The sequence below is a fragment of the Arctopsyche grandis genome, chromosome 13 (assembly GCF_051622035.1).
Source record: "Arctopsyche grandis isolate Sample6627 chromosome 13, ASM5162203v2, whole genome shotgun sequence".
NCBI lineage: Eukaryota > Metazoa > Arthropoda > Insecta > Trichoptera > Hydropsychidae > Arctopsyche > Arctopsyche grandis.
The window spans coordinates 23,164,085-23,308,263 of record NC_135367.1 but is presented as its reverse complement, the minus strand read 5'-3'; the positions used below and the strand labels follow the sequence as shown (position 1 = coordinate 23,308,263).

Genomic DNA, 144,179 nt, shown 5'->3' with positions numbered 1-144,179 from the left:
CGATCGAGCGTGCATAGAAAGTGGCGCCACTGTGCGGTTTCGAACGTTAAACAATTCGCGCTCCGCCATGTTTCTTTGTTGAGGTTTCGAGTTGAAACGTGAATGCAACACGATTGCATATGCATGCAGCATGCATTTGTGCAGTATTGTGACGTAATGTTTCTAGCGATGGCGGCCTCGTGACCTTTCTTTGTCGATTATCGTTCGAATTCTAGAGCAAACAAAACCACGTGCTCGTTTTTGCATCTTGCATTTGTTTCTGTGTCAGCTGCGTTTTATTTTCAACCGTGCAAAAACGTGCCAACTTTATTTGCATCGTTTGAAAATTCCGAATCTCTGCGCAAAATCACGTTTGAGCTTCTTCCAGTGCTTGAAAGAGCGTGTGGATTGGGGAATTCCAGTCTTTCAAAACGTTTGATGATACATAATACATACATATATGCAATTGATGTGTGGTGGAATTGTGTCATGGATGCACAATTTGTCAAACGGTCCAATTGGCAGGGTTCTAACGCTACCCCTTCCTTGCCAAAGAAAATTGCAACAAAATTTGGCAAGCCGGAGACAAATTTTCTCTAAACCATTCAACGTATTATAAACATTTTTGTTCCAAAATTCCTATAGATAGAAATTTGTTCGTAAACAAATTATTGTTGGTATTCGAGATAAAAAAATCTTATTGCAACACTAAGCGTTTATAATATTTTTATCGAGTTTTTTTACTATCATTCAAGTACAAAGTGTGAATTTTTGATTTGTACAATCAATGTGTATGTGCTATCTTCACAGGTGTTGCTTTTCACCTATAGATATAAATTTTAGTTTATAATGGTTCTTATATTATATTTTTGAGTTCACAGTTGTATATTTTTGGCCAAAACACCATTTTATATGGCCATGTTCAAATCGTTAATGATGTAAAAAGTTCTTCAGCCGGCTATAATTGTTGGCCAGTATATGATTACTAAAGCCCGGACCCTGAGGGGGCTGTATATTGTTCAAATGTTGTAAATGCATTGTAAAAGGTTTGCCGAACCTTTTAACTTTATTAACAAAGGATTTACAACAATTGAACAATAAACTGCACGCTTCCGGTCCTACCTCTAATGATTACTGACCATTTCAGTGTCTCTTATTGATTTTATCGCCGGTTTCGAACTCGAAATTCATATACTTAATTTAAAGTATATTTAAAGGATATTTTCTTACACTATTTGAGATGCATTTAAAATAATCTAAATTTTATAGATATTTTCCATTTTTTTTTTCCTAAATGACAATATTTTTCAAAGGAACTTACTTCAAATCGAGCAATTATTTGCAATTTAATTTTGTATCGTTTTTGCACATACGTAATATATTATATTTCATAGAATATGAATACTCGCCTTTACAGATCACTCCAAATCGACGAGTGCACTTAAACATATGTATACCAGTGGCGTATATTGGGTGTGTGCTAGGTGTGCGGCGCACACCCGTGAAAACCAAAGACCACATAAAGTAGTATTTTAATACAAAATAATGTGTTGTTGTATAAACAGGCATTGATGTGTATGGTGTATTTACCGCGTGCGCTAAATGTATGGTGTATGGTGTGGTGTGCAGTCTGCAGCGTGTTGTGTGATGTTAGATGTAGTTTGTGCGCCGCGACGAGAGAATACCTATGCCGTGCAGCAAATTGGTGGGTTTGGTTGGAGTGTGCAGGCGGATATTCGCTTGTATAGGTTTGTTCGCGATATTAAGACGTACGGTGTGCTACGACTTCAGAGCACCGCGCACCGCACCACTCGGCAATTGACCGAATGCGATGCGACACGTGCTCTCGTACTTTTTCGCACATTCGTATTTTTATGGTCATTCGTATCTCAGTCATACCTCTAATAACTAATAATGGCTAACAGTGTTCAAGACATTTTAACTATTCCGTTTTCAAATAGAAGTTTTGAGATAAAATTAAAAATAATTAAAGATGGGAAACCGTGTCCGTCTCTTCCAAATTTATCCAGTTTGCATAAAGAAAAAACAAAAGTTTACACTAGACATTTTTGCGTTTCAAATTATAAAAAATTCGAATGGATTACAGGCTGTGAAATTCGATCCAAACTTTTCTGCTGGCCATGTTTATTGTTCTCCAAAGATATTAATGTGTGGAACAAAGAAGGATTTGCTGATCTCAACCATTTGACAGCAGCACTGAAGAAACACGAAGGATCGCAGGCACACGTTCAATCATTTCTTTCCATACAAATGTTTGGCAAACAACGAATCGACGTATTAATTGACAGTCAACGTAAAGCCGAAATAAGTCGACATAATGAACAAGTAAATAAAAATAGAGATGTTTTAAAACGAATTATTAACGCAATAATCTGTCTAGGAAAACAAGAACTGTCCCTGCGAGGTCACGACGAGTCATGTAATTCCGTAAACAAAGGCAATTACATTGAATATCTAAATGCTCTTCGAGAATATGATTCTGTTTTAGATACTCATTTAAATACTGCTACTACCTTTCGTGGTACTTCTCCAAGTATACAAAATGACATAATCGAAGCAATCGCTCATGTTATTAAAGTTCATATAAAAAATGAAGTAGAGTCAGCAAGTTTTGTTGCTATTATTCTCGATGAAACTTCAGATATAATGACAAAATCACAGCTCTCAACAGTTTTACGTTTTGTATGTAAAGGCAATGTACATGAACGGTTTATTAGTTTTACAGACGTTAGTGCTGATAAAACATCTAATGGTCTATTCCGTCACGTGGTGAACATAGTTGAAGAATTTAAAATTCAAGACAAATTGGTTGGACAGACTTATGATGGAGCAAGTGTAATGAGTGGACACGTAAATGGTTTGCAATCCAAAGTCCTCAATGCTTATCCTTTTGCTCTTTTTACACACTGTTATGCTCATGTATTGAATTTAGTATTGCAGCAAGGTCTTTCTGATATTAAAGAAAGTAAATCATTTTTTCAAACTTTAAATGGATTGTCTACATACTTTTCAAAATCTTCCAAAAGAGTATTCACCCACAAGGTGGAATTTTACATCTCGTTTAAGTAGCACAGTACAACAATACAGAAGTCAATTTACAGATTTTTTTCGACATGTTATAGAAAATTGTGAATTATGGGACACAGATACTGTTATAAAAGCACGAGGGTTTTTAGGCTTTTTAGAGGATTTTCAAACAATTAAACTTCTTCAATTTTTTTCAAAACTGTTTGGAATAACTGATGTTTTGTATAACATTCTTCAATCTAAATCTTCGGACGTTTTATATTGTTGTAAAAAAATTAATGATGTTTTGCAGCAACTGAAATACGAAAGGGATAATAATTTTGAAATGTTATGGAATAATTATTTAAATGAAAAAAATGATGATCATGATCGTAGGCCACAAAGATTAAAAAATTATTCAGAAGTAGAAGATAAAACTTCATTTCGTCAATTATATTTCAAAATAGTTGATAGCATAATCGCACAAGTCGAATGTAGATATTCTTCACTTTCCAAATTAGAATATTTTCACCTTCTTTGTAATGATAAATATGACGAATATAAAGAAAATTTTCCAAATGTTTTAATTAATAAATTAAAAGATTTTTATGGATCACTGTTTGATTATATTCGATTGAAAAACGAACTCATTGTGCTATATTCCAGCTCTGAATTTTCAGAGAAACCTGTTCATGAATTAATACAATTCATGACAAAAAATAACCTCGAATCTGGTTTTAAAGAGGTGTTTAAGCTGGGAGAATTAATATTAACGATACCAAGCAGTACAGCTTCAGCAGAACGTTCTTTTTCGGCGCTGAAAAGAATAAAAACTTGCTATAGAGGTACGCAAGGTCAAGATAGATTATGTGGCCTTAGCTTAATTTCAATAGAAAAAAAGTTATTGGTGGAATTAAAACAGAAAGACACATTCTATGCAGACGTGATTGAAAAGTTTATGTCTCAGAAACGTCGCATTGAACTTATGTATAAATAACTAATAAATTAAACATTTTTGTAATGCAAAACGAGTATTTTTTTTTAATTGCTAATTTTATACCCTATGCCCTACGGCATACACAGCACACCCGGTATTAACACCCACCGTCCGCCACTGATGTATACCATACATTCAATCAATGTATATGTACATACTACATAAGAATTTTATATAATGCGAATTCAAACAAACATCCACTTTTTTGCAGCATTTTATGATCAAATTGGTGAACCTCAAGACACCAAATAACTTGAGATTAGCAAGAGAGATAGGAAATAGAATCCAATTGTACAGGAACCGTTTCGATAAAAATCAGAAAAATTGGCAAACTCTGATAAGAAACGATCGAAACGGAGTCACAAACCAAGATCTGGCCAGCAACGGGACTCTAGTGGGACTCGAACCCGTGACCAATCTGGTCTAAAGCATAATGTGCTAATCACTATTCCACGCTACTGGTTAGCATATTATACTAAACAGCGGTAATTATATTTATATTCTGTATACAATACAAGGCTTCATTTTTATTTATGAGAAAGTTAATTCATCGTAGTATTAGAAAAGAACATTTTTTCATAGGAAAAGTAAAAGAGTGATTGATTTTAGACATTCAAAATGAATGGTAAGTTTCGAGAAATAAAATATAATCATTATATATCCAATATTCCAAATATGTATACGGAAAATTGCGAGTTTTCCACGCGGTTTACTTATCCAAAAAGTAAACATCGACTATAAATTGAGTATTTTAAGTTTTCAACCTTTTCGCGATATATCACGTGTTATTCGACAGCCTCAATTATAGCTCTACATGTTAAAAAATCAAATTAGAAACTTACATAGCTCTCGTGATTTCTAGACACGGTCCATCAGTTCTGAAAACGACCCTAGCGATTTAGACCCATCGTTCACACACACGCACACTTCCGAGAAACTGATCTCTCTTACGTGGTTCTCATATCTCTCTTGCTTTTCAGACACAATTAAGCTAGTTGGGTGTACTTAATTGTACTTAGTTGTAAGTATATGTGTGTGAAAGTGGAGTAGCTTCACGCCCGTTGCACCCGCGTTAATTGGACGCTCCACTTTCGCTGCACGAGCGTTTTTCTTCAATTTCTGCGGATTGTTATTATTGCCTGACAACATGGCAAAAATTTGCACGATTTGACGAGATATTCTCAACGTCCAATCGGACTTGATAGGGTTAAATTTTCACTAGGCGAGTGAGCGATAGTCGTGCGAATGGTGATTAATGCATACTTTACTCGAATAACACTATTCGTTATATAAATGCAAGTGTATTATATATAAAATAAAAATTCAATTTATATGATCGATATTAAAGTAATTTGAATAGTGATTATATTTTTGCACAATGATTATTTTTTAAACATTTTATTTGGATATACATATGCACAGTAAATGATGTGAAAAAAATAAGAGTAAGTAAGAGTAAACTGCCACTTCCGGTTGACGGATGCTTACCAAATTTTATACATAACTTGGTATTAAGCTTAAACTGATAGATATGAAATTTCAGTTCAATAAACTAAAAGGTTTCTGAGAAGAACATGCAAAACGTTGATTCTCTAGAGTAAAAGTACTACTTCCGGTTCAGGTAAAAATATTTAAAAAAAATTAGGTTATAAAATTTATAATTTCTATTACATGTGAAAAAATTTCAGTTCTATTCAGTTAGCGGCTTGGGAGATAATTGAATTCAAAAACTTAAAAAAAGGGGACACCTATAAGGGGAGGTAACAATTCCGGTCAACTTAAAATTTTTAAAAATATTCACATCGTGTCCATAAGAATTTCAGTAATTAATATTAAGTTTCAGTTCGATAGGACTAACGGTGTTCAAAAAATCTCCAAAGTACACAGACACACACACATTTTTTTTTGATCATGAAAACGTGATCAGTGATCGATTCTGAGTTTGAATCAGTCAGAATCTCGAGTTCGAATTTTCGCATGATCACAAAACTTCATCTATTGTTACTACGTACATAGATAAAGTAAAAAGAAGTATGGTGAGACAAAAATATACAAATATAAATGAAAATATTATATTCCATGTACAGTGAGCATCACATGGTAATATAAAGCAAACAAAAAAGAAAAATTACAAAAACATATTAAAATTAATAAACAATGAATGAAAATGAAGGTGAAGAAGCAAATCAACCACAGATTTGTTTCTTCACCTAAAAGTACTGAAAGAGTCAGCAAAAAGGTCGGGAAAATCATCCATACCATCGTAAAGACATATACATACATATGTACGTGCGATTATACTATTAATGAAGTGTTGTTATGACAAATTGGTGGATAGAACAGATTTCTACATCTGGTGAATCGGGCATTAACGTTAAAATTAATTTCATTCAAAACAGATGTGTCAACGATACCATTAGCAATCTTGTATAAATGTAACAAATCGGAAACCCTTCCGCGATGAGACAAACTAGCGATCTTGCAAAAAGAGATTCTATCATTATAAGTTGGCAGCAATCTTACAAGACCAGTCTTATGGGATAAATGGCGCAGAAAACGCTTCTGAATTGTCTCTAAATGATCTATGTATATGGGTTTGGTAATAAGGAGACCATATGACTGAAGCATGCTCCATATTACTACGAACCAAACTGTTATAGAGCAATATCAGAGTATGCGGATTCCTAAAGGGCTTCGCAACTCGGCAGATAAACCCCAATAACTTATATGAATTAGTGACTATATGGTTAAAATGCTCATCAAATGACAGTTTGCGATATATTAGAATTACATGTAGATGTTCCTCTTCCCAAATTATCGAGCAAAACCAAAGATTTGATTACAGTGCTCCTCAATATTGCTACTGTGTCACTCAATTCAACCAGGAAGGTCGACTCTCCTGATATTTCATCGTTATCGTCATCGCCCACTCTTGCAAATATTACATCGATTACAGCCAAACTGCACTCTGCAGCCCTTCTCGCAAAAATGTTGAAATTATTGATGCGAATTAACATCCAGCAGGCTGCATGCCCATCTAGGATTTCCCGGGAGAGCCTCAAGGTCGTTGCAGCTAACTGCATTTCGCCAATGGTGATGCAACGTGTCCCGGGAAATGGCTTATAACGTTTGGTCGCCCGGGCAAAATACACCCCTCCCCCCACCTATAGGTTCTCGGAATCGATCAACGAATACTCACCCTATCTTTTAAACTGTCATCGAATTAAATAGCGACTGTTTTAATCAATCGATTTCGCAATATTACATCGATGACAGCCAAACTGCACTCTGCAGCCCTTCTCGCAAAAATGTTGAAATTATTGATGCGAATTAACAATTGCGAAACACATACATATATTTATTATTTCAATATATTTTAATATTTCAATATATTAAAAATTGTCTTGAAATTTCGTCAGACGAAATCTAAGAGGCTAAGAAGAGGCTAGTAAAAAAATTAGCTTTGATAAATGTTCTTGAAAATTACTATAAAAATATTATGCGTTTACAGTATTTTTCAATTTTTTTAGTTACAGTATTCTCTTTAATACTTTTAATATATAATTTATACCATTTAATATATAATTTATAAAAAAATTCTTCTTCAAATGGCAATAGAACACTTTAGTAGAGTATAAGTTTCTCGGTACTTCAATGTAGTCAACTATTATGAAATTAAACAGTAACAGAACGCAATATTATAAAAATTTACTCGTTAAATCAAAGACAATCATTGAATTATTCACAGAAGGAAATCGCTTATGTATTTGGCTATGAAAATAAATATATACATATGTATGTACTTAAAAATTCCTATCCATCAGATCATTGTGCTATAATTTCTCCCCAGCAGGCAGCAAGACGAGCAAGCCACTGAATAGTATTTGACTAAAATTTTATTACAACAAACCTAAAAAAGCCACCTGATTGTCTGAAAAACCTAAAAACCTGAATACCTGAAAAGCCACCTAAAGTAAAGATGCAATACTTGAAAGTAGGTGAAAATCGACAGTTACACAACTGTCATCGTCAATCGTTCGCTGTAACGATCCGATGCACCGTTGCACCGACCGTTGACCCCGATGTCCTTTATACTTTACCCAGGGACTAATTGAGGACCCTAGCAACGGTGCAGCTGATGTCCCTATGACCTTTACAATTGCTCTGCCCAGATACACCCATCACCCATTTTGGTTACGACTGAGCGATACCAAGTATTGATTTTACCGGAAGCCTTTGTTGCGATGAAAAAAATAGAAAAAAAATTAAAATATATCATTATCTCATATTACATTTTAATATGACCTGAACCGTGAAATTTGAACGAATTTTAAATTGAATTAACGAACGGAAAGTCTGCACGGCAACAGAGCTTCCCGGGAGCTCGCCGGGGGAAATTCTAGAACCGAGCGGAAAATGAGGGGGTGGAAATTTCCAGCCCCCCTATGGACGGTTTTCCGACTCACCCCCCTTCGACTAGGCCAACACTGCGCAGTTTATCTTTGATGTGACCTTCGAATGCGCTCGCTTGCGTATATTGCATTCGACGTGGCCCCCGTGTGAAAAGGGACTAAGCGACTTTATTGATCTATTATATTTTATATAAAATATACACATCCTGATCTATCATATTGTATAATTTTGTAAAGATTCAACACTCCTAGAGGATGTTATGTAGATATGAACTGTTACGAAAATGTCCACTACATCAAAAACACACCTTTTTACAGAATTTCTTAGAGAATTGATCTTATAATTTTGTACTTAAAATATATATAAGCCCAATTTTATTATATTTATACACAAATGATACATATAATATTTATTATAAATTTGTTTTGTAATGTCGTAATATCGCTCGGAGGCGTGGGTGTCTCTCATTCTCCCAAGAGGTGGGGTGACCTCCCTTTCTGCCGGGACTTTCTGCTTTATTGATTTATTATGTCAGCCTGTGAGTCCTTGATGCATTCCGAGCATGTGCAATGGATGCACTTTGATTCGAATTTGTAAATGGAATTTTCCGTACATCCGTACAGCCTTTTTATATTAAAAAGTACGTCAAATACAATATTTTTTTTCTGATTTCGAAGAGAACTTATTAAGAGTATAAAAAAATAGTTTCAGCACCTCTAAAAATATTCATAATCATAAACAATCAAGAAGCAGCACCTTCTTTTAATAAATTAAAATGCAAATCGAAATACATACATGTGTATGCATGTATTTATATGGCATTGTATCAAATATATTATAGTCTATTTTCAACGTTTTAGTTTCTTGACTTAACTAGATATATATACATACATGTATATTTTTAAATAAATATATATCATTTATATAATACCAATTTGATCTAAGTAAGTGTGTCATTTAGAAAGATAAATAAGTGTTTCAGTGTAGATATTATCATAGTTTTTACTATATAACGTGTAGTCTACGCATCGTAGATAAGATAAGTCTTTTTAACAAACTAATGGAAACTTTAAGAATTTAATTCTGACCATACATATGTATGTATGTGCATGTTTCGAGCAGATTTATGCAAGTTGGCGCAACAAGCGCCCGCGCGAAATTCACGGTCAATGTCGTAATATTACGCAAGAGAAAATCAATAGACTTGTTCTTTGTTCTACAAGCATAGTTAAAAACAACCAAAAAGTTTTTTCAGCTCGGAATTTATCAGACATATACCTTATCATATAGCATTTCGATAATCTATGTACATATATAGACTGTGTAGATTTATATATGATATAGTCAAAACATCCAGAATCATATATTACGATCTTAAAAGTATTATAGGTATATTTAAGATAAAAATGACACATTCATTTACAGCTACAATACTAAATAACACGATTTATCATTTATAAAAACTGTATAATTTATCATTTATAATGACTGTATAATTTATCATTTATAAAAATATCTAATCTTTTCAAATCGTACATATGAAATCAATTTATAAACATATAACAGATAGTATGTTATGTTATCGTCGAACTTTGAATGCAATACCTTATTTTTTAACAATTTTATTATATAATGTACGAATGTTTTAGAATATTGCAAAAATCATATGTAGTTGTATTATAAAAATGTAATAAATAATTTTGGAAAAAAATTATCTCTTACAATTTCTTCCAAAAAGTAACTTCTATCAATATGTTTCTCCCTTTTTTATTGATCGGTTAATTTTTCAGTAACTTTCTTATTGAATGATCGATAGAAAAAGGTGATAGATATTGAATGAAAGTTATTTTTTAAAGTTCATTATAAATCTTGCATACATATTTTACTTTTATAGATGCATAAATGTAAAAACATTGAAATTTCATCAGAAAAATAGAAAATTATCAATAAATATTCACATACACGTATTTATTTAATACAGACAAATTTATTTAATACAAACACACACTTTTCCAGTATGTGTATATTAATCAAAAACAGAAAGAGTGATTCTGTCATTAATCAAATTAGAAAAATAATCAAAAACCCCACAAGCAAGGATTTTAATATTAAAAACCTCACCCCGAACGAATCCCGGGAAAGTCCTCTATTACCTCATAAAGGTCGTATTTTATATTCCACGGTATACATACATACATAGTATTACGATGGGTCTATAAATAAACATCCAGCAGGCTGCATGCCCAACTAGGATTTCCCGGGAGAGCCTCAAGGTCGTTGCAGCTAGCTGCATTTCACCGATGGTGATGCAACGTGTCCTGGGAAATGGCTCATAACGTTTGGTCGCCCGGGCAAAATACACCCTTTCCCCCACCTATAGGTTCTCGGAATCGATCAGCGAATACCCACCCTATCTTTTAAACTGTCATCGAATTAAATAGCGACTGTTTTAATCAATCTTTTTAGTTACAGTATTCTCTTTAATACTTCACTGTAAAGAACTATAGTACCGAAAACATATTGAAAACCATTAAGTACAATTTATAAAAAAAAAAAACCTTCTTCAAATGGCAATAGAACACTTTAGGAGAGTATAAGTTTCTCGGTACTTCAATGTAGTCAACTAATTTATTTAATACAAACACACACTTTTCCAGTATGTGTATATTAATCAAAAACAGAAAGAGTGATTCTGTCATTAGTCAAATTAGAAAAATAATCAAAAACCCCACAAGCGAGGATTTTAATGTTAAAAACCTCACCCCGAACGAATCCCGGGAAAGTCCTCTATTACCTCATAAAGGTCGTATTTTATATTCCACGGTATACATACATATATAGTATTACAGATGGGTCTATAAATAAACATCCAGCAGGCTGCATGGCCATCTAGGATTTCCCGGGAGAGCCTCAAGGTCGTTGCAGCTAGCTGCATTTCACCGATGGTTATGCAACGTGTCCTGGGAAATGGCTCATAACGTTTGGTCGCCCGGGCAAAACACACCCCTCCCCCCCACCTATAGGTTCTCGGAATCGATCAACGAATACTCACCCTATCTTTTAAACTGTCATCGAATTAAATAGCGACTGTTTTAATCAATCGATTTCGCAATATTACATCGATGACAGCCAAACTGCACTCTGCAGCCCTTCTCGCAAAAATGTTGAAATTATTGATGCGAATTAACAATTGCGAAACACATACATATATTTATTATTTCAATATATTTTAATATTTCAATATATTAAAAATTGTCTTGAAATTTCGTCAGACGAAATCTAAGAGGCTTTGAAGAGGCTAGTAAAAAAATTATCTTTGATAAATTTCCTTGAAAATTACTATAAAAATATTATGCGTTTACAGTATTTTTCTATTTTTTTGTTACAGTATTCTCTTTAATACTTCACTGTAAAGAACTATGGTACCGAAAACATATTGAAAACCTAAAACCAGCTTATAAAAAAAAAATTCCTTCTTCAAATGGCAATAGAACACGTTAGGAGAGTATAAGTTTCTCGGTACTTCAATGTAGTCAACTAATTTATTTAATACAAACACACACTTTTCCAGTATGTGTATATTAATCAAAAACAGAAGGAGTGATTCTGTCATTAATCAAATTAGAAAAATAATCAAAAACCCCACAAGCAAGGATTTTAATGTTAAAAACCTCACCCCGAACGAATCCCGGGAAAGTCGTCTATTACCTCATAAAGGTCGTATTTTATATTCCACGGTATACATACATATATAGTATTACAGATGGGTCTATAAATAAACATCCAGCAGGCTACATGGCCATCTAGGATTTCCCGGGAGAGCCTCAAGGTCTCAAGGTCAAAATGCTAGCTGCATTTCACCGATGGTGATGCAACGTGTCCTGGGAAATGGCTCATAACGTTTGGTCGCCCGGGCAAAATACACCCCTCCCCCCACCTATAGGTTCTCGGAATCGATCAGCAAATACCCACCCTATCTTTTAAACTGTCATCGAATTAAATAGCGACTGTTTTAATCAATCGATTTCGCAACCCAGAGAGAGAGAGAGAGGATAAATAATTATAACTTTTTAAAAATCGTATTAATATTATTACGTGTTAACGAGATTATATTGTCGTTGAGCTCATTTCTTACGAAGCGAAATAAAATTAATTGAATAATTTCACCGTTTTTATGCACTTTCATTGCAGCAATGCAGCAATAGTGCAGCGACCACGATACAAAAGAAATTTCACAAATTTATCAAATTATTTAGAAAGTTATTCGATACGATTATGTGCTTTTATTGTTACTTTCCATTGAATAATATTATTTTATATAACTTTATTTTAATGTTTCTGATTTATCCAACACCTTATTGTGTCTACATATGTGTGTTTCTTTCGCACACGCAATGGGTGTGGCTATTTCTGTCTTTGTCGCACGTTTCGTAAGCTACACTTTTCGGGAATTTTCTAGAAAGGTGCTAGGTTTCTGGAATGACTTATGTATGTACTTATATAATACACCTACTTATTTGATTGGAAATGAAGAAATATAGAAGACACTTTATTGAAGAAAAGATTGTCGAAGAAATGCTTGATTATTCAATGATTAACAATGTAAAAGAAAATGTATACGAAAAAATAAGGAAAGACGTGAAGATTTGAAGCTCCTAAATGATTGCACAAGTTTATGCCCGTTTACCATTAAAAAACCTTTACGTACGAACTTATGCAATAAATAGTCAAATATTATATACATATTCTGGAGTGTTTAAAGCAAAATATGATTGATACAAATCAATAGTCCAACTTGTAAACCTCATAAATCCATTATTACATTTTTTAAATGAGAATGTAAACTGTATTATCGATCTTAATTTTACTTGAGCCTATTTTCGAGCCTATTAAGGTTTTACTTAGCTTCACTTGATTAGTATGTAGTAGTTTGATTTTGATTTTTAAATGCTTTTTATTATTACGAAATTATGTTCACAATACATCTTATGTCTATTTTAATAGCTACTGATCTACTGATCATTTTCTATTTTACAATTTAATTTAATTTGGTTCGTAATCATAGTATTATATTATTCTAATTCTAATGTTAATCTACAACATAATAGGAAAAAGAGCTCAAAAACCTATTTATGTAGTAGTTTGAAGTATGTATGTAGTACTAAAAGATGATGTAAAAACATAGTTAACTAGCCGGGTTTAATGATTGCTTGAAATCTAAAATATTTTTATTTTGACGCCGAATAGATGTCCGACTAGTATTATATAAGAAAAAGGAAAGATTAGATAGCAAAAAAAATAATCAGTTAAAAACATACTGGGTAAAAAAAGATATTATGATAGATTAAGGAAACACTATATTTGCTTATACGATATTTTATTTTATTTTACATAGATATAGACCAGGAAGGCTTGACAGGAAGACCCCAATGCGCCTTCCTGGACAATTTATTACAAACAATGCAGCATTTTTATTACATAAATCACTGTATTTAGAGAAGCAGAAGAACACGAAATTAACAATTAATTAATCAATTAATTCATTGAGAAATTAATGGATTTTAGACTTGTACATAAGGAACATTTTGAACATATAGAAACATTTTGCACGAAAAAAAGTCGGTCTCCAGTTGGTTCCTTGGGATGAAACCTCTTATTCTCCTCCAATCATATCTCTAGGTACTTTGTATGAGCGAATTTTCTGAATGTACATATGTACATTAGTATTTTCAGAACATATTATTTGAATCTTCTTTCGTATGATATACCTAATAATATACTAAGCCCGCTTTAAAGGTCACGGAATTTGACCCTTAAAGCCCTCAACATGAGGCCACCACCCCCCCGACGAATACAGTCCAAGAGACCCTTTCGTCGGAGAACGAGACGGTTGTTCATGAATATCGCACAAGAACAACCGCACATCACTGTTCTAATAAAAAACCACACCGTACATAACCAAGTACAAAATTAACAACAACGCATGAACACATAAAGCGCGCATGCGTTAGGAAAATAATATACCTAATAATATACTGTCTCTTTGTATATTTTATTTTATTTTATTTTATTTTATTAATTGAAAAATCAACAGACAGGATGTACATAGATATGTATAAAAAAAACAAATAGTAAATAAATATAATATGTACATAACATCCGAGTCCAATAATAGATTTTTACAAAAATGAAAAAGATAAATATGAGGAAAACAAATTAAAAAGTAAAGAATAAAGGCATGACAAAATATGTAGAACATTGCATAATTAAACTATAGTATTAAAATATTAGGAAAAGGTTATAAAATAGAATATAAGAAGAAATTGAAATTTACAAATATAAAACAAATGAAAAAGGTAAATACAAAATAAACAAATGAAAAGAAAAAGAATGAAAGCTATAATATGATTAAATAGCACATTACATAACTAAACTAAAGTATAAAAATATTGGAAATATTGGAAAAATAGAATAGGAGAAGAAATGAATCAATCGGTCAAGATTCTCTTGATGTTAGACCTGAATTGATGTATATGTATGCAAGCATATGTTAATCAATAATCTCTTGGTGCTAAACATAAACTCAACCACTTAGCTTTACTGCTGGCTGATATATAATAGATGTAAAGAAAAAATTTAGTTTTTTAATATATTTTAGAATCAAAAAATAAGTTCTAAGAGTGTACATAAATGAGTGAAAATTAATGAGACATGATTCAGTGAACGGAAGAAAATCTCAGTAACGTAAGTAGCCAGGAAAACGAGTAGGCAGTCGAAGAAGAAATGAAGACGGAAAAAATTCTGCAAACAGAAATCTCTACATATCGGACTTGGCTCACTCATGCGCCGAACCAACCGAGAAAGCGCTCACTGTGAATTTTCTCGCAGTTTTTCCGAGGCCAGTATGTGTGCATTGGTGACGCGTGGCGCTCGCCGTGTCCCCTTCCCCCTTCCAACCCATCGCTTTTCCCATCCCACCTCCCACTTTTCCCCCCTCCAATGCATCCCCACCTCTTCACCCCACCACCCCCCTCTCGCATCGAATGCACCGCCGTGCAACGCGTTGCAGCGGCAGTCGGTCTCGGACTCTCATCGCGATCGCGCGCTCTCTTCTCATCAACTCTCCAACAACTCGCCTTTCACCCAACGCGCAAACACGCGCGATTGCACGCTGCCATCGCTCACGCACGCACAGACACACACTTTTCCAATTTTCCGAACAATTTTCTAAACCGCATTACATAATACGATTTTATAACCATTTGAATGGAAAAAACAATGCATAAAAAAGTGCGTGTGAGACAATGTGAAATGACTCTTTCTTATGAAAAACTGCATACATATGTACCATCAACATTTTTTTTCAACAATACAACGAACAGACAATATAATATTTAATATATATTTAAAAAAAGTGAATAAATAGTGCTGTGATCATATATACTTTTATATTTATATTTGTACTTTTTTTTGTGTATATATATGTATGTATGTTTTACTAATGACTAACAATTTAGCTCACCCTGCAGATGCTACATATTTCGTCAATGCCGAAGATCGTGATGATTGCTCTTACGATGCTTTATCATGGAAGTATTACATTTGCACTTATTGATCAGCGCTTCTCAAAGTTCTCACCCTGTTAAAAACACACGATCTATTTTGCGATTCCTATTCGAAGATGTTAGTTCTGAACAATGGGAAACGCATATGTAAGATAAAAATTAAATTTCAATGAATGTTGAGAAGCGTCGTTCGTGTACCATTAATTTTCCATAAAATTTCCACTCGTGCATGTTCTGTATTGAGTATGTATTAACTAGCTGCTCTATCTGGCCGTGTACGTGGAATTGGCACACATTTTCCTCGCAATCGCCTGGGAGTGCAATGTGCAGTCGAGTGCAACGTTGTCTTTGGAAATAAATGCAACTGGCTTATGTAATCAGGGCTGGCACACACACACACACACACACGCATTCTCATGCACACTTATTATTACAATTGTAATAATAAGTGTAATTAGAGACACGGATCTTAGATGTTGAGAAATTGCTATTTTCTACCTGTACCGGGCGCGTCACAGCTTTGTAACGTGAGAAACCGTGTGATTTATTAATACGTTTTGCAATTATTAATATAACATTATAAAATGCGAATCGATATTGCGTCGAATGTAAATTGTGCATTATTTATTCGAAATGATGCGTAGCCGTATCGGAAACTGGCTCGTTCTATTGTACCATTTCAATTGATAATCAATAAATTGCATACAGTATTTATTATACTTTTTTTAAGTTCATGTCAATTGTACGACGAGGTCGTGTACGTAATACTTACGTTCTCAAACTTTTCTTTTATAGGTCAGATTATATCACATATGTATAGAAAAATACGAAAAATATTCAGTTCTACGTACATACATATATAAGGTATCAGTACCATTTACCACCATGCCTCAATCTTCGATGATTTTCCACTAGACTCTTTGTCTCTCATTTTTATTTCTAATTAATTCAAATATCAAAGCTCACAGGCTTCATTTCAAAAGCAGTTACAATGAAATAATTAATAGTAAATAGGGCAAAATCGTTAATTGAAGTTGTAAAAATGATTTCTTCAACTTACCTCCATTAAAGTTCTGAAATGAGGCCCAGGGGCTAAATTTTCAATATGTGAAATAGTTTTAAATAAAAATTGAAAACGCATACTTTTATTGATAACACTTTTAAATATTGTGTGATTAAAATAAATGGTAAACTAAAAATTCGTATAATCAAGTAAAATAATTGCACTTCAAGCCATATGCTTGTTTCAATAATACACATATATTGTTTCACATGTGCATTTTTATTTATTTGATCAAATGTATGCTTTTATATGCCATACAATGCCTATTGTCAATGCCTTTGCCATCAGTTGCGTCATATCTTAATGTAATTCAAACACATTTACTATAAATTCTCGATAAAAATCGAACAACGAACTATGTATGTATGTTTATGGCCTTATCGAAATCGATTATTCCCATTCGAGACAGTGTAAAGTGCGCGATAAACTAGCCACATTAACGCGTTTGTACACAGCAATTTTTAAACAATATAATTTTTATATTTTCTATCGACAAACAGCATCAGTCGGCTTTGAAAAGGTTAGCACGAGCGTAACAGCATCCCACTGAACTCAATTGTCTATTCACGTTTTTTTTTTTCAATCATCGTCGATAAAGTTGAGAAGCACTGCGCCGGGGACCGGGAAGAATTAATTAGGTCGATGGCAGGGCTATTAATATGTATGTCATCGAATCTCAAATGGCGGTGCATATCCGCTAGAAAGGTGACCCTTAAGGGTTATATGCAGAAGTATTTATGCAAATTTCGTTAACAGTGCCACATAATGCCTGTCCCATATACGCAATACCTTGACGTTCCATTCTAAGATGTTTATATTATCCTTTAGAATGATTCTACGTACATATGTATGTATATTCATGACCTAACCTAACCCAACCTTGCATAAAAATATACCAACGTACAGTAAGCACTTGAAGAGTAAACTGTAACGAATGCCACCAGAATTTCAAGTCTCATTCTGTTAAATCAAACATCAGCTGTCACAGATTTGCATAAATTAAACGGGTTCCGTTCCGCTTGACCCAACACGCGCATAAATTAGATATCGAAGAATTATCGCATTATTGAAGTATTGGGATTTGTTTTCGACCTTTTTATCATATGATTTTATCTGTATCGTTAACATTTGATTATACATACTTGACCCGAATGGGAATGTCTCATTAAAATGATATTAAAATTTACTACTCAAAATGAAGTCAACGAATGTACATATACATATATATAGAACCGTTCAAAATATATTTACATTGGGTGCAAGATCCCCCTTCATATACTCTTTGACCATAGTGGTGACTTTCATCGGCATATTAGTATCGGAAAACTCTTCCATGGTAGATATTTCCCTTAATAGTAGGTACTTCAGTGACATATTAGCCAAGAACACAGACGATAGTGGTCAGGTTCAAAATACGGTGGTATTGTCGATGAGTCAGTTGCGCAATAGGCAAGAGTTAAGAAGCTATTACAGTCGGTGCAAGGAGGTGAGCTGAGTGCATTGTGGGCCACTTGGCACTGAGTACCTTTTATCTGGTCGATGTGCCAGATACAAGTTCCAGTGCCGGTTACACGGCCAGTTCCGTCCTCAGTCGGTAAGGTAGTCTCAGCAGGTGGCCAACAGCTCTTCTGACCCACTAACTGTCACCAAGTAGTTCCTGCTAATTGGAAAACTGACCACACACTGCTAGCCCACGTACTAAGTTCTAAGTCAATCGGCCAACTTCAAGATCGTAAGCTGGGATCACATCAGTGTATCAATGTTTGGATGGCACGAGCAGTGCCAGCTCTTTGTATGTATTTCAACTATTGATATCTCAACCATATGGTGCTTGTCCTGTACTGGAGGTCTGAGTCTGCTGTTGAACAAAGTACATACATAATATTACTTGAGTAGAAAATGTTGTAACGTTGCCACTTTTTTCCCTCTCTCTGTCTGTTCTCTGAATCTCTGTTCTCCATATCTCATTGAACCATTTGAATAGAAAGCATTGTTACTTCTTTATATCAGATTTTTAAATATTTTAAAGATGTTTTGTTCTTCAACATATCCTAATGAAGTGCCTATCTATTTATTATATATTAACGGAGCTTCTGCAAGCATTCTTATTAAATTAAGCATTTTTTCTCAAAATATAATACATACTATCAGATAGTTACAACTTTTTGAAACAGTTATTTTATGCAAGTTTAAAATCTAGTTTCACACCAAAGCAAGTTCAATGCATTGGTTTTGAAAATCTAAATCACTTTTTTATGTAGGATTTGCATAGTTACTTTCAAGAAAGATTCAATGTAAGTCATCTTTATTTTCAGCGATGCTTTTATACAATCGGATACGTTCTTGTACCATGAAAGGTATGCTATCCAATCAATAGTGTATGTATGTATGTAGGTGGGTGTTGTTTCATTAGAACAATCATCGTTCTCTTTTAGTTGGTTAGTAATTTCAAGGTCATTAGAATATGAGAACAAACAAATCATCAACCGATTTTGATTAGGCACTGTTCATTCCACTGACCCTCTTATTGCTTTCTTTCGTGAAATAGCGAGACTCATATGGAATATTATAACACGTATCATTAATGGAAAATAAATAAATATTAGGTATTATGCTGAATGAAACGTCTCGTGACGTGTTCCTCTCCGCAAAAGTGAAATTACGCAGAAACGGAACGAGAAATTAGAAAGTGTAACGCGGCGCCACTATCGCAGCTAGAAAGTTAAAAAAAAAATATTTTAAAAAAATGAAAACAACGGTAAACCGACCAAAATTGTAATAAAAAATGAAATACAGGTAAACATGCATATAAAAGTTATGCAAGTATTATATTATACACATGTACATACGTGATACAGGTGGAATTAATCATGAGTCACGTCCGTTCGTTGCATCCGAGTTTATTTGGGAACGTGCCCAATATGAAATATGTATCATCACTAAGTGTCACTGTTCGATAAGATTTCTGTGTTTATTTTTTATATATTGATTCAATTATCGTCAGTAAATCAAAGCAGATTAAAACCATAAGTGGGTTACTTGTTAAATACACGGTCGTAACGTTTCAAGTGGGAAAAACAGCATTCAAAGATAAGCGGAAACATAACAAAGCTTCGTATCAAAACCTATACGTATATTTTTATATAATGTATGAGACTTCATTTCATTTTCGATAATTATGCGGCTAAAAATTGAAACGATTTTTTTAGGAATTTATTTTATATTTAAGAAATTTATTTATGTTTTTTTAAGTTTATTGATTATGTTAGCTTATATCTTCAGGTATAATATATATTTTTTATGTTGATTTTCATACAATAGTTTGCGATAAAAAAGCAATAGAATGTGATGGGATATTTTAGCGTTTCGTAAAAATGCAACGTAATGTGCGCGAGCTTCGCTCAGTCCACGTCAGGAAATTTCTCAATTTAGCAATATGTATGTATTATCTAGAAATTCCACGCATAGTTGCGTGTCGTTTTCACTGAATTAATTCACAAACTCACCTGTGCATATTGTTTTGTTTTTGCTTTTTTTTTTTCTTCAATCGAAACAATTTTTACTTTCATAAACGAACGGTGAAAACGTAACTGTTTCGTACAAGTCGACGCGCGGTATCGCAATAAAATAACCGGATCTACTGTTAGCCCTGTTTTATTTTACGATTCGAGCCGACCGGTTATCGACAATGTGGCACAATTCACCTATTTTACAACCTGTCATGTCATAATCATAATCACAATTATTTTATTGACTTCGATGAATCATATATTGAACATACGAACGAATACAATTCTTATTCTTTCTCATTGCAAAAATCTGAATAAAATTTTCTTCAGCGGCTCACTATTACTACCATAATACATAGTCTTATTATCATATTCAATATAAAAAAATGAATTAAATTTCATTTCCTATGACAAAAAAACCATGCATATTTGGTATCTTGGAATTTTTCATTTATTTTAATAAAAAGGGAATTTCATTTGAAAATTTTAGGAAAACTCTGCCGTATAATCATTGTCATAGTATAATTTGTACTTTTACCAATTTTCCTCATACACAGTGGTCGTCAAACAAACAAACAAAATAAAAGTCTCACGGTAGATAGAGCGCAACCGAAGCGAAAGCTATTTTTCCCTTTCATTGTACGATCGAATACACGTACAAGTATATCTGTACATATGTATAGTTCAACCAATAAGCTGATGATCGGTTGAATTGTTAGTTCGGTTTCATTATCCGGTATTTATCAGAGCGAAACGACTATCGTCCACGCCTATATCTAGATAATATATAGAAAAATCTGATGTATTTATTGCTAATGATGATTTAGACTTCAAAAACATAGTATAAACAGTTTAATTTAATTTGGAGGTTAGATTAAGATTTAGAGTTGAAGCTTGGCGTATTTTTAAAACCAATCAAATTTGTTTGACAAACTTCGTGTATTGAGTTTGACATACGTTTATTTGACAAACATACATATCTATCAAACAGAGCATTGATCATAACTCTGATTTGATAATCAAATCAAACTGGATCTTTGCATTCAGTTATTTCCAATTGAAGCCATATTGTATACATAAAATTTCAGGCAGTGGGCAAATTCTAAATTTCTGTTCTTTGCTTAGAATCTCTAACATATGCGAATCTTTAATTAAATACGCTATTCATGGGTCAAACCGTCTTATCGAACTGATGTTTGTCACATATCTTTCGTTCTACTACAAAGTAAAATGAAATATAGTCGTTTTTGTTGCATTTAATTAACAATTTAATAAAGTGATTGACAATTTCTGAATTTTAGATGATTTTTACATCTAAAGTTATACATTATATGCTAGATTAAAAAAATATTTTCTTTATCATCATCAATTTTTGCTTTAAATCCCAGATTATAAATAATCTTCTGGCGTTGTTGATAATCATCATTGCTATCATTGCTGTTGCTAAGATTCGCAGGTTTGGTTTCACTTCAACCCGCACTTGGCCAGCCTTGCAAGAGCCAATCACTCACGCTGGGCTATTATCAGCTCAGAGGCGTCTGCTACGTGCATCGCGTTTGAATATCATTAGGATAGGTCACGGCTTATCGAGAAAAAAAATTGTGAAAAAATACATGACCTAACTCAACGGAAAGCAGAATTAAGTCATGTGCTATTGCGTTGGTCAGTTTCGGGCCATTTCAGCGCTAAAAACTGATTTATAGCGCGGCCTTCTAAACGCCATATAAAACTGTAAACGTACGAATCTTTGTATATGCAAAGCAATTCGTGCGTTGTGTGCGTTTTTTTCCCCGCTTGCGCTATCCGACTTTCTCGACCGGATTTTCCGCTTTTGAAAACCTGCCTACTTCCGGTTTTCTTCTCGAAGGTCTCAAGTTCTATTCCCGTATCCAGAGACCGGGTCCCCCGGGAGTGAGAGAGCTAAACTGGGTGAGCCCAACCGGTTCTGCCAACGCGTGCTCTAAAAACACACCTCTCTCATCTAATTATAAGAACGCATTAGTATGGTTTTTGGGCTCAACAAACCCATTAACTCACACCTAACCATCGTGCGTAAATTAACACCTTATCGACCACTCGATTGCACTTCATCCATATATACAAAAGATATCGTGGCGAACGGCAAAAGCGAGAATAGAATAATCATCTTTCCACCCACGCATGTTTCTGATATGCTCAAGTCGCTTAGTTTTACAACACCGCGAGAAAGCCGAATGCTTCATTTAATAGCCAATAGTCACATTACCTGGCATTGCTCGAGTGGGTGAACTGTTTTCAAAAATTAAATGGCCGCCGATTTATCTCGGGTTTTGACCCCTTCCAAAAATCATCTACGGGCTTATTTAGAGTACCATAAGATAGTTATATCTTATGGTACTCTAACTAACTCCTACTATTATAAGATAGTTATTTATTGATAAGATAGCAAATTTGGTGTTATAAAGCGGACAAACATACAATTATATAACACTGTACCAATTACAGCGTAATTAATCTATAGATGTATTCAATGATAATGACTAGTGATTGGAGAAAGATCGTATTAAATCATCATCTCAAGCAGTGGCGGCGGTCAGATGCTGTATCTCTATCGCACAGTCCATAGTTGCATGTGTGTGAGCAGTGTTTCCGAGGAGCACTGTAGCCCTACGAAACACTCCTCGCACACAAGCAATTATAGACTGTGCGATAGAGATACAACATCTCGTGAGCCGACTCCAGTCTTCATTAATTCGTACGAGCTTATTATTTCGACAATTTTCTCCAACATTTCATCAAATCATTGTCAAGTCAAGGATAAAATGTCACCGAAAACACTCGAGGTGTGGAGTTTTGATAAGGATCGCAATAGTATAGATCAGGCTTGCTAGCGGGTTTTTTTTCGCATTGTGTTTGTACCTTTTAGATGCGTCTGACCAATTAGCATGCGTAGCCAATATTCAATATTATGTACATATATTTAACTATATATGTATGTATGTGCTTGAAATCACGCAGTACATTTAGATAAAGCAATATGTATCTACAGAAAAATAGTTCTAAGTTTTGTTTGTATGGGCTAAACATATTCAGTTGGTAATCTTAGCGAATATTTGTATGCATAGTTTGCCGCATATTTTTGTAGTTAGTCTAAAGTACGACAGTCGAGTGAAAGTTAAAATTTATTCAAGTATTAATCAAATGTAAATTAGATATGTATGTATACATGCGTGTGCGCTTACGTGCAAAGGTTGGTATAAAAAACGAAAAGAATCATCATTTTGAATGAAATTTTCCAAATTCCGCTATTAATTTGCCTTCTTTGTGAATCTATTACTTATTTTTATCGATTGCACTTAAACGTACGGTAGTGATTGTGTTAATTAATCTGTGGAGCGAATCAAATTTGCAGCTTTTTAATTTACTTTTTTTATCGTTATGAATTAACATCACTTTCCAATCGGATGTATAATATAATATAAGCATACTTCATATATTTTTTAATGAGGCTCACTCCCACTTCTGAGCTTTGTGCCAAACGCAAGAATGCTCAACTTATATATTGCCTTTCAAATCTACACACAATATTTGTGCTTTTAGATTATTCCTTCACCACATTTAATATGTTGGGTTGTTTATATGAGACGTTGGGTGATGCTTATTTTTAATTAGATTTTCCATCTCTGATACATATTGTTTAGTACATCGATATGTTTATAGATTTTTAAATATGTAAGTCCATGTTAGATACCTCCTTAGTTATGCTGTGACATTTGTGTCTTAGATTCAAACGTTCGTTGGTCTGTTAATACTATGACAATTATTGCGAAACTGTCAAAGCGCATGTGACGCAACAACACGTGCCACAATATGCTCAAGTGGGTCCCCTTTCTTTGATTGTGGACTCTTTTCGGATCGCTTGGAAGTTACATGCCCCTGACCAGGTGGGTTGCATTTGTATGCAGTTTCTCGGCTGCAATATCTGGGTCACTCTTATTTTTGTCTATTGTGCAGGCAGGCAGAGTTGCAACATCGTGTGCATCGGCACCGTTTGACAATAGTGTGCACTGGTGGCACTTAATTGTCGCCAGCTCGGCCTCGCAACACTTTTGACCTCGCGTTCGTTTCCAAGTGGTAATTTACCAACGGGACGGTCGAGCAGTGCTCGTTTTTACCGTTCGCTCATTCCAAACTCTTCACTTTTTTTGGAGACACATGTCTCAGTTTCATAATACACGTGCTGGAGTTTGAGCTCTCCACTGCGGAAATTGTGTAGAAATACATACAAAAAAACTCACTTTTCTAGTCAAAATCCAAAATTAAACACGCCTGGCGAATCTTATCGGTTAACCGGAAGTATACAATATTAACTACTGCTTCTTTCTTTTCATTTCGTACGTAAACCTTTTGTTTGTATGCGCATATCAGAGATTAGTTCCTCTTATCGCTTGTTAAAAATGTTTTGTAGACTGTAAACAGTTCAAATCTTGAAGAATTTTAATGAAATTAAACAGAATTGTACCTTTGGATGTGACACGTTTGCTTTCAGTCGATTTGTATTCAAAATAAAGTTTTCATGCTTACGAGAGGATTGAAGAAATTGAATACGTATATTTGAGTAAATCAAGTACATATGTATGTATGTACTTAGGTGTAAGAATAGACTTGTACTACTTACATATTTGCTATCTCGACTGGTTTACATCTACAGCATAATGTTACTCTTAACGAACATTTCAGTGTGGATTCCACAAGTGACTAACGGTTTTGATAAAAATACGCATAGGCCTAGTTAAGAATGTGATTGGTCGATTTTAAGCAGAATGATTATCTATAACAAATTTTGGAACGCGGGAAAGAGTTTTGTGGGAACGCTTGTAAATTCCGCTCACTACCGGCATTTTGTCCAATCAAGTGGGACAACTTTATAAATAATGAGCAAATTTGGCTGAGCTCGCGTTGTCCTTTAGCGCCAACCGCCTTCGGGCCAACTCGAACCCAAATGCCATTTTGTTTCGTGTTGCACAATAGTGTCCCAGCTGCTCTGCCAACACAAACCCGAGTGTTCTGCAGCCCGACTACACTATATATTGGTTAGCTAAAAGCAATGGACCGTATGAGATGCGGAGAATGCAATGTCGTAACAGATCAACGGCCAACGGGCACCCACGGCAATGGTACGATGTTTTAATTTTTCTCCCTTCTTCATTGGATAGAAAGCAATGGTGATGTTGATACAGTTTCATGACTGATTTTATGCAGCGGGATGATCTAACTGGATCTATTTGCAGTGTCGGATCCCCGGGGACTCGTTCCAAATCTCTTGACTTATTATAAGTTGCATCGCGTTGCTTCTGCATTAGTAATACCTTATGTGCGAAAACATTATATGAGTGTGTCGTCACGATAAAGGTTTATTTGCAAGCTTAAAAATAACATGATGTGCCAATCTTTTGTATTTGATACACAAAGGCAACACATGTCAACGTGACCAAAACTCGTACCATAAACGACAAACATTTCTTAGAACTTTTTTGGAACAACGAAATCAAAAAATTTTAGCATTTGGTGCTTGTACGTGAACAATATATTTTCGTTTGATTAAAAGTCTTGTATGCAAATACGAAACAAAAGTCAACACTCATTTTTCAATTTTGTTCGAAACGTTAAAAAATATATCTACATGTTGACATATAACATTGCCTTTATGTGGATAAGATTTTTATCGCTATTTTTATAGAGTGAGACATGAAAACATGTTTCTTCAGCACTACATAGTGTTGATACTGGTTGCCAAGCTTTTTCAATCGCCAAAAAAAACAACAAAATAAATAGTTTTAATGTCATAAACAACAAAATAAATAATTTTGATATCATAAACGAATAGCGCGATATTTGATTATTTTTTATTATTATACATTGATCAATATTATCTATTTTATTTAAGAATACTTGCGAAAAAAGCCGATGGACCCAAGGGGTTTGATAATACATACAGAATTACAGAAATAATTAATCTTTATAATTCAAAAGTCTAATCAACTCCAAATAACCATTTCATGCTTTAAATAAAATGGAAAACCAACAAGTACTAACATATGTACATATGTATGTATGTTACTTACATATCTTCTGACTAACAAATTTGCACCACTTTACTTGCCCCACAACGTCTCAAATCGAATACAATCTTAAAAAAAACAGCTACAAAAAACCGAAGCAAACTTTCTCTCGAACTGATTTTAATGCAAATAACAAAATCAGATCAGTAAAATTGTAATTTTTAATACGCTTTCAAACGTCTTTGTTTTCGTCAATACGGAAAGTTTCATAACGATAATAATTACCCGCTCGGATATAATTATCATGTTTGCCTGCACTATAATGCAGCACTTAAAGCTAGAAGCTCAGTAAATAGCCTATTATTATAGCATAACACGTCTATGGATATACATATGTATCAACCTTTGATGATAATACGGGAAAAATAAAATGAAAAAAAAAACACACCACACAACAGTCTAAAGTCGACCTTATGAATCGTCGATAAAGTCATTGAATGACTCGGTAAATAGAGTGTGTGTGTGTAATTTTTCTGGGCACGTCATTGCGTGTGACAATGGCGTAACCGAAATAGACCGGTATAAACATCGCTCGTGTTCCGGGAGACTTCTAAATATTCACAACTCAAAAATACATTAAGAAAATAGTAGTGTGACGTTTTTCGTCAGCTGTGTAGTAGCTCTGTCGAGAATTTTATTAAAATTTTCCATTTTCTTTGCGGCTACTGATACGTCAGTACAGTCTTTGAGTCATCAGAGTTGAGCTCCAATTTCTGATACATACTAGTCGAGCTCGATCGTGGAATCTTCAGTGTACGTATATACGCAGTCCATATCGGCTCATTGCTCACATCTTATGTATAATTATCTATACTAATTATTACAAAAAAAACTCAAATTGCCGCGAACGATTCAATTTTGTTTATAAAATTCAAAATGGCGTCTTCAGACATTTTAATTTGACTGTATATATGGTTACTCAGCTAAGTCACTTTCTTTAGTATAAATGTTCAACTTTTTTTTCTACATACATTTTATGTATGTAATACTTAATTAAGAATCACTTTTTACCCTTAACCTTATTTCAAAACGATCTATTATGAAGTTGAACTTTTATTTCAGTGAGATAAGTAGAAAAAAACTGATTGAATTCAATTACTTATGATGTGGATGTTAACTTGTCGCTTTTATTTTTTAAGTTGACGTATAGTATCAAGTCAAGAAAACGGATCTACGCGAGGTCTATTCCACCACTGACGTGACATCATTTTCAATCAATATTACGAGAATGAATATTGGCTGAAATGTTTTTGCACACACGCACCCATGCAATATTAAACTTGCTTCGTAACTCGTTTGCATGTATGTACATAGAAGATCAACCTTCATCCTCACCTTTAAGTTTATGTACCTACAATTTGTAAATTGGGTTAAAGGGTAGTACCGCAGTTATATTATTGTTAAGAAGGAAATGAACATCTTCGTCGTGTTTTCACAAGACATGACCAATTTTGGTTGTGTAGTTTTCTATAATTTTCTCCCATTGCACTTTCACGCCAATTTTCCGGTGCTTTCTAAACTGTTATTCCTACTGGGCTGTCGAACGGTGGTCCGCACGTTGCTGTATGTAACAATGCGACTCGTTCCCAAGGAACTGGAGTGTAATTTAGCCGATCAGATCTAATTGAGATCAACCGACGACGTGGTCTCTGGAGTGGCACATGTCACTGACATACTATATTCAATTTCGTGACACTAATACCGGTAACAATTAATCCTAGTCCCCTCTGTATTTAATACTAATCCGACTCTCTCGCTTCGTCTTTGTAACGTTGCATTACTAACACTATTAACGATACTAACAATTACAGTAGTTAAACGTACATGCTTAAGTATGATTGGTGAAACTTGCAATTTACAGACTTTTGCCTGATGATTCATGATCGAAGGAAATATCCACCTCCGAGTTCAATTAGGCTTATGTTTAGTTCTGGCAGTAGCTTAACCGGTCTAACATACACAATTTTTGAATTGTAAATCATATGGTTTTTGAAGATTAGATTGAAATGCATGAAAAATAATTTCATTCAAGTGGGATAAATAATTGGTCACTTATTAATTGTATTTGAGTAATTTTACTAAATAAACTTTAAAAGAGATTGTAAGATTGACAGAATGTGTATTTCTAACAAAGCATAATTATAATCTTCTTTAGATTTGAATGTTTGATTGAAAAGATTCTGTAGTCAAATTGTGGATGTAATCAAATAAATCGGTATAGAATTTAAATTTAAAAGGTTTTATTCTAACATTAAACCTTTGCATCATATGTATGTATGTATGTATGTACTAACAAGATAATGAATAAGCAAATAGCATATATAACTCATAAAGCATTCTAGGAATGTTATTAAATTTGAATAATTTAATGCACAGTAGACTACATACAAACAAATTAGATATGTACAGAATAAATTAATCTGTATAAATGTAATCAAATTGTGTAATATTAAAGTTTTTCATCAAATTGCTAACATGAAAGCGCGTAAAACTAAATGCAATATCATATACAGAGTGAATAAAATATCTTAACAATCTTTTCTACAATACAGATATGTAGGCATCAGGTATGGCCTCCAATGGAGACTTTACAGGCTTTTAGACTATCGTGGACCTAGGACAGGACTCTAAATAGAATATCCAGAGAATCAAATTCGTATAAAGTCCTTGGATAAGAATCAGTAAGTCCCGGAGTGCGTGCCAGAAGCGCGTTTACATCGATAATAGCAATATTGATTGTGTGAAAACTGTAAATGCACTATCTGGTACGAAATTCCAGGACTGTTTACCAACGTTACTCTGCCTTTGGAAGATTTTATAACTACTCATCGTTTATTTTTATTTATTTATTGTTTACTATATACATGTCATATTTGAATGTCGATCATCTGACTTATGAAACTTGCAACAGTGTCGACCACGGTGGCAAATTGTTGACTTTTATCAGCGGCTAATCATAATTGGACCACCTGTCAATATCAGAGTTCACAATCTGCTTCTGTGGATTTAATTTTACACGCACTTGCAAGCCTCACATTGGATATTGACATTCATAAAAATATATTATATTACAAATATTTATTTTTTTTTTTATTCCATGTACTTCTTTATGTATAATTTTTTGTTTTATATTGTATAATATATATTATTTTATTTATTTATTATTGAATTAAATTGTTTTTGTTTGCATTATTGGTTCGTTTTATTTATTTATTTATTTATATATTTGCTCACATCATTTCACACACATTCAATAGTACTTTACACTAAGTAAAAGCACATTAATCTATGTAATACAAATAGTTTCTCGAAATTGGTATTCTAGTAATGTCAACGAGTGTGCTAATGAATATTTTATACGTTTCTAACACTAGTAATGTATTCCCTTTTAGTCAAAGGTCACATGCAAAGAAAATGGCTGCGGTGAAGCCATATATTATATTATATTATAGTGGAAGTGCTGGAAAACTAGGCTAAAGCCATTCAATGTAATAAGAACCTTTACACAGTCAAATAGAAAAATATCCTAGAATTCAAATGAGAGATGCCACATATGAAACGTTTATTTGATTGCACATTTAATCAACACCCATTAAGTTGTTTTACATTTCATTACAAATGCAGAAATACATTCACATTCATTAAAAAATTAAATAAAAATGTAAAAGATATGTAAATATGTATGTGCAATTAAAGTGAACCACTTTCTGAATGATTATGATTATATAATATGGATTAAAATTACTGATTATTATTTAAAAGTATGTAGATGGGTAAGTCTATTAAGAATATACTGTTGGATATATCGAAGTCTTCATAAATATCCTCAGGCCTCGGGGCTACCAAACTTTAATTTATCAAAATATATCAAAATTCGGTACATAGGTACATACATATGTGTATGTATATTATGATTGAAAGAAATATCAAACTATTCTTCTCAATATGTATACTTGCAATAATAAATATTGCTATTATATTACTTACAAACATTTAAACACAATATAAATCTTCAATACAATTATGACGCATATATCAATTTTGTTTTCAATATCCAACATTATGAACTGACTCGAATGAGTACTCACTATGAAAATGAATTTGGAATTTTAATATATTAAAATTTAAATCTTGATTTAGCATAGTTCATTTAAAAAAAGTTCTCTTATCTTTATTTCTTATATTTAATAGATATTTTACTTGAATTAAGCTCATCTGCTACATTATAAACATTTTTTTAGTATTTTACAAGTTTCCTGAGAATATGTTTAGTGGATAGGATATGTACATACATACATATTTTAGTTGGATAAGGTTTATAAAATCCACAAACTCTCACTGAATACAGTCGATTTAGATTCATTATCATCAAAATCTTCCTTGAAAAACTAAATACAATTGAGAAAATCATTTTTTTTAAATTTCAAAGTTTTGCTATGATATCAACCTATAACTATATCAACTGATATATTCTCATTTGAGGCATATCTTCTGGATCCTACTATAGTCCCGTTACGCAATTGATGACAACGTGCGATATTATTTCCGTATCGCCCTGCGGGGACACATCACCGTGTGTGACGAGCATTTATTTTGGGCCAGCCTGTGCCCCGACATCGTTCTTAACTCTAAACACGCTCCTCAACTCTCTTCAGAAAAGTAACTGAAGTACCTACAGTTAGACCGAGGGTTTAGTGGGAAGCCTCTGAAGTGCTAATCAAAGGGTAACGATTTACGAGCAACGTTAACAAACCTATGTGGGTCAGTGGAGACCTAGTATTGTATGTAGGACTTGTTATTCTTATGATCAACAACTAGCATATAAGTATGTGCATATATTATAATAATAATATGAGGTGCGATAAAGAAATTTGAATTCAAGTAATAAGAACATAATAAGAATAAATTCTTGATAAATCAGTTTCAAAGTAAGATCCTTGGCTATATATACACACTTATTCAAATCCACATCTGTTGCAAGTGCATTTGTGATTTATAGCCATTCTGTTATGGTAATTTAGGTCATATATGAAAAAAAAAAAGGAATTTGTCATATATGTATAAAATAATGAACTCGGAAGAACTTATAGAGTTTATTTCAGAATATTAGACTAACTCAGATTATACATATGTAGTATTTTGAGTGTAGTTATTTCCTTGTTTCTAAAAGTAGCTTACAGTATGTCAGTCCTGTTAAATGAATGGTTTACTTGCTTAAGTCGCACCCCCCACCACATAATTTCATTTATGTACATAAATTACTTCTACTTATATTCTGTATAATAAATATAAAATTTAAAAACCTCAAATTTAAACTAAATTTATGATATAATCATGTATGTAGAAACTTTCAAGTTGTAGAAATGATCCAAATTAAAATTTATATGGTACTGTGAAGCATTGTGAGTTTATGACATAACAGTGAGTAGGAAAGTATTTAAACTAATTAATAATAATCCAAGATAGTCTGAAAGCGAAATAAAATGAAAACTCTGTCAGTGATTAAGTGAAGCGTCTCTTCACCTGTTTCGCAGCTGAAAATTGCTTCACAGAACGTTTCAAAAAAAAAAAAATAATAATAATACACAACGAATGTCGAAATAGCGCACGGCCACTCACAACTTTCTAAATTAAAAAATATTTTTAAACCATCCCATCAAACAATACTATTAATACACGCATATCTTCTGGAACTTCTATAGCATTTCACAGTAGAATCGGCGATCAATTTTTAAAGTAGCAATTCAAATTTAACGACCCATTGTTCACATAGTTCAGCTGAAATGGGCAATAACTATAATACATAGATAAATTGACAGTCCATATATAGTTGGAAAGGCTAAGTAATTGCACATATAAAATTAAACATGTTGTAAACATCGATAATTGTAACCAATCACTCGTTGAATGTACATATACGTATGCAGATATGGCCCACGTATATACGTACACGTAGCCTGTAATTCGCACAACCCTTAGGCCACGTGTATATTGACGTGAAACGACAAAGTCACCCTAATATTTCCTGCCATGTCTCATCGCGTCTTGTCTGTACCGTCACTGTGTATGTATGCTCCTACAGACAGAAGATGAAAACCAAACTAAAATTAAAACCTGAAAGTAAAACTCCGAAAATTAAAAAAAATAATCACAAATCTATAAACAAAAGCCTGCTAAATAAATGCTTAAGCTTTTTTTCTATACAATTTGATCAATGGATTGAAGTTAGCGCATATTTATGTACAATTCAAATAATCGTGGTTTTGAAAATTATAATATTTTTGTTTTATGTTTGACGTAACTTCGGACGTTTTCTATTACCATTCGATATGTAGTGATGTGGTTCAATTTATCTTATAATTTCCATTTTTGATTGGATCTGATACGGGGCTCGAAATGGACTGGAGCTCCAGTGAAATTCTGTGATTCGTGAAATCCAGAAATGTGACGCTCCCTCTCATGAAAAATCGAATACTTCCGTGCCCTTGCATAAATTTAATAAATTTCCGTGCCCTTGCATAGACAGCTTGAATTTAGCGAACATATTAAGTAAATCAGTAATGATTCATTTGAGAAACCCTGACTCGTCACCCACAAAAATGTCAATCAATTATGAATGCATTTAATATATGTTCATATACATAAGTACATATGAAAACTTTTGAAGATACTCTTCTTCGAACAGTGGCCCATTGAGTTCATATTCTTCCCCCGAGCTTTCTCAAATATTCGAAAACTTTTTTCACCTTGGGTGCATGCTTTTTTTCAATTAAATATTATTGAATAGATAATATTTTATTTCTGATTAAAAAATACTTGAAAAATAAAAAAATAATTACATAGAATTGCAATTTTTTACTACAATATATGCATTATAATAGGTACAATAAAAAAAAAATCAAAATCATTTTTTGAAAATTATCGAGCACTTCTATTCGTGAAAATTTCGATTTTGAGCCCTAGTATGATAGACATATCATTAGCTACGATGACTTTAGCCTGTTATTGCGACGTCTTTGATTGCATTTTCTAGACTGGATCAAAACTTACTATGATTACATATAATTAACAGATCTACCAAATTTTGATTTTTGGTAAATCTTAATAACAAATTTTAATACTAGTCAAATTAAAACGACAACAACGAACGGACGTGACGAAGATAATCACTGCACTTTGTAAGACTTGGATATTACATACAACTAGTAGTATAAGTAGTAGGAAAAAATCACCGATGATTTAAAGGTCAACGAATCCATTATAATCCATTCTTGACAACCAAACGTCCAAAGGTTACAAACAACAAAACCAGCATAGAGATTTATAAAAATTATAACTTGCAAACAAGTTTTAAGCACAACCGGAAGCTACTTAATTGAAATAAACAATATACATACATATGTTCAAAGAGAATGAAAGTCTCATATCTTTCGTCGACATTGAGAACGACATGTTCTCATTCTCGCTCGTTCTGTGTAAATGCAATTCATGTTGTTATTCTGAATTTTATTGCACAAAATTGAAACTGAGACCTCACGCTGGATACGTGCACATCCAAAAGTACACAATTTTCTCTTGCGGCTGACGATTAGAGATGTTGTTCTTCGGTTAAGTTAATAATATTGCCTACTTACAAATAAGGCAATTTTATTTTATCCTCTACGCTTCCGGTCGTAACCGCAACATCGTCCATCCCTGGATATGCTTTTGTGGTTGTTTAATAACCTTATTTTATGTATATACATATGTACAAATATGCATACTAGATCAAAGTATTTTCCGAGTATCAGAATATTTTCCTTATTATTGTTGAGTATTATGGATTGAAAATTAGATTTCCACCGCTTTCAAATATAACGGCTCATATATGTATATCGGTTTTTCACAATAGTGTTATACCGTAATTTTGAACCAAAAAAGGTTTTGGCACAACAGTATTTTTTTATATGTCCTTATACATTCAATTCATAAATATAGAAGTCTACTCATAGACCTATCAGTCTTGAAAATATAATTGTAAGATTGAATTCGTGAAAGAACACGTGGTACAGTCTAATGAGACTTGTTTAAACCATTTTTATTACTCGATGCGCCGAAACGAATTGTCGTTTGGTCGCGGCGCTACGCAGCATACCAATTTAAACATAAACTCGACCCACGCATGCCAACTTAATCATTTATACATGCACTCTTCTGGTTTTGAAAACTAAATCCTACGTGTTTATATTAAATCGGACTCGAAAATCAGTTGTTGCGGTTGTCATCCAGCACTTCACACTACTACATACATATGTATGTACATACACCCACAACGTTCAATTTAGGTTAAATATCGTGATGTCAAACATCGTCTGCTTGTAAAAAATTCTCATCAGACGGCATCTGTTGTTTGAGTCCAGCTGGAATTGCTGTTAAATGACAGCCTCGTTCTCGTTGATCCTTCGATTATTTCACTTAAATTTTACAATGTTCGATTTACATGAGACGCAGCAAACGTTGAAAAAACGACTATTTAATGTGATGGGCGGGAAGGAAGTAAAGCAGCGGCAACTCAACATGGCCGAATTGGTCCCAACTCGCAGAATGGTGATCGAAACTCGACCATGCCGTAGAGTCGCTACAAAACTAACTACTGTTTAATTTAACTGGAATCTTAATTCAAGCCCAATCTCTGTGATAAAAATAACTCAAGCTACCAACTGATTAATGACACGTTATTGTATGACTTACAACCATCTCAGTATCCACGGTGCTGTATCCTTCTACTCACATACTCGGCTCTAAATTTATACAGATTAAGGGCGAAATCACACAGGAAAGAATGCGGCACATGGCTTTTTTTAGATACTTTTAAACATGCGAAAAAATATGGCATGCCTTGCACATATTCATGGCACGCCCAGCACACAACGTCCCAAAATCACCCCCTGGAGTGTTTTTGGTAAAATTGTATCCTTGTATTTATCCTCACTTGACAGTGATCGATAACGGTGTATCCCATATTTAAATAAATGTAGGAGAACCCCCACAGCGAGGAGCCAAGCACACGACGTGCCGTTCTTCCCTGTGTGATTTCGCCCTTACTTTCGTTGGCTACATATACACAAGGTCCATTGTGATTTATTGCTCCAAGCATAGATAAGTATGAATCCAAACCGATCCTAATCTCATAAAACGTCGATAAAATCGAGTATCATTGATCGCCCCTATAAATGCTATTGATTGGCAATCGGCTAGAGTTTGAATATGTTTTCTAAACTCCCATGTTTATGAGTGGACTTCTTGCTGCGGTGGATGTCTATCTCATTTCGCGAATGCATCCAATTCGTTAAAGCTGCTCCGTTTATTGTTATATTTTTACAGTGTAACCATATAAGTTTCAACAGCGATATTTCTAGCCTATCAAAAATAAAAGTATGTACATAATTATCTTTAGAATAACATATTTTTTCATTGTTGTTTCAGATGTGAATATTTCACGGATGGTGAGCATGTATGCCGAATAACCTAGCGGGTAAGTGAGCATTTCAACGACATGCTCAGTGGGTCAACGTTACAGGTAGGTAGAAAACTTTTCCTAAATATTTCACTGATAATATTGTGCTTAATTCGAGTAAATGATCGTTTTAAATTTTAGCTTTGGAAGCATCCATTTTACGGGAGAACGAATTGAGTTTGACCGTGATGGACGATGATATTAGCCGTGATGCATCATTGTAATTTATTGTTGCTGATTGCAGTTGAGCCGAGAGCGTGCACAAATAGCCAGGGAGACATTGCAGCGTTCCCCCTCTCCCCTTCCACCATTTTGAATATACCTATCCTCTCTTTTGGTTGTATTTCTTCAAATGTTACAGCTATGCATATTTTATCTAGACTGCCTTTGGATGGATGGATTACAATGTTTCATCGAGGTGATTATTGCGGTGCATAATTCGCTCGACGCCGATCTTAAGTCAAGTCAAATTTGGCGCACAAAGCATGGATGCCAACGATGGAAACGTGAAGATAACAAGCCAACGGGCGCGATGGCAGTGTGGTTAGCTGGTTGTGTAATTATTGAACCACAGCCGCATACTGCACTGCCTCTGCGAACGTTAAGCTATCATCATTGCAAATGGCGCCGCTAATACACGCAGTTGGTCACACTGGTGCATCTGTCATGGCCGCGATGAAATAATTGGCTCCGTCTACACTAACGATATATACACCCGATATTTTCGAATTTTCGATATCCAGTTCCCATATTGCAACCTGTGGTTTCTATTTAGGAACTGGTTATCGAAAAATTCGTAAATATCGGGTGTAGATACCGATAGTGTGGATGTAGTCATTAATGCTTCACTCTCACTTATGTACGTCATTGCTGATTTTTCTAATTTTTATGTACCACATTGAGATATAATGTATTTATGAGATATGGAGTCTCTCAGACTGTATTTATTGGGGGGTCCTTGGGGGGATATAATGTATTTATGAGATATGGAGTCTCTCAGACTGTATTTATTGTCCACTTCTACTATTGACGACTTCATTTACCTTTAAAGTGGGCTTATGTATATAATGTATTAGAGTGGGAATAGAAAAATACTTGATTTTATCAAATGAGACTAAGCCTAATTAGTTTTGCAAAGAAAATTATAGGTCTGTTACTGGGAGTTGGCGCGTTCTGGCACAGGGACAGAGCGTCTTTTTATTATTGAATGCAGTGCGACAACATGCTATACACAAGCGCATTTGTTCGCGCCAACTTTCGGTAACAGACCTATGTGTGGAATGCTCACCATCAAACTATTGATTCAAATAAATTAACGTCGAATTTAATACATTACTTCTTTATAACGGTAACAGTAAATTTTAATCATAAAATAATTTTCTAATTCGATTTAAAAAGTTTGCATAATAAGTGCATTTTATATATGACATACATATATGTATGTACGTCAGAAAAGATAGAATTTAAGTTGTTTTTGACAAAAAATGTAAGGGATATTATAAGCATATAATAAAGCCAGATGAGATTGGCAAGGGACATGTTGCTGCAAATTTTGAAATTGTTTACAAAATTTGCGTTAATTTAGTTCAATTGATTAAATAAAACAAGTCTGGTTGATCAAATTTACTTACTACTCAATATCATTTGTTAAAATTATTAATAAGTTTGTGAGGAATGTTATAAAAGATAAAGACTATAATTAAATTTTTTTATTCTTTTCTGTTGATTTTATTCATGAACTTTGATCACATGTATACATTATTCAACAATTATTATTTTGAAAAAGAAATAAAAATAATAACACCGTTATTTTCCCCCACTGAGAAAACTAAGTTGTGTGTGTAAATATTATTCAACACATGTTCGATTTCTATAAGACATTATTATTATTATTATATATATAAAAATGATATTATTTAACACTCGTCTAAATTTTCATATTTTAGAGGAAATACAAAAATTGGCAGTGATAAAAATTCAAGCATCTGTCGAAGAAGTTGCAATTATTTATTTAGACACAGAATATGTTTTTCCATTTTATTTATTTTTTTGCTTTCATTTTCCTCCATTCGAGTGATTCTCAAAAACATGAGAACATCTAATTTAAACACACATTTTGTTAGCCATAAATTACAAAACAAAACCAAAAATTTCGAATTTTCTAAATACCAATTATCTAGTAATGTGATATTTCACAGAAATATTATTATTGTGGAGAACGAGATAATGCATACGTCTAGTTATATATTTACATAAAATTAATCAGATGATTTAAAAATAAATTTACTAATAATAATGATAAAAAAATAGGAAAAAAACGTCGAACATCGTAATTCTTATCAATTGAATATTTCGCAAATTCGTTTTTTTTTTTTTAACACTAAAAACACCCAATATAATGGCTAGTTTTTTTAATCTATTTTACTTCTTTTTTTTCTTTTCCAAATTATTCATCATACTATTATTTACAATTCTACTCTATCCTATTCAGTTAGTATACCACAAAAAACTAATCAATGTTTATATGTATTGCAATAATATTACTATTAGAAACATTTTAGCAATCGTTATACATTAAGTTATGTACAAAATGGAAGTGTTGCTTTGACATTATTATACATACATGCAAAAGAACTGTATATTTTACGACCCTTATTATTTAAATACAATATTACATTTCAATAAAAACATAAATAAACTGGTGCTCTTTGGAAATGAGTATTAACATAAAAATATTTACATATTTTTAATTTTTTTCTATAAATTAGTAGTGCTTTGATGTTGTGTGTTATTTTTCCCCCTTATTTTTTTTTTTTGATGGTTTAGGCTTATATACACGTACGAGCCTTAACAAATAAAACATGCTAAATAAATGTATGTTGAAATAAAAGCTATACTAATTACTATATTACTTGGAAATAATTCAAACTGAAAAAAACGCACACCAATGACCGATTTACACCGAGAAGTATATAAAAACTGTGTTAATGATTCAGCATGCAAAAGGTAAGTTTAATTAAATAAAATGGAACATTAAAGTATTGTTTATTTAAGAACAAAACAAATAAAAAAAATATTAAAGTTTGAAAATCAAATAAAAATATAATACATTGAAAAATATTTGAATGCAATGCATTATTTAACAAAATAGTTGTTGACCACGTGATAATCATTGGCCTTTTGAATTAAAGTAATACATCAATATATTGCTATTAATTAGTAGTGAACAGTAACACCACCAAAGCAACAAGAGGTACTTGGCAATGTTTATTTTTATTAAAAGCATTTATTAGTATTTTTTTAACTTAAAATTCAAGCAGCCAACAACCTCAACATGGCCAATGACCATAATATTTTCCTAGTTGATTTTTTTTATTATGCTGTGGTACAATTGTGACACCAGTCTAAGTAACAAATAATAATAAAATAATCAATTAAATCATTTTATACCGATATTTAGCATTGTAACTTCCAAAAGAAAAATTTAAATTTAATACAAATACAAGTTATCGATTAAACAAACTCAACTACGTAAAAATAAGTCCCGTTTAAATAAATATACAAAAAAAATATATATATACGTATATACATTAATAATAATAGTATGTTAAAATTAACACGTTAATGGGATTACATTCTCGAATATATACAAAAAAAAATTTGTTCATACAATTAAAATATAATCATGAAAAATATTACCATAATTTATATCACCGCATATTATCTTAAATGAATCTTACGACACTCCACTATTAAATAGTGTTTTAATTTCACCAAATCAATCCAAAGTCGAAACGTCAAATGTAAATTCAGATCTCGAAAGAAACACCCGTTCGATCTCGGTAGAAATTAAGAGAGACATAACCTCAAACTAATTCAAGTCGCAAAACCGAACAATTGATCCGAGCGTCTTAATAAAAACGTATAGTCTACATTAAAATTTTGCACAATTTTTCACTGGTACGAGGTTAGTATTTTTTTAAATATTAACATACATTAGGTATGCTTCGGCTGCGGAGACACCTCTATCAGCGAACATCCTCACGACACATTATAAAAATCTAATCTCTACACATTTTAAAAATATTATTTATCCATTTACAGTGCTGGGCAAAAATTAAGTTCTAAAGAGAAAATTAGGAACCAATTAAAAAATTAAACAAAAGTGTTTGTAAATTTATTAAGGTCTCGTTGAAATTTAACTATACATATAATTATAATATATACTTAATAATGCAAGTTCATATACTTAATTCGCATAAATCACAGATTGATAAAAATATAACAAATGATGGCGTTCGGGTAGAAAACGTTATACAAAATCATCCTCAAAGTCTACAATAAAAAATCTCATCATTTGTATACAATATATGTAAGTATAAGTGCAAGGTATATTTATACGTATAATTATTTTAATTTCAATTCATATTTATTTTTAATTTAACACTTTCAGATTGTTAACTACGATTTCTCTTTACACAAAAACAAAAAAAAATAGTATCACCTCAACCGTATTACAATATCAAAAGCGAAAAATAAGCATACGGCTCAGAATGTTAAAATAAAAGCAAAACATTAAAATTTAGGAATGTAGATAATTACTTACGATTTATTTTATTCCGTTTATAAAAACAACATTTATTGAAAACATCTATGCTGAGGTAATCAAATTACATTTATAGCAATACCAAACAGTCAATTCGTACGTACATTATATAGTCTAAGTATTGCAATGTTTATGTAACAGATAAAAAGAGGTATATTTAATATTTATTGTTAAATTACGTGTACGTATTACAGTCGAGTATAGTATAGCAGACATCATTTATGACATTTTTAAAGAAAAAAGAAAACTATTTCATATATGAATATAATATTTAAATAAGCGCATTATTGGGAACATCAACTTGAAACGTTTGAAAAATTAGGTTGGGTTGGACGGCATTAACAAATTAATGTAGAAAGACTTCAAAAAACACTTTGGCAAGTTCTGACGCATACATATATACATACATGCCGATTCATTTAATAGGTTCGATTGTGTCAAGTCTAGGTTTCCAATGCTCATCTACTTTCAGATAATAATTTGAGTTTAAATTTAATTATGGATCAGCTTGTTTTTGACCACAATATACAATAGTAATCTCAGGCTAGTTTAGGACTCGTTAACAATGAGATAAAGCTTAATACAATAGAAAAATTTGAATTAAACTATGGCGTTATATATGTGAGGTTAGGTTTGTAACAGGCTAAGATCTGCTAGTATACTTTTTGACTGCGTTTTATTGTGGACATTGTGTAGTTACACTAGAAAAGTTCCATTCCATTTAATAAATATTACTGAAGATACCATATATACACCAGAATTACATGAGAAATCCTCGCAGAATTTAAAACAAGAAGGTGCAAGACCTATTTATTCCATTTCAGACGAACTGAGGTCATTCGGAAGGATTTCAAGCATTTTTATTCGACACATCAAAAGCTAAAAATCACCACAGACATTAACAACTTGACTGTATGTCCAACTATACATCAGACTGCTACACATACGAAATATTAGTAATAAGAAAATATATGCCGTTCTATATTATCGTCTTCTAAAAAATGCAACTGCAATTATAGATTCCGGAGACCACCCAAAAGAAGTATCATAGACAAACTAGTATTATATGTATAAATAAAAGCTTAAATACATAAAATATAAGTCATTGATCACCATTTTAATTACATTACACTAACAATAAAACGACTAATTATTCCTTTATGTATATATATAAATACTATTCCACGTTTATACTGTCTATATTTATATGTATATATGTATATAAATGACAAAACACACTTGCTATGAAATTATTCACATTTTTTTTTTCATTATTTTAAATTATCAGTCTATGTGTGTGTATGTACTGAATGTTATGAGGATGATGATGTGGGATCTATGACAGACTCGGCGGTGACCACCTTTAGTGGTGGAATATTGCTAAATACGTCCGGAAAGCTGGCAAAGGTTTCGGCGAGAGTTCTCTCATCTAAAAGTGTGTCTAGCAACAGTGACGAGTGTTCAGAATTCGTAAGTTTTTCTAATGATTTAACGTCTTGGTTGACGGCCTCCAGGGCTCGCTCCAACTCCTCGGTCTCTTCGCGTGTCGGTATATACTCTCCATTTTGTTCTGTAATCAATTTATAAAAAAAAATCAATAGCAGTGGATCAGTGTTATGTCTTTGAAATCCTCAATCAAAAAAATATTCCATAGAACTGTCTAATCTTTTCAAATACATAACTAGCTTCAAAGACATACCTGTGAAGAAATCGTTGAAAACAGTCGAAAGATCAATATTAGGTTCCTGCGGAGGACACGTCACAGGCAAAACTAACGATGGTAAATCTTCAGATTCGTGCATAGCTAACACTTCTGCTACCACATCGGGATCTACAAAGAAAAAAAACGCCAAAATCAAATCGCCATCTTACACAATTAAATTTTACAAATACGATCAAAACACAAACCTAGGTGTTGATTGTGATTCGACGACACCATCAATTCGTTTTCGCTGAGACCTCCGATTCCGGTATCTTCGGAACTTTCGCAAATCGACGAGTTGGAACAGACGTTCAATTCTGTAATTATACGATGAATTGTAGCCAAAGAAAAATTTATGACATAATTTCGGTGTTCGATGACTAACCCGTAGTATCTTCGTGATTGAGGAATCCCGACGCAATACCATTCTCGATATTCGTCGACGTGAAAAGCTCACTGTCATCGGTGAGTAAATATTTTCCACCAGTTTCGCTTTTACTGTCATTGCTACTCGTCGTGGATTTCTTTTTGTGATTCCTCTTCGACGGTCTGATCGACGAAGACTTGGGCCGCTTCCTAGGCGCTCGTCTCGGTTTAGACTCTTGTACGTTTTTAATGTAATTATCCTAAAAAAAAACAAACAATAGTTATAAAACTTACCTTAAATCAAATTAAGATTAGCAAACTGGGACAAAAAAATATTATTTCAACTAAAAGCTGTCTAATGAGGCAAATATACACATCCTATTTTACAATTTAGAAGATACACTAAATAACTTTACAATGCATCTGTTTGCTTCATACAAAACGTAAAAATTATAACGAAATTATTTTGAAGTATATATTAACTGAGAGAAATGCTAGATTTGCACCGACTGAACGGTTAGTTTGAATCATTAAGAGGGCTGGACAGCAGCGCCTTGTCCATACAAACGTACTATACTTCTCCCTTCCTCAATTATGGCACTAGAGAAATTATTTTTTAATATGCTATGGATATAAACCATTAATTATTTTTTATAGGAGCTAGGAGCCGCCAAACATCTATAAAATCGCATCTTTTTTACACCCGCGAAACGAGTCCAGCGTGCTTATTTAACGGTCGATTTAAAAAAAAATACGCTGATAGATGCACAGAAAATATATTTTTCATACCGATGAAGAAATTTTTTTAAAAATTGGACGAGTTTTGGAGGAGAAAATAGGAGAATACGAAACCTCGATTTTGTCAATTTAAAATACGTTTTATCTGGTCGAAGCGCAACTGTCGCATTCACTCAATATATATATCGAAGAAAGGAACGGTAACAAGATTAAGGTTTTGGGTGTACAGCCCTCTTAAGTGGGGAAAAATCACAGAACCTATACATTAACTGGACACAAAAACCGAAACCTTTTTCAAAGTATGTTCTGAGCACAGTGGCAGCTCGTTTCTAACGTCGACGACTGGCACTCGACACTGGGTATTGTCGCTGAACTTGGCCGTGCACTCGGCGAACAGTCTCTGCTCTGGATTTAATGATATGTGCGCAACACAGAGTCGAGCGCAAGCCAAAGCTGGAGCTCCGCAACCTATTCTAGCGCATTGGACGGGTTCCACCAAACGACCTCCGCTTCTAAAACAATAAATACAATAGCAAAAATGCTCTGAACGGTATATTTTCTATATCGGTATTAAAATCTACTTGATTTTTCTTCTATCTGCAGTGCTGAGGATACTGGTAGTGCCTTGAGATGCAAGCAACATGTCTAAAGCTGGACTCTCTAGTCGGAATCCTTCTCCTGATTTGGTTCTCTTTTTTTTTTGTTTGAATTGCGTCTAAAATGAACAATATATAAAATTATAATATCATCCTGAAACGCATCAATAATCCCGCAGATTTTTACCAGAATAATACCAATAATTGACAAATATTCTTACTTTAACTGAATTGTAAAGCTTAGAGGCCGACTCTGAATATTTCGATATTTTCTCTAATTGGTGTAAAAGATTAAGTTTCCGTCGGAGACTCGTACGAGTAGCCACAATTTTTTCTGATCTATCGTCAGTCTCGATGCTGATGTCTGAGTCACCTTCTTCGACTAAAATAAAATGCAATACTCACAATGAGCGCTAAGTCTTTCAAAACTTGATATTGAGTATATGTATTGAAATTTGGCTCACCACAATCACTAGGATAATCATCGCTAGAGTCCGAATCCACTCGGGTATAAGACGAATCTAATGCGCCGCAATCAAAGAGATCGGTGCCGGGAGCGTGCCATGTATCCGTAGACGATGAGCTTCTGGAGTGAAAGTTAGATAACGGGGACGAATTTATCCTTTGTAACGCTTCGTGAAGAGCGGGACCACGACCTCTCCGAACTTTCGACAATGTCGGAAGAGGTTTTCCTAAAATGTTATAAATGTAAAAATATAATCTATATAGAATATACGAAGATTGGTTTGGGTCATCATACAAGTCAAAATCCTGACAAATTATCTGTTGGGATTTCAGCTTAAAGTTCAGACTTGTCAAGATTTTGACTGTCACAATAACAACCCATACAAATAACATTAAAAAATAATACCTGAAGGTATTTTTTTGGTCGGTATTTTAATATTACTCTTAAACGAAGAACTCGGCAACGTGGGATTGAACGATCCGTTGCTTCCTCGCAGTCCACTCTCTTTTTTATTTGAAAAATCAAGAGATTTCCTATCTTGAGAAATCATAACCAACTTGGCCGGTTTAACATTATAACTAGTAATACTGTTTTTAGTACTATGATTCAGTCCATCGGCGTTCAGTTTGAATGCAGTCGGATCCGGCTCCGTCTTTACGTCGGACAGAAACGGCAACGACTCGAACAAATCCTTATTCGGCTTGACCGTAATCCTCTGTGGTGGTAAAACACTATTTTGTATCTTCGCAGAAGTGTCTCCAGAGTTGACATTGGACTTGTAAAATCCATTCTTCGACTCGGGAACGTTGACGTCTTTGCGAAAACCAAAACCATTGACCTGCTTGGCGATGTGCACCTTTTTGGGAGACGTCAGCAAACTGCCAGAGAGCGATTTTTTGATACAATCAGTCTTGTTGGGTGTGGTGGATTCCTTCAGGAACGAGTTTGGTGTTCTGCTGGTGATGACTGGCGTGTCCGCATCATTGAATGTGTACACGTCCTCTTTCGCCGTTGACAATTTCAAACGCGAATCCGACGACGCGTTTTTGACTTCCGAATACAGAGGCATTTTAAAACTGTTCGAATATTTAGTCCGCGCGCCGGTGTTGGTGTAACGCATCTTCGTTCCGGGCGTAGCCGTAGGCGTCGTTCTTTCAATGGTATTGTTATATTGGGTTGTGCAACGGGATTCCGACAATTGAGAGATGCCATTGTAGCTAAAAAAGAAACCAAAACGTATCAAACTAGATGCAAAACATATATTATATGAAAAAATACTAATATTAAGGTTGTCCTTACCCCACATTTCCCGTGGTGCTCAAATTAAACATAATGTAATGCTCATTTTTCTATATTTAAAAACAATACAAATGCTATCGAGCACGTTTTTGAATAGCAAGATCTTCTTTTTGGTGCTGCTTGGTCCCTATCAGACATTCTGAAAAAATATAATAAACCAAAATTACAATAAAAAAGTAATGCAAGTATCATTATGGAAATACATAGTATCGATTCAAATCAATTCAGTGTGCAAATAAATATGTAAATATAGAAAGTTGCCTTATCTTTTGTTCGGTGGTTAGCCAAGGCGGCTAAAAAAATTATAAATAATACGTAAACAAAAGAGAATGTTTTTGTAGATAAAGTAAAAAATTACACATACTTAATAACGCATGACAAATAAAGATTATAATGAGACGTCCATCATAATTCACAAAGTATGTATTGAATAAAAACTTTTCAGGAGGTCTTTGACCAAAACGCGACCTTTCAAGCGTAAATCAGAATAATTTTTGATTTTACTCGACCTTTGATAATAATATGTGACCCAAAACTCTTTTATAAACCGACAAGACAATTTCTCGGAACGATTAGATTTTTCCAAATAAACACGGATTCAAGTATATTCCAAATCATATACAAAACGACTATCACACATATACATACTGAATATGCATATTTTCTACACAAAAACGGAGACACTATATCGCCAAAGTTGTGCAAACAATAACCGTTTACTCAGCGATAATACAACTTCTTCACACATAAAACACCAAAAGGAATATTCACACCCGTCAACGAATGCGGATACATATTGTGACTACAATACTTACATATCGATACAGTACGGCAATACTGACATACATATTACCATTTGAAAATATGGGAATCTCACGTACAGACAAACCTTTACTCAATTATTCAGACAACTGAATCAAATGTGAAGCAATAACATTTTCAAATAAACATGACACAAAATGTAAAATATCACAATAAAAAAAATTATTTTGTAAGAAAAATTATCGTATTGATTTCAATGCAATACAAAAACACTACCATAGACAATGTTCACCACAATAGAGAATCGTGACGGATTGAGGTTATGTCACGATCGAACTTTCACGAAATGCAAAATAAACAAATTTAGAGGGGGGCACGGGTGCGGGGGGTGAACGGGGGGCACGAGTGGGACCCAATCCCAAATACGACACTGACAGTGACAGCGGTCGAAGTGACACTTGACAGCAGACGTCACCGTGACAGACGACTGAAGAGAGGTAGGGGAGGGGGGGGGGGGTTTGAAGAGAAGGGCTTTCTATGTGAAGTGTCATCCGACGCGAACTCGGGTTGCTCCGATGGTGGATGGGGGCGCGCAGGGTGGGGTTGGGGTAGGGGGAGTGTTGCAATTCGTGCCTGCGAGTCAGGATGAAGTCAATCGGTGGGGTGCCCCCGCCTGCCTGCAATTCGTCTCGGCCTGCGCCTCCGCCTCCGCCTCCGCCTACGCCCCCACCTCCGTACGTTTGACAGCCGACTCCTCTCGCCGCCAACTTCTCGTCCGCAGTTGACACTTACATACTTGGAAGTAAAAAAAAAAACAAACAGCCGATTCCCGTTTCCAAATTTTCGACAACTAAAAATTTCTCGCCCTAAGCGCTCGTACGACGGCCAGCGTCGATTTGAATCAAACGCTCTGTTTGCGATTTGTGATTATTCAAAATATTGCAGCCGATGACAGTTTCTTCATAGAGTTGAGAAATTATTCGAATACATTGTGATATTGCGTTGTTTCTATTATATTGACTGGTTCGTTTTTTCTTCATTTCGAAAGTCAATAATAATGTGCAGCTTCGTTGGAAAATGTGTCGGTGTAAACAAATGGATAATTACACTTCATATTAGCACATAATTAAGAAATATGTAAATATAAAGGAGTAATTGAAATTCGGATTTCTTTTCCTTTACGAGGCTTCGACTTACGCTTGTGATCGCGTTGTACATAAATACAGCAGACAAAGTAATGAACATTGGACTGCAGATTTAGCAGGTAAATATATAAGTTTTACGAGTAGGTAGTTATGTAGGAATCTCGACGTCGTCATCGTCATCGAAACCTTCGAGAATATTCCGCAACAACAAAATACATCGAGCGGAACAGCATCAAGCATTCCAGAAAATTCGACGCCTCGACAAAAACAAAATTCCTCTCGTACGCGTCAATAACCACTTCCATCAAGCATTCCAGAAAATTCGACGCCTCGACGAAAACAAAATTCCTCTCGTACGCGTCAATAACCACTTCCATCAAGCATTCCAGAAAATTCGACGCCTCGACGAAAACAAAATTCCTCTCGTACGCGTCAATAACCACTTCCACCAAGCATTCCAGAAACACTATAAAAGGAGGTACAACCCAAACAACGCCAGTCGACCCACAACAGCAAGCGTCGACACACAGCACCAGACCAGTCGACCCACAACAGCAAGCGTCGACACACAGCACCAGACCAGTCGACCCACAACAGCAAGCGTCGACACACAGCACCAGACCAGTCGACCCACAACAGCAAGCGTCGACACACAGCACCAGACGAGTCGACCCACAACAGCAAGCGTCGACACACAGCTCCTGACCAGCCACCACTACACTACGCGGACTTGGAAGATCAACCAGCCGGACGAGCCAGCAACACACTGCCGTATCCAGAGACCTTCCGTACATAGCTGAATGCTGAGCCAGCGACACTCTACCATATCCAGAGACCGCTGAACGACATACTTTTGCCCACAAATACCATACCTTTGTACAACCATAGGCAAACAATAAAACTTTATAAAACTAGCACAACAGTGTTTCGTTAGGCCGGGATACGGTCAACACACATGTAACCCGCCTACATTGGTGACCCCATCTTTGAACTACGCAGCCTTCATAGCAGTCAACAGCGCAGTCAACACGGCAGCCCACAGTGCAGCCTCCACAACAACCAACAGCCGCCACGACAGCAGCCCACAGAGCAGCCTACATAGCAGCCTACATCGCAGCCCACATAGCAGCCCACATTGCAGCCTACATAGCAGCCCACATCGCAGCCTACAAAGCAGCCCACATCGCAGCCTACATAGCAGCCCACATCGCAGCCTACATAGCAGCCCACATCGCAGCCTACATAGCAGCCCACATCGCAGCCTACATAGCAGCCCACATCGCAGCCTACATAGCAGCCCACATCGCAGCCTACATAGCAGCCCACATCGCAGCATACAAAGCAGCCCACATAGCAAACTACACAACTGCTAACATCATGTCTGTAAACGGAGACGACATCCCAGCAGCCCAGAACGAAAATCAACAAGACGCAACCCGGAGACAACAACCAAATGGATCCACTACTGTTGATCCGCCAGCACCGCTCATCACACCTCCGATGAGTCATCACCTCGATGAGCCCACGCAGGACGCCGCAGCCTGCACAACAGCACCGTCCAGACCGACACAAACCTTCACTACCATTGTAACGACCGAAACAGTAACATGGTGTGAAAGTACATATGGACCAGCTACCAACACAACCCGCTGTTGAGTCAACCCACTCCAGCACAACCGGTGAAACAAATCGCCACTAAGCCAACTAGCTCCAACACAACACACCCGCTGCCGAGACAACTAACTCCAGCACAACCAGCAAAACAGTCACGCGAATGACTCCACGCAGAACACAGCAGCCTGCACAACAGCACCATCCAAGCCATCGCAAACCTTCACTACCAACGCAGCTCGCCCAAAATAAGCAACCTGGTAGAGAACAAGACTTGGACCGGCATGCAACACAAGACCCGCTGTCGAGACAACTTTCTCCAGCACAACCGGACAAACAACGACGCCATCGAGTCAATAGACTCCAACACATCAAGATTCCCACAAAATCACACACATCGTTAACACTCACCGGAGAGCCATGTAGGAATCTCGACGTCGTCATCGTCATCGAAACCTTCGAGAATATTCCGCAACAACAAAATACATCGAGCGGAACAGCATCAAGCATTCCAGAAAATTCGACGCCTCGACAAAAACAAAATTCCTCTCGTACGCGTCAATAACCACTTCCATCAAGCATTCCAGAAAATTCGACGCCTCGACGAAAACAAAATTCCTCTCGTACGCGTCAATAACCACTTCCACCAAGCATTCCAGAAACACTATAAAAGGAGGTACAACCCAAACAACGCCAGTCGACCCACAACAGCAAGCGTCGACACACAGCACCAGACCAGTCGACCCACAACAGCAAGCGTCGACACACAGCACCAGACCAGTCGACCCACAACAGCAAGCGTCGACACACAGCACCAGACCAGTCGACCCACAACAGCAAGCGTCGACACACAGCACCAGACGAGTCGACCCACAACAGCAAGCGTCGACACACAGCTCCTGACCAGCCACCACTACACTACGCGGACTTGGAAGATCAACCAGCCGGACGAGCCAGCAACACACTGCCGTATCCAGAGACCTTCCGTACATAGCTGAATGCTGAGCCAGCGACACTCTACCATATCCAGAGACCGCTGAACGACATACTTTTGCCCACAAATACCATACCTTTGTACAACCATAGGCAAACAATAAAACTTTATAAAACTAGCACAACAGTGTTTCGTTAGGCCGGGATACGGTCAACACACATGTAACCCGCCTACATTGGTACTAATCCGACGTGATCTACGCAACCTTCTGATCATCCAACAGCGCTGTCAACACACATCGCTACCCCGCCTACATTGGTGACCCCATCTTTGAACCACACAACAGTGTTTCGTTAGGCCGGGATACGGTCAACACATCGTACCCCGCCTACAGTTATTTAATTATCATCACACTAAAATTAAATTAGACTCGGCGTGTTGCGATTTCTGCAACTAGTCGCAATTTCTTATAAACATGATAACGTCAACACTTATATGTAAAAATTTTCTACGAAATAATTTATTCGTTCCATTTTTATCGTAAACTTTATAATTTTTTGAATATCAGATATTTAGAACCTAGATTCATATTTTTTATCTAATCGAGTATTTTCAAACTCTTCGATGATAAGCGTTCAAAAAAATTAGCACGTATGCAGTGGCAGTGGAGAAAAATTCTTGTCGAATATGCCAAATTCAGAAACAAGAAATCCGTTGTTCTAATATTAAAATACATACCCAAATTTAGTGTAATCAAAACTCGATATATTAGATATGAAGTAAGAAAATAACAGCTTAGCACGATGCAATGTATCATTACGGTGGTTTTCGTCGCTACACCATCGATGTGTAGATTCAACTTTAATGCTATATTTATACGAGGGCAATATTTTGCTCGGCTTAGTGAAATATTTTTAAAATTTGCTTCATATAAATTTTACATTAAATCCAGGTGGCCAAAGATTTCTGCAAAGCCAATGAAAGTAATTTTTTCTCTGGAAATGTCGAGTTGGCACCACTGTCATCTTAGAGCTTGGCGTTTCTCATGTTTTTAGGAACCATTTATTGCCCATATTTTATTGACCGTTTATTTTTATATTACATTACATTTTTATTTCTGTGGGTGGGTGAGTAGGGTTGGTAGGGGTCTCCAGTGCATCCCTCTTTCGAGAGTATACAATTTTAATAAGACGGCTTGCCTCAGTACTGGTCAACGATAGCGGTACTCGAAGGTTACGAGATGGGTGAGAGAGAAGATAAATTCTCGAAAATCATGTTACTTATGCTACTTAATGTGTTTTTTACATTTAAATGTACCCACAAGTGATGACAACAGTTTTTGTCTGCGGTTCTTATTTTTTTTCCGAATTATTAAATACACCGAGTAAGGGAAGTATTTTGTTTTCAGAATTCTAAAATTTAGTTTCCGGAAATATGCACTAAATTTTACTGAATAGTGGCGCAGTTTTGAGAAGTCCTAATTTTCAAAGGCTCTCAAAAATAGCTTACGCAATAGAATTCCACAAAAAAAAAGAAAGCACCCTCGGGAAATATACAAATACCCCTTGATGCTTTTTTGTGGAATTCTATTGCGTTAGTTCTCCTTGAGCAACTTTGACAGTTTGGATGTCTCGAGAGTGCAACTATGTCGAGTGCATTTTTACAGTCAACTTAAATTTGCTCTCCCCCCCAAAAAAAAAAGTACTCAGATTTATTATTTTCCCAGAGTCTGGTTTCGCTCAAGATGACCCCGGTGGTGCAAATCTAATATATAATTTCGAAAGAGACTTTGTATGTAAGTATGTATGTATCTTTGGTTGGGAATCGAAAACAAGTCGAAGATTTTATAGCCAGTGAGTGGTGCTAGGATGCGCCAACTTGAAAAAAATAGTAAACATTTACTTGCTTTTTTATTAGATTTATTTGAATCGAAAAAAAAATAAATCGAATCTTTATAAACATCTATGTTTATAACGATTGTAACTATGTTAGTTTTTTTGCTCTCCAGATGCAATAAAAAAGGTTAACAATAGAAATTAACAATAGGATCTCGCATAGGCGGATCCAGAAAGTGGTCAAGGAGGGTGCCATTTTGAAATTGAACATAAAAAAAAATTAAAACTTATGTGATTTAACATTACGATATAAATAATAGGAGATATGATAATTACATTGTAGTAATTTTTTTAAAGAAAACTATTATGGTGTTATTGGGGATGAACGAATGAGACGACTGGCATGTTAATGCACGTGTTTATTATATGACAGCTAAAGGCAGAGTGAGTAGCGGCTCTCCGAACCCAGCCGAGTTGGTCCCCACTCGCAGGAAGGCAACCAAACTCGACCATGTCGTATAAGCGAGCCGCCACAGTGTAAAACCCCATTCAAAAAATATGAAAATTTTACAATATATATGAAATTAAATTCGTCCCAAGGGGGGGGGGGGCATGGCACCCATGGCACCCCCCTTGGATCCGCCAATGGGATCTCGTTTCAGCGCATTTTTATAACGATAATAAGTTTATAACGATTCGATATATATTATTTCGATTCAAATAAATCTAATAAAAAAAAAATAATATCTACTATTAGATTCGCCATGTTTAAGTTGTTATATTATATTCAAAATACTGAGCGAAGTCGTGTATAAAATAACTAGCGATTCATATAATGCAGTAGCAAAGGCGATAAACCTTGAAATATTCTACAAACTGAATCGGAAAGAGAGGGGGAGAATTTCGAAATAAGCGAACAAAATGAAACTTTCTCAATGAAATCGACGAAATAAAATCTTTCACACGCACGCCAGCTATCGGAATATTAATTGCAGTCGAGAGGCGCGAAAGCGGAATAGAAAAAAAGAGTAAAAGAGCTAAAAAGGTGGAAGGGTGGTCGTTGCATCGGTGCGTCGGCGGCCATTTCGGCGTTGGTGTCGCGAGGCGGTGCGGCCGTCGCCGTTGTTGTCACCAAGATGGCCGCGGGGGGACCGTCGAGCCCGACTTCGCCGCTCCTCGCCGCCTGCGCCGCCGCCCCCGCTTCAGCCCCCGCCGCCGCCGCCCCCCCCGCCTCGCCCCGCGCCGACGCCGCGCCCCCCTCACCCCCGCAGGTAACGCTCACCCGCCGCCGCCGCCGCCGCCGCCGCCGCTCCGAGGCCGCGTCGCCGCCCCGCCCCACCCCACTCCACACTCCCCCCACCCCGCCTCACCCACCCGCCGTACGCGTCCTTCACACGTGCGTATTTACAGGTGCGAGCGAGACGCGAGGGGGCGCGTGCTACCCGTCTCACTCACTCCGACCCTCGCCCCCCGCCACCCCCCTCCCCCCTCCCCCCCACCTGTCACCCCTCGCCTCGCCTCGCGTCTCGTCGACCTCGTCCATTTATTTACGATCAATTCATACACACACACACATGTATATGATACGATCGGTTCGCAAAATAACTCGATACTACATTTCGATTTAATAACCGTCTAATTACGTTCGTGGAGCCTTTGAAGCGGTTTGACCTGACCTGGACGAGCCTGGTCGTTCTGAAGAATCGTCGACGTTCATAATATTTACGGCCAAATCTCAACATTTGCCATTCGAACGAACCAAAAAAAAAAACAAGTGAATACGTTTTATTTCAATTTTTTCTTCATCGCTATTATGATCGTATATAGTTCAAAATGCGACCAAACCTGTACGTATCGGCCTATATACTTCATTTTTAACATATCTGATTAAAAATATTATAATTATTCGTCCCGTTTTCCCCGAGGAAGAATAAACCTGTACTGTGTAATTTTGCTACCATTTTATATTTGACGCGGATTTACGAATGGCAACCCCAACGTAAAACAAATGAATTATTTATATTTATTTTTCGATCGTAAAACAAGTGAATAATTCATGTTTATTTTTCAACTATCTATAATTTAAATTTTATACATACCAAACATAACCTGGCAATGTCGCATTATTTTGTAAAATTTACATTATCGTCTTCCTCATTCAATATCGTTATCTTTCTGATACGATCATGCTTACTAATATCATAAATAAATATAAATATTACTTGTATACGTTTCAAATTTCTAACCTTCTAACTCTGTTTACATATTAGATATTTGCAACTCGACCTAACCTCCTTGCACTGTGTGATTGAAAACAATCATGAACCGAATATATAATATACATTATTATTAGACATTGAAAATGACAAAAATCAACTCTAAATATTTTTATTTCATATACACAATGTCACAGTGAGAGCGTCAAATCTCGAATCAGTATACACTGACTAGTAAGTGTGTATACTAACTGGCTTTGGTTTTTAGCTAAAGCTTGCGACGATATATTCCGCAGATACTCTTACTAGACAAAGTATACACAGACGCGCAAGTTCATGCACTCACTGCTGTGCACTAAATGAAGTTTGAATGGTTTAACAGCTGACCAAAGTTTAACGTTGCTATTCCCAATGAGTTTTATGCTCAAGAATATAACTGATTTATTGTTAAATTGATACGAAATAGGCAATAATTAATAATACATCCATATTACCTACGATTTTAGGTTACATTTTATTTTGTTCATTAATAATATGTTCTTCGATATAATGTCGCATTCTTTCCGTTTTTAGTTTAATCCGTCATAGGCCGACTATATACTTGTTGAGAATGTCAACTTGTTATTCCTTTCGTAAACATTTACTGTGTACGGATAGCTAGTGTATGGATTTACTAGTAAACTTGTTCATTTATTCTCCCGTGTATACTGTTACTGGGTGATTTTGATCATGCATACACTTACTAGTCGGTGTATACTGATGCGAACTTTACACATATAAAAAAAACACAAAACTTGTCCAATGAAAGTATTCAACGGCACTCATGACAGTATGAAAAAAATCATAATAGGTCAGGATTAAAATGAGCGGTCGAAATAAGGAAAATGTGTGTCGTTAAATGTATACATGTTGTTCAGAGAAACAGAAGTAATGATTTGCTGTGTATGAACAGCTACAAATGATGCTTTCAAAACCTTACCTAATTTGAGTATGTTGCCTTAAAAGTTCACCATTAATTATTTTTAAAATTAACCAGTCGCCCGCTGAAAATGTGTGATTGTTTTTAGCGTACAATGTTACTGCTAAAATATGATGTGATTTTACGTAATATTGTTTAATCAAGGTCAGTCTTCAATTTGCTTTTACCCCTTACAGCTGACTTTAAAACTGGTGTACGCAACTGTGGTTAACATAATTCACAAATGTCTTTGTTTTGAACTTCAATCCAAACATGCTACCAATTCAAAGATAATGATAATTATCACACATTCCTATATATTTATATTGAATTCTTGATTGAGTTTTGTTCAACCGAAGAAACTTACTTAGTTATATGATACTCTCAGTATCATTATAATTTCCTACTGAATTGTATTTCGCTACAAATGCAAAAGTTCATTCTTAATTACAGTTTTAATTACTAAGCATATTTCACTGCCAATAACTGATCCGATTCGTATTCATGTATTTTTTATTTATTTTTTCAGATGGTGCAATGTTCTGCGAAATTTCCGTGTAAATAGTTATGGTGGTGACGTTAATATTATTAAAATTGATTAGATTGGACTCTGGTTAGATAATAAGTTATTAGTAATTATATAAATAAATAATCGTCAAAATGACGGACACAAGGAGGCGAGTGAAACTTTATGCGTTGAATGCGGAACGGCAGTGGGACGATCGGGGTACAGGGCACGTATCTTCCTGCTATGTGGAAAGGCTCAAAGGCACGTCGTTGTTGGTGCGAGCAGAGGCTGACAGTTCTCTGTTGTTGGAGAGCAAAATACAGCCAGACACGGCCTATCAGAAACAACAAGACACGCTCATCGTCTGGTCGGAGGGAGACAACTTTGACCTGGCTTTAAGTTTTCAAGAAAAAGCTGGGTGCGATGAGATTTGGGAGAAAATTTGTCAGGTATATATGTATTTTAGTCTTGATCATTTATATAGTAGTTTGCTTTATGTGATCGTGTTTTGGAGCGTTTGAAAATATCAATATTAATCAGACAAATGTTAATAATCTGTTTCATAATTGATTCCAGGTGCAAGGAAAGGATCCATCCGTTGAAATCACTCAAGACATAGTCGAAGAATCTGAAGATGAGCGATTCGAGGATATGTCCGACATCGGACTTGCAATCGAGCTTCCTGCAGTCGAACTGTCGCGGCTCGAAGACATAAAAAAAGTGATGACGAATTGTCTGATGACGCCGCCACACAAAGAGAAGCTATCGCTCGCGCTAGAATCTGAAAATTATATCAAAAAATTGTTGAACTTGTTTCACATGTGTGAGGATTTGGACAATTTAGAAGGTTTGCACCATCTGTACGAGATATTCCGTGGGATATTCCTCCTCAACCAGACGTCGCTGTTCGAGACGATGTTCAGCGAGGAGTCAATATTCGATGTGGTCGGATGCTTAGAGTACGATCCGAGCAGTTCACAGCCGAAAAAACATAGGGAGTATCTGCGTGAGCTAGCCAAGTTCAAAGAGGTGATACCGATCAAGAATCAGGAGCTGCTGGCGAAGATCCACCAGACGTATCGCGTTCAGTATATTCAAGACGTCGTCTTTCACACGCCGACCGTCTTCGAAGAGAATATGCTGAGCGCGCTGTCGAGTTTCATCTTCTTCAATAAGGTCGAAATAGTCAAGATTATTGAAGAAGACGAGCGGTTCCTCACCGATCTGTTTAAGCAGTTGACCGACGTGAAGACGTCCGATCTTAAACGAAGGGATCTGGTGTTGTTTCTAAAGGAATTGTGTAGCTTTTCGCAAAATCTGCAGCCGCCTGACAAGGACGCTTTTTATAAGACTCTTGTATCGTTAGGTATTCTGCCCGCCCTAGAGATAACATTAGGCGTTGATGACCAAAAGACTAAGACTGCGTCCATCGACATACTGACTTATATTGTTGAGTTCTCGCCTTCAGTTGTTAGGGACTATACATTGCAGCAAGAGAACCAAGATGAGGTGATTTTATATTTTGTATTTGTAGAATGTTAATGGTGTGAATGTTATTTTTCTCTTTATAATTTAAAATCAATCGACTTTACGATGATTTTACTTATTTTATCTTTATATTATATGAAAATATATATCAAAAAGTATCTTTGTATATGTTCATAAATTGAATTTTGAACAGTCAATAATAAGTCTTGAATAAAAATTATAATTCAGTCTGAACTTTTCAATCAATTCGTTTGGAATTAATTTAATGTAACAGTAGCACAATATTTTAATAGTCTTTAAAATGTATTGATTGGTTATTTTTTAGATTAGGTTTATAACTATTTATGTACATTCAATATTGATTTGTCTTATATGGAATAATTGAGCTACTTGAACTCTGTTATATTCATTATTGATTGTGTTGATTTTTTTTTCATAGTCATTTTGCAAAAAGTTATGTGAATAAACCCATTAAACAGTATCTTGTTAAACTTGGGCATTGGTGTTTATTATATTCATATCTATGACATATTCACAGTATGTGGGTGTAATGTAAGTATTATGAATGTTTAGTTTTAACCGGTTGATTTAATTTTATTGATGATTGTAAGAGGATTGGATCAAACCATATATATAAATTATCGATTGATCATGGCAATATAGAGTAATTTTATATTTTTTACGTTCCAGGAGCAGTTGCTGCTTAATATTATTATCGAACAAATGTTAAGAGATCACGATCCCGAATTAGGTGGGGCCGTACAACTCATGGGAGTGTTGAGAATACTCTTGGACCCCGAAAATATGCTGTCGTCGGCCAATAAATCGGAAAAGGCAGACTTCCTCAATTTTTTCTACAAACACGGCTTACAAACTTTGATAGGTAAAATTCTGATGATATCACTTGAGTTGCATATTCCATTGTAAATAAGTCACCCAAATAGAATCGATCATTTAAGATTTCGTCGAATCCTTAGGTGTCACGTCAATGAATGTTGGCACAGTAGATTAAAGCATAGTTCATCTGTCATGTGAGATTACACGGTTGTAATGTTAGTTCATTTTTCTGTTTGTGTTTCAGCTCCTCTTTTGTCGTATACTTGCGGTGATATGCCTTCGAACGAAGAATATCACACGGTTCAACTCCTCGGTTTGGTGTTAGAGTTAATGTCTTTTTGTGTTGAGCACCACACATATCATATAAAAAATTGTGTGATCAACAAGGTATTTTTCCACGGTTTTTTTGCTGTTTTTTTTTATTCATTAATTTGTGTGCGATTTTAATGATGATTTTTTTCTATGTTTCAGGATTTACTGCGAAAAGTTTTAGTTTTAATGAACTCGACCCATACTTTCCTAGTGTTAGGCGCTCTTCGTGTGATGCGAAAAATCATCGCATTGAAGGATGAATTTTACAATCGATATATAATTAAGGGGAACTTGTTTAATCCTGTTGTAGAAGCTTTCCTTAGGAATAATGGACGGTAAAATAAAATGAAATCTATCTGTAACACTGCTAAAATAATCGACCAAATAATTAAGCATAGTTTTTTTATGCTTGTTTGTAGTGGATTGTTTTAGTACTTAGTCATTATGCTGTTTATATTTACATTAAAAAATTGTTTTATTGGTGTAATTTTCAATTTGATTTCAGATATAATTTGTTAGATTCGGCAATTTTAGAGATGTTCGAATTTATTAAAGTAGAAGACATAAAATCGTTATGTCTACATGTTGTAGAAGAATTCGGAAAGGTGCTAGAGAACATTGAATATGTTCAGACATTTAAAACTTTGAAAAAGAAATACGACCAGCTCCAAGAAAGACCAAAGGATAGAGATCGAGGTATGTTAATTTGTTTGCGATTCGATATTCGGATGTAAGTAGGCATTGATTGAAACAATAATAAACACGATAGGTGGTATTATAGGTGTAACGGAAGGCGTCGTGCCGAGCATACTGAGAGCTTCGAGAAATCGAAGGGACGCTCGTCAGATTGATGAGGAGGAGGAAATGTGGTTTGACGACGAGGAGGCGTTCGAGGGCGGTACAACTGAAGATGATTCGGTGGTGCCCACGCCGCCTCCAGCACTGCCGTCTGTTCCCGAACCAGACTTAGATTCAATAGGTGAATTGTGTAGTTATTATGTGTTATGATTTCAGTCGTAAAGGTGATTGCAGATTTACATATACAGTACACTCTCGATTATCGGGGCTTATGCTGGGGAGGGAGGGCACGGATAATCCAAATCATCAAAATTAGACTTGGTTTCTAGTATAATATCATAATAACAACACAAATTTTTGTTTTATAATTTTAATACTCATTATTTATTAAGAAAAATGCTTATATAATAGTTAAGCAGATGTGTGGCCGTTAGTACCTATAGTTAGTACTACTGTTGCCAAAATATAAAAAAAATCTAGTCAACCAGCCAGCCAGACGAAGCATTGAAGTTGTCTACTAATCAGTAGCGGCTCGTGAGAATTCATATCGGGAGGGCTGCAGAGATTAATCAGGCTGTAGTAGCTCGTTAACCAAACCGGTGATCGAATGAAAACAAAAAAACCATGCATATGCACTATACTGGGAGGTCTGCAGCCCATGTGGACGACAAAAATAGCATGCATTTGTACTTACTGGGAGGACTGCAGCCCGCGGCCCATATGGACGAGCCGCCACTGCTACCAATCCTAATTTTTTATGGAAAAACTTGGCTGTTTCCATACACATTTGATCGCTAATTGGTATTCCTTCTGCTCATTTGATTTAACTATAATAGTTGCAACCAAATCTTCGTATCTTGACATTTTCATACTTTTTCGTTTCGAAGGACCTGCAGAACTATCACAATCTCTCGCGAACGACTCTAACTTATTTTTTTGTTCAACTATATTTCGAACAGGTATGTAAATCTGAAATATTTTCGAGTTAATAGCAAAGAAAATAATTTCACACACAAAGTAATCGATAATAATTAAACATACGTATGTTCGAAAAAATCTGCTCTGAATATACGCACTTGTGACTTCTTCGATGATCAAAAGCGACTGAAAGAATTGACGCAATAGTAAAATACATTTAAAATGGGAACGAAAAACATTTCTGTGTGACATAATTTGTTTCAAATAACACACATGTTTACGGTCGCAAGCAATCGTTGCGTCATCATATAAGAAAAATAAATTAAATAATATTTTTCAAGCACAGATAATCCGCACCCGGATAATCGAGAGTACACTGTAAATCCATTTTGTCCAAGTGATAAATAATTTTGCGTTTGGTGAAAGTTTATTTATTTACCCGTCGTTTTGGTTGAATTTTTCAGGAAAGCTAATAGACAAAAAGAATGAAATCGGCTTAGTAAATGCTGTGAACGGACCGCATAGAACCGTCACGCCGAATTCGCCGCCTCTGCAAACGACTACGGTTCAATCGTCTGAGGAAATTCACCTCCCCGAACCAAAACTTTTCAATAAGGTCACTAGTCTGTGCATTCAAGTTTTTATCTTATTACAGTCGAAGTTGGCGATGCTCATGTATTCGTTTTACGTTATCTTTTAGGGTCTTGTCGATTACGAAGGTGACTCGGACGAGGAGGAGGACGCCCCAATGGAGACCAACGACGACGTGGTAGCTGGCACTCCGGTCGTGGCCGCCGAGTCAACAGGACCGCCTCTCACTCCGCCTCCTGATGATGCCGATAACGCGGATAGTCCCACACGGCAAGCTAAACGCCCGCGTCTATCGTAACCTTCTTGACGGTGGCAAAAGTGTCGGTTTTTTTTTTAAATGAAAAATCTATAAATAGTTCCTCCGACTTGCAATCTTTCTCGTTACCCGCACATTTATTAATATATATATAGTGAATTTTTTTTCCTATGAAAAGTTCGACGAAACTGTTTTTGAAAGTATACTTTGCTGACGAGTGTGGTGGAACTTAACATATACACAAACACACTCACACACACACATATATATATATATATATATATATATATATATATATATATATAGTATTTCAAAAATTTTATTAAAATGGAAATACTGAACTATTTATTTTTGCTGACTTTATTTAAAATTAATAACAGTCTCGTGTATAATAGTAGGATATATAAACTTAATTCAATTGAAGGATTAAAATTTGTATTTTTTAATAGTAAAAAATATTTTTATGAGGTTTTGTAATGAATGAAAAAATGTGAATGAAGGTGAAATTATCTTTTCAGAATTTTATTAAAAAATATTAGTCCACATTGCCGTCTAAAATTTATATTATAAATATATATATAGTTATTTCTGAATACTTTACAGTAGAAATCAAATCGTCTAAAAAAAAAGAAAAGATATTTGATTAAATAGGAGTACAAACGATGGAATTCTTGAATTCTCCTAAAAATTATTAAAATAATCAACATCGTAGTTTTATAACTTATTCTATTTTATCCCAATCAACACAATAAATATGAAGTTGTATTTAGTTTTCTATTTCAATTGATACCTTTACTTTCCTTCCTTGATGATTTTTATTAAATTGTATGCAAATTCGATGATTTCTAAAACATACGAAATTGACTGAATATTTGTGAATAAATGCTTATTTAATAAAAAACCTTGTCTTGTAAATGTTCTTAGTACTATTTTAAAAAAAAATATTTCCAATGTCAATGTTATTCTGATTGCTACATTTATGATGGATAAGAATATGCGAGTTTAGAAATGAAACGTTTGTATAAATGTGTGTGAATAATATAAATGAGTATGCAAATATATTAACATTAAGTTTATAACAATAAATACTGGCATTTACTGGTAATGTGTCCACCCCGCCAATGCGTCTATAGTCAATGCACAAAATTTTTTACAATCAATTATATTACGAACGATTCTAAAATTTGCACATGGCACAATTACTGTAAATAAAATTTAGATTGTTATATATTAAACTTCGAGCAAAAATATTAAGGATTGTGTTTTACCGATCGTTGATACTCAACGACACTGTTATTACTAAAAATAAATAGATCCAAATGATGAATAGCATATCCTTTCATCTCGTTTCAAGACTGATGTTAAACGAACAATTGTGCTTAATTCGATTGTAACACTCGTTGAATTTATAATCATGTTTGAAATAATTGTATATAGTGATGATGAAATATCATTCTAAACCTTTTGATAGGTGTATTGATTTTTTTTTTTTGGTTGCACTTCATAAAGTGTTCAACTTGGCACACAGTTTGCTCTGGTCTTGTGGAGAATCATCGATCACGTTTTCAATGTAAATTTACTTGAATCTTGTATGAATTATCAAATAGTTGCCATTACATTTGAATGTAATATATATTGCCATTGTAAAATATTTTTCAATTGCGTAGCGTATTTAAGAGTTTTTGCATTAAAACATTAAGGTTTTTAAATAATAAAGAGCAATGTGGTAAATTGTAAAATATTAAGTGTTAACTCGAAATATACAAAATATGAAAATTCAATTTACCTCTTTGTTACTTTTCTGTTTTTATGGTTTTTTTTTGTCTTTTGAAGACTGAATTATTTGTTTCACTTTTACCATCGCAGATTACTACTAAACCGCAAGATAAAATGGTAAGCTAATAATTTCTAGCGTTAATAATATCAAATGTATTTTTATATATTGTCAAAAGGTAAATAAGAATAAATTAGTTAATTTAAAGTTCATGATATAATATAATAAAAATAGGAAAATTTTTCGAATTTTGTATTCTTGTATGATGTGGAGTATTAATTTTCAAATTGTAATTTTTTAAGGTGTCGTAAATTCAACAAAATGTCGATAGATAATAAATGTATCACTTTTCATATGAAATTAATTCAATTAGTATGTTATTGTAATAGGAAATTTGTTTGATCTAATTTTTTGTTAAAATTTACCATTAATTAACCCTCTGATGTTCCATAATGCAATTTTCCACATATGAACTGCATTATCATACTTCACAAGGTTAATTACGTTGTGTTATATTTTTTTCATGTTTTTTATTCCCATATATAATGTATAATATTGTAATTTCAAATTATTACTCCATATCTCGTCATACTTTCATATAGGGTACTGAATCTTTGAAAAAAATGACTGATTTAGAAAGATCTCCAGTCTCGATATATATTATTATATAAATATTAGGTGCATTAGCATTTTACGTGGGTGTAAATTTTTGCTTCGCTGTTTAATTTTAGTATTAAAAAAAAAAAACACTTGTGTCACGACGAGCAATATTTGTATAATGCAATACGTATACGCTCTTGTATCATATTTCTAATCTCAAATCGTATTAAAAACTCGAGCTTTCAGAATAACATTGATGTTCAACTATCCTCGATTGATTGTTTCATCTTTTTGAATTTTATTTCCATTACAATTAATAATGTGTACGAACGAGTGCATGTTTCTTGATGCACAGTGGGAAATATTAATGCTTAATTTGACCGATGCTGAATGATATTCTGATATTCAGTGTATTTTTTTCTTGAACGGCTCATTGGGACGATGATTTTGTATAATCGATGTGTATTAAATATGCAGGGTCGTACAAAATGTTTCCGTTTTAACGTCGTTGGGTTTATGATAGATTTTCTAGAGCTTTTTTGACTGATTTTCTACCAACGACGAGGCGAGGATTTGAGAATTCTTTGTAACATTGATATATCAATAATAAAAAATTATTGGATGTGTGTAAAATATTAAATTAAAACTTAAAAAGAAAAAAAGACGATTTTTGTAATCATACAATAAATCTTTGTTTGTGCGAGAAAACAGTGTGTTTAGTGAAATAAAAAGAATTGTTTATAAGTGCAAATATTTTTTAATACTTTTAATAAAAGGATAATGTCACACAAGAATGTTTATAAATTACAAAAAATAAAATAAAAAGTCGATTGAACCGCTGTAATATATTGTATGCTTGGCGAATGTTTTTAATTATACTTCTTATTATGTATTTAGTTACATAAGCAGCTAAGCTATTTAAAATATAGTAAGGAATTGAAATGTGATGATTTTTTCAATAATATTTTTTCCTTATTTTTAATTTATAAACACATTTACATTATAAACATATGGGCGAGCTAATAGTAGTTTTATAGAATTTTGCACGCCATATATGTACATAGTGAAGATTTACGCTTGATTGATCTAGCAGTCTGCCTTTTCTTTAATTAATTGTTTCAATGTAACACATTTCCTGCCATATTATATTGAATTGCCTTTTATAAACGATAAACAGAAAAGTATTGGGGCCAATGATTTGCTAGTGCAATTACCTTCACCTCTAATGAATTTTGTTAATTTGCAATGATGCTTTTGTTAAATTTTGCTCGAATGCTCGAGTTAATATAGAACTACGCAATCAAGTAAAAACCTTCACCCGTAATACATGCAAAATTCAATCCAGTTGTAAGAAATTAGCTCTCGTATACGCACATTTATCACACAACATTAATGGTGAGTGTAAGTATTAAAAATACATTTATTGTGGTAGTTATACACACAAATATCAAAGAATTCTATTGGCAGATTTAAGAAGTCCTAGCAAAGCCTATTGAAGTAATGGTATTCCTTAGAGCAGCGATTTTCACATTATAGTTTTTCGACTACTTCCGATCTCAGTCGTTCGGCCAAAGCTTTGCGTAGTTGCAACGAGGAATCTTGAACTGCTGCTTTGTCCACCGTAACACCTGATAGCATGAGTTTGGCCGTTTTGGCTGATTTGGGTCGGGTTGATGATTCAACTGTGTTTTCTGCTGATTCGCTGAGTTGTTTTTCTCTTATCTGTCTTTTCAATGTCAATAACTTATCTCGCTGTTGCTTTAAATACTGTTGACGCTGTTCAATATCCTAAAGTTAAACATACGCATTATAAATTAAATGATAACTTATATACAGAAAAAAATTACATTACTTTATAATATGTATGTATGGTATTAGAGCTGGAAATAGTGATATTACGACCATAAAACACTGTCACTTTTTGATACCTTTGTATAAATCTGTTACCGACAGTTGGCGCGAGCAAATGCGTTTCTGTAGTATCGGTGAATAGGTGTATAACATGCTGTCACACTGCATTCAATAATAATAACAGAACGCTTTGTCCCTTTCATTCACTTCTGTGTGAGTACGAGAACGCGCCAACTCTTAGTAACAGACATGTAAGAGTTGAAAAGGAAAAATATAATTATATCGGAGCTTTACACTTTTGACCATCATTTATTCGCTAAAAATAATTTAAAATACTATTAAGTAGCAATTTATTGAAAACAACAGTACGAGAAAGGTTATTTCAGTGATTTTGGAGTCTTTTTTATAACGAAAAATGCTATATTTGTCAATGAATTTTCAAACTTAATTATGTAAATGTAATTAGACTATTGCGTATTCACATTTGGAAATGACACCGAGTATGCAATTATTACAGATATAATTTTTTGGGTTCGGTGATTATTCCACACAAAGCGATCACACGTCACTAATATCTGGCGCCTGAAAATTCCATCCATCGAGAGTATCATACTAACGAGAACTCGAGTGCTAAATATTCCGTATTCGCCGGTTTATCGTGTGCAAAATAATCCGTTTACCGATTTTTTGTTGCGTAAGCATATGGCTGCTAACTGCATTGTTACGGCCATTAATGCGGAAGAAGGAAACGTCACGCTTGACATTGCAAGGTTAAACAACTGTCAAAATACAAAGTAAACAGTGTTTTATTTAGGACAATTATAAAATGATTAACACATAATGTCGATGAAAACTATAAAGCTTGTCACATTCGACGTGACGAGAACTCTATTACAATTTAGAATTCCTCCAGGAAGCAGATATGCCGAGATCGCAACGTCCTACGGGATTTCAGTAGACAGTACCAGAGTATCTAAGAAATTTAAATCAAGCTATCAACAAACGTCTCAAGTGTATCCAAATTTTGGAAAAAATACGGTCGGTTGGGAGCAATGGTGGACATTAGTCATAAAAAAGACTTTTGAAGATGATGTAAACGACAAAAGAGCCCTGGATTCATTAGCGACCAATCTCATACAATTGTATAGAACGGGAAATGAATGGATTCTATGCGAAGGTTGCGAAGGTGTACTGAATATTTTAAAACGCACTGGCATTAAAATAGGCGTAATATCTAATTTCGATCAACGACTTGGTGATATTTTGAAGAATGCTTGTATTGATCGATATTTTGATTTCATTGTCGGTTCTTACGACGCCGATTGTATGAAACCGGATTCGAAGATATTCCAGCAAGCTTTGACCGCGTCCAAATTAAGCGGGATTGTCAGTAAAGAATGTTTACACATAGGAGATGATATTAAAAATGATTATGTTGGAGCTACGTCTGCCGGATGGAATGCTATTCTAGTTTCTAATAAGCCGAGTCAAAATGAAAAAATAGACAGAAATCATGTATTTAATAGTTTGAATGATCTATGTGAATTTTTTATGAAAAATGAGAATATTTTTATAAAATAATATTCTTTTTTTATTTTGTTTTGTAAAATAAAATATTATGTAGGAACATATGTTTAATTTAATTCCTGAATTTTATTTACCTCTTTTAACGGTTTTGTTAGAACACTACTCTTATCATATTTATCTGTTGTGGATGTGGTTGCACTTCTATCTTCCTCGTTTTCTAATTCTGATTGATTAATTTTATGAGTCAACTCTTTTGTTGTAACGTGCCTTTGAAAATTATCTAGAGCTGATTTTAAATTATCTCTTTCTTGTTGAATGTTCTCAACCGCTGCAAACGTTTCAAATTCTTCACTGGGTTCTGGCTGCGGTTCTTCTAAGCTCAATCTTTAAAGCGGATCATATTAAATAATTACATTTTACACTATTCAGTGTGATAAGTATTATTCAATTTGCTCACTTTTTAACTTCCTCCATAATACTAGCGTCCTGGTATTCAATATCGTTCTCCGTACCAATATCTCCCGGTAAAAAAGAATTCGGCATCATTCCACTTCGTTGTTCGATTAATTCTAAAGCCTAAGATTTTAACACGGCATATAATAAAAAATATTTAATGATAAATTATTTCTTCATTCTTACCTGTAGTTGTAGTTCTACATTTCTTTGTGTCATCATTCTTGTGAATACAACCATGTCATTTGCAGCCCATATCTGTTCAAATAGTCTTTGATGAAAATGCAGTGGTAGACCGCCTACCTCATTCTTTGACATCTGACATGCCATTTCAAATTGTTCTGATGTAATGCCTATATCTTCCATGTAAGATCCTAGCATTAGATCAACCTATCGTGGTGAAAAAGAGTCATTAGTAATTTTAAACGATTATATAAAAATAAAATTGAAGTTAAAGATGCAAACCGATTTTAAATTGAACTGAAGGCAATCATTAATATGAACGAACATTTTGGAATATAATTAAAAGGTTTCGTTTTCTGAATTTTATTTAGCTTAAACATTAGTATTTATAAATATATATTATTTTTAATTTCAAGTCAAACAAAATATATCTTACAAGATTTCTGTATTCGTCGTGAATAGCAAGGTATTCCTGCTTTGTATGAATCTCTCCATTTTCTGTCGGCTCAAAAACTGAAATGATACACATGTCTCCGTGAATAAATAAAAAAGAATATTCAAACTTTAAACAGCGTATTTTTTAAACGACAACACAACTCAACAACGCTTCTAGTTTACATAATATACACATTCTATTGACATCTGACAAAACATTGACTTTGAACAATCAATTCATACTCCACGACTTCTCTTCGATGAACGTCTGCAATGGAGCGTTCCATATGGGGCCATGTAGGAATCCGACTAAAGAGTCGAAGACCCAAGCTGTCTCCTCAGGATTGTCCATGTTGCCGGATAAGACACAAGGGACGATTTGTATGCAAAGTGTAGCTATGGTAACTATGGGGTATTGCGAAGCATTTCACTGGCACGGACTTACATAAACATCTTTTGTGGAGGGACGTTCATTGTAATTAATATTTACTATATAATTTTTGATGGGAAATATGGCACATGTGCTCAACAGTGTTAGCTTTCACAAAACCCACGTATAAAAGAAAATTTTGTGACATTTACAAAATTATTTCATTACATATTTGACAATTAATGTCCGACGTATGAATATTGTAATAAATACAATAATTTAATGTTTGATTATTGAAAACTTCCATTGATAGACGTTCACATTTCTGAAAGAAAAAATGAATGCATTGTTTGTATTAGTTATTTCAGGTAGAGAAATAACAGCTATGACGTCACGATTCTCTGTAAATTTTAGCGATATAAAAAATTGCAAGAATCAACATGTCTGACAGTGAATCAATGTTTGAAAATTTCTAGCTAGTGCTCATGCGTCATATGACTACCGGCTGCTGTCTGACGTTGTTTCATAGCGATTGTCAAACTTTTGTGTCATAGCATAATAAGTAGACACCGGATGGTCACAGTGCTTTTTCTAGGAATCAGGACGGTTTAGTTCTATTTACAAAGCTAGAGTCCAAAAAAAAAAACGTTCGGCGAACCTTTAACAATGCAATGAACAATACACAGCACCCTCTGGTCCGTTTTTTTCAAGACTGCACCTTGGTTATCCGGCCTTTAATAATAAGTTATTATTAATAACCGTCTATTTAATTACGATTTTGAATTATAAACAGGATTTATGTAGGAAATGGATTTATACTGTATATTTTTTATAACAAAAACGTTGATATTATTGTATCAGACTAGTTATGAGGCGAAAACACATTCAAATGAACGGCACGGCATGTCTTGTTGGCTTCGAGTCTAGAAACGGTGGCATTTATTGTAATTACTTGTGTTAGATAAATAATTCAATAGCTCCTTCACTTTACCAAAGATAAAGTTAGACAATCCGGAAAATCATTCATATAAAAACCAGCTCATTTTGAATTCGTACGATTTTATTATTTCGACAAGTTATTATTATTTCTTTTACATTTCTTCAAATTTGGGATTAACCGTTATCAATCACTGTCAAGCTTATGTCTAAGGGCGGATAGAGAGCGTGCTTTTTCCAGGAATCACGGCGTTTTGGGTCTATTCACAAAGCTTGAGTGCAAAAAAAAAGGTTCGGCGAACCTTTAATAAAGGTTCATCATAAAAATGAACAATGCACAACGAACAATAAACAAAGAACGGCACGCTTCCAGTCCTACCTCTAGTTATGTCAATACAAGGGTAAAATATGACCGAAAAAACTCCAGGGGGTGATTTTTGGGACTGCGTGCCTCAGGCATGGATAGGCATGCTTTGGTTTTTTTTTGCATGTTAAAAAGTATCTAAAAAAAACACGCGCTGCGTGCCTCTCTGTGTGTTTTCACCCATAGCTTCAGCGGAATACCATCGAATGGGTTCTTTGAAAACATACATGTGTGCAATGTTGTGAATTTAAAAGTTGGTCTATTGTATAATATACATAAAAATTTTAAAAAGTAAGTCATCGAACTTTCAGATAGATCACCCATTCCATGTCTCTTTAATCTCTTCTCTAATGTATATAGTAAGAAAAATACAAGGAAAGAAAAATTACGTCACAGATCTGCATACATTTGCTATCGGTGAATAACTCTCGTCTTAAAAATGAACTTCCATTGATAATTCTATATTCACATCTAATCTATAATTTGGAAAGAGACTTTGTATGTAAATATCCTTGGTCGTCGTCGTCGTCGTCTTCGTCGTCTTCGTCGTCTTCGTCCGTAGATCGGTGACGTCATCGAACACGTGATTCGATTTTTTTTTTTTTTCGATCCATGGGCGCCGATTTTTTTTTTCGTTTCAATGGATTCACCCCCGCGGGGGCGCAAGGCGAGTAGCTTCATGGGGCCCCGCCAGGGGCGCCACAAGGGGCGCAGCCCCGTGGGGCTCAAAAGGGGGCGCCACAAGGGGCGCAGCCCCGTGGGGCCCCGTGGGGCCCCGAAGGGGGCCCGGGGGGCCCAGCCTCATGGGGCGCAGCCCCATGGGGCTCAAAAGGGGGTGCCACAAGGGGCGCAGCCCCGTGAAGCCCCGAAGGGGGCGCGGGGGGCCCAGCCTCATGGGGCTCAAAAGGGGGCGCCACAAGGGGCGCAGCCCCGTGGGGCCCCGAAGGGGGCCCGGGGGGCCCAGCCTCATGGGGCGCAGCCCCATGAGGCTCAAAAGGGGGCGCCACAAGGGGCGCAGCCCCGTGGGGCCCCGAAGGGGGCCCGGGGGGCCCAGCCTCATGGGGCGCAGCCCCATGGGGCTCAAAAGGGGGTGCCACAAGGGGCGCAGCCCCGTGAAGCCCCGAAGGGGGCGCGGGGGGCCCAGCCTCATGGGGCGCAGCCCCATGGGGCTCAAAAGAGGGCGCCACAAGGGGCGCAGCCCCGTGGGGCCCAGCCTCATGGGGCGCAGCCCCATGAGGCTCAAAAGGGGGCGCCACAAGGGGCGCAGCCCCGTGGGGCCCCGAAGGGGGCCCGGGGGGCCCAGCCTCATGGGGCGCAGCCCCATGGGGCTCAAAAGGGGGTGCCACAAGGGGCGCAGCCCCGTGAAGCCCCGAAGGGGGCGCGGGGGGCCCAGCCTCATGGGGCGCAGCCCCATGGGGCTCAAAAGGGGGTGCCACAAGGGGCGCAGCCCCGTGAAGCCCCGAAGGGGGCGCGGGGGGCCCAGCCTCATGGGGCGCAGCCCCATGGGGCTCAAAAGGGGGCGCCACAAGGGGCGCAGCCCCGTGGGGCCCCAGCCTCATGGGGCGCAGCCCCATGAGGCTCAAAAGGGGGCGCCACAAGGGGCGCAGCCCCGTGGGGCCCCGAAGGGGGCCCGGGGGGCCCAGCCTCATGGGGCGCAGCCCCATGGGGCTCAAAAGGGGGCGCCACAAGGGGCGCAGCCCCGTGGGGCCCCGAAGGGGGCCCGGGGGGCCCAGCCTCATGGGGCGCAGCCCCATGGGGCTCAAAAGGGGGCGCCACAAGGGGCGCAGCCCCGTGGGGCCCAGCCTCATGGGGCGCAGCCCCATGGGGCTCAAAAGGGGGCGCCACAAGGGGCGCAGCCCCGTGGGGCCCCGAAGGGGGCCCGGGGGGCCCAGCCTCATGGGGCGCAAGCCCTAATAGGCATTAACTAAGGGGGGCGAAGCCCTAGACGGCAATTAATCATGGGGGCGCGGAGGGGCGAAGCCCTAAAAGGCAACTGATCATGGGGGCGAAGCCTTAGACGGCATTTAATCATGGGGGCGCGGAGGGGCGAAGCCCTAAAAGGCATTAACTAAGGGGGGCGAAGCCCTAAACGGCAATTAATCTTGGGGGCGCGGGGGGCGAAGCCCTAAAAGGCAACTGATCATGGGAGCGAAGCCTTAGACGGCATTTAATCATGGGGGCGCGGAGGGGCGAAGCCCTAAAAGGCATTAACTAAGGGGGGCGAAGCCCTAAACGGCAATTAATCTTGGGGGCGCGGGGGGCGAAGCCCTAAAAGGCATTAACTAGGGGGGGCGAAGCCCTAGACGGCATTTAATCATGGGGGTGCGGAGGGGCGAAGCCCTAAAAGGCATTAACTAAGGGGGGCGAAGCCCGAAACGGCAATTAATCTTGGGGGCGCGGGGGGCGAAGCCCTAAAAGGCATTAACTAAGGGGGGCGAAGCCCTAGACGGCTTTGAATCATGGGGGCGCGGAGGGGCGAAGCCCTAAAAGGCAACTGATCATGGGGGCGAAGCCCTAAACGGCAATTGCTCATGGGGCGTGGAGGGGCGAAGCCCTAGAAGGCAAAGGCTCAGGGGGGTGCCGAGGGCGAAGCCCTAGAAGGCAAAAAAAAAAAATTGATTTTTTTTTTATTTTTTAAAAAAATTTTTTTGATTTTTTTTTTGATTTTTTTTTATTTTTTTTTTAATTTTTTTTTTAAATTTTTTTTTTAAATTTTAAAATTTTTTAATTTTTTTTAATTAATTTTTTTTCATGAGGGCGCAGCCTCATGGGGCGCAGCCCCATGGGGCTCAAAAGGGGGCGCAGCTTTATGGGGCACAGCCTTATCGGCCGCAGCCTTATGGGGCGCTGTCTTATGGGGCGCAGCCTTAGGGGCGCAGTCTTATGGGGCGCAGCCTTAGGGGCGCAGTCTTATGGGGCGCCGCCCTAGGGGCGGGGGGGCGAAGCCCTAAAAGGCATTAACTAAGGGGGGCGAAGCCCTAAACGGCAATTAATCTTGGGGGCGCGGGGGGCGAAGCCCTAAAAGGCATTAACTAAGGGGGGCGAAGCCCTAGACGGCATTTAATCATGGGGGTGCGGAGGGGCGAAGCCCTAAAAGGCATTAACTAAGGGGGGCGAAGCCCTAAACGGCAATTAATCTTGGGGGCGCGGGGGGCGAAGCCCTAAAAGGCATTAACTAAGGGGGGCGAAGCCCTAGACGGCTTTGAATCATGGGGGCGCGGAGGGGCGAAGCCCTAAAAGGCAACTGATCATGGGGGGCGAAGCCCTAAACGGCAATTGCTCATGGGGCGTGGAGGGGCGAAGCCCTAGAAGGCAAAGGCTCAGGGGGGTGCCGAGGGCGAAGCCCTAGAAGGCAAAAAAAAAAAAATGATTTTTTTTTTTGATTTTTTTAAATTTTTTTTTTGATTTTTTTTTTATTTTTTTTTTGATTTTTTTTTTGATTTTTTTTTTATTTTTTTTTTTATTTTTTTTTTTAATTTTTTAATTTTTTTTTTTTTTTTAATTAAATTAGCTTAGTCATGTTTAAGCGGTTTATATTATAAACACTGAGCGAAGCCGGGTAATACAGCTAGTAAATTATAAAATAGAATAGTAAATGCAAAATTGGAGTCAGAATCGTCAGCTTTTTAACGATTTTTATTCTTGACAAAAAGCCTGGTTTTAAGTGCCTATCGGATTATAAATCATTTGAAAAATATCTATATATTTTTTTATCTTTGCGTAGGTACTCATTTGGAGTGTGATAATCATATAAATTCTACGCACTATAATATAAATATACCTACATATGTATGCAGTGGCGGACTGGGACTGAAATCAGTGCATGCCAGGAGTCAAAGGGGCCCCACCAGGGTTAAAAAAATTTGTCCCCCCCCCTCCATATAACAAAATTTTCTTCTTTCCATCACGCTAAAAATCAAGGGAAAATTTTTTTTTTTTTTTTTTTTCAAAAATGGTAAACAAATTTAGGTTAAAGAAAAATGGCAAAAGCAAAATAGATCCATAAATTACATTGTATATTTCGTTTTAACCCTTGTCCTAGGTAAATAGAATGCATCATAAAAGAATCAGGGACGTCATTTCAGCTTTTCCTTGGGCTGGCAAAGATTGGTCAAATTGAATTTTTTTTCAAAAAATCTTTTTTTATCGGAATAAAAATGGAAAATATTCTTTGCATACACCTTATTGAGTTATAAAATATGAAAAAAAGAAGCTTATATTTGAAAAAATAATTATAAAAAAATATTATGTAAAAAGTGAAAAAAGCGCCGCAGGCGAAAATTTTTTTCCAAAAATCTTCACATGGTCAACGAAAATCGACCATCAAACTGAGTCACTAAAAACTATCAATTAACTTAATTTCTACCGACTGTCTTTTCACTTTATCTATGTACATATGTACGTAATAACAATAGATAAAGTTTTGTGATTATGCGAAAATTCGAACTCAGAATCGATCACTGATCACGTTTACATAATATAGAAAAATGTGTGTGGCTCTGTGTGTCTGAGTGTGTGTAAAATTTCGTGAACACCCGTTAACCGAAAGTGACAGTTTACTCCTGTTTTTTACCACACCCCTGAACGTATCAAGCTGAAAATTTATATTTTTATTCTTTATGTACTAAATTTGATGAAGTTTTGGTCAGAAAGCAATTTTATTAAATAACTAAAACTTGTTTTGGACCGAATTCGTTACACATGAAGTTTAAATCCATCTCATTCGTTGTTTTGTGAGAGAATGGACGTCTGCAAATAAAATAAAAATACGAGAAATAAAACCATTTGTGATTGAACCGATTCAGTAAAATATTAATTTAAAACATTTCTTGAAAACAAAAAATACACGAACTTTCGGAAAAATAAACGTTACACATCTGTTTTTGAGACAAAATAAAGTAAAGGGGACCTTTCTAACGATTCGCTCCATAGGATGGATTTTACCCATGGCATACCACTTAAAAACCTAAATATGCTTTGAAATAATTTTTTTTTTCAAAGCACATAGCAGCGATTATTTTATTAATTACCCAAAAGTAACATAAGAAATAAACGTAGTATTCATAGATCCATAGTATCTCATTAATCATTAAATTCATAATATTTTCTAAATTCTCACTATTCCTTAATTTAGGGGGGCGATTGCTCCCCTATGCCCCCCCCCCCAAATTACGTCCCTGAAAACGATGCATAATATTTTCAATTAAATGTTAATCGAAAATCGGGATTTTGGGGAGGGGGCCCCTATCCTATATTTCTATATACATGGATGTGTCTAGATTAGGAATAGATTTTATATTAGGAAACTGTTTACAATTGTGTATTTAAATCTTACTATATCGTCGAAGTATAATCAAATGTTATTTTGAAAGTATGAAGTAAATTTAAATAGCTGGTTGATGATAAATCGTCCTATCAAAATTGTTTTAAGCAATTCAGTTTATATTATTCACGGAAATTTGTTTATTACCATTTTTATTTCAGTAGGTAGTTGTTACATAGGTATTGGTATATACATAATATTGACGTTGGAAATGGGCCCGGCAAAAGGGCCCACGCAAATGTTGAAACTTACATTTTGAGCCTAATAAAAAAAGTTAACCGATCCTTGGGCCGTTAAAGCAGGTATTAGTTGTTTTTGTATATCGTAAGAAATTTGTTTTGTTGAAATACCCAAACTTTAGGTCCCAAAGTGCAATATCCTATAATTTTTTACACACGTGAAATAGATAAAAAGTTATTTAATTTCACTGAGGGCCCATATTTTCTAACAGACAGTGGGGCCCACATGCCATCGGGCATGTTCGCTTGTATGGCCAGTCCGCCACTGTATGTATGTTTTAAATGTGTGCTTATTTAATACTCACGGTTTGTACTGCACTGGGTTCAAGATGTGGGCTTGTGTTTGTGTGCGCATAGCCATGAAGCGGTTGCGCCAAAATCGCCATTTTTTTTTATATAAATTTCGAGGTTGCATCTAAAATGCTTATTTATGTTCCAAATATGTACAGGTTGAAGCTGAAATTAAACATTTTAGGAGCATTTAATAGTGTAAAATTTACTTAGAAATCGTACAATACTCTCGAATAATACAATAATATAAATTTAATCGTTGGAAAGACGCTTCTATGTTTTTTACACCTCCATACTATGTATGTAGACAAATGTTAGTAATAATGCAGAAAATTATACGACCTTACTGTATTTTTACCGTTATGAAGCATAAATAATGGATTTGTCTCTTTTTTAGATAAAAAATTAACGGGTCGTCAACCTAAATGCATAGATATTAAATATAATATTAACAGAAATATGTCAAGGGAATGTTATTTTATTTTTAAAATTTACAATTGTGGGACTCCCGTCCGTTATTGAACCATGCATGTGACGCATGTTTAATATTTTCGACGCCACTGCTTATTGGAAAAAATTAAAGGTGCAGATTAAAAGCGTTAAAAAATATAAGACTATTGACGTAAATAATATATCGATAAGGGAAATATATCGACGTTTATAACAATGCTTACGAGAGTTTCGGATCTATTTAGAAGCGAGCGCGCGGAGGAATACAGTGAGCGTCTACACGGGAGTATAAAGGCGTTTGAACGGCGGGGCCGCGTCAGTCGTCATCCGAAGCCGGGGTGGAGAGGTCGCCGCTCTGTTCTTCCATATTCCGCCATTGTTCGGAGCCCCATCGAATACTGGCGCCCCAGTCAGGTGTGTGTAATTGTAATCACAAAAAAAATAAGTCGAGTATCGAGTGCGCCGCATGAAAGGAGATCCCCGAGCCGCCAGCAGCGATAGCGAGTTTTTGAGCGTCGAACGGACATTCTAGAAAACAAGATGGCGGCCGGCGTGCAATCGCACCATGGAACCGAAGCGCTCTCACAGTGGATCAGCGACGTGCGCAGCAAGAGCGTGCGCATGCGCAGACAGAGACGATCAGATCTGAGGACACAGGCAATTCTAGGGAGGGCCCTGCGCACTGCCGAAGACGAGCTGGTGAGTCGCCAGAGAGAGCGCGCGCGCCGCTGGGCCCGACTTCAGCCCCTCCTCGCCCCGCCGCCACCCCCCCCGCCCTGCCAAGACGAGGATTGGCTGCGCGAACTGCAGAAGCTCGACGACTTCTTCAACGATCTCAACAGCGTCCAAATTAGCGATTACTTGCAAACATAATAATACCATATGACTATTCCTTTGTCTACTGATTCTAATCTGATATATGTGATTTCTCCTCTCACTCGTGGGAATATACGTGTATATCTACGACAGTAGGCGTAGACTAGATTATAACGATGTGCTGTGATATGTAGAGACACTATGTAGGGTGTATTTTTAATTGCAGTCTCTCCGCCTCGGCCTCGGCGGCTCAGTCGGCTCCATCAGGCCGTTTGCCGGAGGATCTGCGCGCTCAGGATTTGGTTTGTAGTCGTATCGGTTACTCAAATTACCTTATAAATGCATTTATATTATATATATATATATAGAGTCATTGATAGTCGTAAAAGCCTATTTGATGTTATTTATTTTTTTAAATTATTGATTCACATTGAATCGTGACTTGTAAATATGAAGAAAATAAAGTGTTTTTTCTGTCTTATTTTTCTCTATCATTATTTTCCTTTTTTACTGCTCTTGTATAACTGAATATTTTTCACATGTGATTTTTGAACTTTTCATGGACTCGTGACCGACCGGGTGGAGGTTTGGCCGCTGCCCGTTGCGTCAAAGCCCGCTGACTGACCCGATTACTGCACACACTCACCGCCAGTGCGCCTAGTTAAACTAACACATACCTCGCCTTATATCGAAAAGGACGCACCCGTTCTGAGACGTCTCTGACGACCGAGTCTGCGCGTTGGAGTTATATGAACTGTAGTATTTTTATGCAAATGAGATATATGTTCTGAATATTGCCATTTATTTGTGTGGAGAGGGCGCTTAACCATTACGATATGTGGATTTTGTGAGAATTATTTAAGGTAGACAATACTGCAAACCGACCATTTTTCGTGGAACTTTGGCCTATATATGCGAGGTTGCGTCGTCTGTGTTTCCGCATTTCGACATATCTGGAAGAATTTATTAGTAAGTCTTCTTGTAAAATTTACTGGAAGTACATGATTTAGTTTTGCATAATTGCAATATTTTGCGAGGTCTCCTCCGAGGTCTGTTAATATTTTTCCCCCCCTCCGACTTTGAGAGCTTTCAGAGACCAGACGAGTGACTCACTTTCCTGTACCCAGTACAAGCTTACAGTCTGAAGATTCGCTTGGATCTGAAGTCGGCGGATTTGTGTGAAGTCGTAAGCTGTGCCGAAATAGTTGTATTTTTAATACTATGTGAGGTCTCGATAATGAGGCCTCTTAATCTTCGACCTGCTTGAGAGTTTTCAGAAACCAGAAAATGGAACGTATTTCGTGTAGCCGGTTGATATGCGCACAACTGAAGACCTATAATACTAGTTGACCAGATCCTAACGATCGATGGATTTGCGTGGAGTCGTAAGCCGATCATGTCATTTTAGTGGGATTACAATATTATGTGAGGTCCTAGAAGTGGGATCTCTTAATATTTCCTCCGATTTGTTTGAAAATTTCAGAGAGCAGTTGAAAGGAATTTAATTATTTGTCCCGTCTTGCACGCTCGTGAGATCCACCGTACTGTGATTACTCAGATTAAAGAGTTGACGACTGAAGGGATTTGCTGGAAGCGTAACTAGTTGGATTTTGAAATATGTCTACTTTGCTCTCTGCCAGTCCCTCCACTAGAGGGGCTTGATTCGATCTTGTAGTTTTACAGATGTGGAGGGTGCTCGATAGGGCACGCGTCATTACGACTCCAGGATTGAGAAAATTTAAATAGTTCCAGATCGGCCATAATTGGCAGTCTAACGTCAGGCAGGTGATGGCTCTTTCTGGATGACCAACATTGTTGCATTATTGGTATTATTCCAATTAAATTTAGACGTTATAGTACATGTGCTTGCAAAGTGACTTGCAGGTAGATGTGATCGGGGGTGGGGAGGCTAATCACTACATTAGTTTTACAGATATAGCATACAGATCTCTGTAACTTAGGTAGTCTGGATTTGTCTTTCTACGTCGGGAAATGATATGGCCATGGCGCCACAATGAAGAAAGAAAATTGGTTTTTTTTGACAAGAGAAAGATGTACAGTAGGTGTTTTCCGAGGTAGCACCCATGCAGACCTGAGTTTTTCTGGTCGATTATTGATATTAAGCGGGGACGGGGGGAAACTACTCTTTATGAAGATTTTTCAGTTTGCGGTTTCGTGAAGCTCTACTCGACCAGTATACTGATATGGTGGAATAATTGAAATTGTTCGTTCGAGATCGTGACAATTGAGAGAATTGGACAATCGAGAGAATTGGTTTTTTTGACAAGAGAAAGATGTACAGTAGGTGTTTTCCGAGGTAGCACCCATGCAGACCTGAGTTTTTCTGATCGATTATTGATATTAAGCGGGGATGGGGGGGAAATTACTCTTTATGAAGATTTTTCAGTTTGCGGTTTCGTGAAGTTCGACTCGACCAGTACACTGATTTGGTGAAATAATTGAAATTGTTCGTTCGAGATCGTGACAATTGAGAGAATTGGACAATCAAGAGAATTGGTTTTTTTGACAAGAGAAAGATGTACAGTAGGTGTTTTCCGAGGTAGCACCCATGCAGACCTGAGTTTTTCTGATCGATTATTGATATTAAGCGGGGATGGGGGGGAAATTACTCTTTATGAAGATTTTTCAGTTTGCGGTTTCGTGAAGTTCGACTCGACCAGTACACTGATTTGGTGAAATAATTGAAATTGTTCGTTCGAGATCGTGACAATTGAGAGAATTGGACAATCAAGAGAATTGGTTTTTTTGACAAGAGAAAGATGTACAGTAGGTGTTTTCCGAGGTAGCACCCATGCAGACCTGAGTTTTTCTGATCGATTATTGATATTAAGCGGGGATGGGGGGGAAATTACTCTTTATGAAGATTTTTCAGTTTGCGGTTTCGTGAAGTTCGACTCGACCAGTACACTGATTTGGTGAAATAATTGAAATTGTTCGTTCGAGATCGTGACAATTGAGAGAATTGGACAATCAAGAGAATTGGTTTTTTTGACAAGAGAAAGATGTACAGTAGGTGTTTTCCGAGGTAGCACCCATGCAGACCTGAGTTTTTCTGATCGATTATTGATATTGAGCGGGGATGGGGGGGAAATTACTCTTTATGAAGATTTTTCAGTTTGCGGTTTCGTGAAGTTCGACTCGACCAGTACACTGATTTGGTGAAATAATTGAAATTGTTCGTTCAAGATCGTGACAATGTGAAGTATGCGTGACTAAGAACATACGAGAGATCTCATGGAGGTTTTTTTTATTTGAGTATTTGCATGAATAATGTATTGTTAATATGTAGTGTGAGCTGGCAGATTTGTGCCTAGTCATCACAGGCCTAACTTTAAGTAGGTCGTATTGAAAAGAGCGACGATAAGGTATGCGGATTTAAATAAAACATACCAAACATAATCGTGATAAAACCCACGTGCTCTGATGTGATAAATCTGACACCTGGCTGCTTACATGTCGCCGTTCATGTATGGAGGTAAGGCGACCTAACCTGTCTGCTAATGTTGACTATCATATAATCTAATTTTAGTTACCGTTTTTTCAGTATTTTACTTTTAGTTCTGTGTTTTACGAGATAATTTGAGGAATGAGAATTACTATCAATATTTGTGAACAGTTTCTGTTTTCGTTTTGAAGTGTTGCTAATAAGTGAGTTTGATTGTGTAGATTGTACATGTCTGGAATCTCAAACCTTAAAATAGTAATTCTGCGTGTAGGTATGATTTATAAATTGCTTCTTGACGAAAAATAATTGTTTTCTCTATAAATTAGTTTGTAGTGTTTGGGTTGGATTTTTTCTTCTACTTGCAGATTTTTAGTTGCGATATTCACTTCAGTGGCATAAATATAATGCATTTTGGCATAGGAATTAAGAAGACACATTTATTTCTGGTTATTGTCGATTGCTTGATTGTTCTAAATCACTAAGTCTTTTCATGGATGCAAAATAAAGTTCGTTTTGTGTTTGGTATTTTATTTCACATGTATAGTGAGTGAGTTTGTGTTATTAAGTTTAATTCAATATTCTGAATTGTTAAAATATTTCCTGTATGTGGCTTCGGAAGTTTCTACTCAATTTTCAGGTTTTCTCATTGTTAGTAATTTAATGAGATTAAAGCGAAAGGAAAATCTGCATACTATACATGATCACCCGTCCATATAGAAATGAAGTTCTTTCAGTAGAAACACCGATTTCGAATATGTGTGCATTAAAAAGTTTTGTGTATCGAAATTGTGCTCCATGGAACAATGTCTGAAGTTACTAATGGTAGAGCTTTCGAACTCTTCTGTAAACTAGGTTTGTGATGTACTCTTGAGGTAACGACGTGCTGTACATCCAATATAACTTACAATTTTTTGTTGTGATATGCTAGTTAGTAGTGGTCTTTACGAATTTTTGAAACCATTTCAGTATACTGTGATTATTAATACTTGTACGAAGCATGAATCAAATCACCCAGTAGGGTAATGGAAATTTGGCGCTTCTAAGGAAATGGGCATATGAAATAAGAACATAAATTTTAGGCAAATCCATTTTGAAGATTGAAGATCGATCAGTGCCCGAAATCGTCACTATTATTTGTTTCAGATGGAATGTCAGTTAGCATTTAGAAAACACCCAATCCCTTGGCAAATTATGATAAGCTGGACACTAGATTCAATTTACCACACTTCTGTACAATACATGCGGGAATTGAAGGTTGTTTCCAGAGCAAAATAAGAAAATACCCGTTAACTGAGATTATAGGTCAATTCCCTGTGAGATGTAAATCTTTAAATCCTATAATATTGGCTGAACATGTTGCATATGTCCAAGTAGAGGATAGATATATTTTCAACGAATCACACGTGACTTATAATTTACAAACGTGACACTACCTGTACGGGTACCCACACAAGTTACAAAATGGAAAATCGATTTTTTAGTTGCGCTGATAAACCTGGTAGGTATCTGTTGTATTAGAAATACGCAAATATTTTTTTAGTCTGAATTCAGGTGGCGTGTAGGTGCAATAAGGCTTACTGTGGGGTGACATCCGATTTCATTCCCAATATATTCATTATTTGACCACCCCCTGTTGCGGCAAAATTTTAATTCTTAAAGGGCTTGGCATGTGGCATGACACGGGAATCTTGAGATGATAGCGCTACTAGTGGGAAACACTGAAGCGGTTGACCTACGATGAGATTTTAGCAGTATCTTGTGGTCATAGGATACAATGGAGATGCGAGATCATATCAATAGCAGCGCAATTCAACTTTGAGACTGAATGCTTAGGAGTACCATTACATTATTACAAATGAGAAGGTTCATTAACGAGGACACAATCAACATTCAAAATATGTTACATTATCGAGGACACATTCCATATTAAGAATATTATTAGCCATTGAAGACATTCGACATTAAGAACATCATTCATTCACAAACGATAAATTCTGTGTAAAGAATGTCCATCGAGGCTACATTCAATATTTAAATTATTCATCATTGGGACACATTCAATATTGAGAAAATACATGCTATGAATAGCAACGTTCATCTCAAATGCTGAGGATATCTTTAGTGCTACGCTTCTGCACTGTTGAGCTGTAGGTTTTCACTTCGAACATGGGAAGATGTCGTTATCATCACACAGTTCGCAATTCTGACATTGATTATATGGCAGCGGAGAGCTAAGATCTATCTATAGGTTGATAAACTTGTGAATTATTATACATTCAAGTTCACTTAATGGAAGGACCCTGGTTTATAGCAAATTTTAATTGAACCTGGGTTCCGAGGGCTACAGTAAAGGAAAAGAGACCAGGGGCAGAAGACTGGGCAATAACCTATTGAACGAGCAGACGGCAGTGGTTGACTAAGGAACGAGAACGGGTGGGCAGGAGGCGTACAGCTAAGGATCATGGGGCAAGAACATTGCTGAGGTAGACAAAGGAACGAGCGGACTGCGGCGAGGGACCAGGGCAAGAAGACCACAGAACGAGCGGACTGCGGCAGGGGACCAGGGACGAGAGGACTGCGGCGAGGGACCAGGGCAAGAAGACTTCAGACCGAGCGGACTGCGGCAGGGGACCAGCGACGAGAGGACTGCGGCGAGGGACCAGGGACGAGAGGACTGCGGCGAGGGACCAGGGGCAAGAGGACTGGCACTAGACTACTACGAGGGATCATAGAACGAGCAGATTACGGCGAGGGACCATGGAACGAGCGAACTGCGGCGAGGGACCAGGGAACGAGTGGACTGCGGCGAGGGACCACGGAACGAGCGGACTTCGGCGAGGAACCACGGAACGAGTGGACTGCGGCATGGGACCACGGAACGAGCGGACTGCGGCGAGGGACCAGGGAACGAGCGGACTGCGGCGAGGGACCAGGGAACGAGCGGACTACGGCGAGGGACCAAGGAACGAGCGGACTGCGGCGAGGGACCAAGGAACGAGCGGACTGCGGCGAGGGACCATGGAACGAGCGGATTGCGGCGAGGGACCAGGGAATTAGCAGACTGCGGCGATGGACCAGGAAACGAGTTGATTGTGGCGAGGGTACTATGGTGAGTGGTGATTAGAACCACATCGATAAAAGAGGCTAGTGTATTGTAATATTGATAAAGACTGGATTGGTGATCACATTGCAGGGCAAATTGCTAGGTGGGAAAAATGGCTAAAATACAACTGGAACGGCGTTTACGAGGGATTTTTGGAGGTTAGCTGATAGCAGACTGACTGGTAGAAATCCCTTCAGTTATAGAAGCAGAATTAAGATTTATGAAAACAAAAAGTAACTGCAAATTGTGATGGTATATGCCATATCATTTGTAAACTAACTGAACGGCGGTGGCATAATTACAGTTTCGCTAATTATAGAACTAGAGTGAGGGACCCAAGACAAAATAATAACCAAGTTGCTTATTTTTGGATGATAACGAGACCTTCAGTGACAGCTGATAATCAACGATGGAGAATATAATGCCATTTCATTTGTTTATCTAACTGAACGGTGGTGGCATAATTACAGTTTCGCGAATTATAGAACAACTATAGTGAGGGACCCAAGACAAAATAAACACGTTGCTTAATGGAAGATACGAGACCTTCAGTGGCAGCTGATAATCAACAACGGAAAATATATGCCATTTCATTTGTAAATCTAACTGAACGGCGGTGGCATAATTACAGTTTCGCGAATTATAGAACAACTATAGTGAGGGACCCAAGACAAAATAAACACGTTGCTTAATGGAAGATACGAGACCTTCAGTGACAGCTGATAATCAACAATGGAGAATACATCAGATAAAAGTTCTATTTTTACAGATATTAAATTGGTTTTCATCTATATTCATATGTATTATCTCAGTATTTGTAATATTGATAGCTGAGACATGGCGAATTTAATAGTAAATATTCATGTTTTTTTTTTTGTTAAATTTATTTGAATCGAAAAAATAATATTAAACCAATTAATTGAATTGTCGTCATAGAAACTTTGTATTGTTTACGAAGTTCCCAACCAAAGAAAAACTTCTTTTCTTTTTAGAAATTATATATTAGATTACTTGTATTTTATTTATGAAAAATAAAATGTTATAATTTATATTGTGTTTTAATGTAACAGAAAAAATTAACTATACAGACATTCACACATGCCGGCATTATACACAATGAATATCAGATAGAAGGTTAAAATTAAATAATGAAATATTGTTTTAATAAAAATACGCTCCGAATATATTTTATGAAAACTGGTTACATCCAATATGTGAATCGCTACTAGGATAACCGCAGCTACGAAAATCTCACAAAAATTCAGCGACAGGAAACCGGATTTTCGTGAGACATGATTTTTATTAGCCTCTTATTGTTAAAACTTTTTTGATGCCGGAGCGGAGCAGCCGCAAAAATAGTCCGCTCCAATTAATTCTGTGTACCATATATAATATATGGCGGTCTCCGTCACGGGCCCGAAAAGCCTGTTCCTCTTGTTCCTGTTGTATCCTGCTCGCGCAAATTAAGTGAGTATGTACCGTTTACTATGCACCCTTTTTTTATCTCGTTAAGATCTTTCGATTTTCGATCTTTGCCTTCCGATATTTGCGTTTTCGGGCGTTTCACATTCGGGCCCGTCACGGAGACCGATATAATATATGGGCTAGGGGTGATGCGTGTTTTTAATTGTAAAAGAAACATGTACCACTCTGTTAGTGATTGTTACAATAAAGTAAACAACATTTAATAGAAAAAATTGCTCGTTTCCATGACTGATTAATCTTTTATTTAGGTGTAACAATTAGATATCGAAAAACGTCTTTAGTTTTTTTTAACAGTTTCTGTGCAATTTCTGAAGAAAGCTCTTGTAGAATCTTAGGCCATCGCATGACTCATAATTAATTTCTGAAACAAATTAATCGTATCCATATATAAGATTTAATAGAGGCAATAAACATAACTAAGCGTAACGACTCACTTTGACTGGATTCACAGCGTGAGTGACTTGCAGTCCAAGACTTCGCAACAGAACAATGGGCGTTGCATCTGTCGTGTACAGCTTATGAAGAGCATCAATTGCGGCAGATGTAGGTACGACATGTCTCTGTCGTTGCGTTTCATAGTTCAAAAGATGCGATTTATCACCTTACATAAAAAAAAATCGATAATGGCAAGAACGTTGTTTTCTTTTTCTGAAGATTTTCTTTGTACATATTTTTTATTACTTAACCTATTTTACTGTCCATAGTGAGCTAATAGCAATGAGGTTTATAAGCATTTATCAAGCAGATATGTATAAATAAAATAGTGAAATACTGCTTTAAAAAATACTATTTTCGGTTTACAGATTCTGACCGGAATTCTTATCAAATCTTAAAATCGTGCGGTAATAGTAGGTAACAACATTTTGACCTTACTAAGAGGAAAAAATCCACTTTCGGTTTATCAAATTTATCAAAAAGGTTATATTTTGTTTTGTTAAATGGTATTCCTTGGGTAAAATTCTTAGAAATTGATCGACCTCTGGAGCGAATTGTTAGAAAGGTCCACCTCATTTTATTGAAACGGTAATTTGTTCATGACTTCCCTTCGTAGAATTAATGGAACCGAATTGTAAGTAGATTTACTTTAAGAGAAAGTCAACGATGGTATTCCCACTGTTAATCTGCATGTGCAATTTTTTCAGGGACGTCATGGGGCATGGGGGGGCACTCGCCCCCCCCCCCTAAATTTAGAAATAGTGTGAATTTAATGATTAATGAGATACTATGGATCTATGAATGCTACGTTTATTTCTTGTATTACTTTTGGGTAGCTTAGTAACTAATAAAATAATCGCTGCTAGGTGCTTTGAAAAACAGATTTTATTATTTCGAAGCAAGTATATTTTGGTTTTTAAGTGGTATTCCTTGGGTAAAATTTTTAGAAATTGTTTATCTTATGGAGCGAATCGTTAGAAAAGTCTCCTTTTACTTTATTTTGTCTCAAAAACAGATGTGTAACGTTTATTTTTCCGAAAGTTCGTATTTGTTTTTTTGTTTTCAAGAAAGGTTTTAAATTAATATTTTAATGAATCTGTTCAATCAAAAATGATTTTATTTCTCGTATTTTTATTTGCAGACGCTCATTCTCACACAAAACAACGAATGAGATAAATTTAATCTTCATGTGTAACGAATTCGGTCCAAAAAAACTTTTAGTTATTTAAAAAAATTGCTTTCTGACCAAAACCTTATCAATGTTAGTACATAAAGAATACAAATATAAATTTTCAGCTTAATACGTTCAGGGATGTGGTAAAAAAAACCGTGTGCTCACAATATTTTTGACTTTTCTAAGAGGAAAAAATCCCACTTCTGGTTAATTAAATTTAATGATTTTTTTATTATATTTTCATCACATTGATACAAGGAATTATACCTGAAATCGTGAAGAGCACAGATATTTAAAGGGTCGATTAAAATAGTGGAAGAAAAATCCGGTAAACTGCCACTGTCGGTTAACGGGTGTTCACGAAATTTTATATATAACTTTGCATTATGTTTATAATTCTAGATATGAAATATCAGTTCAATACGCCAAAAAGCTTCCGAGAAAAACATATAAACACCTTGATCTTATAGGGTAAAAGTACTACTTCCAGTTGCGATAAAAATAATTTTATATATACATATGTACATACATATGTATATAAAATTATAAAAATAATAAAAAGACAATCAGAAACACACACAAACACACACTCGGACACAATTTTCTAGATTATGAAAACGTGATCAGTGATCGATTCTGAGATTGAATTTTTGCATGATATCAAAACTTCATCTATTGTTATTTCGTATAAAGTAAAGACAGTCGGTAGAAATTAAGTTAATTGATAGCTTTTTAGTGACACAGTTTGATGGACGATTTTTGCTGACCATGTGAAGATTTTTGGAAAAAAATTCTCGCCTGCGGCGCTTTTTTAACTTTTTACATAATATTTTTATAATTATTTTTTCAAAAATAAGCTTATTTTTTATATTTTAAAACTCAATGAGGTGTATGCAAAGAATATTTTCCATTTTTATTCCGATATAAAAAAAAATCAATTTCACCAATTTTTGCCTGCCACACCTTAGAAAAAGCTGAAATGACGTCCCTGGGTACGATTAAAGGTCTGTTCATACCTCGTCAGCACGTACCGACTTCAGCAGGTATCCGGCCGTACGAAAAGTATTCTTTGGTACATTTTGTATGGGTATATTCATACCAACCGTCACGTTTACGCCACGGCAGGTTTACAGCAGTACCCGACATTTCCTGTTCATACCTAACAGCAACATCCGTCAACGTATCGTATCCGGTTTTTTGGCCATCGTGGAAATATACACGCGAATTACGTGCCATGAGTCTGCCGCTTTGCTGTTTTGGACCAATTATCGATAGTGACAGTTGACAGCTGTTCAATCTTTCGACATGGTTTTGGCGCAAATATTTAAAAAAAATTTTGTCCACAAGCTCCTTAGGGCGGTTTCAGACTAGCGTTTTATACGCGCGTATAATCTCGTTTTTTGAAGTGCTTGTAGACGCGTATAGGCGCGTCGTTTTCCATGCGCGCAACTCGTACGAGCGTAGACGCGCTTATAAGCTCGTATTATCCATGTTGATACTAAATCACCATTACCGGTTGGAGCGAACACGCTGGAATAAGCCCGTGTACGCGAGTCCGGTTTTTTGAAGCGCGAAATGTAGCGCGCGTGTAAGCGCGTATGCCGAAACGACGATATACGCGCAGAAAAATACGCTAATCTGAAACCGCCCTAATACAGTGTCCAAAACTCTCCTTCGGTTTTCTTTATTTTTTAACATGGGATGCACATCAAAACGCCTCCGTGCTTTTTTATTCCCTTCTTGAGCTTCTTCTTTCAACAACAACGCGATTATACATAATTTTTTGTTCGATAAACGCCGAAACATTTTTGCTGGCTTGTATTCTGACGCGTAGCTACGAATGCATGTGTATGCATTCATATTGCAAGTACTCGACAATACGACGTAAGCAATATTGTGCCGTATCGTCATGGCCTCTAATGTATAAGTAAGCCGATTTTGCCTTGCACTCGGCCACAAATTGCTGTAAACGTGACGTGACCGCAACGTGTAGGTAGATATGAATAGAAATGTAATAAAATGACATATTTTAAACGGAGTCGTGCAGTGCTGAAGCCGTGCAGTGCTGTTAAGTATGAACAGACCTTTAACTGTACATTGAGAAAAATACTTTGTATCTTAAAAAAAATGTTAGCGCATTAAAATTTGCATTCTTTTCGGTGCATTAAACAATATCGTATTGTGAATCGAAAAAATATTTTGGCATTATAAAGTGACCATTAAAAAATATGAAAGGATGGTTCGAAAAAATTGATTTTAGCATTAGAATGGATACAAAAAGTAGCTACGTTGCAGTCTTCCGCTATTTACAACTGTCAATTATCGAAAGTGTTTACTTTTGTTTACGTATGAATATGAATGATGATGTCAGGCCATACAGTCGAAGCCAAGGTCGTAGGTGTCGAAGGTCGCAAGCCGAAGAGTAAATAAAAAGAAGGAATCCAGTAGGGAGAAGCGTCGGTTGTTGCCGGTTCGGATTTTGGTCATTGTATTACACATTTAAGTAGCAAACATCCGCTTTTAAGTGTCAAAAATTGTTTTCAATGATCAAAGCAAAGTTTAGTCTAATGCAATCTGATCCGTCATTTAAAAATGCACACGAATTCATTGTAATGTACAGAAACTTTTTTTAATTTATAAATTTTTTTTAAATGCACATTCATTTTATAAAATGGACGTTTAAATTGTTTTCTTTTATTTACATGATGCTGATACGAGATCGAAAAAAATAGAAGAAAAAGCGAACAATAGTAATCTGGTACTTATAGTTGATAGATCTTCACTAAATAAAAAAAAAACCTTGAAACCCTAGAATACTAATTCCGGTTGAGGTAAAATATTAAAAAATACTATTGTATGAATTCATCATACATATGTACGATAAGTACATATGATGAAGTATGTGAAAAAGTTTGAGCCCAATCCATAATAATTTGGAATTCAATTTACCTATATCACTTCCAGAGTATACAGCATTTGATAGAATATCGACTAAACAAGATATATCACTGAAACCAAGATTAACTCCTTGTCCTGCTAATGGATGTACTCTATGTGCAGCGTCACTGAAAAAAAAAAATGATAATACCATACATTCGAATAATAGTAAGTGCAAGTAATGTAGACTAATACTTAATAAAGATTTACCCAACGAGAGCAACACCTTTAGAAACGTATCGTACGGAATGACCGAAGCCGAGTGGGAAAGCTGCACGTGAAGATTCCGCTACATTTTCAATAGACGGAGGCAATTGTCGGGTTATTCCAGATGGTAAGAAAGCTGCTGATAAAAAGCTAGACAATGCATTCACAGCCGAATCCACAACTGTATTTCTAGGGTATTGTTTATGCTGCAAATGTTATGAATATAGTATACGCATGTGGGTAAATATTTTCATTGTTAGATTCATTTATGAGTATTACTAGTGCGTGATTTAGTGTCTGCACAAATTCTTCATCAGACATTTTAAGCAGACTTTTGGCTTCTTGAGGACTTGTAGACCAGACGAGAGAGCTATGGTTCGAATTCAAAGGTAGTATGGCTATCGGTCCTGTCGGTAAGAAGCGTTGCCATGCTGTGGTATTATCTGTAGACTAATATTGTGTATTATACAATTATTAAACTTGTGTATGAATTATATTTCCCTTATATAATATGTAATTTGAAAACTATTTTTTAAAATGTGATTTCAGTATTAAAACTCATTTGTCTTGGAAAGGAATTTTTCATTTTTTAAAAGAATTGTAAATAGGTTTTTGAGCTCTTTTTCCTATTATGATGTACATACATTAACATTAGAATAATATAATACTATGATTACTAACAAAATTAAATTAAAATTGTAAAATAGAAAATGATCAGTAGATCAGTAGCTATTAAAATAGATATAAGATGTATCGTGAACATTATTTAGTAATAATAAAAAGCATTTAAAAATCAAAATCAAATTTTTTAGAAGGAAAAACAATTAAGAATATGATAAATTAATGAGTAGAATGAATATCTTATACATTTAGAGACAACTAAGAATACTCTGTTTTGATGAATTTGAACTCTGGAGAATTGAGCTATGAGCAGTGGTGTAGTGCTAAAAATTGAGGCGCTGATAATGAAAATAAACGTTTAGAATTTGAATGTTAAATTTTTTGAATATCTTCATTGATCGCTTCATATTCAAAAAAATTGAGACATTTTTTTCAGTTCATCCATGCTAGGGGGCATATATTTTTTTTGTCGTAGTCTTGTGCTAATCTACATACATTGCAAACCCCTGGACGTGGTCAAGCTATGTAAGTTGGTTGGAAAAGGCTATTAAGTGTTCCATTATGACTTGATATAAATGGGCCAATGAACTTTGTCTTCTTCTTCTGTGGCACGTACCAATCTGATGGTTTTGTCGCCTGTTGCAAGGGGCATCAAACTCCTCGACCAAATTTCTGTTAACTTGGATCTAAAATATGCTGAACTGGTTGAGAGATTGTGATGGTTCTAATATTGTTTTGTTGATTGTTTTATTTTCTTATTTTTGTATCCTTTTTCTCTTTTGTTTAGCCATAGTGACGACTTGGAAAGACAATGTAATGTCACTATGGCAAAAATTTTATATTTAGTGTGAACATTTACATATTTAAGTTCTTAATATCTTCCTCTAGTTATGTATAAGAGGATATATAATTTTATTCACGTGGTCCAAAATGAAATGAAACTATGAACTGACGCTGAATGAAAGCGCTAGCCTGGTCCCAATACACCATTATACATATAACTACTTCATTTACTCGACATTGCGAGTCAAATTCTTGATAAGACGACTTGAAATACTCACGTCTGTTAGTTTAAGCGTGGCCACAATTCCCATTTGGTTATAGCTCCATGAAACATATTGGGTTCCCATCGTTTGGCGGACTTTTGAGTTGGCTCCGTCGGCTCCGAGCTGAAAAAATATATAGTTTTTTTCAGTGATTTTGTCAATTTACGACAACAGTGGATGATATGTTTACGAGTTCTACACAAATGTGAACATGAATGAAACACATGTTGTATGTTGGAGCGAGGTGAACAATAAACAAGAGACCCGAATTAGACCGAACGTTAGTTAGTCGCCGTTGTGCTCGATCTAAATAATTCTGAGAAAAATAAATATTTCATGATGCACTCGTTCTCGAATATATGTAGAGGAATGTACATCCGAAGCGTAATGACGAATAACAGATTCAAATTACACAAATTATTGGATTCAAGAACATATTATTTATTTAGTTCTTGCATAAATAATATTGCATTTGCAAAATCATTACATATATATTACATAGATATGATTATTCGAGACATCGATTAATTGGGTCGGTCACATTCAAACTTGCAAAATAATCTTTTTTGGTAAAAGTGACTCTGATTTGATTGAAAACGGGGGCTTTTATTCTGAAACTCCTCAAACATCAAGCAATTACTTAATTTCGATTCTGAAAACAAATTGTAATGTAAATCAGTTTTTTTTAATTCAATTTAAATTTCAACCTAAAAGAATTAGGGCGAAAACACATAAACAGTGGGTGTTCCCCAAACCGAATTCGGGTATACTTAGGGTTGCCAAGTGTCATGGACAAAAAAGAGAACATTCAACAATTGTTTATTTCTTACAAATTTCTTTATTACAGTACTGATTATTATTTAAGTGAAATGAGTCATTTTAGGGTACCAAAAATATCATTATTTTACAAGGTAATCTTAAATTTCCATCAGTACAGGAAAGATTATATCTACATATAAGGCTAAGAATCATAATGTATACATATATTTTTATGTATTATCAAAATAATTTTTAAAACAAATTTACGCAAAAGTTCAACTATCTCAAACGAAATATTATATGACTTATTCCAATTCATAATAACCGGAACATACTTATGTAGTTAGGAACATGAAAAGTGCGCTTAAAAATTAATTGTTGAATTTAATCATCTTCATCCTTACTCTCAATTTCATCATCTCTGTTGCTATATTTATCTACATATGTACACTGCTAATTCGGTGCAAAAGTTTCTTATTTTCTTTTATTTCTTTATAAAATTCTAAAGATGAAATATTTTTGTAATTATATACAAAGTTTAAAATACACCGGAACGTGGAGATTTTCAACTTATTTCTTTCTTTAGTCCAATGTCCGCTGATCATGGAAAATATTCTTTCTACATTGGCATTTTGGCCAGATATTGCAAAAGCCTCCCACTCAGAGAAAATATGGTACCGACTGTGTCAAATTATTGTCAAAATTGAAAAAGAGGACATTTTGGATGTAATATAAAAAAGATAGAGAACAAAAGAATTGTGTTAAAAAAGAGACCTGTTGGCAACCCTAGCGTGTACTTGCATGTGCAGAATGCATATGTTTGAGAGGTCACACGTGTATGCATATCCATATGCAACCGATTAGTTTCTCCTACATTTCTTCAAACATGGGAATCACCGTTATCGATTACTGTCAAGCAAGGATAAAATATCACCGAAAACACTCCAGGGGGTGATTTTTAGGATTGTGTACCATTTATAAGGGCTAGGGGTGCTGCGTTTTTTTGCATGTTTATAAGTATCTTTAAAAAAAAACCACGTTCCACGTCCCAGTCGGTGTGTTTTCGCCCTTAAGGTTAATACTTTAATTTCTAGATATTACAATTTATTTTAAAATTAATTTTTTTTAAATTAATTAATCTAATTTTATATTCAGATATTCTTCAAATATCAATATTTATGAGTATATATACACACACTGTGATGGATAGCGAGTGACCAGGACTTATGTTTTATTTTATTTCTCCAAATATACAGAGTGCAGGGTCTTCATATTTTATGTATTCCACATCAAAACCTCTATGATTCGAATTATGTCATAACGAAATAAAAACATTGATCAATATCAACAGAAAAAAATATTTTCTCGAGAAGCACCTTTTACATGTGACTTACAAATGCAAGAGAGAGAGGGGTCATTCAGTTTGCTGCGCTCAACGTAATAGCTAATTACAATAATTAACCTTGCAGAATTTGCATTATTTTAACTTAAAACATACATTTTTAACTGGACGCTTGAAGTCCAGCACAGTGGCTAGCGGATTTTTTAGCACAATAAGGTAAGTGATAAGTTAGAAACGTTTTGCTAGTAAGTAAGTTTTAATTTAGAAAACACAGGTTGAGTTAGATAGCTCTACTCAAATATTCCCAACCATAATTAAACCAAAATCCAAAATTTCACAGCACTGAAACCAACTGCTATAGAAAACATAGTTACATCTATATAAAGTACAGTGCCGAATGGCCACACACCGTTGACTCAGTTCTTTGCGAAACTCCGTTCTGAAAACACGCCAGTCTTTCAGCAGCTTCCTAAGTATATAGAGAGCGAGTAAATATTTACATTTGCTCACAAACAAACCATTTCCTTTTCGGCCACCACTCAAACTGGATAACGAGCCGGCTGAGAAGCCGAACATAAAAATCACCACAACAATTGCGGTGAACGATTTTACAAAGTATCTGATAAATTACATTTGCGGTTCGAGTGCTAATCTCACAAACTTCGTATCATTTTATACGGGATATGAGGCGAACCACAAACGTAAGGCCATTCTCGAAATAATAATACACGACGATAGAGTTTGTCCAGACGGCGGCGAGTGAACATAGTTCGTGCATGTTTTGGAGTATGATGACGTCAGACGAGGCAGTAAAGAAAGTTCCAATGTAAATACTGTCTCTGATATAAGCGAATTGTGACTTTTGTTTGGTGCAAATTGGATATTGTTGCTCGGTGCGACGATGGCTAGTCCTGGAGATGATGAAGTCATCCTCGAAGAAGGCTACATGACCGAGGGGAGCATCAGTAGTGAGAGTGAGGGTTCCGGAGCTGATTGTGCGTCCCGTATTAGATTCAAGCCGATCAAAGATATATGGCCGACAGGTAATATAACACAATGTTGTTTTATTATTTTAAATATTTTGTTTTATATGAGTGAAGGTTGCTTTAGGTGTGTTAAGAAAATCGTATAAGAAAAGTATGCTTATGTTATATTTTATGTAAAAGTATGCTTATATAATATTTTAACACACCTTAAGCGGGCGAATTTTTTTGCGGCGACTAGAGGTATGTGACCCGCTTAAGGAGTGTATCCTTTAACATTTTGAGAATCGCTAATGTTAAGAGAAATATTTAACGTTACGTTTGTCAGTTTTCTAAATATAATGGCGAATCTATACAATAACTTCCAAAGTTCCAATTGAGAAAACATTGCAAAATGGTACTTTTGGATGAGAGTATTTGGGCTTAGTAGTTTGGTTCTCCTGCTGGAAGGATGTAGGTCCAAATCAAAGAAAAAGTGATTTAATAATTATTTTTACTCTTCTTTACATAAGTTATTTAATCAGCAACAAAGTGTTAAGCGTATAATGCTATCAACTGAGGGGCTATGGGTTCAATCCCTGGCCCGGTGCTGTTGGCCACACCAGACTTCGATGTTGAAACGGTTCCAAACAAATTGGAAACCTATCCTCATTTGTCACCATCATTTGAATATAACTTCAAATTTATAATAAAAATATAATTCTCAAATATTTTATTATTAAAACTTGATCAACCAATTAATTCCCAGTCGTCAGCCACAGATTGAGCTCAGTTTCTTTTACCTCTTTCCGGGTCATCCCGCCGATACTATGAAGAGAATCTTTTTCCTAAGGCATTTTGTGTACACGGTTCCCTTAACTTGCATCAATAAGGGACGGTAAATCAATTTACACACTACTCTCTGATACTGCCTGAATTCGGAATCGGATATCAATATCTATATTTCAGTAACAGTTTGTAAACTGCATTATAAAGATATATGTTCATTTATATTCTACTCCATTTTGTTTTTACTAAGGGAAAATAAGGAAGATATCTACAATTAATAATATAGAAAGAGTATTAGTTTTGCTTATAGCTCAATAGATCTACTATATTTTGATAGATGGGAAAAATAAATGTTTACTTTCAATGTTTTACAATACATGAAGAGGATTCATATTAGTACTTTCAAAAGCTCTAAGATTCAAATAGCTCAAATAAGTTTCTTCAGTAACGGCACTTTCAGGAGTTTCCTGTTATCTAATGTCGGAAAGAAAAAAGGTTTTAAATTAGTGGATAGGAATAATATTAAGTGGCGGTTAGAAAACGTCAACTTTATAAATATTCATTGCTTTTGAGTGCATATTTTGAAATAGCAAGCATCAAAGAGTTAAATTTAGATAGGTATTTAAAGAATCAACCGATGACACACGAGATTTCGATCTAATCTATCATTGCGATTAATCCGTCCGTTGAAATTCAATTTCAACGTTGGCTTTATTGCTAACAATGAATCTATTTCTGGAAATCGAAACGTGGGAGTGTTGACGATGAAGAATATGTATTATATAGAAATTGGTTCGGTTTGTTACCGTTGTTAACGATACATGAAACATAAGAGCAACGGTTAAACGCAAATATGTAAGATGGCATAACATTCATGCATTCACGCGAGCATTTATTTCAAATACAGAGTACTCTCGATTATCCGGGTGCGGATTATCCGGTTTGAGGATTATCCGTGCTTGAAATAAATTAAATTTTTGGGACATATGAATCAAACGTAAATAGCAAGTGCGTAGATTTGGTAGATCAGTGGGATTTTTTCGTTAGATACGTATGTTCAGTTATTTATTTCATTAATAAGGTTAGTTTTTCCTTGAAAAATTGGGGTTAGAAGGCAACTTCAACGCCTCATCTGGATGGGTGACCAGATTTAAGCAATGATATAGTATTCGGGAGCTTGCGGTTCAAGAAGAATGTCTCAGTGACTGTGATAAAGCCGCTGATAAATTCTGCATCGAATTTAAAGAATATTTTGAATTGGAGAATTTGCAACCCGATCAAATTCAGATGAGACAGGCTTGGATGTGTTTTGCTTCAAAAGAAAAGTTGGTCTAAGTGGAATTTTATTTAATTCTCATATAAAGATAATTTAATATATTATCCCTATTAATTCAATTCAGATTCGTGTAAATACGAGTAAATACTAGTACGAGCTTTTAGCTCGCAATTTTACCGATTTAAAATTCAGCACACTTCCAATTAACCCTTTTAAACGAAAACAAAAAATAGTGTGTCCAGAACACTATCCCAATAAACATGTTTCAATAGAAAAAACTCAATATAAAATAGTATTAACAGTGGGAAAAAATCCTAAGTGAAAATACCTACTTTTGACTTTTGATTTGAACTGGACGACTACTTAGAGATATTTGAAAACTAACAAGTACTAAAAATGAAAGATAAAATACTTGACTATAGATTTCAATATTCATTTTGAAGAGGAACTTGACAGATTTTGAGACATCGACCGAACAACACCAAGATATAGAAAAATCGCACGATTTAAAAAACACATGTATATCTCCGAATCTCGAGCCAATCAACATTTTTTATTACCAGATTCGTGTTTACTGGGCATATATCTATAAGAAAAGTCATATCTCGTCTCTGAACCATTTTTCGTGTCGAACAGTATTATTATAGCTAAAAAAAGTCATGGGTGGATAGAGACATCTTCGAAGATTGGTTTAGACAAAATGCGTTCCTGAAGTGAGAGATTTTTTAAAAAGCAAAGGGTTGCCATAGAAAGCAGTATTGTTAATAGATAATGCTCCTTTTCATCCGAATGAAATTACTTTAAAAATTAAGAAAATTTTTACAAATTGGGTTTTCAATGCATGAGTGATGTTTATATTGTTTCTATTGTCAATAACAATACCTTGATTGTTAGAATTAAAATTTGATACTTCGGATTAGGGCGAAAACACACTGAGTGATATGGAACGTCACGGCACTGGCTTGTAAACAGTGGGTGTTCCCCAAACAGAATTCGGGTGTAGTTGCAAGTGCAGAATGCATATATTTGGGAGGTCACTCGTGTATGCATATCACCGAAATCACTCCAGGGGGTGATTTTTGGGAATGTGTACGGGTACATATATGGGCTAGGGGTGCTGCGTTTTCTTCGCATTTTAAAAGTATCCGGTCCTGTACTCCTCAGAATTAGCCCGGATAATCGAGAGTACACTGTACAAGAAACATGGGATACCGCTGTATATATAGTCGTCGATCAGAGTTAGATAATTCTTTTGATCGACTGATGTGGATTTTGACGGATGTGTTTCAAAACTTGTCATTCTAACAATAGAGGAGATAATTGCTGGATTGAGAAAGCTGCCGGGTGGAGGAGAAGCAGCTGACTTAACGTGTTCAGGAAAAGCGGAGAGCTTAATCAAATATTCCGGAAGTGTTTTATGGTCGTGCTGGTTGGGAAGACCGATACTGCTACAGAAACTCCTCGCTGCTGGATTGTCGCCACATATTACAGATGGTACTGGCAGGTAAACAATATTTATACACGTACACATGTACATATGTATGCAATTATAGCTAAACATTGGTCAATTTTTAGCTTTAATATCTAAATAGCTATGTAATATGTTAAGATTGATTACGGCATTAATATCATTAAACACAGGACTGGAATGCATTTAGCAGCACTGGTCGGCAACTCTGAATGCCTTCAGATTCTGCTGCGGAAAGGAGTAAACGTGAACCAGTGGGACAAAGAACAACGAGTTACTCCGCTACACTGCGCGGCTAGTGCTAAAAGTTTACAATGCATACGGGTTAGTATTATACGTAGTTACCAAGATTAGCGTTTTTGGAGAAGAGCAAGTACTGCGAAATTTTCTGTTATATTGTATTACAGATACTGTTAGTGAATGGGGCAGACGCGAATGCAGGCATCAACAAACGATCACCATTACACTACGCAGTTCAAAGTGATTCACCGGAGTGCGTTCAGGAGCTGCTCAATGGCGGAGCTTGTCCAGATACTCCTCAGGTATTAAGATTGCTGTCGTACAATATTTCGTAATCATATTATGAAATACCTCAATCATAACAAGACTATTTTCGTGGTTCGGTGATTACTAGTCAAGTGTGAACCGGTCACAGGACAACCTGTCGCTCTAGATCGGTCACACGTGATCACCCGTCACACTAAAACTGGTCACACCCTAAAATCGGTCAACCAGTTTTCTCGTGACCGATTTTAGGGTGTGACCAGTTTTAGTGTGACGGGTGAGCACGTGTGACCGATCTAGAGCGACCGGTTGTCCTGTGACTAGTTCACATATGACTAGTAGTCCGTTTACCATTTTCGTAGTTGGAGACAGTGTATCGTTACATTTAACTTGTAAACCTTATAAATCCAAAATTATAATACACTAGTGTTTTTACCCGGCTTCGCTCGGTATTTCTTATATAAACCGCTTAAACATGGCCAATCTAATAGTAAACATTTTATTAAATTTATTTCAATAGTTTTATTTTATTTGAATATTCATTTGTTTTTCTACGACCCAACAATAGTTACATACATCTTTCGAAATTATATATTAGATTTCACCAGCTGATTTTTGTATCTATTTTTAAAATAGATCCTCAAGTATGGGAGAGGGAGAGAGAGCAAATCTTTTTATTATTATTTTTACAAGCATTTATTAGTTTCACTGACTGTGCGTTCGACCCAGAAAATTTGTGAGCTGATTTTGAACCACTACCAGTCTTCTAATCGCTTTGATATTTTACCGACACATGGGGGTTAGCTATTATTAAAGTAAGCAAATATCTCCTAAATGACGCAAGAGGAATTTAATCATTATCGAAATTATCAAAATTTCACCAGAATCGACTGTCAGATCGACGTGATGACAGCTGGCTAAATAGTGAAAACATTCATGCCACACATTTGCATCTTCAAATTTTATGCGGTTGAACAGTAATAATTCACACTTGGGATGTAATCACCGAACCATTTTCTTATATAAAATTTATATTAACCAGTAGCATATGTAGATTAGGTTTAGCATATGATGCTTTTTTGAAGCCGAGTGGCCATGGTTTCAATCCCTGCCCGGTGCTGACGACCAGACCTTGGATATGTGACTCCAGGTCGATCGTTTCCAACAAAATAGCAAATTTGATCTATGCATTTCTTGCAAATTTCGAGTTTATAAAATGCTGCAAAAATGCAAATTTATCCATAGATATCTTTATGATGCTCTGTAGAAAAATTACTCTATAAATTGTTTATCGATGTTTATAATTGACCAGGGAGGCGCATTTGGGTTTACCTGTTAGGCCTTCCTGGCATATATGTATATATACATACATGTAGATTAAAATATATAAATAAAATATTGTGGCAATACCGAGGCTGGCTGTAAAACTATCGGTTGGCCAGTGTTTCGCCGTCAAGCATTTACTTCCTACCCGGCTGCCGAAATAAACAGTTGTGCATTACCAACACAGTCACCTCACTCGCCCTACCCCTTTAATATTAAAAGCTTTAACATATATTCATATAAATTTTGTAATGATTAATTGTATGTAATTATGACAAGGTGTATACCGAGACACCATTGCACGTGGCTGCATCCGGAGGATTCACCACATGTCTCCAACTGCTGTTGAAGCATGGGGCTGACGCTCGCGCCAAGTTAGGAGTGGCAAGGACCACAGCATTGCATATGGCTGCTGAGGAAGGACATACTGATTGCGTCGGTGTGCTACTAGACAAAGGCGCTCTAATAGATGCTCCGAATTCTAAAAATCAAACGTCTCTACATTTGGGTATGCTTATAAATCATATAAACAATAGAATAAGCCACTATAATCTACGACTCACTCTTGGTAAACATACATACATATTGTAGCGTGGACGTGTAGAGAGGTTTCTGAGATCAAGAGTGAAACACGCAGCAGTAGGCGAGAGGTAGTTCATTTTATTGGTCGGCCTGCCAGCTCCGAATGAAGCATGGACCAAAACTGCCTAATATTTATACCCATTGGGTACTCTCCGAACAGAGAGATCATTGGTCGATGGATAGTGAGACCTTATTGGCTGTTGTATACAACTTGTTCATACGTCGAGGCCTTTCTAGCGCGAACGCGAAATCAGGCAATTAGTGAGGGACCAACGGTCCACGAGCACCAATTACCTAATCTATATGTTACAATATTTTAGAAGATCTGAACTCCAACGGAATACTCTACTAATAGTACGATTTTCTTATCGTTAAGACATACCTAAATTATTTCCAGCTTAATAAGCAGGGCATTCATGGGGAAATTTGTCAGCAGATAAACATTCGACTCACAACTATGTAGGAACACCTGATCAATTGTATTGTGTTGTATCTTTTGGCAGACGAATTGCTGGTATTTGTGAATAGCCATCTAGCCTACTCTAGAAGTATTATAAGTAAAGCTCGTTTGTGGTAGCTAAAATTTATTTTTTTAAATCTACACATACATTACTATTAAAAAAAACTTAAGCTTCTGTAGCCGAGCTCTATATAAATGTTTTATTTTACTTAATGTATCACTATAGCAAGTAAAGCCCAAGCTTCGGACACGTTAGAGCTTTTGATTTGCCGTGGAGCTTCAACCCAAGCATATGATGCAGACGGACGAACACCTCTCCACGGAGCGTTGGGTAGAGCTAGTCGTAGTTCAGATTGTGTGCGAATATTGCTAGCGGCTGGAGCTGACGCGAATCAACCAGATAACTTCGGATATACACCGATGCATCTCGCTGCACTTAACGAATTCTCCAGTTGCGTTTGCTTATTACTGGGTAAGTGTACTCAATGTGGATATCACGTGGATTGTTTATTATAATTGAATGGTGGTTTATCGTCCAGATCATGGTGGAGATGTCACACTCCGGACAAAGGGGGGCCAGACAGTATTGTCTTTCATAGTGCGGAGGACACCTGAAGTCATACCGAAGTACCTGTCTAAGTTTGATGACGCCATTAAAGTAGCAGATCATGAAATAGGAGATGTGGATTGCGAGCTGAAGTTGGATTTTAGGCCACTCGTGCCAGCCGTTAGTCGAGGAGAGGCCGCACTGCTTCTGGCTTTTATTGAAGTAGGCCGCAGAGATGTTCTGAAGCATCCGTTGTGCGAGACTTTTCTATATCTAAAGTGGCGTAGAATAAGGAAATTCTTTCTAGCGAGCCTAACGTACCATATCATATTCGTAATATTATATAGCATTTATATAATAGGTAAGTCAAATCATTTATAATGAATTAAAATCTTCATCCTTTCATCATTCGATTTTGGGATGAACTTATTTCCAATCCTCTTTCATTTGTGCACAACTTTTATCTCAGTTGGTCGACTCAATTTCTACATACAATTCAAATACTCGGTGGATATAATAATTTGTGAAATATTTGGATAAAGGAAATATAAGAAAGCAAAATAATTACGGAAAAACTTGGAAAAAAGATGGGCACGAATGTAAAAGGACTGGAAACATTTCTGTCCAGTATCATATGGTGAATGGGTGACATTTAAATTTATGTATACTATTTTGAACTTTCAGGAGTGTTTATTAGGAACTGTCCGAGCATCAGATCCAAATCCAAATGTGGAGTGCCATTGCATATAGAAATAGTCGGATATTTGCTGATATGCCTCAACTTTATGCTACTAGGAAAAGAAATATTTCAAATGCTACATGACTTTATAGGCTATATAAAGCGTTGGGAGAACTGGCTACAACTACTCATCATCTTAAGCTTATTCCTATGTGCGGTAAGCTGGCGATATCTCTCAAGGAAACCACGAATATTACAAATTGAACTAAAGGTAATGTAATATATTAATAGATGCCGGGCTCGGAACGAGACGTAAGAGAAGATGTGCACGATTGGCAGCATCATATAGCCGCGATTAGCATATTCCTGGCTTGGTTAGAACTGATGATAATCGTCGGAAGGTTTCCCATGTTCGGCCTGTACGTTCAGATGTTTACGACAGGTGATTTAAAAAATATTAGTAACGTAAGATGATGAGCGCATAAGCGAAAGTGTTCAGTTGAGCCAGCTTCCTAAATGTGAGCATTCAAGGACTGACTTTTTTGCTATCTACCTGACTATGAAAAGTAGCAAATCGTTTAGTCTTTTCATAAAAAGCTATTAAATAATGGCGTGTCTCTTAATATGTAGTTGGGTAATAATAAAGAAAGAGGTCTGACTTTAAATACTAATATTTAGGAAAGTGCAAATTAAGATAGGTCCGCTTACAAAGTTCAATTTAGAAAAAAAGATAAATCAGACTCAAAATTCTCTTGATAATTGTTACGTTTGTATTTGACGATATATCACATATATTGACAGTATGTATGTATATTAGTAACGTATAGGGCCTACTATAGTAGTTGTAATTAGCTGGAAGGTTAAGTCTGATTTACCATTTATGAACTCCGTCACTACATATGTTTGTATAATCGAAATAAATTTAAGTGTTCAATTATTTTCAGTTGCTGTTAATTTTTCAAAATTTCTAATGGCCTATTCGTGCCTGTTGATTGCTTTTGGTCTATCTTTTGGAGTTCTCTTCGCAAACTATCCTTCGTTTAACAACGTAGTATTGGGTCTGCTTAAGACGGTTATAATGATGTCTGGAGAGTTGGAATTCGAGGATATGTTTTACAACAATGTGAAACTTTTATATCCGGTGACGACGCACATCTTATTCTTGGCTTTTGTATTGTTAGTGACAGTGATTCTCACTAACCTACTTGTCGGTTTGGCAGTCAGCGATATTCAGGTAAGTCTTATTAGATTACGGGCGAAAACACACAGCGATGAACAGCACATCGTGTGCATGGCTCCTCGCCGTGGGTGGTCTCCCACATTTCTTCAAATATGGGATACACTGTTATCGATCACTGTCAAGCAAGGATAAATACAAGCATACAATTTGACCGAAAAAGGTCCATGAATGCCCAGCACGGCACTGAATGGCACGCATCATTTTATTCGCATGTTTAAAAGTATCTAAAAAAAACCACGTGCCACATTCACCGCTGTGTTATTTCGCCCTAAGACAGGTTCTTCAGAAAATACTTCGTTAGTTGATCTAGTTTTAGTATATAAATCTATATGTACTAAATTATATTGTATAAATTTAGTATACACATATTTAGTACATATATTACATGTATTGAAAGGGTTCAAAGGAGAATTTCAAAGATTCCTTCTGAACTCAAATCACTTTCTTATAATGAAAGATTGAAAATAATGAATCTCACTACATTGGAGACGAGAAGATCTAGAGGTGACTTAATCGAAGTCTATAAAATTCTTAATAATCACTATAATTGTCATATGTCTAATGTTATTTCATTCAACATAAACACTCACCTCAGAGGTCACACGCTTAGACTCCAAAAAGATAAATCTAATAAATTGATCAGAGATACATTCTTTTCTAACAGAGTGGTTTCAGTTTGGAATAGTCTTCCCAACGATTTAGTAACCTCTATTAATATTAATATTTTTAAGAATAAACTTGATACTTTTTTTAAAACCAAAGGATTTTTGTGATTCTTCTTTCCCATAATCATATTTCTGTATTTTTATCTTTTTTTGTTTATTTATTTTATATTTTTTTTTCTTCTCTTATTTTATTTTATTTTAATATTGTTTTTTTTAAATGTATTTTAATTTTTCTCATTTTTTTATTGCATATATGTATAATTTGTAAAATTATGTTTATTCAAACCCCTTGGGCCTATCGGCTTTGCCGCCTCCCCCAAGTATATTAAATAAATTAAATAAATAAATATATACCAGCAACATAGCTCAGTGGTTAGCGTATAACGCTAGCAACTAAGAGCTCATGGGTTCAATCTCTGGCCCGGAGTTGTGGGTCAGACCCTGGATTTATTTATTACTAGTGAATAGCCCGATGAAATATCATCGCATGGGTATAAAATTATTATATACCCGTATAAAACTAAAAAAAAAATCCGGAACCGAAACCGTTATTTTCGTAGACTCTCATAGATAGTTTTCAATTCTTTATTTGTAATAATTTTCAATTCTTAAAGTTAACGTTAACAAAATGTAATATTTTCCGATTTTACAAAAAAGGTCATTGACCTCGTAACGTTGAATATTATTATTACACATAACAAATTACGTGCATATACATATGATGTGTATTTACAACACGTAGTCTGGGCGAGGTTATGGCGTGCGACGCGAGCTTGTGAGGACATTGCGTTTGGATCGGAGGGTCCGAGGTTCGATTCCCGGCGCCCGCGGTGAATGAAATCAATTTTTTTCTCGAATATCGTCAAAATAATTTAAATTTAATTAAAAATAAATCTATAAAAAAATGGTTCAAAACCTCGCTAAATGAAATTATTAAAATTACGTATTTTTATATGGCGAGAAGGAATATTTCAATTAATGTTTAAAAAAAAAAAGGCGAAATGAAGAATTGGATTTGGCGTGATGCACGTGACCATTAGCTCAATTTAGATCTATATTCCGGCTATTTGGGGTGATCGGTTCGAGTGGCGACAAAGTCGTCTCGTCGAAAAATGAATTTATCGATTTTTATCGATTCGTTCATTATGTTCGGCGAGAGTTAGGACACACACACACACACACACACACACCCACACACACACACAGATTACCGTCTTTATATATATATATATATATATATATATGATTTAACATATTGTGACTATAGGTCGATCGTTTCCTATCAGAGTTTGCCAATTTATCTGATTTCATTGTTAAAACGGTTCCAAGCAAATTAGCAAACCTACCCCTATTTATCACCATTATTTGAATATAACTCCAAATTTATAATAATAATGTTATAAATTTATATAAAGTACAAATGTACGAATTTGGCCATAGGTATCACTTTGGGGAAAAACCTACATATAATGGCATTTAAGAAATATTTTTTAACGTACAGAGCGAGTAATAGTTTAAGCGAGTAGTAGTTTTTGGCAGGCCTAACGTAAAGACGCACAGTAAACGCTATTTGATCTAATTCGGGTGTATTATTTAGAATCACTCGCATTCTGATCTTATATATGTAATTTGAAAGACTATTTGGGATTTTCATCATCCCATCACTGCTTTCAAGGCAGAAAAGAGAATTTTCCGGTTAAAAAATTCGCCTACAATACAATAGCTTCTAGAAAAAGTACTGATACATTATTGGTGATACAAGAACTACACATTTATGGTAATTTTCTGAGGAATACTGAATAATTTCTGACAGCGTTTACATTTTTGTAATGTGTCGATCGACTTTGTCCCACTATTAACTTCAAACTTGTTTCATTTTCAGGCTTTACAAGAGAGCGCAGGCCTTGACAGATTAGTTAGGCAAGCAGAATTAGTGGCGAGGCTTGAAAGCATGCTATTTAGTCCGCTGCTTCACTGCGCTCCTCCAAGAGTTCTGGCAATGATGTTAAAATCAGCATTGCTATTAGCGTCACGTTATAGATGGGCACTCTGTATTCGGCCGAACGACCCCAGAGAGAAGCGGGTAACTTTGAATTATGTACATCTTTTAATACATTCCAATACAAAGGTTATATGAAGACTTTCTTTTCAGATACCGAAAGAATTGATTTCGTCAGTATATAAACTGGTCGCGAGCAAAAAAGAACAGCCGAAGCATCCAAAAAACAACAAATACAATTTAGAAATTTCCAGTCATAGATTAAGCTCGATAAACGCCATGAACATTGGCCGATATCAAAGCAACGTTAAAAAGCCATCGACTATCAGACCACGCACGATCTCCGATTTGACAAACATCAACAAACCTAATATCATCAAGCCGCTATTTGCAGAGATGAAACATCCACTATTAGAGAGCGAGACCAAAAATATTGCGAATAAATTAGATGAATTGTCGTTAAAGTTGGAACAGTTGTATAATATGGTAGAGGGAATACAACAGAAACAAACTAAAAAATAATAATTAGTGAATACACATTTTTTAAAAATAAATTTTCTTTTTAAAACCTTTTTACGAGTGTATATTAACAGAGCTGATAGTAAACTTGAAAGTTTGAAGTACTCACCAATAATTTGCACGAGTATGTTTCGCCGTTGTCCATTTTGACGAGTGAATTTTGAACCCCTTGCCTCAATCCTGGCAGTTCGTAATCAGTAATTTTTGAATTGTGAATGATTTCAATTTGATTGCAATTGTCAGCAGAGTTCAACTCCTCGTTGACTGCGTAAAGAAGTACGTCATTTTCTACGATGTATGCCACGTCTTTTTGTAGATTGTCGTGGTTGAATGTTATCATCGCTTCAGAGCAAGCGTCCCAAACCTTGAATTTGATTTTTGTTCATATAGAAATACGGTCTAATACTGATGTATGAAATTAAATATCGAATACGTACTTGCATATTTTTGACTGGTTGCAATCTCATTTTTTCGATATGCTTCCAAGCACCGATTGAAATCATGAGGTTTTTAGTGGTGGGATTTAGAGCCGATACTCTATTGCTGTATCGGTCGGTTAGTGTGAATTTTTTTTCAGGGCTGCTTTCTAGTAATAGTATTTTTTGGGAAGACAACTTTGTGTTTTTAGCTGTAACAAGTTAACGTGTACATACTTTTTTAATATAAATAATATAGAAAAGTTGGTAATTGGATTATTAGTCACATCACGATCGCCTAAAGACAGTTTTCGCCATGAATATTTGGCACTCGAGTTCTCGTTAGTATGATGGACTTTTCGGCTGCCAGATGTTCTGTTATATAGATTTTCGTGACTTTTGGACGAGCGCTTTGTGACCAATAATCACCGAACGAGAAAAGTTCTAGGATATACCTTTTAGGGATCATGAAAAATTCACACTTGGACAAACATGTTTAATTTTATAGGTACAGATTATAGTGAGGTAAGGTGACAATGTTGTCAGAACCATATGAGTCGTCTAGTTCCAAAACCCGGTAAAAGCATTTCAGTCATTTGTTGGTAAACGCAGTTTTTCTGCCACAACTTTATTTAGTGGATTTCATTTACAAAGTTTTATTTTAATGGAAGATATACGATTTAAAGTTATTTTGCAATTCAGTTTTTTGGAAAATATTTGAGATTAAATGAAATATTAAGACTTGAAAACGATTTTGCCGGTGTTTGTTCCCGAGTTGTCCTTTTACGGCGATTCCGTTCCTTTGCTCACGATTTCTTTCGGATTGTTTTCTTTCTTGTATCTCCATCTTTGGTTTTTTCAATACTTCGAGACAGATCGTCCATGATAACAGCAATTACAAAGGAAATGCGGAATGACCGGTAACGTAACCAGCCATTTTGCCATATGCAGTGTTCTGATTGGCTGTCGGCAGTTTTGCCGTTAATTCGAATAAGTAGAGAGAATTTTTGCCGTTCTTTGGAACAAAACAAGATTTTAAATATATTTTTTTAGTCATTTAACTTGGTTTTAGAAAGAATTCAAGTATACAGTATTGTGTGAAAATATTCCTAAAATCGGAATACATTTTTATCTCCGTTTTGACCAAATATGCAGATACCGGGTTTTGGAACTAGACGACTCATATCGTCCATATGTGCAAATCACTTGACGGCCAAATTTCTTGAAGCTGCCGTCCACGAACCAAAAAAAAACATCCGCGGGTCTCCTTTTATTTTTACTATATGTAAAACAAAAACCTAAAAGGCGAACGTTCAATGGTAAAAATAACACTTTTCTACATTATTTTGCCGGATGTTATCGCGGCCGCCTTTTGTATTGTTTTGTATTTTGTACTGAGAAACGATTTTCGAATGCAAACCCATACAATAAGGGTGTGACTGTGAACGTCGTTGTTTACGACGGACAATTCTTAGAATTAGTTCGAAGCTTACTTAGTTAGTTCGAATTAGATCGAAGTTTTATTGGAGAAAACGCACATGCTGAGCACCTCTGCCATACAAATATAACATCAATGAAGTTTATTACTCACAAACTCCGAAATGTATCACTGTTACGACTCAAAAGCTATGAAATTTTATTACCTCAGTTATCTTCGGTCTTTCCTCGAGAGTTGTCGAAAGATCATTTAAAGAATTTTATAAAATTACTAGCTGAACCCGGCATGCGTTGCAACTAGGGTTTCTGACCCGGGACAGACATTCCCGGGAATTCACGGAATTTTTGCTGTCCCGTGTCCCGGGAATTCTTATCTCGAATCCCGGGAATAGGATTTTAAAAAATCGTGAAAATATATAACATTTTCACGACTACACGAAGGGAAATAATAAATCAAATATCCAAAAATCGTAAAATATTCTCAAAGTTTTGTTGTTTAGGAGAAAGTACAGCGCATTCGCCGAACGTGGAAGTTTTATATGCATAATGGTTCTGTGTGTTTGGCCAAAATCGTTTCTTGTAATTCTATTTTTGGAAAATCTCAATACCGAAGGACTTGACCTTACTGATGAATTATTCCGAGAATTGAAAATTAAAATCGAAGAAAGAAGAAGCCTAAAACTGATTTTTTTAACACAATTTTTAAATAATTCTAATTTTACACCGAACAAAACATTCTTTAAATGTTGTAATAAAAGCGAATGTATATCCTACGGAGAAACTATTATGAAGCGAGTATATTCTTCTTGTATTGACGATTCCACAATGGAATAAACTCTTTTAGATTCGGATGAAGATGAAACAATTCTGTGTTTGATGATGAATGAAGAATAAGGAGTTATCAAAGATAAATATACAAAATAACGTAAATAAAAATAGCGTCGACTTTAAAAAAGAAATTAAAATATACATACATGCTGACAGGAGAAAAAACCGATAGTTAAAAAAAAATGTTTTCGTCCCTTTTAACAATAAAACCAACTTCGACCGAGTTTTTTCAAATGCTGGAAATTTTTGTATCAAATCTAGAAATAGGCTTTCGGATTCTCATTTAAATATTTTAGTATTCTTAAAAAGCTACTTTAAGTAAATTTACATTTTTTCCAGTTAATAGATATATATTGTATTGTTTACTTTTTTTTATTCCGTAAATAAATAAATATTTTTTTATTAATAAAAAATATATTAAATTGAAAAAAAAAAAATTACATGTGTCCCGGGATCCCCGGGAACGATCCCGGGCTCCGTACCGTGTCCCAGGAATTGAAAAAGTCCGGGAAATCAGAAACCCTAGTTGCAACGTCACAATAACGCATGTAATTCCCGTTCCCGTTTGTCGGAAAAACGCAGGCAGAGAACACATTTGAAAAAATTCAATTGTTTGTTTATTTTACCTAACGCAGGTCGCGACACGAAAACATTCGGCAATGGCACTATAGGGCGGATTAAAGGTTTTAACCGTTTCCCGGCCTATGGAAATTCAGTTGAATTTTGAAATATCATCGACCTAGTTTCGTATGAAGTCGTGCTATATCCCCACAGCACTCATTCACGATTTTCCCCGTTTCCGTTCCCGTTTTTTTAACAGTAATCTTCCCAGATATGCTTACAACAAATCCTGAAAGTTCCATCGTAATCGGTTCAGTAGTTTAGGAGCCCATTCGAGACACACACAAAGACATTCATTTTAATATACATATATATTATATATATATATATATATATATAGATAACTCAGTGTTTTCAAGGCGGGCCAGAATGTTGTAATATAAAAAGTAAAATATTGAATAACAGCAATACAATGCCTAACGTGTTTGTATTTGATAATTTGAAGGAATTCGCCTTCCTTATTGCACTTCTCACCCAAGTTGGTTTCACATATGTACATATGTACGAACTTTGTACGTTTCGTCATTTTTTAAATTGATAAATGAAAACTAAAGCATTTTTTTATTTCCAAGAAACAGGTATAAAAATCGGCAATGAAATGAGTAAAAATGGAAATAAGCTTCATACAAGTAACAAAATCGCAAACGTAAGAAAGTAAAATATCAAGATATTCAATTAAAATTCATGACTTGGACGTTAAATTTCACAGTGTTGACCTTCGATTTTTAAACCGGAATTTTTTTATGAGTTTATGTAAAAAAGGTGTCATAAAAATTAATAACGCAATTACCTAATGCGCAAGCCAAAGTGCAACCGACCATCCCACCTCCAGCTATGATAATGTCGTAATCTGGAGTCTCTGAATGTGAGTTTGTATGGATGGGGACTCCTGAGGTGAGGGGGCGCACGGGGGCGCAGCCCCTGATCGCCATAGCTCGAATCGCTGCAGACCGAACTAAGAACCACATCTTGACAGTGCCGCCTTTGACAACTGACAGTCAGTGCTGCCAACGAAAGTATTTACCATGTGTCGTATTTGGCTCAAACATCATCACAATCCGATTTGTCAAATAAAAATGTATGGATTTTTTTCGAATATGTGACACCGCTGAATGGTTTCAGTATTGTTTTTCTTATCAGCCAGAGAATGATTCTGGATGAAATTATAAATCGTTATTGTTCATATACGCAGGGCTGCCGAGAGAGGGGGGGGGGAAGAGCTAGGGTTAAAGTTCTAGGGTCCGGACTACTTGAGGAGCCCCGTATAGGGACGTTGGAATGATCGATATTGATATTTTATATTATTCTACATAAAAAATACATATATTTCTTTAATGCTAAATGTTTATTATTTTTCGATCCGCGCATTCTTTGTGTCCATGTGAAATCGTACTTGTTATATCATACTTTCTTATTTGATTATTTAAAAAAATAGCATTTAACATATAGGTATTTTTCTAATTTTTCGTCTATTAAAAATATATCTATAAGATTTTTTTTGGTTTTTCATAGGGTATGGAATTATTTTTCCAGGACCCGGGATTCCTCTCGGCAGCCCTGAATGTACGATATTGAAATTTAACTGTTATGAATTATATGTATATATTTTATTATTTTATTTTACCATGTTTTCTGCTATTTCTTTTTTCCTTTATTTACAGTTTACTTGTTTTTATATCATGTTTTTATATCTTTTTCAAATGTAGGCCATTGTGGCGCATTAGGTTCTTCCTGTAATGCCACAATGGTCCAAAACTATTAAATAAATAAATATGTGTGGATGGCAGTAGCGGCTCGTGAGATTTCAGAGTGGGGGGGCTGCAGAGATTATTCAGGCTGTAGTAGCTCGTTAACTAAACCGGTGATCGAATGAAAACAAAAATAGCTTGAATATGTACTATACTGGGAGGTCTGCAGCCCGTAGCCCTTGTAGACGACAAAAATAGCATGCATTTGTACTGTATTGGAAGGACTGCAGCCTGCAGCCCATATGGACGAGCCGCCACTGGTGGATGGTATGTCTGAGAAAGAAAATAGTACTGGTCTAATCTATAATACATAGTTGAGAATTTGGATTTAAAAGATTTCTTTTGGATTCTCCCACTATACTCAATTTCATTTATGGATCTTCGCGACGTTTATAAAAAATTTTGTAACAAAACTTATTTTTGATTATAGCATACATATAGTACGCTTTGTTTAATCGTATGGAATAATGGAAATGATTGAATGTAATTGTAATTTGTATACCTTTGGTATTTTTTTATGAAGAGTGTAAATATACCATGCAAATGTTTAATTTATTTTACTTTTGGTGTATATCTTAGGCACAAGAACTAAAACGTTTTGATTAATAGGGATAGATTATGTACATATACGCATATAAAATAAATATTATTTTTAGATTCAAGTGCCAAGACATCAACTTCATTTTATTATTAAGTAGCTTTTATAACTAAAGGTATCTTTTACAATATTTTAATAATATGATTATAAAATAAAATGTGAACCTTTAGAAAATGTTGTTGATATAGCATGTATGTATTGGTTTACAAGTTTTTTTAAGTGAATTGAATCTACATTCATAGACTTATAATTTTGATGCAGTTGTAATGCGTTTTTATTTATTCTACTGCATTGGAAGAACTTTGATTGTGATACTCAAAGAAAATCAATATACGAATAAAATTTCACAAGTCTCACTAGTTGCTATGGATATGTGGAGTGCAACACAAATTCCGACACAAATAATTTAAAATCACACACTCTCTTCACACATATCATCAATAATTTAATTAAAATTGACCCAATTTAGCGGAATGTATAGATATGGGTCATCACAATAACACAGTGTTCAAAAACTCGTGCCTAAAAGTGCCAATAAATCCGTTGAACCGTTTACCTTCGGCTTCATACGAAAGGAATGTCAACAAAGAGATAGAATTAAAGAAACCGATATATACTCCACCTGCTGATATTGTTGAAGAAAAAAATCCATTATCCTTCAGAGAATTTTATAAGAGTATTCCTGATTACAAAGATGTGAATCATCTGTCGAATCATGAGTTTTATTTGAAACTTGAAAATCTGAGAAACAAAAAGCAAAAGCTTCTGTTAAAGTGCAAAGGAAAAATTGTGAGCGATGAATCGGCTTTTCTAAATTCAAATATCGACTATTATTTCGATAATAAGCAATCGCCAATATTAAAAAATAGACGTTCAGATATACCGACAACCAAGAAAAAGTTGGAAGACAAATATTACAATGATAGAAATTTAGATGTTGATAACATGATTGAGATCATATCTGATATGGAATCATCGCTCTCAATGGAAAATGTCGGTAAAGGCAAAGTTAAATCATATTCTAAGTCAAATTTTGAAGCCAATAAGAATTGTGATTATTTATTATCCAAAATAAACGCTAAAGTAAGCAGTCCGACTCAATCTATATCGTGGAACAATGAACTGAATTATACGCCAAAGTTTGATTCACATAGGTATAAAGATGATGCTATTGTTAATCTGACTCAACGTCCAGGAAGTACTAGTTTGTCTAAAAAGTCATATAGTGTGCCAACAAGTCCTGTTAAAAACTCATTATCGCCGCAAATGAATTTGACGGTTCCTCAACCGTTTAAAATGACTGAAAGGTAAGTCTCTTAAATACATGTTGAATATTTTATTTTCAAGTTTATTAAACAATGTATCAAATTTCAGAGACGAAGTCAATAAAATGTTAAGTGAGATGCAAGACTATTCAAAGGAATTGGAATACAATTTTTTACAAAAAGATGACAAAAAAAAATGTTTCAAAGCAAATCCTGTACCCATTGAATCTAGAATATTATTGTATGACAAAATAATGGAAGATCAAGAGTTGAGGTTTTAGAAATTAAAAATAATTAGAAAATTTCACTTTATCACAAATTTTTCGTTTATTTTGTTATCGATGTTTATTTTTGATTATGTTTTTTTTTTTATAATTTATGTATTATATTTTGATTTTTTAAATAAAATTTTGATTTGCGTTTATAGAAATGTGATTTTATTCACCAATGAATACTATTTATAGAAATTGCACACAAACTGATACATATTAAAATAATATTGAAGTTTAATATGTCTGTAGGAGATCAATAACAAAATTGCAATCAACAGCAGAGTTGCAAGCACAAATGAAACCTTTCAAATTCACTGAAAGAGAAGAAAAATGGGGAAGCAGTGGAAGTATGGGATGCCGACGTCTTTGTAGATCAAATCCTCATTTGGCTTTAACATCTTCAGTCAGTGAATCAGAACTTTTTAAAACTAAAAATTTTAAAGCTAAGCCCGTTCCTAAGAATCTTTTCAGTAATTATGTTTATGAAAGAATGAGAGAGGACGACTTTTACAGGTATTTAATAATAATGTTGGGATTATTTTATATATGTATGCACATAGTACATACATATATGTATGTAAATATGTATTTAGTATACGTAAATATGTATTTAGTATATGTAAATATGTATTTAGTATATGTAAATATGTATTTAGTATATGTAAATATGTATTTAGTATATGTAAATATATATTTCAGGGCACTTAATCGTAGAATTCGTGCTGAGGAAATGCTGAAAGGAGCTTCACTTCCACCATCTATGGCAAAACGGGAAAAGAGCCGAGACGTCTCACCAACCATGAAGTGTCATAAATACCACTATACTCAGAACAATTGTGAAAGAAATTGTATGGACGAAGTTCAAAGGAAGCGAAGATCGAAGCATAGGAAGAAGTTGGTGCAAAGTAAATTTATTAGGGAGGCAAAATTAGATAGAGAGATGGAAAATTTAAAGAGTGATCTAGTATCGCCCATTTCAAAGAATATAAAAATGATTCAAGAGGTGGTTATATAATTTTCCACCTGACGTATGTACATATTATATTATACATACAATTATTCAAATTTTACTTTGTAGGAGGAATTGAAGAAAATATATGGTTCAAATTCAAGTGAGCCAACTACATCTTCGTCTAATTCTAGCAATCGGCCTAAATCTTCTGTTGATGTACATTCAGTCAATAGATCAAATTTAGCTGCCATTTTGAGAATAGAATCGAGTAAGAAAAAATTAGAATCTGATATTTTAAGGCGTCTCGAAGAAGAGAGATATCAATCAGAGATAAAATGGAGGGATAGCGTTCTCCGAAGAAAACCCGCATGGAAGTCTATAAAATACAGGCAAGTATAAAATTTACAAAATTAATTAAACATTTGAGTAATTAATGGTAATAATATGTGTGAAAATTTAGTCATGCTGAAGACTTGGCTATGAGATTACAAATGCGAAGAGACGAAGAGCGTTTGAGACGCGAGCAATTTTTGCATGACATGGAACTGATGTATGGTCGGGTGCATCGTCAGCCTTTGATGTTTGAAAGGTACTACAGCCCTCGTAAAGGTCTACGAAAAAATTCATATTCTGATGTCTTCGATGTTAAATCAAAAGAAAAACCAAAAAGTGCGTTGAGCAAACGGTCATTAAACACTATATTATCACCGAGTCGCTCGAGAAAGGTTTCCATAAATGAAACGGCCGAAACAATTGGCGACGATATTGAAGATTATTCCTATAAAGACAGCTACGAAGACAACGACTCAAAGTCTTCAGATGAAATTCCGGAAAGTTTTCCAGAGCAATTTCAAACAGACACATAAATCACAGATTGATCCTACAACACAACGTAGTGAGTTTTTATTTGCTCAAATGGCTAATCTAATATTGCATTATTGTATTATATATTAAAAGCTTATTTGTATAGTATGTCAAGGTTTATTTCGCTGCTTAATATATTTATGTAAATATAAAATTTAAAAAAAATAATGAACTATTTTTTAATATTATCTAGAATCCATAGAATATATGCTGAAACTTCAGTGAATATATTAGGTCTTCCTTCAGTTTCACATTCCAAAGAATCACCCAAAGAAGTACTCAAAGAAATGATTTCTTTTTGAAAAATTCTGCCATCCAATGGATACACATATGTCAATGGGCCACCACTATCTCCTTTGCATGAAGTTTCAGCTGAAAATATTATAAATTAAGCAAAATTGAAATTTCATATGTTTATTGTGTTACGTATAAGATGATCTCACCGTCTCCCCCGGCGCAGAATTGAGTTTTAGCTAGTGGTCTATATTGACCGGGTGCTATATTATCGCATGTGTTGAAGTCATAATATGAGATTTCAGTGAATTGCAACACTGGACTGAGTATGTCAGGATTCTTTTCTGTCAAACCCCAACCACTGATGATGTATCTTGTGCCAGAAAATTGATAAATATCAGGCCCGAGACAAATTGAACTGATGAATTCTGAAATATTGTAGAATTTGTTGAAGTTGACGGACATTTTTTCAAAATGTTTAAAAGCAGGAGATTTATTCCAAGAAAAAGTGTTAAATATATATAATATAATTTTATATTTTATAATGAAAAAGAAACCAATCTAACCTTATCATAATATGTTATACTTGATATAACATTACCTGTGTATTTGACTTCATTTTTTAATCTTAAAAGAGCAATGTCGTTCTGAAAGCTAGGCAATGTACTATCACCGAATCCGTCATGAGATATAATATGTTCAATTTCTACATCAACCACCGGCGTAGCACAATATAAATCTCGGCCTTTTAAACCTACGCAATCAACATCGCTAGAAATATTCCACTCTCCTAAACGGGCGATAGTTCTAAAAGTAGCAACAATAGCAGACTGTAGACTTAAAATTATAGTTTAACTGTAATAAAATAGAATATTGCTTGTATTATTACGTATATTAATGAAACTTACGGTATGTGTGAACCCACTTTTGTACAATGAGCAGCTGTTAGAATATATTTATCACTGATTAGGGTGCCTCCGCAGAAGTAGTGAATAGTACCATTCACTGAAATGACAAACAGCAATTTATAGTTGTATACCAGTTGGTCAAAGATGTGTCAATAGCTGTTTACCATTGTAACCCAACACGGTCATCCAGGGGAACTGTCCTATCTCTGCATTTTTGCCATAGGCGATTATATTAAGTCCACTATCCAGCCCGCAATCAGGTGGCAGCAATTTCGCTTTTTCTTGATACATATTCTTCTGGAAGTTCAGCCCACAAATCTGTCTAAAATGCTTATTTATTAAAGTTTAGCCCACAAATACGTATGTCTAAAATGCTTATTTATTAAAGCTGCCGATATATTCATTTCAAACTTTATAAATTTATATAGACTTAGTTTAAAAGATTTTAAGCCACATGATAATTATTAAGACAAGAATAAATTATATATTTTATAAAAATGGTTGTAAAAAATATGTACATACCTATCCAGCACGACCCGAATCCTGCAAGTATCCTGCAAGTACGGACAGTATTCTTTAGTACATTATATATGAACGCGCATGAATGCGTAAATGCGCATGCGCGAATGGAGTATGAATACGTCCATATAATGTACCAAAGAATACTATCCGCACTTGCAGGACACCTGCAGGATACGTGTCGTGCTGGATAAGTATGAACAGAACTTTATTCACATGTAAATTTTTAATTTGACTCAAAATGTTATTTGACATAAAATAAATATGAATGACTATGCTAAATCTTAGTGATGAATATGTAAATAGAATAGAATTTACATTATTCGGAGCAGTTGTTTTGGGTGCGATAGCCTTTGGTGATACTGATGCTGTTGATGGTGTAGTTGGAGCTTCCGTGGTCTGCTTCAAGGCTGAAGCTTTTTCTATGGGACAGCAGACCAGGAGTGTTCCGCCATTTTCACTTCCGCATGGAAATATCCATGTATCAGGAAATAAATCGTTTGTATTACAACGAGAGATAACCACGCATTCTGATTCCGGGTTGCAAATAGCTCCATGGTTCCTTGTTTCATAGGTATTTTGAGTTTCTTTAGTTTTATAAAAGTAAAAATGATATTTCTTATAATAGTTCTAATTGTTATACATATATTGTCAGAAAACTCTAATTATTATACATATATTGTCAGAATTATAAGATATTCTAAATCAAAAAATTAGGCATCATATACATATTTACATAGGTTTAATTTAAATGAATAGTTTTTATGAACAAGTTCATAAAATAACGTTTATAGTTAGTGTGACAAATTTAATTGGAGATCGTGGTCTGGTTTGGGAATTAGATAATAAATAATTTTTTTTCATACCATTCACTTTAATTGTTGCTTGCCGAGAGTAATCTGAAAATTTAATTGGCCAATGTGAAAAATTATAATCGATTTATTAACATCATATCGAGGAATATTAATTTGGAACTAAGGTAGCATTACATATCTCTTATAATTAGTAAATCGATATGTTTTTTATTTGTTACATTATCAAATTAAAGTAAGTATTATTTATTGCACCATCAGTTGTTCTGAATGTGATTCTCCAGTATCAAATTGACGCATATAGTAAATAACGAACCAACAGACTTCTGATTTTGTAAGAAGACTTGTAGGAATCTAGCACAACTTGTGCTATTACATCAAAACCAGCGAGATCATCATCGATCCTGTACAAACATGCATAACTCAAGGGCAACGACCCCTTCGACCATTCCAGAAGAAAGAGTTCATTGCTCGATCGTAAACGAACGAAACCCCACAATGATGCCATCAGGCAACCGCGACAGATGTCCTGAAAATCGTTTACTCGTGGCAGTCGTTAACACGTGTCTCGAAAACCGCATTCTCAAACGAACGACGTCCTGACGCTGACCCCATAAAGCACGCGCCTCGAAAGTAGGTCAACACGTGTTCCCAACACACGTGTCCTGGAAACGAAGACAAAGCATTTACACGCGGCACGCTCCAACCCAGAACGTATATAAAGCGACGCAACAGCTCGAAACACCAGAGTGAACCTCTGGAGTTCAACCAGATCACTTCTCCGAAGCTCAACCTCTTCGTACATACAATAACCATTGTAACGATTGAACAAAAATAAACGATCCTCTTACAAACACAAACGGCGTTTTCTTAGACCGGGACACGGTCAACACATCTGTCCCGCGTACTAAAGACTCTATGAATAAAACTTAACCTAACCTAGTCTAAACTAAAATGACATAATTGAAGACATATATGGAATTTTCATTTAAATGCTTGACTGTAAGCTTATTCAAATATATTATTTTTAAAGTAACTATATTTAATAGGAGTATTATAATTTATCATTGTGAAAGTGTGGGAAGAAGTAAAAACTTTCTCAAATTGTGAATATTGTTTGTATGAATCATATTTAAATCACTCCGTGGAAGCGACACAGAAAGTTTTCATAAAATGATTAATAAATAAACATATATTACACTGGCCTTGACATTGTTGATTGAAAATGTTAAAAAAAAACTCACCAACTAAAACGAAGATTAATAAACATGACCTCAATATCAAACTATGAAATTTTTGCATTATTAAACACAAATTGTCGTTGGTTTGTGTAGAAAAGACCTGGAGTGTAGACGATGTGTTTCACTTAAGTAAAGCAATGTTAAAGACACATAATTGTTTATTTTTACAATATGTATTTCGTTGAAGCAAACAATAAATCTCAACGTAAAACCCAATGATGCATCTGACTGACCGTCGCATTCGTGAGATGAATTTCCTCAATATCAACTATGTAGTGATAGTCAATTGATGTGTTCGGTGCCAAATCGGCTAATGTGAATTTATGTACATGTTGTAAATGAGAAAACAAGTTACTTTTTGGGTGTTTTTCTAAACAAGGATACACTCCTAGCCAGTGGCGTAACTACTATGTATGTAGCGCGGGTAAGCAATTACTACTGCGTTGCGAAACCAAAAATTTGGTATTTTGATTTAAAAATTCGAGGGGGGGGGGGGTCTTTGATGATTTTTTGCTTACGGACCCAAATATCCTAGTTACGCCACTGCTCGTAGCACTATATTCTGGAGATTATACAGAGATCACATCCACTAGGCTTCGTTCGTCAGGTAAACTCGGCCAGATATGAGTTCACAAAGTCATATACATGATATGAAGTCATGTACATATAATATGAAGTTATTTCCTCATTTGATAAAACCCCACATTCGCTTTATGTACTACATATGCAGTGCCGGCCTTACACCCGATGATGCCCTCGGGCATTTTTTTTAATCACCCTTAGAAAGAACTTTCGCCTTTGGCGCATCGTTCGGCGCTCCAACTTATTTGGCGCCCTCGGGTGCCGCCCGACCCAGCCCTCCCCTAAAACCGGCACTGTACATATGTACATTATATGTCTGTTGAATATTTCTTCGTCGATATTCATTCATCGAGATGTGTAAATTGAAAAATTTGATTATTTTAAAAAATACGCAAAACGGAAAAAAAATTACACAGGAATTTATTTTTATTCGAAAAACATTAAGATAATTGTGAATTATGTACGTATTGTGATAATGTTTTATAATTTCAACTGTATAAAGGTCTGTTCATACCTATCCAGCACGACCCGTATCCTGCAGGTATACTGCAAGTGCGGATAGTATTCTTTGGTATATTATATGGACGTATTCATACTCCATTCGCGCATGCGCATTTACGCATTCATGCGCGTCCATATAGAATGTACTAAAGAATACTGTCCGTACTTGCAGGATACTTGCAGGATTCGGGTCGTGCTGGATAGGTATGAACACCCCTTATACGTCTACAGACAATTATGTATGTGTTTTGTACCGGTCTCCCTCACGGGCCTGAAAGTGAAACGCCCGAAAACGCAAATATCGGAAGGCAACGATCGAAAATCGAATGATCTGAAGTCGAAAGATAAAAAAGGGTGCATGGTAAACGGTACATACTCACGGACATACTCACTTAATTTGCGCGAGCAGGATACAACAGGAATAAGAGGAACAGGCTTTTCCTCCCGTATTCTGCGCGCGCACATTAAACAAGACTGTATGACAAAAAGAGAGATAATTTCACCGCATGCCACTCATATATATTATATATACATAGTACCGTTTACCATGCACCCTTTTTTTTTGATCTTTTGACTTAAGATCTTTCGATTTTCGATCTTTGCCTTCCGATATTTGCGTTTTCGGGCGTTTCACTTTCGGGCCCGTGAGGTAGATCCGTTTTGTACCTACATATGTACATGTGTAATATTCACTTTGCTCAAGCCAATGGTCTTTTTTTTGCTTTTATAAATGGTGTGCACAATACACTTGCTATTACTTAGATATTTTTCTTATAAAGTGCAGTTTAAAACTACACGCTAAGAATTGAGGTAAATAAGTAATTTTTGATATGATATGATAAAAAAATGCTTTTCAAAGTATAATATGCATAAGAACTGATATTTAAATAAATTTTAAATATAATTTATCTATGTGTAGGCATATAGTACAACTGAAATGATCTCATCAGGTCACTGCGACACATATCCAGGAAAGTCATTAACGCATAGCACACGCTCGCCTCGTCAAAAGGTCGACACGTGTTTCTATACACGTGTCTTGGAAACAAAGGAAGAACTCACTGAACCCATAAAAACCACGAACTACGTCCAGGCGTATGAACCCATAAAACTCTCGTCCTGAGAACACGTGCCCTGGAGAACAAAGAGATCTTTTGCACACGCCACGCTTAGAACTTCCATATATAAACCAACGCAGCAACCTCCACCGGCAGAGTGAGCCTCTGGAGTTCAAACAGATCACTTCTCCGAAGAAACCTCTTCGTACATACAATAACCATTGTACCAATTGAACGAAAATAAACGATCCTCTTTCAAACTCAACTGAATTTCCATAGGCCGGGAAACGGTCGAAACCTTCCACTCGACCACCTGTTCTATATATGTATAGAAGATCATTAATAAAATGACACAAATGGAACCTTTCATATTCATCAAAAAGAAAGATAATGGTAAGTAGTGGAAACATGGTATGTCGATATTAAACTTTAATACTCCAGAAAAAAAAATTATTTGTTGAAAATTTTTAATCATTGTAATATTACAGGTTATCCTATTGGGTCACAATAGTCAAATAAAATTATATGTATTATATGTTCAAATAATGTAAATGGGGGAAAGGAGTAATCTTTTATTTACAGTCAGAATTTATATTATATGATGATACATACATATATATGTTACAGTATTGACTGACAGTGTAAAATATCACTCATAAGACTCAAGTGGTAGATAGCAGATGAGAAAATTGACACTTTCAACATTTTAACATTTCGATTATGTTGATCTTTTTTAAAAACAAAAAGGTTTGTGCCTGCTTCTTTAGAATTTCTTCAGGAATTATGTTTATGAATTATGGACAGGTCATCAATTCTACAACTACAAAAGACATCATCAATTCTATACAGAAGGTATATTTGTATATTTATTCATATTCTGATATCTTTGATGATCAAAAATCTAAAGGGGATGATTTTTGAATGAAAGAAAGCGCCAAAATAATCAGCGGCGACATTATAAATCATATAATATACAAGTTATAATTTATATAATAAAGATGATTACGAAGATAATGTGTCCGACTTCAAATGAAATTACGGAATGTATTACCGGGCTATTTCAAAACGATACATAAATCACAGCTTGATCTGACAATACACCTTAGTGAGATTTTATTAGCTCAAACGGTAATCATATTATTGTATTACATATATATTAAAAACTTATTTTTATAATATGTCAGGGTTTTATTCACAGTCAAATCAATTTAGTAATTTAAAAAATAATGAATTATTTTTTAATTTTATCCAGAATCCACTGTATGTATGCCGAAACTTCAGTGTATATATTAGGTCGTCCTTCGGTGTTACAGTCATAAGAAGTTCCTAGAGAAATTATTCCTTTTTGAAAGATTTTACCATCCAATGGAGAAACATATGTCAACGGGCCACCACTGTCTCCTCTACACGAGCTTTCAGCTAGAAATATTATAAACGAATCGATATCAACATTTTATGTTTGTATGTACATATGTATATGTTTATTAGGCTGAATGTGTAAGATGGTCTCACCATCTCCTCCGGCGCAGAATTGAGTATTAACTAGTGGTCTAGTTTGGGGTGGTGCTACGCCATTACATTCATCGAAGTCATAGAATGGAACTTCAGCAAACTGCAGTACAGGATGAAGTATGTCAGGACTCTTGTCTGTTAGACCCCAGCCAGATATAGTGTACTTTGCAGAAAATGATTTATAAATGTCAGGTCCTAGACAAACGGGACCGACAAAGTCTGAAATGTTGTTAAATTATTTGAAATTGGGTTTCAATTTTTCAAAATAATTAAAATGATATATTTATTTACAATTTAAGCTACACAGATTCATAAAGTTTCATTTTCGTTCCTTTGACTATTGGAAAAAAATCACTTGCGCTTTCATAATGCAAAAACTGAATGCTGGATTCATAGTATGGTAAATAAGTTAATACCATTTATATTTTACTTCTGTTAACTCTCGCTGACGGTTCAAAAACATTTTAAATAACTTTATTTAGGGAGGGGTCACCTGAACATACCACTAAAACTTTGTTTTATTGAATTATCTTAAAAATATGCTTAGTGATATTCAATATAATGATTTTAAAAATTACCCTCTCTGAATGATTGGATTTTCTAAAAATAATATACATATTTTGCAGCTTAGTGACCAAAAATGTTACACAGATATAATTTTTATAAAAATATCACGTGTTAGTCAATTATATTATTTTAGACATAAAACTGATCGTCAAAATTAAATATAATATATGTACATACCTGTATATTTTACTTCACGTTTCAATCTCAATAGAGCAATATCATTTTGAAAGCTTGGCAGATTACTATCACCAAATTTTTCATGAGGAATAATTTTCTCAATTTCTATATCAACCACAGGATAGGCACAATCTGGAGCTTCATCCTTGAGATCTATGCAATCAATATCGCTAGAAATATTCCACTCTCCCAAACGGGCGATAGTTCTAATAATAATAACAACAAAAGATTTTCACTAATAAATTGGATCATTGCTCGTATTATATGTATTTCATATATAATTTTAATGTAACTTACGGTAAATATGAACTCACATTTGCACAGTGAGCGGCGGTCAGAACATATTTATTATTGATTAATGTTCCACCACAGAAGTATTGAATATCATTGTTCACTAAAATGACACAAAAATCAATTAATAGTTGTATATAAACTTGTTAAAGCTATGTATTAGTAGTTATTTGTTACCATTGTAACCCAATAGAACCATCCAGGGGAACTGTCCCAAATCTGAATCGTTGCCGCTGCTGATTTTATTTTGTAAACCGTTTACTCCACAATTAATTGGTAGCAATTTTGCCTTCTCCTGATATCGTTTTGGAAGTTTGGACCATATGCCTGTCTGAAATGTTTATTTATGAAAATTATAAATCAATATGGAGGTAATTCTGCATAAAGGATCTTAAGGTACATACATATTTGACAACTAACTGTATATTGTACAAAAATTTATAGTATTGGTTGGATACTTTATGTTAATATATTATAATATTTAAAAAAAAACTTTGATATCTTTAACAACATCTTAACAAAGTCTATGAAATGGAACATTTATGCCTTTTTCACATTTGATTTAAAATTAATAAAGACAATATTTAAAAAATGAAACTTCTTTTGGCGTGAAACGTCTTTGGCATGACAATGAATATTAATGGCTTTGCTAAATCTTGAGGAAGTAAAAAGATTCAAAATTACATAATTGTTTTTCGGAGCAGTTGTTGTGGGTGAGACATTTCTTGGTGATGTTGTTGATGCTGTAATTGGAGCTACTGTAGTGTGAATAGATGTAGATGCTTTCCTTATGGGGCAGCAAACAAGAAGTGTTCCACCTTTTTCACTTCCACATGGAAATATTGTTTCAGGAGAGAAATCGCTTGTATTACAACTAGAGATAACCAGGCATTCCGATCCCAGATTGCAAGAGGCTCCCCAGTCACTTTCATCTCTGGATTTTCGAGTCTCTTCAGTTTTATAACAATACAAAATTAAACTTATAATAATAATTTAATACAATAATTTGCCACACACTCCAATAGCAATATATAGTCAAAATGGTAAGGTTTAATGATGCATTAGGCATCATACAGGCGGTGAATGGAACCTTGGATTACTCATCGTTTTTAACGTGAATGATCGCATTTTATAAACAAATTCGTAAAAAAAATATTGTGGTTTAGTGGTCAAAGTATGACACATTAGATTGGAGATTGTGACGTAGAGAATGATTATTTTTCATACCGTTTAATTTTATCGTTGCCTGCAGGGAGCAATCTGAAAATTGAATTTAAAATGAACATCATCTTATGTGAAAAAATATAATCAATTCAAAAGCATGTTAATGGAGATGTTAATAGACAGGTATATTATCATTACATACACTTCATGATCAGTGATTTAATAAATTTATCGTGTAATTGCACTGACAAGTATTCACTACGCAATGTCTAGCATAATTCAACGATTTAGTATGAAATAGACTAGTAGATTAGTCTAAAGATGGTCAATTCTAATTTTGTAAGTTAATAGATTAAATCTTGATTTGAAAATTCTTGACTTTTAGCATTATTGAAATACATTTTCGTTGATTACATTTATCAAATTAATTGTGCATAGTTACCAATAGCAAGAGCATGGAAGAAGATAACTTTTCAATAATTAATATTATCTGTCTTAATGTATTAATACTGAGATTGAAGTGACATAGAAAGTATACAGATCTGAGATGATACCTATATTACATTGGTATTGACATTGTTGATTAAAAATGTCAAATATATATACATATTTAAACTCACCGATAAAAGCAAAGAGTAAACATGACCTGAATATCAAATTGTATTTGTACATGTCTTATATTATAAAGTGCAAACTACTCCCGTTATGTGCAGAAAAGACCTGCGATGTGAGCGGTGTGTTTCACATAACTAATGCAATATTGAAGTTTGGTGAAACGTTCGTAAGAGATGTCGTTGTTTATTATTATTTTTTTAATACACTATTTTTCGTATTCTTTGAAGCGAAACAGGAAATCTTGACGTAAAATACAATGGTGCATTTACTGCCTGTCACACACACGCGAAAAGTTTCCTCAGCTCTAAGGAGGATGTAGTAATAGGCAACCAATGGACGTGGTACTAAATTGCTCAATGTCAAATATGTGTATATGTACCTATGTTGTAAACGAAATTACAAACGATTCAAAATTAAATTTTGTTAAGCAATGCATGTAGATATCTGTAAAATATAATTTATGATAATACTAAACGAATTATCTGATATTTTCCAGTCCGGTGAAAAAATAGAAAAAAATTGTACTAAAGAAATTGTAAAGTAAAAATTGTTCCATGAGAAAAATTGTTTTCAAATTTCGTAGATCTGAAGTGTAAATATGTATGTATAGTGATAGAAAAACAAATTAAAAAAAATCATATTTACATGGTAAAAACTAGCTGGCATTTGGGCGGGTGAAGATGAAAAAAAATCTTTAAAAGGCTTTGACTTTAAAGTCTATTTATGTATAGACTAAATTAGGATACCACGAGAGAGTATATCAAAATCGGTAGAACCGAGTTGAAAAATGGTGTTTTTTTTATAGTAGATGGTCAGACATATAGACAAACAAATAAACAAGTAACATGCAAACATTATTTTTTGTATAGATATAATAGATGGAATATCTCTCGATTCTCAAATAATGGACTCTATCACTAGGGCTCCATATAATAGAAGAAAACTCAAGAATGCTTCGTACTAGCGAATCATATAGAATACGGAGTACTAATGTACTCGGAAAGGTTTACTTGCAAGTATGAAACCTAATATTTTTGTAGCTCTTGAGCAAATACCATCTATGTGCCATCCAAAATTGAAATTCGCGCAGAATAAGATTCCCAGATCACTGAAACTCACAACCAAATTTAGTTTAATGCCATTTAAGTGGTAAGAGTATTTATGTTAGTTTCACGATCTGGTGAAGCTTAAAGAGCAGCACTTCTTAATGTTGAACAGTAACATTACTAACATGTTTACAACTGATCAATTGAAAATAGTATCCAAATCAGATTGAAGGTCAATTGACTCGTAAAAGACATCAATAGATTTGAATAATTTGAGATTGTTAGCAAACAATCTTAAATATATCAATGGTTCAGATCTTAAAGATATCAATGGTTAATGATCTCAAAGATATCATTTATAAATATAATGAAGAGCAGGGGACCTAAATTGGAACCTTGAGGAACACCAGAATGAGTAGAGTATTCGTCAGAAATCTTGTCGCCATATTAAACATATTCACACAGTTGGATTTTAAAAGGCTCAAAAAATATTATTTTATTAATTTTGCAAGCAAAATTTGGTGATCAACGAGGCTTTCTTGAAATCCGTATAGACAATATCAACCTGTCCTCTAACATTCAGTGATTTTGCATCAAAATTTTACAGACGGACTAAATTTATATAAAATGGAAAGTTAAATATGTGTATATGTAAATACTTTACTTTAAGCTCCAACACTGATTAAGCAATATTGTATCCAAGGAGTTCTCGAATTTTTGGTGTAATTTATAATGATAATTTTATAAATATATAAATAAAAACAATCTTCACCAAATAAAACATTTAGATTTTTTTATTCTTTGCTACACATTGAAGTTTTCTTGGAAAAGACTATTTCTTCAGTAGCTACAGTTTACACACTTTTTGTATGTTTTAATTTCTCATTATCTCTATCTAGAAATGAGACATTTAGACCATTCTAAATAGAGCGGGTAGAATATACAATAAGTCGGAAGAAATTTAAGAGATGTCTAAAAACTCTACTGTAGGCAGGGAAGGTATGTTGACCGTATCCCAGCCTATCAAAACACAGTTGTGTTTGTCGGAAGCTTCTTTTATTTATTAATATATTTTACAGATGTTTATATTGCACAGTGTTAACGAGGAGAAGGAACTTTGGGTGTGTGTTCAAGGTGTTCGCATCATTCTGGATACTACACAGATGATGGTTATATCTTCCTGATAAATTTTAGTGTAATATGGAAATAAATTTTTATATCTTTAATATCAAAAAAATAATTAGGTAATTTTTATTTTATTCATTTTCATGAACATCCAACATTTTAACAATTTTAATAAATAAAATAAATATAATCGGCACGTCAACAAAACGTTACAAACCACTTGGACGAGATACAGTACATACATACATACAGTGGCGGACTGGGACTGAAATTAGTACATGCCAGGAGTCAAAGGGGGCCCACCCAGGGTTAAAAAAATTTGTCCCCCCCCCCCCCATATAACAAAATTTTCTTCTTTCCATCACGCTAAAAATCAAGGGAATTTTTTTTTTTTTTTTTTTTTTTTTTCAAAAATGGGAATACATAAATTTAGGTACAAGAAAAATGGTAAAAGCAAAATAGATCCATAAATTACATTGTATATTTCGTTATAACCCTTGTCCTAGGTAAATAGAATTCATCATAAAAGAATGCGGCATAAAAGCGGCTTTTACTTTCGGTAGAAAACAATCAGGGACGTCATTTCAGCTTTTTCTTGGGGGGGGCAGGCAAAGATTGATCATATTCAATTTTTTTTCAAAAATTCCTTTTTTATATCGGAATAAAAATGGAAAGTATTCTTTGCATAAACTTTATTGAGTTATAAAATAGGCAAAAAATAAGCTTAATTTTTCAAAAATAATTATAAAAAAAAATGATGTAAAAATTTAAAAAAGCGCCGCAGGCGAAAATTTTTTTCCAAAAATCTTCATATGGTCAACAAAAATCGACCATCAAACTGTCACTAAAAAATTATCAATTAACTTAATTTCTACCGACTGTCTTTTCACTTTATCTACTTATGTATGTACATACATATGTACGTAATAACAATAAATAAAGTTTTGTGATCATGGGATAATTCAAACTCAGAATCGATTACTGATTACGTTTACATAATATAGAAAAATGTGTGTGGCTCTGTGTGTCTTTTTATTATTTTATATATGTATATGTATATATAAAATTATTTTTATCTCAACTTTTAGTCCTTGTACCCTATAAGATTGAGATATTTTTATATTTTTCTCGGAAACTTTTCGGCGTATTGAACTGACATTACATATATAGAATTATAAATCTAATGCCAAATTATATATAAAATTTCGTGAACACCCGTTAACCGAAAGTGACAGTTTACTCCTGTTGGCAGTTTTCTTCCACTATTTTAATCGAGCCTTTAAATATGTGTGCTCTTCATGATTTCATGTATAATTCGTTGTATCAATGTGATGAAAATATAATAAAAAAAATCATTAAATTTAATTAACCAAAATTGGGATTTTTTCCTCTTAAAAAATTAAAAAATGTTTTCTACCACACCCCTGAACGTATCAAGCTGAAAATTTATATTTGTATTCTTTATGTACTAAATTTGATAAGGTTTTGGTCAGAGAGCAATTTTATTGAATAACTAAAACGTTTTTTGGACCGAATTCATTACACATGAAGTTTAAATCCATCTCATTCATTGTTTTGTGAGAGAATGGACGTCTGCAAATAAAATAAAAATACGAGAAATAAAATCATTTGTGATTGAACCGATTCAGTAACATATTAATTTAAAACCTTTCTTGATAACAAATAATATACTAACTTTTGGAAAAATTAACGTTACACATGTGTTTTTGAGACAAAATAAAGTAAAGAGGACCTTTCTAACGATTCGCTCCATAGGATGAACAATTTCTAAGAATTTTACCCAAGGCATACCACTTAAAAACCAAAATATACTTGCTTCGAAATAATAAAATCTTTTTTTTTTTCAAAGCACATAGCCCAAAAGTAACATACATAAGAAATAAACGTAGCATTCATAGATCCGTAGTATCTCATTAATCATTAAATTTATAATATTTTATAAATTCACACTATTCCTTAATTTAGGGGGGCGATTACCCCCCTAAGCCCCCCCCCCAAATTACGTCCCTGAAAACAATGCATAATATTTTCAATTAATGTTAATCGAAAATCGGGATTTTGGGGAGGGGGCCCCTATCCTATATTTCTATATACATGGATGTGTCTAGATTAGGAATAGATTTTATATTCGGAAACTGTTTAAAATTGTGTATTTAAATCTTACTATATCGTCGAAGTATAATCAAATGTTATTTTGAAAGTATGAATTAAATTTCTAATCGCTGGTTGATGATGAATCGTCCTATCAAAATTGTTTTAAGCAATTCAGTTTATATTATTGACGGAAATTTGTTTATTCCCATTTTTATTTCAGTAGGTAGTTGTTACATAGGTATTGGTATATATATAATCTTGAGGTTGGAAATGGGCCCGGCAAAAGGCCCCACGCAAATGTTGAAACTTACATTTCGAGCCTAATAAAAAGTTAACCGATCCTTGGGCTGTAAAAGCATGTATTAGTTGTTTGTGTATATCGTACGAAATTTGTTTTGTTGAAATACCTAAACTTTAGGTCCCAAAGTGCAATATCCTATAAATTTTTACACACGTGAAATAGTTGAAAAGTTATTTAATTTTACTGAGGGCCCATATTTTCTAACAGATAGTGGGGCCCACATGCCATCGGGCATGTTCGCTTGTATGGCCAGTCCGCCACTGCATACATACATATATAACCTCGTCGACCTTCTACGTGTGAGACAACCATGATCTTTTGGAAATTAAAATAATTTGTATTATATGTAAAATTATGTTGATTTTTTTTAATTTAAAAGGTTCATAAAAAAATTTAGAGGAATTTTCCTCATTTCGTCTGATATCAAATACAATAATACCTTATTATTTATATTTAAAAAATAAATATTTTTTATATTATATTACATATATGTATATTTTTTTGGATTTTTCAATTGTATGCATTTATACATATATTTAATAAAACACGCCAACTTATTGAGATATTTAAGTAACTAAAGATTCTTGCTCAACATTGAGAGCATTGCATTACAAACTTTTCAAAAATCAGAAGTACGATTTAAGGTCTGTTTATACCTAGTCGGCACAAATAGGCAGCAGCAGGCAACCTGCAAGTACGGGGAGTATTCTTTGGTACATTCTATATGATGCGTATAAATGCGTGAACGCGCATGCGCGAATGGAGTATGAATGCGTCCATATAAAATGCACCAACGAATACTCCCCGTCCTTGCAGGTTTGCCTGCTGCTGCCGATACGTGCCGACTAGGTATGAACCGACCTTTAAAGGGCCCACCCAATAGTTTCACTTCAAAATCAACGATAAAATAAATAAATATCATAAGCACATAATTTGTGTAGAGCACATGGTGTAGTAGGACCAAGAGTTGGGCGCGGTTCAGGGTTCGAGCCTATCCAGTATCCACTTCATGTAGTATGCAACCCTTAGGTGCACCGCTGGCGTTCCTGGTGTACCACATTTTTTTGGTCCAAATATGACTATTCCATGTTGGACGAATTTAAAAACTCCGTTTACGTTACTGACGGACATCAAGGGACCTCCAGAATCCCCAATGCAAGAGTCGATACCTTCCTGACCCCCAGCACATATGTGGCTATTGACGATTTTCACCGGCAAACCTTTTGGACCTATTACACTGCAAAAAGCCAAATTTAAGTTTCAGCACAAACAAAATCAATTAATTATGGTGAAAGGGCACAAATCAGATGTTGCGTCTTTAAAACGAAACTTTTGTACATTCTATTATCAAACAAAATATAACGTAATTTTGAATATTTATTCATATAGCCAGCAGCATAGCTCGATCGTTAAGCTTCTGCTTAGCGTCGAGAGGCGCCGGGGTTCGATACCTGGCTCGGGCCTCGAATGAAAATGTATTTTTCAGAGTATGCTGTTGGTCAGACCTGGATTTGTGACTCCAGGTTGATCGTTTCCTATCAGAGTTTGCCAATTTTCTCTGATTTCATTGTTGAAACGGTTCCCGGAAAAAAAAATTGACTAAAAATCCTTCCTACCTACTATGTCACCACTATTTGATGTATGATTAATGTACAATAAAATTTATGTACAATTCATAGATGTCTCGTTAATTTGCGAGTTTTTCAGTGTCTCGTAATTCAACGACTTGTTGAAACGAAAAATGCTGCATTTGTAATTGTAATTGTAATTTGTAATTGGCCAGGAAGGCGCATTGGGATTTACCTGTAAGGCCTTCCTGGTATATATATTTTTAGCAAATATTTGGAAACATCAAAAATTTTAATATTCTCCTCAAAAATTAATACTTTGAGAACCAATGATATTAGAAACTTGACGCAAACATGCAAATGAGCCAAAAAGTATTGATATGTAACGAAAAGTAACGATACTTCATATTAATTTTATTTTTATTGATTATTATTATTTTTAACTGTTATGACTTACGAGAGAGAAACGCCAAAAGAGAAGCTTAATTGACATGTTGTTTCTGGATTGCGTCTCCGTCAACCATCTTATCTTTAGGTACATATACTAATTTCTCAGGAATGCTAACAAAAGCCAATTATGACTCATATTTGATGCTATATGTATATGCTGCACCAGACGGATTCCGCGGTAACTGTATATATACAGAAAGCTGTATATATACAGAAAGCTGTATATATACAGAAAGCTGTATATATACAGAAAGCTGTATATATACAGAAATTGCAATAAGGCGTGTAGCCGCTCGGGGACCGTTGTATAACGAATATGTCGAATTAACGTTTTTCAATTTGAACAATTTGGTGTCGCCTCAAAAATGGTGTCTTCCGGAGCAGATCGCACTTCCCCCACGGGCCTAGAGTAGCTACTGTTCATATTCAGTTCCATATTACCATATACAATATAAAAAAGTTTTATTGTTATACATAAAAAGTTTGGTTACTTTTGGTATACGTTTCTGCAATATGCATTGTCAACCACTGGCACTATGGTCTCGAGCAATTCCTTAGAAAGCTGTTCACTATTTTCTGTTTTCCCCCAGCCGGCAACAGTCATGTTACTTCCGACAAAGCTCGAATACAGTAGTGTCGTTGTGGTCGGCAAACATATCGGGGATCGATTATCTAGAGATAAGAATTGAAAACAATGGTTAAAACAGCAAATAAAATTTGTTTTTCTTCTTTGTCTTCTGAAACTGGAAGCCTTTGGAATAAAGTTGCTTAGGTTTTGACTTATGTTATGTATCTTATTGACTAGCTGTCAAATTAACTGTTAATATAATATGTAGGTTGGAGCTGATCGAAGTGGTGATTGGATAAAACCGCACAGAAAAATGCGAACCAAAATGTATGTGCTTGTAAATTAAACCCGAAAGGTTACTTCAGCACCGCGATTGCGGTGCTGGTAATTTTCGATCTCAAATCGGATCAAATTTATAAGAAAAAAAAAATGTTCAATTGCATATTTCAAAAATGTTCAATTGCATTTTGGAAACTATCCCGATGTTTCACGCAAAAAATACTCCCATATTGGCGTTCTTGTTTTGAGAGTTTGGCTACAAATTTTAAAAACAAAACAAAAGCGTTCTTGTTTTGAGAATATCTTCAAATTTTCGGTTCGCATTCATGTCTAGATTTCTGTCAAATTTTATAAAACACATCCTATAATGTAATTAAATAAAGTAAAAAACATCACTTTGATTCACTGATTCGTTTTTTACAAATAGTTTGTAGTAATTATTCAACGAAACAATCCACCTAATATAAATTCCCGTTCTCGTTCCCGCTCAAGCTCCCGCTCCCGTTCCCGTTCCCGTTCTCGTTCCCGTTCCCATTTGTAGGAAAAACGCAGAGGGCGAACACATTTGAAATTATTCAATTGTTTGTTTATTTTACCTTAACAACACAGGTGGCGACACGAAAACATTTGAAATTATTCCGTTGCTATACCACTCATTCCCGTTTTTTCCATTTCCATTCTCATTTTTGGGCGATTTTTTTACATACACAAAATAACTCCTGTAAGTTTCATTGCAATCGGTTGAATGGTATAAGAACGCATACGTGACAGACAAATAGACAAACATTGATTTTTATCGATGCGGTGCAAACGATCCACAAGCGCCAGACAGACTGAACCACAGAATAACGACACGTGTACCTTATGCGTGCGCACTGCTCGCACATACACTAAGCGAAATCTACCAGAAGTCCCGACATATGTACCTACCCTGTATACGTTCTGTGCTTCTGATACTTTAGTTCCGAATTTTGCCTCATTAAACTCGCCAGAAAAATCCATCTCAATTTAAATAATTACCATTATAATAATTGCATCTGTGCACATCGAAAGGTTACTCGTCATCTGATATGCAATCTATCATTCGTGAAGTCGAGAATTGCGTTTAAAGCAGCCATCCAGTTAATCTGTGGTTCAGTCTATCTGGCGCTTGTCGATCGTTTGCACCAAACCCGATTTATATATATATATATATATATATATATATATATATATATATATATATATATATATATATATATATATATATATATATATATATATATATATATATATATATATATATATATATATATATATATATATATAGATTAATTTTAATATTGTTTATAGTACTATATATCGAAGAACTGGACATATAATATATTAATAAAATTTACTGGTACATTGAAAAAATACTATAGATATTTTCCTGTGTTTTTCGATATTAAAACTGATCGAAATTGAATTTTTGAAGATTAATTAAAAAATTATCAAAAGTGTTTAAAAATCAGATCAAATACACCCGGGTAAAGTGGTGATAATAAAACTAATAAATATAGGAAAATTGAATGGCATAATGACATTGTACCTAAAGAATTAAATTTACTTTTATTAAATCAACATTCACTATATGATAATTAATGCTAAAAATGAAAAAGAATTGGAAAACATGTAAAGTTGTAAATGTTGTAGTACATGTAAGTATGTATGTATGTACATATGTACATATATATATATGTATACCTGTATTGAATTCGATCTTGGCATTCAGTCTAATCAATGCGATGTCGTTAATCTTTTGATTTTGGCGGTAATTTTCATGAATAATTATTTTTTCGTAGCCGAAGTCCTGATGACGAGGAGCACATAGATCATTTTGTATTCCTTCACAGTCTATTTCCGTTTCGGTGTTATGTTCCCCAATACGAATAAACTCCAACCTAGTGGATCGATTATCCGTCAAACAGTGGGCAGCCGTCAAGATATACCGATCATTAATTATGGTTCCACCACAATTGTAGAGAAGTTCGTCATCAGTAACTAGAACAAACTAAATATTGTAGAACCGAAATGCTTTTACCATTTGAAGATGTAAAATGGTAAAAGCATTTAATGTCGTTTTTTTTTTAATTTTATAACAATATATGTATATTTCATTATATTTTTCGTCCTCCGGCAATATATGTATAATATATTTGCACAAAAATACTATTATATTTTTGGAAACCCTTTGTTCAGAAATTGGGGTGACAGCACTATACATACATCCATATATTCACTTACTACACTACCACACCACCTACATAGATGGCATCTTAATATTAAATATATGAAGGTTTTGAAAGTGATATGATGTCATTCCTATCACGTTTTCGCAAGGAGAGTAATCATATAGAAGTGGTTGAGTTAAGAGTATACGGAAGTACTCATCCAATTGGCGTGCAACGGTGCAACTATGCACCCATCATCATATTGTACATATATAAGAAAGGATATTGAAATATTTAAGGCAACAAAACGAATACCTACGAGGAATTATAAAAAAGCAGAAAGGAAAAAAAGAAAAGGAAAGTTTTTAGTTTTATACATGGTATAAAAGTTACTAACATTGTCTGTAATAAAGCAGCGCTATCCACGGGTAATCAAAGACTGAAACCTTACTCCCATGATATATCCGATCCGAATCGGAATTTCCACATAAGGTAGGGAGTAAATATAAATTTGGATGTTGGGTAATGTCTGCCGGTCGGACGGGCAAAATGCCATTATCGCCATATTTATTATCAATTGTCACTGAAGAATCTGTTTCAGAATTGGAATTCGACGACCTGTCATTAAATGTCAGTGGACAGCATATCTGAAAGAAGGTGAAAATAATTATGTAAAGCTTAAGCTTAAACTAAATTAGAAATAGTATAAGTAAGTAGAGTGTGTGTGTGAGTGTGCGTTTGCTGTTTAGGTGAGTGTATGTATTTGTGGTTTATGTATGTGTGTATGTGTGTGTGTGTGTGTGTGTGTGTGTGTGTGTGTGTGTGTGTGTGTGTGTGTGTGTGTGTGTGTGTGTGTGTGTGCGTGCGTGCGTGCGTGCGTGCGTGCGTGCCTGCGTAATCATGCGTACATGTATGTTTACTCGAGGTGTGCGTGCATTCGCACGGCAGATTTCAGGTATTGTTTCTTAACGCATGCGCGCTTTATGTGTTCATGCGTTGTTGTTGTACTTGGTTATGTACAGTGTGGTTTTTTTTATTAGAGCAGTGATGTGCGGTTGTTCTTGTGCGATATTCATGAACAACCGTCTCGTTCTCCGACGAAAGGGTCTCTTGGACCGTATTCGTTGGGGGGGGGGGGGGTGGCCTCATAGTGAGGGCTTTAAGGGTCAAATTCCGTGACCTTCAAAGCGGGCTTAGCTTAGAAGTAAGTAGAAATAGTCCGATGAATTTTGGTGCTAAGAGTTATCAACTAAAAAAGCTTGGCTCAATTATATTATTGAATATTTCGTACCTTAGGGTTTGATCCATTAAAACCGCAATGGTACGATTTTAATTTTTCCTTGAATTTTGGAGATTCCTCAATTTGTGCTAGTAAATTTTTGCATTTCTCCAGCTCAACGCAGTTGCCATGAGATTTGTCGGGTGCTACGCATTCATCTTCAATAGCTATCCAAGACAAATGAACATTATATAATTAATTTAATATGTAATTAGATTGTTTTTATCATTGTTACAATTGAGATATGTTTAATTTCAATTTTTATCGCATTCTTCCGTAAAATGAGGAAAATCATTAGATATGTGAATTTCAATCTGAAGGATTTGTTAGAATTGAATTTACATAATTGCACAGATGGTGAATTACTTTTAATATAATTATAGTGATTAGACTCCATTTAATTTGCCTCGGTAGTAGGAAAACTCTAGTTCTAGACAATTTTGTTAAAAGAGCTTTGTAATGTTTTTACTTTATCTATGTACGTAGTAACAATAGATGAAGTTTTGTGATCATGCGAAAATTTGAACTCGAGGTTTTGATTGATTTGAACTCAGAATCGATTACTGATCACGTTTTCATGATCTAGAAAAAATGTGTGTGTCTGTGTATTTTGGGGATGTTTTGAACACCGTTAGTCCTATCGAACTGAAACATAGTATCGGTTACTGAAATTCTTATCGACACGACGTAAATTTTTTTCAAATTTTTAAGTTGACTGGAAATGGTACCTCCCCTTATAGGTATCTTCTTTTTTTTAAGTTTTTGAATTAAATTATCTCCCAAACCACTAACTGAATCAGATTATTTTTTTGCATGTAATAGAATAATCTTTATAAATTTATATTTTTTATTTTATTTTATGATCATATTGGACCACAGCGCATAATTGGTAGTCTTAATTCGTCACTATGACCAAAAAATTCAAACATAAAATATGAACACAAATTTATAAATACACATACATATGTATGTATATACATACATAAATATAATACATACACATAGATGTACACATAATTATGAGCGTCTAACAACCGCGAATCTCCGCATGCGAGATTTCATCTTAACTGACCAATAGGAATCACGAATGCTTTTCTACTGCCAGGTCAATTGAAATGAGGCATAGATTGGAATTCCAAGCAAATGTAAATATGTATGAATATTGAACACATTCATACATGACACAGAGTCGACTTGAAATAACATCAATCAAATAACATTGGAAAACACGATCTATGTATTTTATTTTTGTTATCATAGTGGGTCATAGTGAAATTTCAGGTATCTCCAATTCATCGCTATGACTGAAAATTAAGAAACATATGATCGCAAAAATGTGTACATAAACACACATATGTATGTATGTAAGTATATACATAATCACATAAACATATATGTACGTACACACATACAAAAAAAAAACAAAATAAATAGTTCAACATAATAAATTGGTAGTAAAGACATCATTTTGTGATTACTCAACAGGTTATTATGGAAAATAATTGGTAAGCTATTTAGAATTAAATTTGAAACTGAAACGTAGGCTGTTATTTGAGGAATTGATTTTTAGGAATTTATTTAAAATTGGATTATGTAATATATATTTTGTACTTTGAAAAATCGACGATTTCTTAAAATTTTTTCGGGTATTCGGTATCTTAATTAATAAATTAACTTTATTTTGGAAATATTTCTGTGGAAAACGCTATATTCAGAATGAAATTTATTATGTTAACACCTATGTATGTCATTATTTCCTAATCTGACCGTGACTGTAGTTGAAATGTTGTAGTTGACTGTAGATTTTGAAATGTTTGATTATAAATTTTGCATTGTTTTCACGCATAAGGTATAATTAAAAAAAAAATCGGATGCGACCAACCCACGAATTTATGTATATACATATGTATATGTATTTGAGGAATATACGAAGAATTCGATAATAAAACATGCATACACGTTCCCAAATACCGGCTATGAGAGCATTTTCGATAGAAATTGAGCGCAAATGTAGGGAAACTTACACAAGACAAAAGTTCTACTTCCGGCTGTCGGATTTTGTTCAAATTTTTTGTATTACCTAAAATCACTATAAATATTATAAACATAAAATATCAAGAGGATAGAAATAATTTAAAAGGTCAAAATAAAATAGTGAAATGTTGTTTAAAAAGTAAATATTACTTCCGGTTAATGAATTCTATCCAAAAGCTTATCAACTCGGGGATAGTACTTAAATAACATAAATATTATTAATGTGGAAAAAATTTATTTCTTCTTGATTTTAGGTCATAAAAATTTTTTTGAACCAAATCCGACAATTCGAAGTAGAACAGAAGACAAAAGAAACTAGAAGACAAAAGTCTTGGGTAAGTTTCAAAGATCAAAGAAGTTTTCATAAATTGAAATTACATTTTTTTATTTATCATTATTGAATTTTATAAAATACTATTCAAATTACCCAGCGTTGCCCTGGCGAGTGACAGTTGAAAAACTGTTAACGGTTAGTTAGAATATAACGAGATAGAATACTTTTGATTTTGATTTTAAATGCTTTTTATTATTACGAAATTATGTTCACAATACATCTTATATCTATTTTAATAGCTACTGATCTACTGATCATTTTCTATTTTAGATAGAATACTTAACTTGGTTGTATCGCATTAAAAACTGTAGATTTGCACGACGGACAAACAAACAAACACACACGGGCTTATATATAAAAAAAACAACTCTCCGAGATCTCATTCCGTAGTTCGGTTATGGTTTATGTTAGGATATCATGCGATTTGCAGTATACCAATTAAAAGTCTTAAAAGTATACCAACGATAGTCTCAAATAGAAAACACTTTTTACGGTGAAACAAACTTGTTTTTTTAGCACTAATTGACACTTGAAACTTTTACACTGAAATAATGGCGAAAATTTAGGAAAGTGAGCATATTGTTTACTTACGAATCGATATTGTGACAGGACTTTTGATGATTGACAGCGCGCTTATCAAAATTGACACCTTCGCCGGCAACAACATCTTGACTCGAATGCGATAAAAAGTGGTCCTCGCCGCAATATATACCATTTACGCAAAGCTTCTGATCATAATGTCTATATTACTCATTTATTTGTGACCACCTTCTTACCACTCTACTTGCAAGCTCTTGCTGTTCTTCTCTATAACATTTTGCTCAGCTTATGTATTAAGATTCGCCGTTGACGCATGAGACGAAAAATATCCGCGGTGTTTTCCTCTTTGGAAGCTTTTTCATATTTCATGTACTTTTTGTTTTATGCATTTTAATTTCGTGGAATTGGTCAGACGATCGTTTTGAGTCATTGCGTATATTCAATATATAACGTTATGACGCTCCAATTAATGTTTTGGGCTTTGGACAGCAGAGTAATGATTATTTAATGAACTTTTTTCTGATCCTCTACATAAATATGAAGATTTGTTTGTTTATTTATCTACAATTTTAAAATTAGAACAGCCATAGCTCATTGGTTGACCAGCTGAGAAGTCGTGGAATCAAATCACGATCGGAATTGAAAAGTTTTATCGATTTTCTCAATGATTACGAGTATGTCTATGGATACTGGCGAAATATGGATGATTATACAAATTCAGATCGACTGTTTGAGTTTGCTGGTTCTCTCTAAGAAGAATTGTGAGATAGTTCAATATAAAATTAGCACCACCAAAAATTCTACCTTCTCACTTAAATCATAATATGTTTCCACTTTCCATTTTATCCACGGCAGAAAGCAATGGGAAACTAATGGAGATAAAAACCTTCCCCAGGACAACTTTGTTATTACGGAAAAAGTTGTTCACTTGGGCATCAATGAGGGGGTTTGCAAATGAAGATGAACCGTTAATTTTTGATTCAATGCAATTAAGTAAGTTTCATTAATGAAATTTTGTCCTTCATTAAGTAGTTGCTTTAAATTGGTTTTTGGGTCTGTTATTATCAAGTTCAAAAAATTTTATGAACAGTAAAATCCCCGGGGAAATTCTTGAGGAAAATTGCATAAACTTTAAAATGATGACGCAAGCTTAGGAGAAAAGCAATTATACAGTAGGCACAATTTTTTACTGGTTTAATAACTACATACATGTGTACTATTTTTTCAAATATTGATGCATTTCCTTTTTGCATGATTATAGTGAAATATAAACAAGGAAAATTATACATGATTGTCATTGAAAAAATAATTTCGAACCCAATGATTAACTAAAAAAAAATATCTTATATGTATATATATTTTTGCGGTCTCTGTGACGAGCCAGAATGTTAAATTACAGAAAACGCAAATATCGGAAGGCAAAGATCGAAAATCGAAAGATCTTAAGTTGAAAGATCAAAAAAAAAGGGTGCAAGTAAACGGTACATACTCACTTAATTTGAGCGAGCAGGATACAACAGGAACAAGAGGAACAGGCTTTTCCTCTTAAAATTTATCAGAACTATTAAAAAAATATTAAAAAAATACTTATGTATATTTTGGTTGTTACTTTTTAAAATAATTGAACAAGAAAATACGATATAGCAAATACGATTTCCGACACGGAGGCCCTTGAGTAGTCAGGGCCCTCTCATCGGCCCTGTCTATGTACAGTAAATGATGTATGTAGTTTAAAAAAGGATTTACTTTTTGTTTTAGATGAGTCTTTATTAAAAATAATACATCCATATGTAGAAAATGTATTATAAAGGTTTATAAGAATTTTGAATAGGTTAATGAGCTCTTAATCCTATTATGACTATTACACTAACATTAAAATAAGACAATATTATAAATAGTTATCAGAAAAATAACGTATAAAATAGATAATTATCACTAGATCAGAAGCTATTAAAATAGATTCGAGATGTACTGTGAGCATAATATATAATATAAACAATTTAAAAATCAAAAAAATATTTGACCATCACAATTTTATGATTTTTGTTAAATATATGCTTTTTTACACCTTTTTAATAAGATGTATGTATGCGGAAGTTATTATGCATGGGTATTTTCGTAAGAAATTCACAAGTTTTTAGAATTGGCAACTTCGGCAAATTATCGTATGTGCAAGGTTTTTATGATACAGATCAAGATTTTTCGACAATTGGGCGATATTTTTCTCAGAAATTTGCGTATCAAGCTTTATTGTTGCATCATATTTTCGAATATATTGCCAAGAAGCTATAGTTTTCGACGTAATTTCCCGGGTAATTAAATGTGGACGCAATCATTTCGGGGAATTCTTAACTGCCTTGACGGCGATGATTCCTATACAATATGTATGTATGTATGTATGTGTATATATGGGGTGACCGTGAAAAAGTCGACAGTGAAAAAGTCGAAAATGTTCGTTTACCATGCATACATATGAAAAACGGTTAGTATATACATATATCAGTGGCATGCGGTAAAACTCTCTTTTCCCCGTCGTACATCCTCACTTAATTTGCGCGAGCAGGATACAACAGGAACGAGAGGAACAGGCTTTTCCTCCCGTATCCTGCGCGCGCACATTAAACAAGGCTGTATGACAAAAAGATAATTTCACCGCATGTCACATATTTGGGATTTTCCTGTAAGGCCTTCCTGGTATATATGTAAAATAAAAATAAAATAAATAAAAATATATTATATATACATAGTACCGTTTACCATGCTCCCTTTTTTTTGATCTTTCGACTTAAGATCTTTCGATTTTCGATCTTTGCCTTCCGATATTTGCTTTTTCGACCTTTTCACTTTCGGTCCCGTGAGGTAGACCCGTATATATGTACATACATATTACATTTGGGAGTCATTTTTCATTATGAACCTTACAGTAACAGTATGCTGTTGCTTGCGATATTTAGATCTTATATCATACAATAAAAAGAGTACCGGTCTCCGTGACGAGACAGAATGTTAAATGACAGAAAACGCAAATATCGGAAGGCAAAGATCGAAAATCGAAAGATCTTAAGTCGAAAGATCAAAAAAAAAATGGTGCATGGTAAACGGTACATACTCACTTAATTTGCACGAGCAGGATACAACAGGAACAAGAGGAACAGGCTTATACTCCCGTATTAATGTGCGCGCGCAGAATACGGGAGGAAAAGCATGTTCCTCTTGTTCCTGTTGTATCCTGCTCGCGCAAATTAAGTGAGTGAGTATGTACCGTTTACCATGCAACATTTTTTTTTTGATCTTTCGACTTAAGATCATTCGATTTTCGATCTTTGCCTTCCGATATTTGCGTTTTCTGTCATTTAACATTCTGTCTCGTCACGTAGACCCAAAAAGTACACATAGTATTAGGCATATCGAAAAAAATACTGATAAGGATTAAATCAATTATGCAAAAAGTAATAATATTGGATTTTCAAAACAAAATACGACACATATGTATGTATATACCTATGTACAAACGTATGTATGTATATGTGGATTAGTCATAGGAAGTTTGATTACGTATGTCACATCAACATTGTGTTTTACTACATATTTTATTGATGTTGACAATTACACATGCTGTACCGAGGAGGTCAACAATTTTCATAGTTGAGTACAAAAGGAAAATTGTACGATTAATTTCGCGCAACATTGCTAGGTAAATAATTTCATAACTCAAACTTCTGTCCTTAGCTTTCTTTGATCAAGGACCATAATACTATGTACTCTCAAGCAGTGCCGGCCTTACACCCAATGGCGCCCTCGGGCAATTTTTTTAAACACCCTTAGAAAAAAAAATTTGGCGTTCTAATCTAAAATTTTGTATGGCTTTTGGCGCTCTAATTTTAAAATTTAAAGCGCCTTTGACGCATCGAGCGGCGCCCTAACTTATTTGGCGCCCTCGGGCGCCGTCCAACCTAGCCCCCCCCTAAAAACGGCACTGCTCTCAAGGCAGTGGGAAAATTTTTGATTCATATCAGTTGAAAGTTTGTATTGTGAACCTCGTACACAACCCGTATAACTTTCATCTTTCATCAACTTTCATCAATAGAAGTTTTTTAAAGTGAATGCGACACAAACTCGTATTCCTCTGTCGAAAAATAACTATCAATGATTTATTTGATGATGGAATATCGATGTTGGATGTGATTTTATTAGTAGGAAATGATGACCACTGTGTAGTTTAATGGATGCACTGCGCAATATACTCGTCCACATGAACGTTTTTATGTACATTACACAAATATTTTTTAGTTTATTTTAGACTATCTACTGTACTTTTTAGCCTTGAGTGACTGAAAGTTGTAGCATGTGTTCATCATATCTCATATATTATTTTCCTTTACAAACCGATGTTTCTTCCATCTTATACTTTTTCATTCTCATTTTATTTTATTAAATTGGTTTGTTTGTGTATGAAATTCATACATACTATGAATATACTTACTTTTTATTTATAGCTATTTCATTATTATTGAATAAATTGGGTTACATGTCAAGGTTTGGTGATTTTTTTTAATTCCTTCAATTTTTTATATTTTGAAAATAGCTATTATTTTACAAGGTTTTATTTATTATTAATAATTTCATATGTTGGCAAGAAAAGTTGGAGTCGGTAAATTTTTATCCGACTTCACACCTTGGTTAAAATTTCTCCTAATGTAGATTATTTTTTGAAATGTTACTAATGTGCTCTAACAGAAAATGACAACAGGAAAAACTGCATTAATAAATAATTTTAGGCAAATTTAGGAGTTTTCCTTTGTGCTTCAAGGACACATTTTGTCTATTACAATGTTTCATAATTGGTGATTTTTCTATAACGTTAAGAGGGGGGG

General features: G+C 35.0%; 10 protein-coding genes and 2 long non-coding RNA genes across 18 annotated transcripts; 6 read left to right on the top strand and 6 right to left on the bottom strand.

The window, feature by feature from the left end:
- Positions 1 to 38,207: 38,207 nt before the first annotated feature.
- Positions 38,208 to 47,978, bottom strand: LOC143920978 (uncharacterized). Of its 2 annotated transcripts, none has more exons than XM_077444049.1 (11): positions 47,319 to 47,978; positions 45,924 to 46,062; positions 45,030 to 45,841; positions 44,623 to 44,850; positions 44,380 to 44,540; positions 44,144 to 44,277; positions 43,852 to 44,074; positions 42,844 to 43,084; positions 42,665 to 42,775; positions 42,456 to 42,587; positions 38,208 to 42,326 (listed from the first exon to the last, which is right to left on the bottom strand). In XM_077444049.1, exons 2-11 carry the CDS (start codon positions 45,953 to 45,955, stop codon positions 42,070 to 42,072), a joined length of 2,331 nt encoding a protein of 776 aa, XP_077300175.1. In that variant the 5' UTR covers positions 45,956 to 46,062; positions 47,319 to 47,978; the 3' UTR covers positions 38,208 to 42,069. The 2 variants fall into 2 exon arrangements, with proteins under 2 accessions (XP_077300175.1, XP_077300176.1); XM_077444050.1 differs by having other exon boundaries at positions 46,962 to 47,376.
- Positions 47,979 to 53,288: 5,310 nt separating this feature from the next.
- Positions 53,289 to 61,349, top strand: flfl (serine/threonine-protein phosphatase 4 regulatory subunit 3 flfl). 3 transcript variants are annotated; one of them, XM_077444048.1, is made up of 10 exons: positions 53,289 to 53,481; positions 55,914 to 56,341; positions 56,469 to 57,401; positions 58,071 to 58,263; positions 58,462 to 58,604; positions 58,689 to 58,864; positions 59,035 to 59,225; positions 59,311 to 59,508; positions 60,710 to 60,861; positions 60,946 to 61,349. In XM_077444048.1, the coding sequence occupies exons 2-10, from the start codon at positions 56,045 to 56,047 to the stop codon at positions 61,132 to 61,134; spliced, it is 2,472 nt and encodes an 823-aa protein (XP_077300174.1). In that variant the 5' UTR covers positions 53,289 to 53,481; positions 55,914 to 56,044; the 3' UTR covers positions 61,135 to 61,349. The 3 variants fall into 3 exon arrangements, with proteins under 3 accessions (XP_077300174.1, XP_077300171.1, XP_077300172.1); XM_077444045.1 differs by having other exon boundaries at positions 59,299 to 59,508; XM_077444046.1 differs by having other exon boundaries at positions 53,332 to 53,481; positions 56,469 to 57,416; positions 59,299 to 59,508.
- Positions 61,350 to 61,581: 232 nt separating this feature from the next.
- On the bottom strand, positions 61,582 to 68,630 carry LOC143921009 (cilia- and flagella-associated protein 36). 4 transcript variants are annotated; one of them, XM_077444090.1, is made up of 6 exons: positions 68,159 to 68,630; positions 67,917 to 67,993; positions 67,484 to 67,687; positions 67,302 to 67,420; positions 66,979 to 67,228; positions 61,582 to 65,254 (listed from the first exon to the last, which is right to left on the bottom strand). In XM_077444090.1, the coding sequence occupies exons 1-6, from the start codon at positions 68,265 to 68,267 to the stop codon at positions 64,997 to 64,999; spliced, it is 1,017 nt and encodes a 338-aa protein (XP_077300216.1). In that variant the 5' UTR covers positions 68,268 to 68,630; the 3' UTR covers positions 61,582 to 64,996. The 4 variants fall into 4 exon arrangements, with proteins under 4 accessions (XP_077300216.1, XP_077300217.1, XP_077300218.1 ...); XM_077444091.1 differs by having other exon boundaries at positions 68,514 to 68,624; XM_077444092.1 differs by having other exon boundaries at positions 68,078 to 68,617.
- Positions 66,061 to 66,936, top strand: LOC143921026 (rhythmically expressed gene 2 protein-like). The gene has a single exon (XM_077444124.1). The coding sequence runs from the start codon at positions 66,158 to 66,160 to the stop codon at positions 66,896 to 66,898; it is 741 nt and encodes a 246-aa protein (XP_077300250.1). The 5' UTR covers positions 66,061 to 66,157; the 3' UTR covers positions 66,899 to 66,936.
- Positions 68,631 to 75,474: 6,844 nt separating the features above from the next.
- Positions 75,475 to 78,752, top strand: LOC143921035 (uncharacterized). The gene is made up of 3 exons (XR_013261384.1): positions 75,475 to 75,751; positions 75,836 to 76,302; positions 76,931 to 78,752. It is a non-coding gene; the product is annotated as an uncharacterized LOC143921035 (long non-coding RNA).
- On the top strand, positions 77,301 to 84,321 carry LOC143921036 (uncharacterized). The gene is made up of 5 exons (XR_013261385.1): positions 77,301 to 78,530; positions 78,630 to 79,009; positions 79,739 to 83,088; positions 83,231 to 83,279; positions 83,364 to 84,321. It is a non-coding gene; the product is annotated as an uncharacterized LOC143921036 (long non-coding RNA).
- Positions 84,322 to 84,436: 115 nt separating this feature from the next.
- Coq6 (ubiquinone biosynthesis protein COQ6, mitochondrial) lies at positions 84,437 to 110,994 on the bottom strand. The gene is made up of 9 exons (XM_077444062.1): positions 110,385 to 110,994; positions 106,730 to 106,920; positions 106,402 to 106,656; positions 91,194 to 91,301; positions 89,791 to 89,961; positions 89,515 to 89,717; positions 89,317 to 89,432; positions 85,193 to 85,359; positions 84,437 to 85,119 (listed from the first exon to the last, which is right to left on the bottom strand). Exons 1-9 carry the CDS (start codon positions 110,560 to 110,562, stop codon positions 85,090 to 85,092), a joined length of 1,419 nt encoding a protein of 472 aa, XP_077300188.1. The 5' UTR covers positions 110,563 to 110,994; the 3' UTR covers positions 84,437 to 85,089.
- LOC143920975 (transient receptor potential channel pyrexia-like) lies at positions 93,698 to 106,408 on the top strand. Its single transcript, XM_077444043.1, has 12 exons — positions 93,698 to 94,322; positions 97,618 to 97,810; positions 97,948 to 98,098; positions 98,182 to 98,316; positions 99,881 to 100,109; positions 100,870 to 101,115; positions 101,183 to 101,551; positions 101,875 to 102,086; positions 102,161 to 102,311; positions 102,814 to 103,103; positions 105,657 to 105,857; positions 105,927 to 106,408. The coding sequence occupies exons 1-12, from the start codon at positions 94,181 to 94,183 to the stop codon at positions 106,293 to 106,295; spliced, it is 2,688 nt and encodes an 895-aa protein (XP_077300169.1). The 5' UTR covers positions 93,698 to 94,180; the 3' UTR covers positions 106,296 to 106,408.
- A 574-nt stretch (positions 110,995 to 111,568) lies between the features above and the next one.
- LOC143921660 (uncharacterized) lies at positions 111,569 to 115,295 on the top strand. The gene is made up of 6 exons (XM_077445013.1): positions 111,569 to 113,247; positions 113,315 to 113,479; positions 113,727 to 113,990; positions 114,177 to 114,483; positions 114,556 to 114,818; positions 114,890 to 115,295. Exons 1-6 carry the CDS (start codon positions 112,424 to 112,426, stop codon positions 115,293 to 115,295), a joined length of 2,229 nt encoding a protein of 742 aa, XP_077301139.1. The 5' UTR covers positions 111,569 to 112,423.
- A 118-nt stretch (positions 115,296 to 115,413) lies between these two features.
- On the bottom strand, positions 115,414 to 116,791 carry LOC143921024 (phenoloxidase-activating factor 3-like). The gene is made up of 5 exons (XM_077444122.1): positions 116,600 to 116,791; positions 116,436 to 116,532; positions 116,129 to 116,334; positions 115,737 to 115,955; positions 115,414 to 115,665 (listed from the first exon to the last, which is right to left on the bottom strand). The coding sequence occupies exons 1-5, from the start codon at positions 116,724 to 116,726 to the stop codon at positions 115,466 to 115,468; spliced, it is 849 nt and encodes a 282-aa protein (XP_077300248.1). The 5' UTR covers positions 116,727 to 116,791; the 3' UTR covers positions 115,414 to 115,465.
- Positions 116,774 to 119,218, bottom strand: LOC143921659 (uncharacterized). The gene is made up of 4 exons (XM_077445012.1): positions 119,011 to 119,218; positions 117,821 to 117,853; positions 117,273 to 117,541; positions 116,774 to 116,845 (listed from the first exon to the last, which is right to left on the bottom strand). Exons 1-4 carry the CDS (start codon positions 119,066 to 119,068, stop codon positions 116,774 to 116,776), a joined length of 432 nt encoding a protein of 143 aa, XP_077301138.1. The 5' UTR covers positions 119,069 to 119,218.
- Positions 119,219 to 121,583: 2,365 nt separating this feature from the next.
- LOC143921658 (uncharacterized) lies at positions 121,584 to 139,438 on the bottom strand. Its single transcript, XM_077445011.1, has 16 exons — positions 139,357 to 139,438; positions 136,410 to 136,564; positions 135,516 to 135,765; positions 134,652 to 134,948; positions 132,571 to 132,751; positions 131,043 to 131,298; positions 130,853 to 130,922; positions 130,718 to 130,781; positions 125,744 to 125,853; positions 124,923 to 124,955; positions 124,380 to 124,645; positions 123,873 to 124,026; positions 123,702 to 123,798; positions 123,405 to 123,610; positions 122,661 to 122,879; positions 121,584 to 122,567 (listed from the first exon to the last, which is right to left on the bottom strand). Exons 1-16 carry the CDS (start codon positions 139,430 to 139,432, stop codon positions 122,380 to 122,382), a joined length of 2,622 nt encoding a protein of 873 aa, XP_077301137.1. The 5' UTR covers positions 139,433 to 139,438; the 3' UTR covers positions 121,584 to 122,379.
- Between the last annotated feature and the right edge of the window lie 4,741 nt (positions 139,439 to 144,179).

Coding starts and splice junctions, on each gene's coding strand:
- LOC143920978 (XM_077444049.1), bottom strand. CDS start 45,955: ATGTTTAATTTGAGCACCACGGGAAATGTGGG. Junction 45,842..45,923: donor AGCACCACGGGAAATGTGGG/GTAAGGACAACC, acceptor TTTCTTTTTTAG/CTACAATGGCATCTCTCAAT. Junction 42,588..42,664: donor GAATCACAATCAACACCTAG/GTTTGTGTTTTG, acceptor TTTTCTTTGTAG/ATCCCGATGTGGTAGCAGAA.
- flfl (XM_077444046.1), top strand. CDS start 56,045: ATGACGGACACAAGGAGGCGAGTGAAACTTTATGCGTTGAATGCGGAA. Junction 58,605..58,688: donor AAAATTGTGTGATCAACAAG/GTATTTTTCCAC, acceptor TCTATGTTTCAG/GATTTACTGCGAAAAGTTTT. Junction 59,226..59,298: donor ACCAAAGGATAGAGATCGAG/GTATGTTAATTT, acceptor TAAACACGATAG/GTGGTATTATAGGTGTAACG.
- LOC143921026 (XM_077444124.1), top strand. CDS start 66,158: ATGTCGATGAAAACTATAAAGCTTGTCACATTCGACGTGACGAGAACT.
- LOC143921009 (XM_077444090.1), bottom strand. CDS start 68,267: ATGGACAATCCTGAGGAGACAGCTTGGGTCTTCGACTCTTTAGTCGGA. Junction 67,688..67,916: donor ACGACGAATACAGAAATCTT/GTAAGATATATT, acceptor TCACCACGATAG/GTTGATCTAATGCTAGGATC. Junction 65,255..66,978: donor TAACAAAACCGTTAAAAGAG/GTAAATAAAATT, acceptor GTTTAACTTTAG/GATATTGAACAGCGTCAACA.
- LOC143920975 (XM_077444043.1), top strand. CDS start 94,181: ATGGCTAGTCCTGGAGATGATGAAGTCATCCTCGAAGAAGGCTACATG. Junction 94,323..97,617: donor CAAAGATATATGGCCGACAG/GTAATATAACAC, acceptor TTCTAACAATAG/AGGAGATAATTGCTGGATTG. Junction 101,116..101,182: donor TTGCGTTTGCTTATTACTGG/GTAAGTGTACTC, acceptor TTTATCGTCCAG/ATCATGGTGGAGATGTCACA.
- Coq6 (XM_077444062.1), bottom strand. CDS start 110,562: ATGTGGTTCTTAGTTCGGTCTGCAGCGATTCGAGCTATGGCGATCAGG. Junction 89,962..91,193: donor CCACGCTTAAACTAACAGAC/GTGAGTATTTCA, acceptor ACACAATATTAG/TCTACAGATAATACCACAGC. Junction 89,433..89,514: donor AAAGGTGTTGCTCTCGTTGG/GTAAATCTTTAT, acceptor TTTTTTTTTCAG/TGACGCTGCACATAGAGTAC.
- LOC143921660 (XM_077445013.1), top strand. CDS start 112,424: ATGGGTCATCACAATAACACAGTGTTCAAAAACTCGTGCCTAAAAGTG. Junction 113,991..114,176: donor AGAGAGGACGACTTTTACAG/GTATTTAATAAT, acceptor TATATATTTCAG/GGCACTTAATCGTAGAATTC. Junction 114,819..114,889: donor TGGAAGTCTATAAAATACAG/GCAAGTATAAAA, acceptor GTGAAAATTTAG/TCATGCTGAAGACTTGGCTA.
- LOC143921024 (XM_077444122.1), bottom strand. CDS start 116,726: ATGTATCAAGAAAAAGCGAAATTGCTGCCACCTGATTGCGGGCTGGAT. Junction 116,533..116,599: donor GACCGTGTTGGGTTACAATG/GTAAACAGCTAT, acceptor TTGTCATTTCAG/TGAATGGTACTATTCACTAC. Junction 116,335..116,435: donor AAAGTGGGTTCACACATACC/GTAAGTTTCATT, acceptor TGCTACTTTTAG/AACTATCGCCCGTTTAGGAG.
- LOC143921659 (XM_077445012.1), bottom strand. CDS start 119,068: ATGCAAAAATTTCATAGTTTGATATTGAGGTCATGTTTATTAATCTTC. Junction 117,854..119,010: donor ATTAATCTTCGTTTTAGTTG/GTGAGTTTTTTT, acceptor TTAAATTTTCAG/ATTACTCTCGGCAAGCAACA. Junction 116,846..117,272: donor AAACAACTGCTCCGAATAAT/GTAAATTCTATT, acceptor AAATTTATAAAG/TTTGAAATGAATATATCGGC.
- LOC143921658 (XM_077445011.1), bottom strand. CDS start 139,432: ATGTTGTTGCCGGCGAAGGTGTCAATTTTGATAAGCGCGCTGTCAATC. Junction 124,646..124,922: donor GGCAACGATAAAATTAAACG/GTATGAAAAATA, acceptor ATAAAACTGAAG/AGACTCGAAAATCCAGAGAT. Junction 122,568..122,660: donor ATTCTGCGCCGGAGGAGATG/GTGAGACCATCT, acceptor TAATATTTCTAG/CTGAAAGCTCGTGTAGAGGA.